Source organism: Zootoca vivipara, chromosome 8, assembly GCF_965207765.1.
Source record: "Zootoca vivipara chromosome 8, rZooViv2.hap1.1, whole genome shotgun sequence".
In the NCBI taxonomy this organism is placed as follows: domain Eukaryota; kingdom Metazoa; phylum Chordata; class Lepidosauria; order Squamata; family Lacertidae; genus Zootoca; species Zootoca vivipara.
Window position 1 is genome coordinate 4,283,931 of NC_142591.1, and position 136,768 is coordinate 4,420,698.

Consider the following 136,768-nt stretch of genomic DNA (forward strand, 5'->3'; position numbering starts at 1 on the left):
ACTTACCTACCCCATGGCCAACTTTAACCCACCCTTTGGCCAACTTTAACAGATGGGCAGAGCCACCCACCTGCCAAAGTTAACCCACAGGAAATACACACGCTAAGCAGGATTGGCCCCCACCCATCACCTGACTTCACCCAGTTGGGTGAATTCCTGGGTTGGAAGCAAGTCTGGCTTCCTTCATTTCTGGTATACATGACTAGGAATGTAGCCTGTACAAACTCAGCTGGGAGTGTACCCTATGGAATGTATGTTATTAGGACAAAGAGACTAGCCTCTGGTGGCAGCAAGAGCAGCACATTTCCTCCCTTTGTGGGTGTTTTGTCAAAGAGTGATTAAATGGAGGACATGGATGTTTATAACCAGCCTTAGGAACAAGATGACACGCTTCTCATTTTCAGTGCTGTACCATGTGCATTTGTTGGTGTCTCTTTGGTTGCATTATTCTGATAGTCTGTCCAAGTTGTGTTTGTCTAGCAGCTTGAGCTACATACACACCCCTTCCTAGGGGTGATGGAAGGAATTCCACTACAATGCTGTTAGTGAATCTTTATGGTATCAAGATAAAAAGAACAATCCTTAAAGCTAACAGTGAAAAATTTGTTTGGTACAAATTGCAGAATGACCTTAATCAAGGGCTTTCACTATCCTACAATACCTTGTGATGGGCTTGTCAGAATTGTGCAAAGTATTCCAAGTGTGTCTGCACTACAACTACATATTAGGACTTTACAACACTGACAATTGTATTTTAGTCCCCTTCCTTATAATCAAAGCTGCCACATATATCCAACATTAGCCAGGAACATGACTAATTTTGGATGTTACCAAGTATCTCTTAAATGGGGAGAATATTTTTTTTATTCATGAAAGAAGATAGAATACAGAAAAGAAAAATACAGATAATAACCTTCGAATGCATTAGGACAAATCACAAATTACAAATCAAATCCATAAATTAAAATATTGAAGTCAGAAGGATTCTACAACATCAGAGTATCAATCAGAGTTCACAACTATATATCTGGGTATTTAGAGATCTTCTGAAGGAAAACTTTTAATATCCATATTGTGTGGTACTGGGAGCCAGTAACAAGTTCTAGACGTTAGTGAATTGTACTAGGATCATGTGGCTGTTGCATGAAGAATTAAATCTTCCAAACGGATGGGGGGGGGTATTTAAGTCTCTGCTTAATCCAAGCTGCTGGTTCGATTTCTCCGATATGGCCATACTTGGTCATATATTTTTCTTTGCTTACACTTAGTTTCAATATCTTGATAGTAGCATTCTTGCAGCTGTATCTTATTTGTAAGTATCTCCATTGGCCTGGGGCCCATCCCCAAAGAGCCAAGGTGGGGATTGGCCATGAGTTTTGTTTTGTGATCAGATTTCTGCAAACACAACTTCCCAAAATTCTGCTGCTGCCCAACACTCCTGCCAGATGAGCATATGTTTGCCTTTTACTTTCTTGAATCTCCAGCATCACAGAGAGATTGTTGCTGTTGTGATAGAGCTGCAGGTGTACAGCACCATCTCAAGGCCATTTTTAGCAGGGCCTCTTGGGTGTGGGCTGAGATCAAGGAAATGGAGACTGAAAACTAAATGTTTCCCCAATCTGAGGTGTCTGTTGTGCTACCTTTTCCCAGCACCCTTGGAACACCTGAGTCTAGCCCAGCCAATCTATATATATAAAAATGTAAAAAGGGCATGTGGGTGTGTTTCACTGAAACCCCTTAACCGATAGCGTTCAAATTTGCACACAATGTCCCGTGCTACTGTGAGAGGAAGCATATACAGTTTGCGTAGACAGATGTCACACCTGTGCAAGGTAAAAACCCCAAAACCCTGTGTTTCAGAACACACAACTCACCCAAAAGTGCATGCTGGGGAAAAGCCAAAAGAGGTTGCAAAACAGCACCCTCTAGCGGCGGCTGCACAGCTACTGCAGCTAGAAAACCTTCCCTCTCCACAGCACCTCTGCTCGCCTTTACAGACTAGGCCGAATGGAGGTGGGGACTTGCCTGGGTGGGTGTTGGGGGAAGGAGGGGACGGAATAGATCAGGCATCCCCAAACTGCGGCCCTCCAGATGTTTTGGCCTACAACTCCCATGATCCCTAGCTAACAGGACCAGTGGTCAGGGATGATGGGAATTGTAGTCCAAAACATCTGGAGGGCCGAAGTTTGGGGATGCCTGGAATAGATCATGGGTCAGGACAGGGTGGGGGGAATCACAGGGATGAACCGGGGGGTGGGGGGAGGCGGCGGGGTATGTCATGAGTCGGGACAGGGTGGGGGAAACACAGCAATGCGGCCAGCTAGTAGCCTATAATTATGAATTTGGGAAACATGCCGTGGCATAGGTATTGTGGGTAAAAATCATTTGCTCAAAGGCTGCCAAGTACCTTTTTCACTGCAGCATCATATGTTGTTGGCCTTTCTTGAGTAGTCACATTAATTTCAATGGGTCTACTTTGAGTAAAATTTATTTGACTACTACCCAAAGATGGTTTTAAAACCATTAAAATTGAAAATAATCATGCCAATAGATTAAAACTAAATACCAGTACACAAAAAAGTGCCAATCAAATGTAATGCTGCCAAAAGCTAAAGCATTTATAAGTGGTACCTAAAACTTATCTTTGGGAAGGATCATAGCTGAATGGTAGAACATATGTTCTGCATGCAGAAGGTCCAGGTTTGGCCTCCAGCATTTCTACATAAGGCTGAGAAAGCTCTGTTTGAACCCTGGAGAACTCCTAACTGTTTATAAGTACAGTATAGAGTCTACATTGAGAAACTACAGGTCTAAAGCAGTGGTCCTCAACCCCCGGGCCACGGACCGGTACCGGTCCGTGGATCGATTGGCACCGGGCCACCCAAGGAACATTTAAATACAATTAAATTAAAATAATTAAATCAAAACAATCTAAATAAAATATAAACAATCAACGTTCCCCCCTCAGCGGGCCGTGGTAAAATTATCAAACGTTGACTGGTCCGCGGTGATAAAAAGGTTGGGGAGCACTGGTCTAAAGTATGGGACCCACCAAAGAACAAGTCCCATCTGTGGCCACTCACCTTTCCTGTATGGTATTTTAATATATGGATATGGCCGTATTTTTATTCTACATAAAATGTGAGTCCTTTAACAAACCACACTAGGATTCTAGCAGTTTATTATTTTTTACGCACAATTATGACCAAGCTCCCCAGCTTTCTCCTTCCAGCCCTGAGGCAGATTAGAGCTAGTGAAGGAGCCCAAGGTCACCCAGTGAGCTTCATGGCTAGTCCAGTGCTCCATCTTTGCCCTAGTCACTGACTTGCAATTTGACTCCTTTGGATAGTATATTTGTAGAGCAAATTGCCTCTAGTAGGTAAGAAACCAAGGCAGGGCAGCTGAATCAAAAACATTGGGAAATCAATCACTGAATACAATTGCTATTGTTTTTCTGTTGCTGTTGCAGTGTTGGGAGGTGGTTCTTGGAAAACGAGATAAGAGGAGCAAAATCATAGGGCAAACCTTGGTCACAACTCCATGGGTTAGTCTGGAGAGAGCTAAACCAGGAGTCTGGGTTCAGACAACACACTAAGCCTAAACTATGGCTTAGCTCAGCATGGCAGAAGAGCGAAGTGGCTGCTGTCTCTTCTCTCAGAGCCCACATGCCCATACTAAGCCATGGTTTGGCTTAGCATAATGTGTGAATCATGCCAACATGTAGACTGTTGGCAATGTCCAGTAAAGCCTAGATGGAGGATGCAGACTTGACACCTTGTTTCTGAGGTGTCGTTTGCTTCTAGCTGCTGTTATGCTTGTGTACAGCAAGGCATTTAAAAGGCCCATTTGCAGCTGGAAGCTGGGAACTCGTTTAATATGTGTATTATACAAGTTAAGATACAGGACTTGTTTCTAAGAATTAGCAAAATTAAGGTAACAACATAAGCCTTAACTTACAGATGCTGTCGCTGAGCTGTCATAGCTCAGTCGGTAGACTGTGAGATGCTTAATCTCAGGGTTGTGGGTTTGAGCCCCGTGTGAGATAAAGTGGAAATAAAGTGTAATGTTACCTTGAAATTGTGTACACAGTTTTCCAATGGTGTTTTAAAAATCCACAAAAACTTATAAATGCTGTCAGCCAATCAGAAGGATCATTGCTGAATAACACCCAAAGGTTAATGGAATTTTACTATTGAATTGCTATAGTAACCTTCAATAGTTGCCACAATGGAAAAATTACTTCCAGCATTAAACTGCAGTTTAAGAAGCAGGATGCACAGCAACTGTTGTCATCATACTCTCCACACTGCCCCAAGGGCATGTGGAAAGAACATCACAGAGGGAACTGGTTGAATGGAAGCCAGTAGAGGGTTACAGTAAAAAAATTATAGCAGCACAATGTCCTCTACAATGAAGACACTGCAGTGAAAAATGGTTCCTTTAAAATAAAATAAAAATAGCATCTATCCTCTCATTTTGGTTGAATTGCTGAGGACAGAGATGCAATTGCTGGGAAACATGAGACCTCACTTTTGTACAGTCTACGTTTTCCTGGAAAGATTTGAATGAAAAATACAAGGTACATGCAACCCGATCTGCATGGGGTCATCGTGTGCAATGGTGGAGCATGCACAAGCCCACGCCTCCCCAATCCGCCCCCTTTTCCAGCCACTTCTGGGTTGCCGCAGTGTGCATGTGTGCAGTCACATGTAAATCGGTCGTTGCCTGTAGGTGAAGACCAGGAACCTTATCCAGAGCAGCACTTCACAGTAGCTGTAAGTGCAAGCTCTTAGTTTCAGTACCACATATATTCGGTCTGGACTTTCATTGTATACTTGCATTACAACTGCATCACCAAGTCACTTCCTTCCATTTTGTACCAAGTCCAGAAAGGCCCGGCTATTTTTAACCACAGTCACCAATTTCAAATAGCTGCACAGAATTCTCCATCTTACTTGAGAGATTTCTCCTTAGGCTTTGAGCTTTGGTCAGATTGGCTAAAATTAACTTGAGTAGGTCACCAATGCTCAGGAGAGAAAACACCTTCCTCTGCTGCTTAGGAAATCAGTCCCCTGCGGGCCCAGTCTTATACTGCCAACTCCTTGGACCTGGCCTAATCTAACTGGCATTCTGGTTCCAAAGAGGTTTCAATTTTTTGCCCGTAATCTTCTGTGGCCAGATCCTCTGTATGCAGGTTTCTTGTTTCTGCAATGAGCCTTTTCACTCCTACCATCCACTGGCTCACTTCAGTGACATGGTCCACAATTAGTGAGCGATGGATCTCATCAGCTGCATCCCAGTGCCGCCTCTTGAGCTCTGAAAGAAAGCATCTCATAACTGCCAAAGGTAATGAAAAAGTAGCCCAATTCAACTGCTTCCCCTGACCCCAGCTCCTAAGCCACTAAATAATTAAGGAATGCAGATGTTTGCGGCTCCACAGGCCACACACATGGACTGCATGCTAATCCTACTGCAGCAGTAGTTCTGCTATAGGAATTATTTAAGGTGGCCAGAGGCTGTAAGGTAAGAGTTTACAATGAGGAATGCTGCCGCAGAGCATTGAACTTTGTCCTTGCTGCTTACCTTGTGTCAGAATCTTCATTCCCTTTCTCACTGGGGCAGAGAGTTTCCCTTGTACCCACATCTGCTGCAGGATTCCTAAGCGCTTGCTGATGTCATCACAAACCTGTTTCTGGGGAAAAAAAATCTTATTAGGAAGCACATCTCACAAAGGTTATGTTTATAACTTCTCACCACAGTCTCCTTAGTCCTCTTAAGACAAAAGGGAATGGCAAAACCCTCATTAGCTTTGAGCTCACAAAAAAAGCAAACCCTGTCTTAAAGCTGTTTGCCTGCCTTCATTTTCATCCTACCAGTTTTATAATTTCACTCTAATCTCTGCTAAAGCAATAGCTATACCTAAGATTTGTCACTGCAGACATCATGCCAAACCAAATATGATGTCCTAGTTAAACCATTTATTTCCAGAGTCTGACACGGTCTCTAGCTCACTGTGGATGCCATCTTTTCAACACAGCCTGACACATTAATCAATTCCTCATTGCAAGAAGTCCACAACAACAGAGCTCCGATTTTAAATAATATCTAGACCTGTTGGAATTCCATCCACAGAAAGTCAAAACCATTTCATGTTAGATGCTACACTTAGATGTGATCCACAGTAATGCAAGAGATAGAAGCTTCACGCCATGTACTCCTAGTGATCAGCACTTCAGTTTTTTAGGTATTTGGTTTACACGCACATATAGGTGGCTGGAAAACTGCAAGCATCTTACCCATCTCATCCTCTTTCTTCCCTTTCCTGAGAATGTCTCCAGTATCTGGGGATCATTTTGCCTGCTTTTTTGTTTGATGTGTCTTATGGTGTTTTGTGGTTTTTTTGGGGGGGGGGTTGTTGTTGTTTGTGGAGGGTTTCTTTCTTTCTTTCTTTCTTTTCTTCTTTCTGCAGTTACTGGGAGTGTTGTCCCTTTTGTTTATGGGAAGATGTTTTGTCTGGGGTTTTCGCTACCTACTTGCTTGGGGCATGGGTTGTGGGGGGAAGGCTGCCAGCTTTAAAAAAAATGTGCTTTGTTTTGAGGTGTATACAGGTGTTTTGATTGTTTCAAGAGGTTCTGAGCATTGCCAGTTTTTTCTTCTGTGAAATGGTGCCCACTATATTTCCAAATGTGCCCCCCACACCCTCTGCTCTAGCTGATCAACTAATCACTTCAGTACAAAGAAGCAGACCACAACTGCTCATACAGAGGCAAAAGAACTTTCTTCCCTCCAAAGTAAAATGGGGAAATCCTGAAAAGGCAGCAGCTCTACTTACTGGTACAGATCTCCTGCAATTGGCCAGAGCCTCATTCAAGGGGGCAAGAACATCCTCCACATGGCAATCCTCTCCAGCCTCAGTGACAGGTTGGTTTGTGGCATCTACCCTCATAGAGCGGCCTGGCAAACCAGGAGGAGGAGGCAAGCCCACTGGTGGCGGTGGAACAGCTGACAATGCTGCTGAGCAGGTAGCACTTTCCGGACCAGGTGCTAAAAATAGAAGTCAGGAGAAAGACACAATCAAGCGTACAACCAGTGTATAGTACATAGAGAAAATCTAATTCTGGGTCTCAGAATCAGGAAAGGAAAGGAAAGGAAAGGAAAGCCCCCACCCCTTAGATAGGGGAGATCCCTTAAAGATCATCTGCAGAAGCATCGTTGGTCATGCCTTGAGCCAGCAAAGCCCATTTGACAGCAACAAGAAACCAAGACTTTAGTGTCATTGGCCCAGTATTGTGCAACACTCTGTCAACAGAGGTTCAGCAGACACCTTCTGTTTCAGCTTTTAAACATCTGATGAAAACTTCTCTATTCCATCAGGCTTGTGCAGGCAATTAAGAACACAACTTTCCACAATAGTTAGCTGATTTCAACTTTGTATGTTTTTTGTTGTATGGTTTTATGTACAATTGTTGTAAACAGCTTTAATTTCTTTCTAAGAATAGCAGTATACAAATATTTGTGTAAGTAAATAAATAAATTTGATTCAGTTATGTAGTTCCCACCCTCAGAATTTCTGCATGCACCCATCCTTAGAACACACATCACACAAAAACCCAACGTCCTGATCAAAACCAAATAGCTCTCAGAGGATGACCAGTTATTCTGAAGAATATCTATTGATCCCTTTAAAAACTGGGCTGGATGAAGCACTTGCATGTTGAGAGTTTCACAGAATATTTTTAAATAGATCTATCTGATGGGAAACCACTAACAAAAGGAGTGCAATTCTGAGGTGGGTCCAGGAATTGCATCAGGAATCCTTAAGCAGGTCACAACTTTCTCCAAGAAGAAAGGGGTGGGGCCTCCGGTCTGGGAATGGAGCTGTGAGGGACGTCCTTCTGATCTCTCTGACTAAAAGGCCTTTAAATACTTGGAAAGCAGCTCTGTGCTGCCAAAAGATTAATGTCAAATGGTAAATAAACTTTTTCTACTATCTCTTTACTGCTTAAGATAAATCACCATGTCTACCAACAAGAGAGCTGCTGAAAGAAAAAAAGCAGCAGGAACTAACACTGAAAAAATATGGCTGATGAGGAAAAAAAAGCTGACTCAGAGGCTACTGAGCATTAACAGACAGACGCAAACACAGCTACTTTACAAAATATCCTGGCCCAGCTTCAAACCCTAAACCATATACAAGACCAGCTAAGAACTCTAAAAGACTAATGAGTTCTGGGTACAATTGGTGAACTGTGAAGGCCGACTGGACTCGTTTGAGAAATTTTCACAGGCCTCTCACAGCACTCTTAATTGTGGGAACCCATAGTCACACTTGTGATGTTCATAGAGAAAAATTCCTGTGTGCTTCTTGCTGTGGGCCTGTCAATCTCTGGAACTGACTTTTATTTCTGTTTTACATTATGATCTTCAAATCCACCTTACCGTACAATTAGGAAATGCTACAAGTTATTGATAAGCATAGCCTTCCCTTGGACATTCAGAGCTTGTTAGACAGAGATGGCATCTCACCACATGAAATATCATATTTTACTGCATGATTTTTGTGCTGATTGCACTTCTGCTTGTCTGTCCAAATTTCCCCTACACTGTGGTCTAGGGCTTGCCTATCAGAAGGTTGGCGGTTTGAACCCCCACGATGGGGTGAGCTCCCGTTGCTTGGTCCCTGCTCCTGCCAACCTAGCAGTTTGAAAGCACGCTCTGGCGAGAAGGTAAAGGGCATTTCCGTCCGCTGCTCTGGTTCACCAGAAGCGGCTTAGTCATGCTGACCACATGACCAGGAGCTGTCTGCGAACAAATGCCGGCTCCCTCGGTCTATAGAGAGAGAGGAGCGTGCAACCCCAGAGTTGTCCGCGACCAGGGCTGTCTCTAGGCCCGGGTCCGGTGGCGCTGGGCGCCAGGGTGCCAGGCCACCAGGGGCACCACTGCGCCCGCTGAGAGGCGCGGCGGAGGCCGCCCCAGGTGCACCGGATGCAGCCCCAGGCGCGCCTCTCAGCTGTTCAGCGGCTTCAGGCCGCTCTCCGGAGGCGCACGGGCCTGGGGCCACCTCCGCCGCGCACAGGGCCGTTGCAACAGGGGGCGGATAGCGCCCCCTGGCCCAGGGCCGGCCCTATGGCTAGGCTGGGTGGCGCAGGGCGCCGGCCCTCCAGGCGGCAGCCGCACTGCGCGTTGCGCCCGCCCGCCATGCTGGGAAACAGGGCAGGGGGGCACCGGAGGAATCTGTCGCGCCAGGGCGCCAGGTATGCTTAAGACGGCCCTGTCCGCAACTGGACCTAACAGTCAGGAGTACCTTTACCTTTATGTCAAACTACCCATTCAGACTCCTTGCCCTCACTATATAACCAGCATCACAAATATCAAGCAAAGAAAAGCCTTTACAGCTCTGCAGTTCCAGCCTATGCGTTCTGCCATTGTTGAAGGACTTATTGCTGGATCCCTTAGAGTTTGCCCACATGGAGGAAAATTGCCTGAAGACTTACCCCACTAGATTGGGCATCTATGAGGATTAAGAGCAGCCTTGTTGAACAAGTTAAAAATACAAGCAAGACTCCTGCATAGCCTTCTACAGGAGGCCCTATCGCCTGGAGTGAAGTTGGCTACAGGAGGCAGCGGGAGAGAGAGGGGAAGGATGAGCACCAGGAGGTGGGCTCTGCGTTCCTGGCAGGTGTGGGGAACTTGGCCCATCTCAGCAGAGGAAGAGATGGACAGTCCAAGAGGGTCCTCCAGGGATCACATTAAGACAACCACTTGCAGAGGTTGTCTGCTGATTTGTTTACAACTTTCATGAAACAAATAAACGAATGACTGAATAAGTGAACGTATCCTTATGGAGAGGGCTAATCCGCCAGCGAAGCGGATTTTGTTGGGAACCTCGATTTTACCCAACATCCCGTAGTCCCGAGTTTTGTTTTGCGTTTACCCTTTCCCTGTCAACAATAAAATGCGAGGAGGAAGGAAAGAAAGATAATCTCAGCGTCTCCTCACCTGGCCCGTGAGGAGGCGGCGCCGGTGCTGCTCCCGGAGCCGCTGCCGGGCGTCGAGTCAGGATCCCCCGCTTGCCGCCGCCGCCGCCTCCGGCTGCCCCGGAAGCCTGAAGCTGCTGCAGGCCATACGAGAACTGAGGCGGGTCGTTCCAGCCGCGCTCCCGGTTCCCTGGAAAGGAAAGCGAGACGTCAAGGCCACCCCTCCGCCGGCAGTCCGCCCGCCCGCCCGTCCCTCAGGCGCCCCTCAAGCGACCCCTCACCCGGCTTCACGTAGAGCTCCGCCATGGCCTCCCCCTCAGCTAGACGCGCCCTGAGCGTGACGTGGCGGGCCGGATCCTGAGGGGCCGGGCCGACGCCAGCCCGCATGCGCGGAGGAGGAGGAGGAGGCGGTGGCCCTGGGTCTGGCCCGGGCGGCGCTTCGCCGGTGTCGGGCGGAGGTCAGAGGCCAGAGGCCAGGCCGGCCGGTAGGGCGTCGGGTTGGCCGGGCTCGCCCGCCCCGCTCCCTTCTCCTGCCAGCCAGAGGGGCTTGCTCAGAACGTGAGCTGCCAAGGTAAAGGTTGCTGCGTAACTCAAAGGTAATCTTTAGAAAACTAAAAATGAATATGAATATGAAAATGTATGTGCACATTTAATTAAAATAATAACAACTCGGTGGGTTCCCGCCACTGAGCTATGCTGAAAAGCAGCACCTTTTTAATAACCATGTAAACAACAACAACAACAACAACAACAGTAATAAATTTATAAAAGAAAGACAAGAAATGATTCTGGACAGGGAAAAGAAAGGACTTTTCCAGGCAGCGCTGGGTCGGAACTGCGGAACTCGCTCCCTCAGGAGGCAGCGGAGACCAACTCGGTTGGATTGAAACGAGGATCAGAGCAATTCGTGGAGGAGGAAAGGGCTGCCCAGGACTACTAGCCAGGGTGGCTCTGCTCTGCCTCCGCAGCTGGAGGCAGAAATGCTTCCAAGTACTGTACCAGTTGCTGGAAACCGCAGGAGGGCTCTGGTCCTGCTTGCAGGCTTCCCATAGCTGGCCCTGACCCTGGCCCTCATCAGCTGTATGCCAAAGAAGGGCCTCAAATGATGTTTGCAGGGTCCAGGTCAGTTCATAGGGGGGAAGCAGTCCTTGAGGTACTGTGATCCTGAACCATTAAGACTTTATAGGTCAAAACCAGCACATTGAATTGGGCCCAGAAACTAATTGGCAGCTAGTGTAGTTGGCCCAGGATCAGTGCAATATGCTTAAACCTTCTTGTCGTGGTGTGTAACCTGGCCGCTTAATTTTGCACCAGCTGGAGTTTCTGAACCATCTTCCAAGACAGCCTACTTAAAACACGTTGCAGTAACCTAACCTAGAGGAAACCAGAGTGTATTAATCTTTGGTTTGATTGTTATTTTGGCAATCACTGCAGCTCATGCATGACTAATGCTGCATTTGATTAGCTTCATCTTGGAGTATCCTGGCAATCATACCAGCAAGCCATGTAACTCCTTTTTGATGTTATTTGCCAATCAATGCTGCTGTCATTATGATATTTCCCATATTAAGTGACCTTGCTGTCTTTACCATAATCCTTCTTATGTGTTGTAGCTAGAGATAGGCATTGCATCTGAGTCACTCTGTGGGTTATATGACGTTTGTTTACCTGCCTGTTTATATGATATGATATAATAAAACAAAAATTTGTTATTATATTTCCTACATATACTCAACTTGGCTAATAACCCTGATGATGGCTCTATTCTTTCTCCATGATTGATGGCAGTAATGCTTCTGAATACCAGTTGCTTGATACCACAGGAAAGTAGAGTGCTGTTATGGTCAGGTCCTACTTTTGGGCTCCCTGCAGGTATCTGGTTAGCCACTGTGAGAACAGGTTGCTGGACTAGATGGGCCACTGGCCTGACCCAGCAGGCTCTCTTTATAGTTCTCCCACATGCATGTGCATTGTTAATACAGAGATTTTGCTTTATTGCATGCCACACTCTGCGCTGCCAGTGTCTAATGGTCTGTTGCATCTTTGTTTCATAAAAGTGCACAACCCAAGGCCCAGTATTTCCATAAGCCCTTTGGGCTAAGTCATTTTAACAGCTTTGTCTAAAATTAATCCAGCATGAATTAATATCTTTTCCAAACAGTGTTTGAGTTTAATCACATAAGAGTCCTGTCCTTAAGCATGCTGCAAAGGTACAATCCTGAATTTCTCCTAAGTTGTTTTAGTTGGGCCTTGATCCCTTTTATAGAAGTTCCCTCTGTATGGAGGGGGAAAAAACACAAACTTCCCTGTCTGCTTTGGTAGTCTTTCTCCTAAAGGACTATTCTCTGCAGATACACCCCTACTCTTTGGACCAAGGCACATTAGAAAATGAGCAGCTACGCAGACGGCAGACCACTCACCTCACATTGTTCCTGCAAATATCCATTCACTCCTTCCATTTAGTCCACTTCTCTACTGCCATTCGTGGTAGGTAACAAACCACAGGAGGCAGGACCTATTTGATCTAGGCTTACTTGCTGCCTATCCCCCTTTCTGCCTACCTATATCATAGAAAAGGACTCAGCTCCTCATGCAGAACTTGGCGTTTTCCACTTCCAATTTAGCCTGGAAGTGGGCATGGCCATAGAGTTGGCATTGGGCAGTGACACCAAAGGGAAGTCATTCATTTCCCACCCATATCAGCAGCTCATTCTAGCACCAATAAAATTACCTGGAGACAGAAACCAAAGATAAAACAACTCTATACTTCTTCCATATTAGCAGTTTATTTGCACAAATGATCAGATATAAAGTATCACTGAGGTAGACTTGAGTCTATCTTAATCTGGGGCTAGTTATAAATAAGATAAAGTTGATGGGTTACCTTATCTCCCAAACAGAAAAGAAAGGAACTTGTTTGGAGATTTACACTTTCATCGCACCAGCCTCACTCCCCATTTCTAGACACAGATCAAATGGGACCCAGCAGTCTCTTCACTTTTGTCAATGTTGGTGCAAGAAGCTCTCAATATTATAGCCTTTTTCTTTTTTAAAAAAAAATGGGGGGGGGAGTCCACAGGCAGCTTTATATTCTCCTTACCTACATCTTACAAGTGTGAATCACTTGTGTCTGTCAGAGTTGCTAGCCAGCATTGGGTCCTACAGTGATGGCCTGGTCAATTCATTGTTCCCAATCCAAGTGCCTGACTAGGCATGCTGGTGTTATTAGAATAGTTGCTACAGCACGTACAGAAGTTAAAGGATTAGCCCAGACGTTGCCAAAGAAACTCAGGCCTGTTGCAGGCTATACTGTGAAGAGATAATAGTGTGGTGGCATTGATGGAACAGTGTATGGGCTGTAGCCACTGTAGCACTGTGTGAAGAACATCCAATTGCACAATAAAACGAGACACCCCCCTCCTCCCCCTGTGTGCCCCCTAAAGTATTATGGAGCAGATTTAGGGAGGGAGAGGGGTTGAGAGAGTCCTTGTGTCTCAGTATGCGGATTCAAAAAGAATAGACTATTTGCCACTTTTCAAGGGAAATGTGTACCTGTACTGACATCTGATAAATCCAGAGGCTCACAAGCATCTATTTGCTGCCACAAATTAACACGGGTGGCTGTTCCATGGCCTGCCTAGGGTTGCAGTCAGGTTTCATATGCCAAGCATTCATGCTACAAGCTGGGGAAGGAAGAGTCGCGATACAGCTTTTACTGCAAAAAACCAAGTGGAGCTACGTACTGCTTCAAGCTGGCATGCCTGCTGTGCCCTGTTCCATAGCCCACCCTGGGCAAGCAGGAGCAACGTTTTAAGCCTGTGGATGCTGCCTACTCCACATGCCGAAGAACATTATCGAAACATTCAGGTGCAGCTTTGTTTATTCTTCGCCCTGAAAACAATATTCCCTCCTTCTCATAGCATCTACATGGCAAAGGACTAGCAAAACTATGCATAACATGTCTAGAATCAGCCACAGTCCTCTCTCAGGGGCCAGATTTGCTTGGATCTGTTGGCTCTTAGATTCAGTGAAAGAGGCAACAGACAAAAGTATGCTATTTACATTCTGAACCTGGATATCAAAGGAAGGCCACTGTTAAGTATCACGAGGGGCCCACCATCCCTGTCTCACCCCACATCTTTTGGGCTAAGGGGTGTGTAGCATGGAATGTTTTTGGCGAAATGCTTCAAAGAATGAGAATAAACCCCTCTTGCGTGTAGTGGCTGCGCTGCCATTTTTCTGCAGGGAGTGCCCTGTGACAGGAAAGGAACAGACTGATGAGTCCACTGACACTGTCCTTTTCATCTTCAGGATGGAGCGTGAGCCATTCTTTGGTCTCATTCGCGATGTAGAAGCCACTAAGCACTTTTGATACTGGACCTACCAAAAAAACAATAAGCAAATCATGGTGGATTTACAGAGGGCAGAGCTTACCAAAACCTGGTGGTTGCTGGATCTAGTTATTTCCTGACATAAATTCTTTCAGTCTATGATATAGGCTAATAAAGCTTGGAGCAGCACATTTATAAGTAGGGGGGGGGGGAGAGAGCTCCAACAGCATCATCAGTGCTTACAATGCACAGATGAGAACCTTTGATGCAGGATTCCAGCTTCAGGTGCTTTGAAACTGCTGAGGGCAGAGATCAAACACTAGGGTTTCTAACTGATGGGGTGGAAGTGGGGTGAGATTGGTCCACTCTGAAGCTTAAAGTGGGCAGTGTTGGTTAAGAGGCCTTGCAAAGAGTGCAGCCCCCTTGCAGAAGCTGAACAGTGCCTGACCAGTGTTTGGAAGGGAAACTTATGTATAGTGCCTGGGATCCTATGGTGGAAAAAAGGTGGGATGTAAATGTAGTCAATAAATAAATGGGCATTAACTACTGAGCAAGCCCTGCTTAAATGTCTTGGCATTTACCATGCATGCGGCCTGCACCGCTTCTGAGATGGTGCCGGCATCTGGCTCACACCAAAAAGCTGTGCACTGGAAACGTTGTTGGCCCATGTCAGTGATGAGTGCGAAGGTGTGGGCGTCTTTCCCAATCCCAATAAAAGTCACATAGCGGACCTGACATTCCCACAGGCAAGAGCCGTCCTCCTCCTCAGCCTCAAGAAAGAACACAAAAGAGATGAGATTTAAGGGTGCATCCAGGCCAGCATTAGTCCTGCACTTCAGTTCTATCCTAGGTACTAATATTTATATGTCCTAGGCCAAATATTGAACCTGTGTGCACATTCTAATAAACCTGATGCAGTGGACTTGATATACAAATTTAATACATAATCATAGCTTAGGCTTCCAGCATTGTAAAGCATGCTAAATGAAAACAATAAGAAAAAGGTAGATTTCATTGTTATACTGCAGCTTGCCTGGTGGAATTATCTCCCCTCTCCTCCCCCCACCCATGCACTGTGCCAGGTGCTCAACCATTTGGCAGAAATTAGCAAAAGAAGTGGGGATCTCGTAAGACATTAGGAAACAGTGGGAAAATGCTGCTGCCCAGCGTGTATCAGGGGCAACTCTCTAGTAATTTCTTTTTTGCAGTCTTCTGTACCAATTCAGTCCATCCAAATAAAGGTATTAAGTACAGTGGAACCTCGGTTTATGAACACCTCGGTTTACGAATTTTCGGTTTACGAACGCCGCAGACCCATCTGGAACGGATTAATTCACTTTCCATTACAGTGGTACCTCGGTTTATGAACACAATTGGTTCTGGAAGTCTGTTCATAAACTAAAGCGTTCATAAACTGAAGCGAACTTTCCAATTGAAAGTAATGGAAAGTGAATTAATCCGTTCCAGATGGGTCCGCGGCGTTCGTAAACCGAAAATTCATAAACCGAGGTGTTCATAAACCAAGGTTCCACTGTACTTTCAATGGGAAAGTTCGCTTCAGTTCATGAACGCTTCAGTTTATAAACAGACTTCCGGAACCAATTACACCCATGCTTCGGGTTAAGTACGCTTCAGGTTGAGTACTCTGCGGATCCGTCTGGAACGGATTAATCCACTTTCCATTACTTTCAATGGGAAAGTTCGCTTCAGTTTATGAACGCTTCAGTTTACGAACGCCGTGGACCATCTGGAACGGATTAATTCACTTTCCATTACTTTCAATGGGAAAGTTCGCTTCAGTTTATGAACGCTTCAGTTTATGAACAGACTTCCGGAACCAATTGTGTTCATAAACCGAGGTACCACTGTATTTTAAAAAAGGACACGGGCTGCAGCAGTTTTCTATAATAGACTTTTCTGTCACCCTGATGTTACCCTCCACTGCTTCCTTTCTTAATTCCTTCTTCACCCTTTGGCACTCTTGGTGGTGGGCAGTAGAAGGTTGATTTTTTTTTAAAGACATGTGAAGGGGTGCGCAGAGTGAAGAATACTCAAGTGAACCAAGGAAGCTGTCAGTCAGTGCACATGCAGGATCTCAATGGAAACCCCAGCAATGCCTCCTAATGATTTGTGACTACCGCTAAAATGTATATCTTAAGTGGCAGCATTATTCTGCTATTCTGCTTTGAGACTATACCTAAAAATTAGAACTGCCACCAGCACATAATTCTTATAGACAGTTTGTTTTATTTTGTGAGAACCTATGAGCGGGTGGCACTGTGGTCTAAACCACAGAGTCTAGGGCTTGCCGATCAGAAGGTTGGCGGTTCAAATCCCCACGACGGGGTGAGCTCCTGTTGTTCGGTCCTAGCTCCTGCCCACCTAGCAGTTCAAAAGCACGTCAAAGTGCAAGTAGATAAATAGGTACTGCTCCAGCGGGAAATTAAACGGCGTTTCCGTGCGCTGTTCTGGTTCACCAGAAGCGGCTTAGTCATGCTGGCCACATAACCCGGAAGCTGTCTGCAGACAAACACCAGCTCTCTCAACTTATAGAGCAAGATGAGCACGCAACTCCAGAGTCATCCATGACTGGACCTAATGGTCAGGGGTACCTTTACCTTTACCTTTATGAACAGAATGTATCGGTATTTTCTCTGACTGCACAAATGTTTATTCAAACAAATTTCTTTTAGTTCTGCCTTTAGTTTCAGAAATATCTTTTGTGAATAAAAAGGGTTTGTGCCGGCAGCAGTTTTTTAAAAAAAAGATCAATAAAAGGAAAGATGTTTTGTAACTGACTCAGCCTCATTGCACAAAAACTTGTGATTCTCATTGAAATCAATAGAACAAACCAGCTACAAGTAACTTTCTCTGGACTTGATTCAGAGTGTTATTGTGTTTGCCGTCTGTTCTCTGAAAACTGAAATCACTGAGAACAAAAAGGCTAATGAGGGGTTTGCATGCCCACTAGTGAACTATTTTGCAAATTTGTATTTAATAAATTAAATCAAACTATGCACATAATCCAGTCCCATTGATTTCAATGGAAAAGATCAATGAAACTGTTCAACTCTTTGATTGAAATCAATTGGACTTGTATGATCCAGCCAAAACTAAGCACTTTAAAGTTCCATTGATTTTGGTGGGAGAACTAAGCAGTTGCATCAATCTCTTTCATTAAAATAAATGGGATCTGAAAGTGCTTAGCTTTGTCTAGATCACACGATCGCCATGGAAAATGGCTAGCATATAGTAAAATACTGAGGCTGCACTCATAAACACAATGTCTGCTCTGCTGCCCTCCCTGCATTGGAGGAGAAACATCTGCAGGAGGAAGCCTGCGCTGCTCATGGAGGATCCGTACACCATCAAGCTGATGATGATCAAATGCTTCCAGGACAGAGCAGGACAGAGTTTGGGGTCACACACATAACATAGATTGTGTAGCCTTGAACATCCGGAGAGAGCTCCTAGATGAACTAGGGCATGGGAAATTAGGTATGAAATCATTGGATTTCTACTTGGCATATGTAGAGCTAAGATGTCCTGACTACATGTGGCAAACTCCTGATTATGGCATTCAGTGACTGGCTTTACACTAAAGTCCAATGGTCCTCTTGTCACTCTGGTCTAGCTCCTTTTCCAGTATCTCTGGAGCAGGCAGGATGCCAGATAGGAGGGCTACTGTCAGTCACTTGGTAAGAGGAGAAAGCTGCCAGGGTGGCCAGTATGACAAGGAGCCTTACCTCAGCTTGGTCTGCTTGCATCACTGAGTCTGAAACACTGACAACAGATGGAGTCCACTGGTCACGGCCACGGCTGCCCACCAGGTCTTCAATGGCAGTATTTAGCACATCCATCCCTGAAATGATGAGGCAAGAAATAAATGGGTGATCCAAGGGAAAGTGAGAATGCTCATCAGCCAGAGAACAGGGTTCTCTCAAGATTTCCACCATAACTGGGGCAGAGAGAAGGGCCCCTCCAGATTTTAGGGGTTGACAGACTTGGTAAGGGAGGAGGTGCCCCATAAGCAATAACTTCACCCATTGAACACACCAGAGATAGGTAGCAGAATTCAAGGAGCACAGCTACTTACCCATGGCCTTGGACACTGGTGAGGTGCCAATATACAAAGCTTCATATTTCCGGACAGACTCTCCCACGGCATCCAGAATGTCAACTGCCCGGAACAAAAGGCGGAATTCAACGTCACACTGAAACAAATGCTTCATCAGCACAAACATTTCTGTTTGCCTGATGGAACAACCTCTCCTCTTCCAGACATAGTTCTGAGGGTTCTCTCAACCTTCTCCCAGCCAACTGGGGTGGCAGGGTGGGTGGGGAGTCCTGTTAGCCAAATCAAACACTTTATTTCAAGGAAGAAGCAGGGATGCTTGTTTAGACCAAAGATGGGAATAATTACTTCAATTTTGTCAGAGCACAGAACTGATAAAGTGCTGTCAGGTGCCCCAGGAAGGGACTCATGGGATCTGTAATTTTTGTTACCTTGTAGAGAGACGTCATCTGGAGTGACAGGTTCAAAGGTAACAGATCGGCTGAGGCTGTTACTTGCCACGGCTCGCTCAGCCATGATCTGTAATACAGAGAAAGGTCATGAAAAGTTGGGACCACCTGCTGGAACCTCCCATCTAAACCTGAGTAGTAGTGGTGGTGGCAAAGCTCAGGGAGAAGACCCTCCTAGATGGTAACACCCAGGAGAAAGTACAGAAAGAACATTTCCAGTCTTCAATGACATGGCTAGAAGTGGCAATTCAAGTGGGAATCCCATTTGTTTACTCAGAAGTAGGTTCCCCTTATTTCAGTAGGACTTACTGCCAAGTAAGCATGCACAGAATTGCCACTGTCTTTATAGCTGTGCCCCTCTACCATCAAGGACTGCTAGGTTCCTAGAAATCTGACAAGATTCATTTAATACAGAGGTCCAATGAATTCATGGTTCAGAGGAATTCCTTCCAGCCCCCAGCCAACCAGGATGAAATTCCATCTTCCACCTCCTTGCAAAATGAGAGTAGTCTGGTGCAGGCAGGGGACTGGTGCTGCACTTCAGGGGCTGGGACACTCTTCCTTCCTCATGTGTGTATGTAGGGAAAGAACCATGCCAGAATCAGCAGGGATACCTTGGAGCACATTTCATGCAGGGCCTTGGCAATGGCCTTGGCAGGCACATTGCAGTGGAAGACGTGGCACTTCAGCATACACGTGTCCTTGTCACTGGCCACGAAAGCAAAATCCCTGCAAGGAGAGGAGAGCCCAGTAAGCAAGGGCAGGGCTCCAGGCACTGGTCCCTGCTGCAGGAGGAAGAAGGGGCCTTACCTGTCCCTTGGATCAAGCACAGCATGTAGGGAAAGAAAGAAAAATCTGGTTAATGCAGAATCCCTCAAGAAGCAACCCTCTTAATGGGCTGTGTGCTATTAGCTGTAATAGTTTCTGGCAAGAAGAGGAAGGGTTTCTTTGTAGTGAGCAGAAGGACCTCATGGCAAGGTGAGGACAGCAAGATGGACACACACACAAACACACACACACACACAGAGAGAGAGAGAGACCACCATTTCAAGATTCTCCCTCCTACAGGGCCTGTGGCTCAGTACCCCAGTTTGGTGCAATGCTAAAAGACTGAGGAGTTGTCCTTCATGTTAATTTCCAGCAGCAGAAAATGCCCTCTCCACCCCCAAGCCAAAGGTTTCCTCACCTGCCGTGGTTGCAGCCGACACCCCAGACACGGATGTTGATGATGGGTTGGGAGTGGATGAGGCTCTGGTCCAAAGGATCCACTAAACTCATAGTGTCCTTCTTCAGGATCATCACCATGTTTTGGCCCTGTAAAGGGAAGGCTAGAGGACTATGACTGAGATACAGTGCAGGGGTCGGAAAAAACTTCCACTTGCCTCTTGCAACTAGAGCAATAATGATGTCCCTTTCCTAGGGAAAACAGGGACTGGCATGTTTATCCACCCAGCAGTGCATAAGAACACCTGTGTGTAATATCATGGACTGAATGGGTGCATTTTTGGCAAATATGTACAAGGGAAAGGAATGGGGACACCCAGCAGCTCGTGCCTGGGTGACTGGTCCCTACCAAAGGTGGAAAGGATGCAAAACAGTGCCTAGAGCCAGGAAATCAATTGCTCCATTGAAGGGTGACAACTTGAATAAAATATGGAGGGGGCAGGCAGAGGTGGAGCTAGCTGCTTCAGTGCCCAGAGTGGTGCACATGCTGTGCGCCCAGGGGTGGGGCTAGCTGCCCACGGGAGCGGGGCGAGCATCCCAGGGGAGCGGGATGGTGATGTCAACCCCCCCCCATGGATGACACCCGGGACGGACTGCACCTACCACGCCCCCTTCCTCCATCAGTGGGGGCAGGTGAACCAGCACACCATTGAAATGGCAATGCCCATACACATAGGAGTTGGCCGCTATGGCTGCATTCAGCACAAGGGCTGCTGGAAGTCTATGTGAGAGAACACATTTGAGTAGACCTCTCCCTGGGCCTCCGGCACTCACCTCACCCCACCTGTCCGCAGGGTCCCAGTCGTCACACTTGTTCTGGGAGAGCTGCTGGATGCAGTTATTCACGGCAATGCTGCTTTTGCCAGGAGCCAAGTCCTCCTCAGGGACCTCTACCCAGCCCAACGAACGCACAACGAAGCACTGGCAAGAGAGAGGCGGAGGGGGTTACCATAAGACGTGTCTCCAGCCTTCCTAGCTCACCATTGGCTATGCAGCCCAGGCCATTGGCAGGTTTTTGTGAACATTTCAGCTAATGTGAACTGGAGCAGCCCCTCCGTCCCTGACTGTACCTCAAATCTAGCCATCGTGTACACTTCTGGAGAGCATCAACTGATACCCTCGCTGCCAAATTCATTGTGCCCTTCTTTACCACATTGTATGTCACAAAGGCTGATCGCCAAAGAATTGATGTTTTTGAATTATGGTGCTGGAGGAGACTCTTGAGTGTCCCATGGACTGCAAGAAGATCAAACCTATCCATTCTGAAGGAAATCAGCCCTGAGCACTCACTGGAAGGACAGATCCTGAAGCTGAGGCTCCAATACTTTGGCCACCTCATGAGAAGAGAAGACTCCCTGGAAAAGACCCTGATGTTGGGAAAGATGGAGGGCACAAGGAGAAGGGGATGAGATGGTTGGACAGTGTTCTCGAAGCCACCAACATGAGTCTGACCAAACTGCGGGAGGCAGTGGAAGACAGGAGTGCCTGGCGTGCTCTGATCCACGAAGAGTCGGACACGACTAAATGACTAAACAACAACAACATGTCACAAAGGAGTCCTCGTGTCTGTCCTTATTCATAGGATGTCCCACCAGATTAGGGATGGGGAACTTTATTCAGCCTGAGGGCTGCAATCTTTCGGAGGGAGGGCATGGCTCACATACCAGAGGCAAAATTGGGTGGAGCAAGAGGGGCTGGACTAGATGACCCTTGGGGTCCCTTCCAACTCTACAATTCTATTCTAAGAAATGTGGTTTTCACCTTTGCACAATAGATTAGTTCCTACTCACTCCCCTCTGTCCTCCACCTAGACACAATCAATACGCATTATCAGAGTTCAAGGACACATCCCAAGCAGGCGGAAACATTCAAGGAGGGTGCAGGGCCAGTGAGGGGTGTGGTCTGGAGAAAGAGGCCTGGGGGGTCACACTCAGCCCCTGGACATCTGAGGTCCATCCCTCCCCCCTCCTAGTGCTGCATGGAGAAGGACTAGAGGTGTAGAAAGTGAGGCTTTCCTAGCTTCTTTTCCCTCATCAAATTGTAGATTGTCAAGGATTCATAGCTCAGACTGGTGTCACAGTGAACTAGTCTTTAATTGCCTTTAATAACTTCCCCTCATTCCCATACTTCCCAAGTGCCCCAGGACACCCTGCTTTTTCACGGGAGATCGTGGTGGCCATTTTGGGTGCCGCATTCTTGTGCTGTGCTCTTGCCCTGAAAAAAAATCACTTCTTTAGGGCCATGATCTCATGCGGCACCAAACCTATGTTTTTGGGCACTGCAGGAGATATCACCTTGGAAAAAGTGCTTTTTTCTGGGTTGATAGCGTGGCGTGGGTCACATGACTCACCCAGGAGCGCATCCCAGAAGACGCGCATCCTGGTTTTGGCTCCAGAAAAGTTGGACGGCATGCCTTCAGGTGAGAGAAGGAAACAGCAAACCAGCTCTGGGTAATTGTATGTAAACTCTCAAAATGAAAGAAATCACAGGTGATACCGCAGGGAGATGCTGTCAAGGATAAACCTACCTAAAAGGGTATGGATGGGAAAGGCCATTATCTCCTGCCCACATCAGAGACAAGTTCTTCTGCAGATAATATCTGACTGGAAGTGGTAGAAGTTCCAATCCTGAAAATTTGCTTTTAGAAAGTCCTTCCCTCCCCCACTTCCTCAAGCATTCTTTAATTACTATTTTGCTATAAATTGGACTTGCAGCGCTGTGTGATTTAAGAGCTGTTGAATTCTGATTAGGTATTAGGTAACTATGGATTGAATAACTTACTCTCCTGAGGCAAGGTACTTTATACATGTTTATAGTGATCTGACAACAGGGATGGGTGGCACAGTTAGAAATCTGTCTTCACCAAGTAATCTGTCTTCACCAAGTAATCTGTCTTCACCAAGCACAGCACACAAGGCAGTTCACAATTAAAATTACAACTTATCCAACTAAAACAATAGATTCCAAAATACTTGGGCTGTGTTTAAGTTCTGGGGAAGGAGCTTATAATTTTAAAAAATAATTTTAAGAGAGGTATCATTCAGGTTTTTTTAAAAAAGGTTAATCTGTTAAAAATAGTTCAGTTACTTGATAAACTATTTTATCAAGGAAAGGGGCCACAGGGTTCAAGGATAGTTGAGGGAACATCACAAAGGGCATGGATAAGACCACTCAACATGCATAGATTACTCATTTATACAATCTAGCCAATCTTTCACATGAATGAAAGGGTGGTTAAAACCTATTGAGTGATACTGGGAATGCACTGTAAAATGCAAAGGGAATATTCAAAGCAGCTGCCATGATTTTCAGAGCAGTACCGGAAGGACTGGACTGGACACATGCCACCTTCTCCAAAATAAGAGAGAGACTCCCAGGTTCCAATGAATAGCCTGACATATTGCGTTGTGAACTGCCCTAAAATCTTTGGGTATAGGGCAGTATACAATAAACAAACAGTCAAACAAAGCTCACAGAGGGGCAAATTTTCTGCAGCAGCCTCCAAGGAAGGGCCTTACCTATGCTGAATCTGGACCCCTTGCTTCAAAGAAAGGGGCTTCCTCAATCAGCCAGGTTTCTGAGCTAAGTACCCCCTGTGCCCCCCACCTCACCTGACTGTACCTTGGAGCCAAGCTCTGGGTTGCCCTGGTGATGCTCCTCCCCATGCCAGCTCACTGATGTCCTGTAACAGGTAGACAAGCATAGCAGTGACACGGAGGTTCTCAGTCGTGGCATAACTCTAGCAAGCGTCTGTTCATCCCCAGAGTGGCAGCTGTGGATCTCATCGTTCTCTCAGCTCTCCAACACATCATTAAGTTTAATTCACTTACATTAAGTTTAATTCAATGGTACCAGCTCTAACCCTATTGATGTGATTTGCAGGGACTAGGAACCTCCAGCCTGTACTTTGCAGTCCCAGTCCTTTCCCATTTTGATGGAGCCATCTGAGTAGGATGGGGATTGGAGCAGAGGATCAGTATTTCTATTTCTGACTCAAAAGTTAGACCAAAGACTTGTGGGATGGAAACAAACCTGCTTGCTTCTGCATCTGCACAGAGCTGTGTTACCTGTGAGGTCACCAGAAGAGACCATGAACAGGCCCTAGAGCCCTCTTTCACTTTTACTCAGATTCAATGTGCCCTAGTGTTTGGATGAAGTGCCCCTGCCCCCAGGAGACAACCCTACCTTCTGGGCAGCGATGCCATCGGACTTGGGATAGGTCTCTCCCTTGGCAGACGTCTTACTGCTGCAACCTGAAGATCCTGAATGAGGACAGAAAAGAAGCTTGTGAAAGTGAAGAGAATGTGGCACCATTGTTGTTTTATTAACATTGAGGCTCAGCTAAGCAGCTAAAGTGTGTATGTAGAAATTCGGTCTATGGTTGTGAGCAGTTGAGCCATGAAACATTTGGGAGGAGTTTTTTATATAAAAAAGAAAGGAAAATCCCGGGAGCAGGGGGAGAGGGAATTGGCCAGCTTGAGCCCCTATAGTACCCTGGAGGGATGTATACCTTGATATTAAAAAGCTCTTGCCCCCACACTTCTAAAGAAGTACTGGGTCCTTTAGCACTATTTAGACAGCACAGAAACATTTCAGAAAGGGGGGGGGATGTCATCTGCAAGCCCCAAGCAGCACTACAAGGACTTCTGTTTTGGGCTGGCTGGAGCTGTGAAGAAGAGAACTTCTGAAAGGCACTGGGGACATATTTTGTTGTACTCTCCATTTGTTTTCTTCTAAAAAGCAAATTCTATCATGATTTTCAAAACAGATGCATTGAGCCAAGTCCTAATGGAAAGCAGTTTGGTACCCCAATAGACAATGTTACTTTGCTGCATGAATAAAAAAAGATCATTATGGCAAATCAATAGATTTTAGCATTGTTTACATTTATTTTATCCTAGGCATTCACAGTACCTTACTGGATAGCTTCTGCTGACTAATGCTGCAATCCTAAACATACCTGGAAGACCCACTGAAATCAATCCAAGTAAACGAATTTAGGCTTTTTAATACATTGCATTTTACAGCAGAAGCCCCACGGAAAATGCAGCTGCAATCTCCTCTCTCCACAGCTGTCCACCCAGTCAAGTGACTCAGTTGACCCCACCCCAGTTCATGCCCTCTGGATGTTATCAGTCTTTGGTGTCAGCTTTGAAATCCAGAAGTCCCTGTTGCCCAGTAAGAACAAGCAGATCATGCAGAAGCATGCAAACCTACAAATGGTGCCAGGTGGGACTGACAGTCCACAGTCACTACTCTGTTAAATTTTACCGCACAAGGCTCTGTATCTGTGTCACCACGAGAGACAGGCGAGTCTGCATATAGGGGTATATGCAAAGAAAAACAGCAGCCCTAGAGAGAACAAGGGTTGGGCTGCTGGCATTACTTTTCACATGGGTGCTGTCAAGTATACAGAAAAAGGCATTGGAATCCTGATACCGTTTCTGGCAATGCAGCTTCCCCAGTGTGTGCTAAACCAGAGGGGCAAGATGGGTGTTGCCACTGGGTGGTTCCCGTGGGCACATGCCAGTAGTAGGTCCCAGAGGAGTCGTGTATTTTCCTCCATCCTGGGGGAAGATCAAGATCTGCCTCCAGATTCTGGTCGTTCCATAGGTTGTCTAAAGAGAGAAAGGACATCAGATGAGGAAAAGAGCAAGTTTCATTTCAAAGGATGGTGACAACAGCTTCTACAGAAAGGTAGAAAAAGGTACATCAAAATGCCATGCTCTCTATTTTAAGACACATCGTTTCTGAATATTCCAGCTGAAATATCTAATGTGGAATAACAATAGAGGGCAAGTGCATGACGGATATACATTTACATGCTTCCATCTATTCTTACACACCACAGAATATTTCTCAGCCCCTTCTCCAGTCCTTGCTGGGCAGTCCAATGGAAAATTTCAGTCAGTATTTACTCCTATATTTGCAAGGGTTAAACTTAAAGCCTTCCTCTCCCTACCTGGTTAATAAAGTGTTAGCAAAAGTCAAGGGTGTAGTAACATTACACAGTGGGGGGGGGGGAGTTTCAGCATTGAACAGAAGACTCAACACTGTAAAGATGAGAAATCAATACCCACAAACCCCACTGCCATTACACAGATAGCAGAAGCAGAGCACATAGTTAAACTATGGAATTTGTTCCCAGAAACAGTGGTGGTGGCCACCAACTTGGACGGCTTTTAAAAGGGATCTGACAAATGCATGCATGATAAAGCTATCAGTGGCTACTAATCATGATTGCTATGCACAATCTTCCGTATCAGAAGCAGTATGCAAAATTACTGGAAATCCTAAAAAGCACAGTTTTAATGAGGAGTGAGATGGAGCCCAGTTTCCCTTACTCTCTACTTTCCTGGAGAATGAATGTACAGGCACCGGAGTCAAGAGCAAAGCAAAATGTGAAACCTGCTGTTTCCCTGCAGGACTTCCAGGAGCAGAGCTATGACCGTCTGTAACTGTATCTGCCCCAGCGCACACAGCTAAAAATACCCAAAGGTCAGTGTGCCCCTTCTGCTTTATTATCCTGTTGATTCTCCCAGTATGGAGGGGACAGAAGGTGAATAATCCATCACTTGCCATTCAATTACATACTGCAGGCCCTGCTGTCTCTTGCCTGCCAAGCTGCATTCTATTTAATCAGGTCTTGCCATCCTTTAGAGTGGCTCAACCAGCTGCCAGAAGTAGCAGCACAGCAGTTGACACTTGCCGCCTGCAGAGATCAGAGCAAAGAAGCACCAACCCAACTGCTTTCTGACATTCACACATTTCCTGACTGCCAGTTGTCTCCCAGGAAACAGCACCCAAGAGCATGACCTGCACTAGCAAAGGCTGCGCTGATGGACAGCCATGATGCACAGACCATCTAAAATTACCGGTATTCTCCAGAGCAGCCTTCTTCAGGTAGCAATCTGTTTACACGCAGCATCGCACCTTGCAGGCTGGGCAATTTTCTCCCTGCCACACAAAGCTATTTCTGTGCCAAACTTTGTGGCAGGATGCTGGATGTGAGCAGACTGATACGCTGAGGCTGTTGCTATGGGGAATAAGATAAAACAGCCTCCAAGTACCGGTAGCAGTTTATTTGGGTGCCTCCAGCTGGACTAAATGTGGCTGACTTTTCACACCATACTGGAAAGGGAAGCCAGAGCAAAATGCAGACACTCCTAGTGACTAATCAGTATGCACTAGCACAGCAAGAACTTAACTGTTAGAGTCAATAGACAAATTCTCCTGACTGCCACTGGATTAATCAAACGCTCCCAATTAACTAGTTGAAAATGAAAATTAAAGCTTGTTGACTTCACCCTAATTTCCTGAACTTGTGTGGGCTCAAAGTGGGAACAAGCAAGTCCCCGCCACTTGCATTCAGTTGAATGTGGTTAGAGACCTCATCACCGTCAGGATCCCTGCCTTATCAGGGTTTTTCTAGACAATGAGGTTTTGAAGCATGTTCCCATGAATGCACTTAGAAACCCTGTGCAGATGTCTAAAAGGAAGCCTGTGTGCCCAGGAGGTGTTAGAATGGGGCTTAAGCATGCTCATCTCTGCCCATACCCACTTTGAGGCTACAAGTGTCCAGGTGAACACACAAACAGGTCTTACATGTATTCTCACCTGGTGAAGCAGACTTAAATCCAAACCATAGCAAAATTGTTGGTCTTTCAGATTTGTGTTTTTTTTTCTATAACAGACTGTGTCTCTAAAAGTTTTTCCGAAAATCCTGGAAATTGATAGTGGATCTGACGAGTTTTCCTGAAAAAGAATGCTCCAATTTTCCATTTCCTCCAAATAGTGCCCTGCCCTGAAACTCATACTCATTGTAGCTCAGGCAGTGAGCTGACATCTTAATTCAACCAAAGCTGAGTTCTAGTTTTAATCATTCACCTCTGCCATCTGCTCTTGTTTTCAGAAGTGCCCACTTTGGGGGAAATGGTTATATCCACATTTTGCAAAGAGAAATGGAGTGTCTTCCATTTGCCTGGCCTCTCTTTTCCTTCAAAATCCAAGGAATGTGGGAGGCAAGTTTCTCTTGCCTAGAAAGGGAGTTAGACCAACAGCTAATTTTGCTGGAAGACCACCTGCATAAAGGAATGTGGTGGGAATGAAGCCATCAACCCTCCACTGTCCAATTTGGCCTATTTGAATCCAAATGCCACGAATGGCACTCCATAGTGAGTCAGGTTTGGCAAATAAACTGTCAGCTGCTGACTTCCACATGCAAGGACATAACAAAGGATTAGCATTTAACCAAGTCCACCACTAACTTGCCCTTAGTAGAGAAGCAGGTAGTCAGTAATGGTGCAATCTGAAGATCAGCAAGAATAAAAAGGGGAGATCACTGAAGAATAATACATGTTTTTCAAGGCAGCATTCTTCTTTAAGAAGCAAAACAACAAACATCAGTGAGGTAGCTGTAGGCCAGGCATCCCCAAACTGCGGCCCCCCAGATGTTTTGGCCTACAACTCCCATGATCCCTAGCTAACAGGACCAGTGGTCAGGGATGATGGGAATTATAGTCCAAAACATCTGGAGGGCTGAAGTTTGGGGATGCCTGCAGTAGGCTTAATTTTCTCTGTTGTGGGGTTTGGGAACTGGAAGGGAGAGGCTGTTCATACTAAACAGCAAGTTCATAAGAAAGATGATGTAGATTGGCATGGTGGGGGAGAAATTTATAGGCTCTTTTCCATAGCCCACTATGTGCATAGGCCTACACACCAGGCTGTGTGTGAACTTGCCCAGAATTACACGAAATAAATAGTCCCTAATTCTGTGTGCACTCCAACTATTAGGATAGGACAGCAACTAGGAACACTCAACACTACCCAGAATTAGAGCTTTCATGAAACCACAGCATTCACCTCAAGACCCCTTCATAATCAAAGTGTGTTGACTGAGTTATGAGATGTGAAATAGGACAGACACCTACACCTTGAATAGTTATGCAGAAATGGGACGTGGAGCAGGCATAGCTTGTCACACATGCTGCACCTTCTGAAACTCCCATTTCTACACAAATATTAAAGAACACTGTCTGCTTTTACATCTGGCCACTCTAATTGCCAAATGGTCAGTGGAGAAAGGGTTAAACATATCCTCCCTATCACTACAGCTCTGAGCAATAGAGTAAGAAGAAAAGAAGTTAGATAATTTGTGCATCTCACCATAGTATTTTGTTTGATAGGCAGGGGTATGGTGGCTTCCTATAAGATCTGTGTTGCTGAGGAACCTTTGTACAGTAGAATTGCCTCTTCTACTGTCCCTTTACTAAAATGGTTGCACAGGGGAAAAAATAACATCTTAACCTTCCTCCTCCCTACCTTGGCAAACCAATAAATTGTTACGCTTGTGCCAGCTCTGAGAATTTAATCAAGGAAATGCAGCTTTCACAGATGGGATTGATTTGGCTAGAACAATGTTGTCCACAACTCAGCTCAGCCCATTCCTCCCAACTGTCAGGCCTTGGGGGTGGAATATTTGGGATGAGGGATGGTAGTAACTTTCCTTCATTTTTATTTGCAAAGAAATGGAAGCATTTCCCCTCCTGGAAAAAGGCAGCAGATGGGCTCAAAAAAGCTGGGGAATTGTGTGGGAGTGATTTTCTTAGCAAGCAGTTATCTTTAGTAAAATCCTGCTCTCTTTGCAAATCTTACAGGTTCGAAGCAAAAATTTGGCTTTGAGAGTGAATCTTGAGAATCTCCAAATAACATAGCACTTCTCCAACACACCCAGCTACATTTTAAGTGACAATTGGCAGGTGGTAACTAAGGAGAGGATGTAGTGTCGTGCCTATTAAATGCTCTCGACACAGAGGTGTACTAGCACCAAGTTTCTTGTCCTGCCAGCACCAGGCAGATATGCTTGTATTTGCCCAGGTTCAGAATGTCAATATGGCATCTATGGATGCAATGGCAGTTATGAGGACCTCCCCTGGCACATGTAAGACCTCTGTGCTCACTACCCCTTTTATTATGAGTACATACAGCTGGAGGAGGTGGTGGGAAGAGCAAAATGCAAAGCTCACGTCTGAACAGCAAACAAAATGACCAAGAGGTAAGAAGGAAAGTGGGTATCAGAGAGGAAGGAGAATGATCTGGATGACTGAGAGAAGGAAAACATAGTAACAAAGGGGAAGGTGAGGAGAAAGTAGGATGCCACATGAATCCAGGTGGAAGAAAGACCTGGAGAAAGACAGACAGACAGACAGACAGAATGGAGTGGCAGAGACAGAAGAAACATGCACACATGTACACCCATGTCAGACCAGGGAACACCCATCCTCTTGAAACTTCAGGTGTTTTCACAGGCTTACCAGCAGTACCACATCACAGATCACATCTGTTCCTATTGACTGAACCATTTATCTGAGGCATAGATCCCTATGGGTCCTCATCCTTTTTCAAAAGGGAACTCCTCAAAACCACCATCAAACCATAGTTTGCCCCTGTATCCACATATATTTTCCGTGATTTGTTGGCGTTTTTGTCACCCTCTGCAAAACTCATGAAGATCCATGCCTAGATAAATGTTTTTTGTGATGCTGGCAAGCACTGGATCTGTTATTTTTACTGTGTAGTATACCACAATGAACTTTATCTTGGTGGTTTATTTTAGAGGACACTATGATGATGATGATGATGATGATGATGATGATGTTTAGTCGTTTAGTCGTGTCCAACTCTTCGTGACCCCATGGACCAGAGCACGCCAGGCACTCCTGTCTTCCACTGCCTCCCGCAGTTTGGTCAGACTCATGTTGGTGGCTTTGAGAACACTGTCCAACCATCTCGTCCTCTGTCGTCCCCTTCTCCTTGTGCCCTCCATCTTTCCCAACATCAGGGTCTTTTCCAGGGAGTCTTCTCTTCTCATGAGGTGGCCAAACTATTGGAGCCTTAGCTTCACGATCTGTCCTTCCAGTAAGCACTCAGGGCTGATTTCCATCAGAATGGATAAGTTTGATCTTCTTGCAGTCCATGGGACTCTCAAGAGTCTCCTCCAGCACCATAATTCAAAAACATCAATTCTTTGGCGATCAGCCTTCTTTATGGTCCAGCTCTCAAGGGCGTACCCACCATGGGGCAAGTTAGGGCAGCTGCCCTACTCTAGAAGCAGGGCTGGTGGGCAGAGGCGGAGCACAGCCCGGCGGAGCGCGAGTTCGCCATTCCCGCCGCGCCGCACCCTCCCTCCAGCTCCCCGGCGTGCCCTCAGGCAAGGCCAAGCGCGGCGGGGAACCAGGGAGCGCGGCGCGGTGGGCGGGAACGCCGAACTCGCACTCCGCTGGGCTGGGCTCCACCTCCGCCCACCAGCCCTGCTTCTAGGGAGGGGCACAGCCCGGCGGAGCGCGAGTTCGCCGTTCCCACCCGCCACGCTGCGCCCTCCCTCCAGCTCCCCGCCGCGCCCTCTGGCAAGGCCAAGTGCGGCGGGGAACCAGAGAGTGCGGCGCGGCGGGCGGGAACGCTGAACTCGCGCTCCGCTGGGCTGGGCTCCGCCTCCGCCCACCAGCCCTGCTTCTAGGGAGGGGCACAGCCCGGCAGAGCACGAGTTCGCCGTCCCCGCCCACTTTGTGGCCCCCTCCCCTTCCGTGCCTTGGCCCCTCCCCTTGCCCCCCCCTAGTTTTGATCCTGGGTACGCCCATGCCAGCTCTCACTTCCATACATCACTACTGGGAAAACCATACCTTTAATTATACGGACCTTTGTCGGCAAGGTGATGTCTCTGCTTTTTAAGATGCTGTCTAGGTTTGTCATTGCTTTTTTCCCAAGAAGCAGGCCTCTTTTAATTTCGTGACTGCTGTCACCATCTGCAGTGATCATGGAACCCAAGAAAGTAAAATCTCTCACTGCCTCCATTTCTTCCCCTTCTATTTGCCAGGAGGTGATGGGACCAGTGGCCATGATCTAAGTTTTTTTTATGTTGAGCTTCAGACCATATTTTGCGCTCTCCTCTTTCACCCTCATTAAAAGGTTCTTTAATTCCTCCTCACTTTCTGCCATCAAGGTTGTGTCATCAGCATATCTGAGGTTGTTGATATTTCTTCCGGCAATCTTAATTCCGGTTTGGGATTCATCCAGTCCAGCCTTTTGCATGATGAATTCTGCATTTAAGTTAAATAAGCAGGGAGACAATATACAGCCTTGTCGTACTCCTTTCCCCATTTTGAACCAATCAGTTAGTCCTTGTCCAGTTCTAACTGTGGCTTCTTGTCCCACATAGAGATTTCTCAGGAGACAGATGAGATGATCAGGCACTCCCATTTCTTTAAGAACTTGCCATAGTTTGCTGTGGTCGACACAGTCAAATGCTTTTGCGTAGTCAATGAAGCAGAAGTTGATGTTTTTCTGGAACTCTCTAGCTTTCTCCATAATCCAGCGTATGTTTGCAATTTGGTCTCTTGTTCCTCTGCCTCTTCGAAATCCAGCTTGCACTTCTGGGAGTTCTTGGTCCACATACTGCTTGAGCCTGCCTTGTAGAATTTTAAGCATAACCTTGCTAGTGTGTGAAATGAGCGCAAATGTGCGGTAGTTGGAGCATTCTTTGGCACTACCCTTCTTTGGGATTGGGATGTAGACTGATCTTCTCCAATCCTCTGGCCACTGCTGAGTTTTCCAAACTTGCTGGCATATTGGGTGTAGCACCTTAACAGCATCATCTTTTAAAATTTTAAATAGTTTAGCTGGAATATTATCATTTCCACTGGCCTTGTTATTAGCAGTGCTTTCTAAGGCCCATTTGACTTCACTCTCCAGGATGTCTGGCTCAAGGTCAGCAACCACACTACCTGGGGTATATGAGACCTCCATATCTTTTTGGAACAATTCCTCTGTGTGTTCTTGTCACCTTTTCTTGATTTCTTCTGCTTCTTTTAGGTCCTTTCCACTTTTGTCCTTTATTATGGTAATCTTTGTACGAAATGTTCCTTTAATACTTCCAATTTTCTTGAACAGATCTCTGGTTTTTCCCATTCTGTTGTTTTCCTCTATTTCTTTGCATTGCTCTTTTAAGAACGCCCTCTTGTCTCTCCTTACTATTTTTTGGAAATCTGCATTCAATATCCTGTATCTTTCACTATCTCCCTCGCATTTTGGCTGCCTTCTCTCCCCCGCTATTTGTAGGGCCTCATTGGACACCCACATTGCTTTCTTGCATTTCCTTTTCATTGGGATGGTTTTCGTTGCTGGCTCCTGTATAATGTTACGAGCCTCCATCCATAGTTCTTCAGGCACTCTGTCCACCAAATCTAAATCGTTAAACATGTTCCTTACTTCCACTGTGTATTCATAAGGGATTTTATTTAGATTGTGTCTTACTGGCCCAGTTGTTTTTCCTACTTTCTTCAGTTTCAGCTGGAATTTTGCTATAAGAAGCCGATGATCTGAGCCACAGTCAGCTCCAGGTCCTTTTTTTTCACTGACTGTATAGAGCTTCTCCATCTTTGGCTGCAGAGAATATAATCAATCTGATTTCGATGCTGCCCATCTGGTGATGTCCATGTGTAGAGAGAGTCGTCTCTTGTGTTTTTGGAAAAGTGTTTGTGATGACCAGCTTGTTCTCTTGACAGAACTCTATTAGCCTTTGCCCTGCTTCGTCTTGAACTCCAAGGTCAAACTTGCCAGTTGTTCCTTTTATCTCTTGATTCCCTACTTTAGCATTCCAATCCCCTATAATGAAAAGAACATCCTTCTTTGGCATCATTTCTAAAAAGTGTTGTAAGTCTTCATAGAATTGGTCAATTTCACTTTCTTCAGCACCTGTAGTTGGTGCATAAACTTGGATTACTGTGATGTTAAAAGGTCTGGCTTGGATTCGTATCGAGATCATTCTATCATTTTTGAGATTGCATCCCAGTACAGCTTTTGCCACTCTTTGTTGACTATGAGGGCCACTCCATTTCTTCTTGCCCACAGTAGTAGATATGATAGTCATCTGAACTGAATTCGCCCATTCCCTTCCATTTTAGTTCACTGATGCCCAGGATGTCAATATTTATTCTTGCCATCTCATTTTTGACCACATCCAGCTTACCAAGGTTCATGATTCTTACATTCCAGGTTCCTATGCAAAAAATTTCTTTGCAGCATTGGACTTTCCTTTCACTTCCAGGCGTATCTGCAACTGAGCAACCTTTCGGCTTTGACCAGCCGCTTCATCAGCTCTGAATCTACTTGTACTTGTCCTCCGCTCTTCCTCAGTAGCATGTTGGACGCCTTCCGACCTGAGGGCCTCATCTTACAGCATCATAACTTTTATATGCCTGTTGTCAATGTCCATGGAGTTTTCTTGGCAGGGATACTGGAGTGGTTTGACAGTTCCTGCTCCATTTGGTGGCTTTGGTGAGGGGTAAAGGGAGATAATGAGTGGATTTGGTGGGGGTGGGGTGGGGGTAGGCAGGGTTGGTGAGTGAAACAAGGAAGAACATAAGAAGGCCCTACCAGGTCAGGACAATGGGTTATCTAGTCCAGCATCATGTTCTCACAGTGGCCAACTCGATGACTATGGTGCAGAACTTGCTATGGTTCCCTGGAGACTTTCTTGCAGTTCAGAGTGCCTGAAGTAAGAGCTCTACTGTCAATATGAGAGCAGCTGGGAGTGAGCGTAATTCAGAAGGTGGTTATCCCTGGACTATTAGATTGAAATCCTAAGCGTATCTCATGGGAATGAATTCCACTGAACTTGAAAGGATGTGCTTCCATACAGTTGTATTTAAACTGGATTGTTGTTGGCCCTGTAGAACCCTCTGACGACGCCAGTCACCACAGGCTTGCCTTTCTATTCTGCACACTATTAAAAAAACTGATGAAATATGGTACAATTTATCGTCTGCGTGTGTGTTGTACTCCTAATCCTGTGAAGTTGGGGGATTTCAGAACTCGAGCCAACTTTCCCGGTACAGCGGGTTCCTGCTTTCAGAACCATGGAAAGCTCCCTGGAGGCTGCCCCCGCCCCCAACGCAAAGATAGAGAGCGGGACAACAGGCGGCGCTTATCCTCTGCCCCACAGCATCGAGAAAAGCACTTGCAGGTGCCTTCCGGCGAAGTGCAAGGGGTCGCCATAACCCTTTCCTCGACAGCAAGTTTCTCACTCACTCCTTTTCTCCCCAAGCGACAAACAGCCTGGGTGGTTTGGAGCCACTGGGTAACCCCTCACCCAACTCCCCGGGAGTAGAACTTGATCGAAGAGCCCAAAGTCCCAAGCCGGTCGGTGAGCGAGGCGGGCGACGCGAGCGGGGTAGCAAACCCGAGGAAATGCTCTCCGCACGGGGGTGGAGGGGAGTCCTGGCGCCCCTTCCATAACAGCCGTGCAGGCGAAGGGAAGAGGCGCGCTCTCTCGCGCTCTCACACATGCCCGCATCCGTCATGGAGACGCCCGCCTCGCTCTTCCCCGGCCCCCGCTCTCCTGAGGGAGCTCCACTTGGGGCTGCCGCCCTCAGCACCCCTGGGAAGGTGCCGCGACCATCTTCTCCCATCCCAACCGGCGCCCCTTGCTCTTACCGTCGTAGTTGACCAGGATGATGGCCAGCATATAGTCCTTGCCTAGCATGGCTTCGCTCGGTCGGGCGGCGAGCAGCCCCGAGCGCGGAGGACGGTGGCAGCAGCAGCAGCGCTGTGCCAGAGGCCGGCTCCAGAATGCGGGGCGGGCTGCGCTTGGCGTGCGCGGGCGGAGCGAAGAGCGCGGACTGGGCAGATCCGGGAGGAGACAGAGGCTGGCGAGGGAGGGAGGCGATCCAAAGCCGTGACGCAAGAGGCATCGTACAACACGGAGGCCCGCGGGCTCCAGTGGGACTTGTCCTCCCAAATTAACATAGCTGCCAAGTTTTCTCTTTTCTCGTGAGGAAGCCTATTCAGCATAAGGGAAAATCCCTTTAAAAAAGGGATAACTTGGCAGCTATGCAAATTAAGCGTGCACAGGATGGCAGCCCAAGGTGGGCTGGGGGAAACAGGCTGGAGCCTTGCTGGACCCATCTTGTCCAACATCCTGCTCTCAAACTGGTGGACCACATGCCCTTGATAAGCCCACCAAAAGGACCAGAGCTTTCCACACCTGCGATTCCCAGCAACTGGTATTCTGAGGCATACTGCCTCAAACATTGGAGCCAGAACACAGCCACAAACACTCCATAAATTTATCCAGCCCTCTTTTAACGCAATCCAAGTGGGTGGCCATTACAGCCTCTTGAGGTAGCTAATTATTTAGCCTGCCCTGAATGTTCCAACATTTAGCTTAATTGGAGGACCCCAGGGTTCTAGCATTATGAGAGAGAAAAACTCCTCCCTTCCCACATCCTTTACACCAGGGGTCAGCAACCTTTTTCAGCCGTGGGCCATCCACCGTCCCTCAGACCATGTGGTGGGCCGGACTATATTTTGAAGAGAATTCCTATGCCCCACAAATAACCCAGAGATGCATTTTAAATAAAAGGACACATTCTACTCATGTAAAAACACGCTGATTCCCAGACTGTCCGTGGGCCGGGTGGAGAAGGCGATTGGGTTGCATCCGGCCCACGGGCCTGAGGTTGCCTACCCCTGCTTTACACCTCTTAACACGTTCCCCTTATTACACATTTTTCTAAACAAAACAGCTCGAAATATTGTAACCTGCTCTAACCCCTAGATCCTTTTGCTTGCCCTTTTCTGCCTCCTTTCCAGCTCCACAATGTCCTCTTTGCAGTGAGGTGGCCAGAGCTGTGCACAGTACTGTATTACAGTACAAGTGTAGTCTCACATCATGTATAATGACACTTTGTATAATGGCATTATGATACTGGTAGATTTATTTTCAATCCCTTTCCCAACGACTCCTATCATGGAATTCACCCTTTTCACAGTTGTCACACACTGGGTCAACATCTTCATCCAGCTATCCACTATGATGCTTCTTTTGTGCCTTGAAACATGTCCACCCTCTGTGGGTTGGGCAACCAAGTCAGAACTTGTCTTGGGAGGGACATCAGAAGCTGCCTTATTAATGTGCTCAGCTCCACATTGTCTACTATAACTGACTGGCAGTGGCTCTGGGTTTTTTTGGACATGGGTCTTTTCCAGTCCTGCTTGGAGATCCTAGTACAGTCATACCTCGGGTTAAGTACGCTTCAGGTTGAGTACTTTCAATTTAAGTACTCCACGGACCCGTCTGGAATGGATTAATCCACTTTCCATTACTTTCAATGGGAAAGTTCGCTTCAGGTTAAGTACGCTTTGGGTTCAGTATGGACTTCCAGAACCAATTAAGTACTTAACCTGAGGTACCACTGTAGTTGAAAGAGTTGGAGGGGATTCCAATGGTCTTCTAGTCCAACCCCTTGCAATGTGTGAATCTAAAGTATAAATGACAGGTGACTATCCAATCTCTGCCTAAAAAACTCAAAGGAAGGAGAGTCCACCACCTTCCGAGGAAGTCCATTCCATTTCATGCAACCAATCAAAGTAATGGGCTATAATCCATCAAAGTGTAAACCTTAATAAATTTGTCCAGACTTTAAGGTGCCACAGAGTGCTTCATTGCTATTTTTTTTTTTGCCTGAAGAGACTAACCCAACTACCACTCTGGTTGGTTGACACTCATCTGTCTCAGGAGACAATGCAAGTGTGCACCTTCTGCGGTGTAGTCAAACCTTTGGAAAGTTACAGTGTGTGCTGTGGCTGTAGAGACCAATACGGGACATCGGGACATGTTTTGTTGCAGCTGGGGCAAATGAAGGTGTCCAGTTGTGGTGATCCTTGGGGGTCCTGCCATTTTCCATTCTATGGACATAACCAAGCCATTGTGGATGTCACTGAGACAGGAGTGCGAACATTCTGGGAATATGGGCTTGGGAGAATACATATTTATCTGTCCTGCCATGTGAATCCCAAAATCTTCCTGACACAGGCATTGAGGAGTCTCTCCTGGTTTCCCACATCTCACTTCCATAAAGCAGCATGCTCAAAACACAAGTCTGAAAAACACAAGCCTGATAGACATTCGTCTTAGTATTGGTCATTAGCATCACATTCTCCCATACTGTTTTGGAGATGGGAGCCATTGCCATAGCTGCCTTGCCAATATGCTTGAAATTATATAGCTTAAGTCACGGTCAATCCTTTAGTCTCTGTGGTGCCACAAGACTGGTCATTTCGTGGTTTATTTGTATGCCTGTGTGTTACGCTGTGGCAACAATAACTCTTCCAGCTACGATGCAACTGCCGCTAAACCTGATGTTTAGTTTCCTATTTATTTACTGATTTATTTTTTAAAGCCCCAAGCCCCGCATCCCCCTCAGCTCAGACCGTGTGACCTGAGGACAAGGGAGCTTGGCAGCGGCAGAGCGGCGCCATCAGGACCCTGGGGCCTTTCAGGGGTCGCGACAACCAAGATGGCGGCTCCTGCTGCCGCTTCGTCCCGGCGCCTATTTCTGAGCCAAAAAACAAAACTTAACGAGTTTTGCGAGAGCGACGCAAAATTGACGTCAGGAGCACGTGCCGAGGCTGCGGCAGAAGAACTGAATCCATAGACACAAGAATCCATAGACACAAGAATCTGTAGAGTAAACCGCCTCAGCCTTCGGAAGCCGTAGAAATCAAAGGTTCCGGGCGAAGCAGCGATTGGCTTCTTTCTTACTTAGACGTTGCTTCATGTGGAAATTGTTATTATTACTTCTTAAATTTGTATACCGCCCTTCCTCCGAAGATCCGGGGCACTTCACAACAGGGGGGGGGGGGAACGAGAATGCAAAATTCATAATAAAACAAACCCATATAAAAAGCCATGGCATGTGAACCAGCTGAAAACCTGGCTGAGGAGAAGCGTTATCCGCCTGGCGCCTAAAGGCTGGCAATGGAGGCGCCGGGCGACACGTGCAGCGCGTGAGCCCCGTCCCAGCCTCTCTCCCCGCTCGCCCCCTTGGAGAGAGGAGCCGGGGGAAGCGGGGAAGGCCGGCTCCGGAAAGAAGGGCGGCGCCGGCGCCGGGAGGGCGGAGCCGTGAGGAAGATGGCGGACGACAAGGTACCGGCCTCGTCCTCTCCGGGACGGGTGGCGGGAGGAAGGCGCTCGCGGCCTCCTTGGCTTCTCGAGTGTGGCGGGGCCTGCAAGTGGGGGTTGGGCGAGGGGGCAGCTTTGGGGTTGTTGGAGAGGGGCGGCAAGGGAGCCTTGGCGGCCACGTTTACTCGGGAGTCGTTGTGCCTGGAGGCCCCCTGGTCCACGCGGCGGGGGAACCGTGAGGGGAAGCGGGGCAGCTTCGAGGCGGAAGCCGGAACTTTACTCTCTCTTTGAGGAAGCCCTGCTAGTACGGTAGATCCCCTTTTGCCAGCCGGGCATAAGCTGGGTGCCCTTGTTTAACACCCACACTTTTAGCTTCTGCTTACCCATGTTTTCCTGTTGGGCTTCAGCTGATACTTCTGTGGAGTTTTTTTTTGGGGGGGGGGGGGTTGGTAGCTTCCTTGATTATCTTTGGCTGCTTCTTTTTTGTAAACGGCCTCTTTGGAGCTTTCTTGGTTTTTTTAAAACTGCCTCTTAGAGACAGTTTGGGTGGTAAGGTAGGACAGAAACCTATCAAGTGAGGGAAAACGAAAACACGAAACTGAACTGCTTGTGTGAACATGGGCACTTGCTTGTATAAGACTGAACTTGAAGTGGGTTCTGTCGGGAGGAAGGGTGGAGTAGAAATGGAATGAATAAATAAATAAATAAATATTGTCATTTTCAGTTTTGGGGAGGAACTAAAATAACTCACCCCCCCAAAATAATTTTTTTATCCAGAAAATTCTAGCTGTATAAATGCATGTCTTTTGTTAACCTATCCGGACTAAAATAGTGAGCTATCCATATGCAGCCTATAATTGTTCATGGCAACAAAGTATTAAAAGACTAGACAGATTATTTTTTTCATTGATTTATAACACAAGTTAATATTTGAAAATTAATCCACTGATGAAGTCCATTTTCCACACTCAAAACAGCATCATACGAAATTGCTTTATTATACTGTTGTATAGAACTCATTGCGGATAGAAGCACCTGGGATAGAAATTGGAGAGTGAAAACTACCTAAAGTGCCCCCTCTAATGTGGCGGCAGTGATAGCCAGAAACAGAATATGTACTGGTCTTAGATATTAGACATACCATTAGACTGTGCCATTTCTCTTAGATATTTGCTTTCTGTAACAAAGATACTAAAATGCATGTGTGCATGCAGTTTGGAATATGTCATTTATGTTTCCAATGTATAGGACTCTCTGCCAAAGCTGAAAGATCTTGCTTTTTTGAAGGATCAATTGGAAAGCTTGAAACGAAGAGTTGAAAATGAGGTACAGGCTGGAGTAGGACAGGTAAAAGTGGGGCTGTTTAATACTGATTTCTAGAAGTCTGTTGTCACTGTATTTGTCTCTCAAAAGTCATTAATAATGTGTTTGATATGTCTGGCCCAGTAACTTATTAGGGTACAATGTAATTATACCTGTAAGAGACTGTGTTTTATTTTTAGTGTGTCACATCTGGGAAATACTGAGATTGTGCTTGCTCCTTTGATGATAAATACTACATCACTCTTGAATTGTAATCCAGCATATTAGGAAAAATGGATGAACCATGAGAACACCCCCCAGTCTGCATTTTAGTTGTGTTCCGATGGCTGTTTCAATTGCCCATTTATGTTTTTTTTGTTTTGTTTTTACAGGAAGGCTCTTTGCTGGCATCCCCATTTCTCAAAGGGTTTCTTGCTGGCTATGTTGTAGCCAAACTCAGATCGTCAGCAGTCCTTGGATTTTTAGTGGGGACTTGTACTGGTGTGTATGCTGCTCAAACCTATGCAGTTCCTAATGTGGAAAAGACAGTCAAAGACTATTTCAATTCATTCAGGAAAGGACCAGATTAGACTATAGTATCTCATGTAGCAATACACTCCAAAAACCCCCTCTTATATTCGGATTTCTAAACAATGTAAACTCAATTTAGGTCAGAAATGACTCCTCCTGCTCCCCTTTCACCAGTCATATCAATCAGAAGTGTTTTTATATTGGATGAGATGAAATTTCAGCAGGTCTGATTGTAAGTATTCTCAGACATTCAATCATGAAAAGTCTTGGTTGCTGCTTCAGCCATCCTAGGATTAGATAGTTTCCGACTATCAACTCGGGATAGCTGCATTTCTTACATGATGGGATTCGCATTCTGATGGAACACGAGGAACTACTGGATCATCATGCCTGCCAGCTTTAAACTGGAACCCACCCCATATCCTTTCATGTACCCAGAAAATGTGGCTTGAGTGGTTCACATTTTCCAGACTTTTTCTTAATCATGCATACATATTATACTGACATGTGAATCTCATCACAAAAGTGTTATATTGCTCTGATTCATTGGATACTTCTGCCTTTCCATGAGTATATGACCTTTTATTTTTTTAAGAAACCCTATATTATCTTCATTTTTCTCCTCCTATAAAAGTTAGAGGCTGATGTTTCCCTTGCCTCCACACTTCAGAGAAATGTTATTTGACAACGCTTGTACTGGCGATAGCCGGGTCAGCCGTGCTGCTGCTGTTGTACTTGGGAAAATCCGATGGGGGCTGATGCTGATCTTGTCTGTTTTTATCTATGGCTCCCATGCACCGCTCCTGACTCTCAGTAAAGAAAATGGCCAGATCCCATTCAGTGCCTCCTCTGTGGTGGTTTTGATTGAGTTAACCAAGTTGATGCTCTCACTAGCCTTCCTGATGATCCGGGGCTGCGGACAACGAAAACTATCTGTGTCGTGGCATCATGCTGCTCCCTTTGCCCTTTCAGCATTGCTCTATGCAGCCAACAACAACTTGGTAGTTCATTTGCAGCTGTTCATGGATCCTAGTACCTTCCAAGTGCTCAGCAACTTGAAAATTGGAAGCACCGCCCTCCTATTCAGCATGTTCTTACACCAAAGACTGACTGCCCGCAAGTGGCTAGCTCTTTTCTTGTTGATTGCTGCTGGAGCCTTTTATACATATGGAGGCCTGCAGGACCCACAGCACATGCCTGCTTCAGACATGCAGCTGCACATCACCCCCATTGGCTTAGTGCTGATCTTTCTATATTGTCTGATCTCTGGCCTTTCAGCAGTCTACACTGAAGTTGTCTTGAAGACCCAGGATCTGCCTCTTAACCTCCAAAATGCATTTCTCTACTTTTTTGGTGTTTTGCTGAACATAATCATCCATCTGTCAAGCAGCTCAGGGGCTGGGTTCCTAGAGGGTTTCTCATTTTGGGTTCTGTTAATTATTGTGAGTCAAGCCTTGAATGGCTTGATAATGTCTGTGGTCATGAAGCACAGTAGTAACATCACTAGACTGTTTGTGATCTCCTCCTCTATTATGGTTAATGCTTTGCTCTCTGTCCTCCTATTTGGTCTTCATCTAACCACCTTTTTTTTCCTTTCTGTTTTGCTGATTAGCTTCGCTGTTTACTTTTATTATGGAATTAAATAGCTTCCTTGCCTCTGTGTATCTTTAGAGAAGTCATTTATATGGAAATAATATATTTTAACTTGAAAAGAGTATAATAAACTGCACAAGTACTTTACACCTCCCTTGAGAATGGCTTATTAGCTATTGTTTCATACTTCTTCCTGAGCTCAGAGAAAGTATTTGCTGTTTGGCTGAGCTGCAGCATAAACCTAGTATGCTAGTATGCTAATGTTGTCATTAGCCAGCAAGCATAGTTTGAGGAAGCAAATTGTTATCTAAAAGCCCACTTTCCTGTCATTTTGAACAGGCATTGGTGGTGAAGGAGAGAAGAGTGGTGTGTATTCTGTATATAGCTGGTTTCATCCCACAAGAGGTTACCGTAAATATTACGCTTCCTTTTTTTGGTTACAGCTCTGTAGGATCTGCCACTCCTGATATCAAACAGGACTCCTATATATCACTCTTCTATTCCTTCCCACTTTATTGTCTACCTAGTGTCTAGATTCACGAGTCCTCAAAAGGAAAGAATGAATTATTATTTCTTAATGAGCAAAAGCAGTCTCCCAGGCTCCCATTTCTACATTTGTGGAAAGGGAAGCTCTGTATCTTTCTTTTCTTTTTTAACACTTTCATTATTACTAATCTGGAAGAGTGTAATATGAACAGCTATTTATTCTGCACAGGGAAGTGTTTTGCTTTTGATGTTCTTGGCAGAGGTTCTGCTTCAACCCAGTGATTACAAGTGACAAGTGCCTTTTGCAAGTTAATGCCCTTCTGTGTTTGTCTGCTCCTGAAAGAGTCCATTGCTACCAGAGAGGTTGTGATGAGTTGTGAATGTTTTGGGGAAACCCTCCAAAATAACTGGAGCACAGTTTCCTGTTACATTGGAGGTTTTCCAAACAGGACTCATTTCTCCCCTTCAGTATTGAATCTGAATGTGTAGACCTGCCTCAATATACGACCAGAGGTTCCAGCCATGTAAACACACATTCTTAACTTTTCCAGGTGATGTTCTGATAATTGTATTCTGCTGAATTCAGCTGCTGGTAATTGGGAACACTATGCAATGCATCATCATTTCCTTATTGAAGCAATTAATCCACCTCATCCAACACTATAGCAGACATCCCCAAACTTTGGCCCTCCAGATGCTTTGGACTACAATTCCTATCTTCCCCGACCACTGGTCCTGTTAGCTAGGGATCATGGGAGTTGTAGGCCAAAACATCTGGGGATGGCTGATTTAAAGTGTTCAGGTAGCTTCTGACAACATTAGCATTTCTGCTGCCACACAGCTGAAATTCCCCACACCCAAACATTTCTATGCACCTTCTGTGCTAATGTCTGGAACAGGTGTAGTGGGGAACAGCTCTAAATGAGAGTTATGGTTACATAGGGTTTTTTTATTACCATTTGTTTTGTTTTGTTTTTTGGAATTTCTCTGTGTTTATATGTGGTGCTGCCACATTTATTCTAGCTCATGATTATAACATTTTGATGGCTCAGTGATTGGATTGGATTGTATCTGGATTGTTATATACTCAGGTTCGACTAGTATCAATTCAATACAGCAAAAATGTCTAGTTTGAAAGAAAATTAAAATTTCATTTACAGGGTTGTGTGTTGGTGTGATCTCTTATTGTTTGCTTGTTGCAAAGGAAACTGTTTAAAATGTTGGAACATACAAGGCAACTTTGAATGTGACATGGAATAAAATTGAGCACCTTCATGTGGAGATAGTAGAGAAAGCTTAATCACACAACTCTTCCAGAACAGTTTCTGTGCGCAGGATCCAAAATAATTCACCTCCTTCTTCAAGGTTCAACAAAAGTTTCAAAGTGGGAGCACAGTACTTATCTGCTGTTTGGGAGAAGGTGGTTTCACTAGCCAGGCAAAGAGCAAAAGAACTTATCTGTTCCACTGGGCAAACTGCCTCTTCCGAATGCAACATCGGGTTCCTCTTCCAGAGAAGTAGTGTTCTGGTTTGCGAACTTTACCTCAGTCTACAAATGGAAGCCAAACGGTGGAAGGGCACCAGCGGTGGAAGGGCCTCATTAGAGAAAGCGCGCCTTGGTTTAAGAACGGATTTGGTTTGAGAACGGACTTCAGGAACGCATTAAGTTCGTAAACCAAGGTACCACTGTATTTACATCTCCAGTGGACAAAGGATCTTGAGTAGAAGAAAGCTTCCTACAGATTTATTTTTAAACAGTTTTATCTAACTTACTGCTTGAAGCAAGTAGCATAGTGACTATCTAATGGAAACAGACACAAAAGCAATGAAATATAACCAATCGAGAATATCTGAATAGGCCAGTCAAAGAGACCTCAAAGAAGATTGGCTTACTATGGGTTCCATAGTAAATATTTGCTAATATGGGACAGGTGTGAACAAACATTTATTCCAGTAATGGTAATATACATGACATTACCAATGCTTTATGGTGAGAGATTTATGTTAGATAATCTGACACTTTGTGAACTTACACATTTGGAGGGAGAAACAGCTGTACTTCCATTAACTGCAAATAAGACCATCTTTACTCAATTGTAATGCTCCATTTAATCTAATGCACACCTCAATTTTCAAAACTTTGAAACCAAACTTTTTTTGCTGGAGAATGTAAATGCGCCATCAAATCTAATGAGCACCCTAATTTTCGCCATGGAATTTGGCCAAAAAAGTGCACATTACATTCAAGTAAATACGGTAATCTGAGCAAGTGGTAGAGAAAATATAGCTAACTACACACACCCTTCCAGTAGGGTAGTAGTTTCATATGAGAAGAGGTCGTATTATATTGTGGGCTCCAGCCATTCAGGACAAAGTATTGCTCAATGCATGGTGTGTAGAAGTGCATTGTAGCATTAAACTTGCTCAGGAATGACTTTACTCAGTTCTGATGGGGAACCAGTCTTCCATACTACCTTGATGGTCAACACCAATCCATGGAGACCAGATAGAATACGAAGCCCCAAGCCCAAGGGGCAGAGTAGTTTCTAATACCACCTTTTGAAACCCACTAGTCCAGAACAGCAACACCCTGAGTTCTATCCCACATCACAGCCCAAAGCTACCAAACCAATGCACAGAAATAGAAAATGCAAAAGACTACGATTTTGAAACTGGCAAGCGGTCCAAGACCCACCTTCCCATCATGCATTGCAGGTTTTGCAGGTTGTTAACTAGGCCACTTAGGCCATTTCCATCCCCAAATCAGATCAAATTGAGAGGGATTCAAACACCCTTCACATAGAAGGGTATGCCAATGGTCTATTCATATATCCAACCTGTGTTTGCTCAAAACTGAATGTTACTCAGTTTTAATCTGTTCCAATGAAACAGGTTTCCTGTCTTAGTTGAGATTCCGTTATTGTTATTATTTCTACCCCATCCGTCTGGGCGGCGTTCAACAGAACTTTAAAAACATAAAAACTTCAAACATTAAAAACTTCCCTAAACAGGGCTGCCTTCAGATGTCTTCTAAAAGTCAGATAGTTATTTATTTCCTTGACATCTGATGGGAGGGTGTTCCACAGGGCAGGTGCCACTAAAAGAGAAGGCCCTCTGCCTGGTATTGAACCAGCTGGATGTGGATAACCTCTGTCCTGTCATAGAATGCCATTCTGCCTTCTCAAATTTCCTTTGGAGAGATCTCATTCTTCAGTTTCAACCACTGTTTTATTTACATTTCAGCATGTGAGTGACATAAGGTACTGGCCACAAGGAGGCAAATGTGGATGAAACATCATTAAAGTACTTAAATGTTTGCCTAGGCTGGGGAAGTGTCATACGTGAGACAAAATTTCAGGTAACTTTGTGTAGGCAATACCTTAGTTGTGAAAGCTAATGTGTCAAAAGCACATAAAAATGAAATTACAAAGCACAAATACAAGCTCTTAGGATGGGGAGGCTGTCTCGTGGCTCCGTGTAAGGGTCTGGAAATCAGTCTGGGTAGCTTTCTCCATGTAGCCCAGTTGCTTCTGAGCTTGTAGTTGCTGGTTCTGAGTGGAAAGGAGAATAGCATCCTGCAGGGACTCCTGGAGCAGCTTTCGATACCTCTGTTCAAGGACATCTATATGCTCTTCAGCATGTTTCCTATAACCCTGGAATACCTGTAGAAGAAGTTCAACAAGCCTTTTAGTAGATGAAAGAGAGATCAAGGCATGGAAAGGGCATCTAGTACTGCTGAACTCTCCCATTCTCTTACACATTCAATGCCTGACTTGACAACTGAAGCCGTGCTCTCTTCCTCTACTGCTGCCCTGCAGAGCAGGTATATATCTAGAGATGTCCCAGTGATCCAATAAATAAAGGAATTGCAGGGGTTTTTTATTGTAACAGAGACTTTTCTTGCTCCAGCTTCAAAAAAAGAAAAACCAATTGGGCTTTTTAGGAGGCTATACCATTGGAATCACGTGTTTTAGTCCTTCAGGCAAGCTGCTAAGCTATCAGCTATATTGATGGTTACAGGTAGGTAGCCGTGTTGGTCTGGGTCGAAGTAAAATAAAAAAATTCCTTCAGTAGCACCTTAAAGACCAACTAAGTTTTTATTTTGGTATGAGCTTTCGTGTGCATGCACACTTCTTCAGATACAAATATTGATATTTATTTCAAACTTCTAATGTTGCAGAGGGTTGCTGTTTCTTTCATGCAATCAAGTGAAGCACTCACCTGATGCTGCCACTAGAGGTCTGTCACTCCTAAAGATTCCCTGAATCTCTTCTAAAGGTTTCCACTGAGCCCTCCAAACAATGAATCATAGAATCATAGAATCATAGAGTTGGAAGAGACCACAAGGGCCATCCAGTCCAACCCCCTGCCAAGAAAAGAGCTACCAGTAGTTCTGAGATTTAACCTGCCATCTCAAAGGGGCCACCAAACAATGACTGGTTTGAAACCCTTCCCCGGGATTAGTTTGAATTGACAGCTCTCTTGACCTGCAGGATGTGTTGTTTTTGTGTTTCAGTTTCTCGTTGGCATTCTTGGTACAGCACCTCCAGATCCCTTCCTGCTTCTGCCTGTTCTCTTTGCAGTGCCTCCATGCGCAAAATCAGCAAAGACTTTTCTTTCTGCCAGAGCATGGCTCCTTGCTGGCCTGGAGGAAGCTGCAATTTGGGAAGAAAAAGAACCTTTCAGATGAGTTGTTGTGAGACTATGGGACTATGGGACAGATAAAATGGAGGTTTGATTTTGTTTAGTTGCAATGTTACGGTAAGTCCTGGTACTGGTTCCAGCATTTGGGAGATTGGCGGGAAAGCCCTTGTTTTATCTGCCCTCCCTTGCCGTATGTTTCTCTCCCACACACAATATGCTTCCTCAAGGAGCTGATAAGTTGGCGACGGGCGTCCTGCCACCACAGACAGGAACTATTCACCTCTTGACTTGCCAGCTCCTCTTCCATTCTCAAAAGTTCCTGTTGTATCAGGAGATGGTGTTGCTCTTGAAGAACCTGCCACCGGGCTTTTGCTTGAGAGAACCTCCCCTTTGTCTCTTGGTGCTGCTCACCAACCATGCTCTGAAAAAGAGCAGGGCAGGAAGACAGTCCAAAGTATTGCAATAATAAGTGCTCACAAAGCAAATCTTTTCAAATCTCTGGTTTTCTCGGAGCAATATAAATAATGGTTCATACAGCTCAATCTTTTTGCAGGAGTGCATTGAGTTACATAAAGTATACACATGAAATATTTGTGCTCTGGGACTGTTTCTGCTCCCTCCTGTGTCTTTAACAATTGTGCAAAACATTATCAGGCAAAGCTTTTCCTGATACAGGGTTGGAAAAGACAGAAAGCCAGGCCCCTTGTTTCTAAGGTCCAATTTTTACGTGCATAGAGCCATGTGGTTGCTACTTAAAAACACAAACACCTGGAGGCTATCTGTGAAGCTGTGGCCATGTTCATGTCCCTGGTACAAACCATTGAACCGTGGGGGGGGGGGTTGAATGGATGTCCTGGAAATCACCATGCATGCCTTGTGTGGCTGCCTCTGTTCATATTACATTTCAATTAGTATGCAACTACTGTACTGGTAAAGGTAAAGGGGCCCCTGACCATTAGGTCCAGTCGTGACCGACTCTGGGGTTGCGCGCTCATCTCACATTATTAGCCGAGGGAGCCGGCGTACAGCTTCCAGGTCATGTGGCCAGTATGACAAAGCCGCTTCTGGCAAACCAGAGCAGCACATGGAAACGCCGTTTACCTTCCAGCTGTAGCGATCCCTATTTATCTACTTGCACTTTGATGTGCTTTCGAACTGCTAGGTTGTCAGGAGCTGGGACCGAGCAACGGGAGCTCACCCCGTCGCAGGGATTCGAACCACCGACCTTCTGATCAGCAAGCCCTAGGCTCAGTGGCTTAACCCACAGCGCCACCTGGGTCCCTACTGTACTGGTACTTGTAGTTAAAAGTAGTTCACACAAGTGTTTAGGGGAGAAGCTGTTGAAGTGTTTATATACTTTTGGGATTCTATGGGCAATTATTAAAATAGTCTACATTGAGGAGGCATATTCCATGCTGCAGGTGTAGCTACTGTAGACTCAGGATCCCCTGTTATATTCACAAGCAATTCAAGTGCACTGCACTTGAAAAATCTCACTGCTGCTGGTGAAATCAAATCTTCTGAGGACTTGGATTCAGGCACAGACCATGGTCTGAGACTCCCACGTGTCACGTACACCAACCTGCTCAAGCTGGATCTTTGGGATGCTGTCACCTCCTATCAGAAAGAATTCTTGTATGAAAGAAAGCTAGTAGCAAGGAGGGATAAGAGAATATTTAGACACAAGGAGGGGGATCTCTTGCTGTGCATGGCGAAATAAAATGTACTGATTCCTCCCCCCCCTCCCGCCACCATATAAAGATACCTGATCATAGCTGCCAAGTTTTCCCTTTTCTCACGAGGAAGCCTATTCAGCATAAGGGAAAATCCCTTAAAAAAAGGGATAACTTGGCAGCTATGTACCTGATTTATCCTACAAATCAATGAGTTATCTATATATTTATCAAGCTGTTTCATCTCCAGATAGGTAGAGAGTAATTGTTTTCAAACCTGATGTTTCTTTGTCCTGCCATGTATCATCTTGGCTTTGTTGATTCCCAAGTTCACCCCCACCATCCATATCTGATGTAGTTTTACCCTGAAGTAGAACACAGTCAAGTGGTTCAAAATACAGAGTGGCAATGATACTGGTATCTTAACAGAATTGTCTCTACCTTGAACCCCCTTCACACAGAGACTGAAAGAGACTGCACTGCAGTGGACATTTTTGGGCCTAGCAGGTTCCTTGGTTTGCTCAATTAGGACTGGGGGTCGGCAGACCCCCACTCCCTCTCAAACACGCATACATGCATTTTCATGTAATTCTGCTTATTTTTGTTACTCCTAAAATAATAAACAAGATGCAATAAGATTCTTTTCCAAATGAAAGGGCCAGTGCACTTCAAAAGCTAATTGTATAAAGACTAAACCATATGAGGGTACTTTTACTGTTTTTGGGTTCCTGACAGTTCCACTGTGAACTTCTACACTGGGTTTCCTGCTACACTGTGCTCTATGATAAAACATTTCTTCCCCTAAGGTTACAGGGTGGGTCTGATAAGCTGAAATAGCTGAGACGTACTTACCCTGCCTTCAGGAGAAGTATCCTTTGCTTCATATGTTGCTGAGGCCTCTTTCTTTTTCTTCCAGCGTTGGCTTTTCAGAACCTTAAAAACAGTCGAGCCCAATTCCTCAGCCTCAAAATAGTTTACAACTATTGTGGGCACGCTTCTTGGAGCCCTCCAACCCGCCCTGCTGTGAGTTAGCAAGCAAAACCATGCAAATGGTTACCATCTCCACTAGTTTCTATGGTCATTCAGAAGGACTCAATGAATCTGAATGGCAGCAGTGGCTTCCGAGATCTTCTGGAAGCCGGAAACTGCCACAGACGCTTCTCCTTGCTTTTCTGGCAGCAGGGGCAGAGGGGAGGCGCGCCCATGGAGGTGCCCCTTGGATTCCGCCACCTGAGGCAGCTGACCCATGGATGGGCTGGCCCTGAGTTGGCACAATGTGAGTTTTAAAGTGCAGTTCATTTCTCTCCTGCCAGCATCCTTCGCATAGGGATACATGAGTGTGCGCACACACACACGCACACACACACACACGGGACAGGCCCGAACCAACCCCTACCCTGTCTGAAATTTCTTGCAACATGGAGAAACAGAAATGTTGTTGTGAACCGCCCTATGGATGAATGATGGTATATAAATTTAATCAATCACAATAAAAATAATTTGAATTATGGTGCTGGAGGAGACTCTTGAGAGTCCCATGGACTGCAAGAAGATCAAACCTGTCCATTCTTAAGGAAATCAGCCCTGAGTGCTCACTGGAAGGACAGATCCTGAAGCTGAGGCTCCAATACTTTGGCCACATCATGAGAAGAGAAGACTCCCTGGAAAAGACCCTGATGTTGGGAAAGATTGAGGGCACTAGGAGAAGGGGACGACAGAGGACGAGATGGTTGGACAGTGTTCTCGAAGTTACGAACATGAGTTTGACCAAACTGCGGGAGGCAGTGCAAGACAGGAGTGCCTGGCGTGCTATGGTCCATGGGGTCACGAAGAGTCGGACACGACTAAACGACTAAACAACAACAACAAAAATAAATGTTCTGCTCGTCTTTATGGGCAGCCCATTGTACTTTACATTTTTTGCCACATTCTGCCAGGTGACAGAAATCAACCCAAAGCAACAGCTGCACCAGGATTGTCTCCACTCAATTATGGGACATATTTAACCTACTGATTAGTCTAAGCCAGTGGTTATACTATTCCTAGACTAGGGGTGGGGAAACCTCCAGCCTCCAAGACAATCTGTGCACGAAGCCAAATCAAGCAGCCCTGGGTTTTTGCAGGCATCAGCTCTAAAAGGGACTTCTTCCTCATGCAGCTGATGTTTGCAAAATGCAGGCTTTCTTCTCCCCTCCCCATCAGTTGATGAGAACAAGAGAAAGAAGGCTTTGCCAGCCCTATGCTCAGAGCTTTGGAAAGTACCTCAGCCTACACAAATGCACATCTACTACAACTGTGTACCCTAAGAGATTGTGAGATAACCCTTTGATTTTTTTTAAACCCTCAAAAGCACTTCATGGAAAGCATCATAAGATTCCTTCTCATCTACTAAGCCAGTAAAATGTAGCATCTGAATCACTATGACAGCTAAATTAAAAACTTGGAGCACAGGGGCAGTTGGGGACAAACAACACGGGGAGTTCTGCCTCCATTCCCCACTGTTGAGCTTCCCAGAATTACTTGACTGGCTCTTTGGAAACAAAATTGACCTGATCCAGGATGTCAAATCGTATGTTCTGATCTGATTTAAAGATATAATTTACTGTAAAACAACTTTTCATTCAGATTTTTTAAAAATGTCTGAATTTTCATTTTTTTTTATTACAGCCATACCTTGGTTGTTGAACGGAATCTGTTCCGGAAGTCCATTCGACTTCTGGAAACGTTCAACAACCAAGCAACGTCAGACGTTCAGGTTCCAAAGAACATTCGCAAACTGGAATACTCCCTTCCAGGTTTGCGGCGCTCGGGAGCCAAAACGTTCAAGTCGCAAGATCTTCGGGATCCAAGGTACGACTGTACTGATTTTCTGGGATAAAAACAGTGCAATTAAGGGGGTAACCCCCCCCACACACACATAGGTTAGAGAATTAAAATGTAAGAGACTGGCCAATGATTAGCATTTTCAAAATTAACTTGTTTTAAAATTGCTAAACATTTTTCAAAATCATGAAAATAATAATATTACAGTTTAATTTTAATTTTAATTTAGTTTAGTGAGATGAATTCAATATCAGGAATAACTAGGAAACGGACTGAGACTAAAAATGAGTTTCAAGATTGCAGTGACCACACACAAACCTACAGTGCAGCTGCAATTGGAACATGACATATAAATGGAGTTGTCCCATCTCTAAAAGGATGATGTAAACTTGGAAAAGTGAAGGAAAGAGCAGCCAAAATTATCAGGGAGGACTGGAGCACCTTGCCTACAATGAAAGGCTAATGTGTTCGAGGTTTTATAACATAGGGGAAAAAATTATAAGGGACAGGGGGTGACACACACTCAAGTTTTATCAGTTATGTGTGGTGTAGAGAAAGTGAACATAGGTTTTTCTCATTATAATTAAATTTGGAATCCAACCATGAAACTAATTGGTGCCTAATTAATTTATGGAACTTGCTGCCACAAGGTGTGCTTATATGTATAGCAAATAAACTTGGTTTTAGAATACAATTTGACACGTTCACGGCTGTCAAGTCCTGTATCAACTATTAGTCATATGGCCATGTGAAACTCTCGCACATGGGGGCAGTATCCCATGAAATACCAATTGCTAGGGAGCAATGACAGGAGAGGGCTCCTCTTTCTGACATCCCTGGTCCCTTTGGGAGGCAGGATGCCCTGTTGGTCTGATCCAGCAGAGCTCTATGGGTGGTTATGTTCTACTTATTTAGGATTTAATCATCTCATCCTGGATATAGTCTTTTTGCACCGTTGCCTTCGGGCAAGAGATACAGAACAATTAAATCAAGAATGAATAGATTAAAAAACAATTTCTATCCAAGAGCTATAACCATCTTAAATGCTATAACTAAATAATATGATCTTGGGGAGTTGTGATGGTTGTGTGTGTGTGTGTGTCTGTAATTGTGTTATTGTTTGTTTTTATGGGATGGCATTCAATTTCGTTGTACTATGTACAATGACAATAAAGTATCTATCTATCTATCTATCTATCTATCTATCTATCTATCTATAAATTCAGGTAACTGTCCATTAAATGCAGATCATTCTTTTGAGTGCCTGAGAGATTCTACAGTTAACTGCCCAGTCTTCTGCGAGTCCAGAATATTGTGCTTCAAACATGGCCTTTCAACTCTGGCTGCATGAGATACTTCATTATGCAGAGTTCATACCAACTACAGTGGTACCTTGGTTTGCAACCGTTTTGGATTACAACTGTTTTGGATTACAACCACGTCAAACCCTGGAATGTGTGCCCCTTTTTTGGATTACAACCCTTTTTTGGGGATTGCAACCAATTTATTTTTGGAGGCCCTATTAGTGAAAGCCATAGCTGCCAAGTCTCCCGTATTGCCCGGGAAACCCCCGTTTTTCCAGCTGTCCCCAGCCGAAAAAAACGGATTTTTTTGTTTTTTCCTGGTTTATTCTGGCGCGACGGCCATTTTGGAACTGGGCGGAGCATGCTCAGAAGCGACTTTTGATGCTGCTTTGCCCAGTTCCAAAATGGCTGCAGCGCGACCTCTGGTGCGGCGGCTATTTTGGAACAGGGCAGAGCAGCATCAAAAGTAGCTTCTGAGCATGCTCCGCCCAGTTCCAAAATGGCGGCTGCGCTACTTCCGGTCTGCTACTTCCGGTCCAGTCCCTTATTTCTCAGGCCGGAACTTGGCAGCTATGGTGAAAGCGCGTGTTGGGTTACCACCTGTTTTGGTTTACAACCAGACCTCCGGAACAGGCTATGGTTGTAAACCAATGCTGATGGTGTGCAGTTACCTGTATCTCCTTGATCACCACCTCCAATTGGCTGAGGATGTCCTTCCGGTCCATCCGACTCCTGAAGGCCAGCTGGGCTCTCAGCTCTCCTATCACCTCTCTTCGTTTCTGAGCCTCATGAGTGGGATCCCAATGGACTGGTGACACTCTCTTTGTCACAGTCCTCACTTGTTCAGTCAGTGAGATGGCAGACCGTATCTCTTCTCCAGAAGCATCTGGGGGGAAAACCCCCACAAAACTCTCAGCCAGACTTTGTAACATCTAGGTTTCTTGGTTGGCCTCAAGAGCAGTAGTCCCCACTTGAGGCAAACTTATCGTTCTCTTTTAAAACTCTGATACGATACACTGTGGGCTTATCCACACATATTTTGCCTTGCTCTTTCCAGGTACAGAGAAAAACAACAACCCTTACAATTAGATCATGGAACATGTATGTTCATGCACTTGAGAAGGGAACAGTGCTTGACGAGCTACAACAAAAACAACCTTCCCTTCAAAACCATACAAAAGAAAAAGATACATGTAATTGTGGTACCTGGCAGGGTCAGGCACAACAGCAGGAAGGTGAGGGCATTTTCTTCCAGCAAATGCTTCAGCATCCAGCAGAGGAACCCTGTGTCATCAGCAGGAAGAGCCGCAGCAGACGAAGCTCGGAAAAGAGGCAAAAAACTGTACAGGAAAGGAGCAGCAAGGAACAGATCACCCAGGAGGCAGAGAATAAGCACATTTCTTAAAGCAGAACTAATTTGGCCGAGTCCCGAGCAGTGAAGGTGGCTGTGCCCCAGTATCAAAGATTTAGGGGCTACACATTCCCAGAAACTGCAATGCGCTCTACGTGGGCTACCTTTGAAGGTGTCCCGGAAACTACAACTAGCCCAGAATGCGGCAGCTAGACTGGTGACTGGGAGCGGCCGCCGAGACCACATAACACCGGTCCTGAAAGATCTACATTGGCTCCCAGTACGTTTCCGAGCACAATTCAAAGTCTTGGTGCTGACCTTGAAAGCCCTAAACGGCCTTGGTCCTGTATACCTGAAGGAGCGTCTCCTCCCCCATCGTTCTGCCCGGACACTGAGGTCCAGTGCCGAGGGCCTTCTGTCGGTTCCCTCGCTACGAGAAGCCAAGTTACAGGGAACCAGGCAGAGGGCCTTCTCGGTAGTGGCGCCCACCCCGTGGAATGCCCTCCCACCAGAGTTCAAAGAGAACAACAATTACCAGACCTTTAGAAGGCATCTTAAGGCAGCCCTGTTTAGGGAAGCTTTTGATGTTTGATGGATTTCTGTATTTAAATGTTTTGTTGTAAGCCGCCCATAGTGGCTGGGGGAACCCGGCCAGATGGGCGGGGTATAAATAATAAATTATTATTATTATTATTATTATTATTATTATTATTATTATAGAAAAGGAGGCCTTGTGCTTCCTGCGCATTCTCTGATAATCTGCTTGACCTCTACTCAGGCCCACCCCATACTCACGGGTCAGGAGAGTGTTGCTCATTTCCTCCAGAAAACTCAAAGATCTTGACAGTAGCTCGCTGAAGCCCCTGACCACTCTCTGCTTTAGTCTCCATGGTGATGGTGAAGAGGTTGCCACATCTCAGGGGGAAGGTAGGAAAGAGAAGATTAGGATGGTCTGGGACAGATAGGTGAGAATTGCCATCTCTAAGCTCGCACTACCAGTATCTGGCCATTGTCATTTACGTTTTACATGAAGCTGTTGTCCTAATTGTGCAACTCAGTCTCACTGTTAATACTCCACTGTGTAATTCCCAGTGCGGTCTTCACCTCTGCTTCTGCAATGTTCTGGAATGGCGGTGAGGGGAAGGATAATGGAAGGCCTTCTTCTAACTTGCATCAGGAACCCTGATGGAGCAAACAGTGACTGAGCTACATGGACCAATGCATGACACAGGCTGTGTCCAGACTAGGGTGTTAATGCATACATGGGTTGCTGTTTCCATGTGCACATATGTGCACCTTTGCCCACACAAGTGCACTCAAGTATGTACTTCCAAAATCTACCTTCATGTTTCCTGGACGGTGCTTGATCTGAAGGCAGCCCTGTTCAGGGAGGCTTTTAATGTTTAATGTTGAATAGATTATTGTGTTTTATTTTTCTGGGGAGACCCGGCCAGATGGGCGGAGTATAAATAATAAATTATTATTATTATTATTATTATTGATGGGAGGTTTTTGTGTGGTTTTGTGTTGCCTCCTCCCCTCAGTTAGCATTTCCCCACCCACTGTAAGTTCCTGGAAGCTGAGGTCTGGCATGCATGCAAGTATGAGGACCGCAACCAACACTGCAGCTCTGCTGCTGCAAGGGACTTCTGTGTGTGCAACGGAACTTCCTTTTCTGTCCCTTCCAGCACGCTGTGCACCCTCAGTATCAGCTCTGGAGGGTTGCGGAACCCTCCACAGCCGATTTTGAGGGCACGCTGGGGGCAGGGTGGGAAGTGGGAAGAGGAAACAGAAGCCCTCTTGCACCAGTGGAGCTCTGCTAGCACAGCATTTAATACAACTCCTTTTTTAAATATTTCCTTGCGTGCAGAAGCATACGTATAGGATTTGCACAAAAGAGCAGTTTAAAAAATGTGTGTGGGTCGCTGCTAGCAAGGGAACTTGAGTTCCTTTGTGGGTATCCAGACATGCATTTGCTTACCTGCAGTTACAAACAAACACCTTTTTAAAGAAAAATAATGAAATACAAGTTTTTACAGATTTGGACAAAAGAGCAGTCAATGAATGAATGAATGAATGAATGTGTGCGCCTCTCTAAAGTTTGGAGTCACTTGGACAAAAGGCTGCCACTTCCTTTCCTCCCTTCCTTTCTCACCTGCAAGGGCAATTGTTACTTTTAATACAGCTGTGCTATTTTTGGAGGTTGATTCTCTTAAGTTTAATTTGGTTTTATTACAGTGTGGTTTTACTGTTATGTTTTTGTTCTCTTCTAGATGTACAGCCCCCTAGACAAAGTATTTTATGAGGTGTCTCATAAGCAAGCAAGCAAAATAGAGTTGGTGGCAAGGTAGGCAAATGGATGCTCTCAAGGATCGGGGCCATTAGCAACAAACTGCCTGATGGTGCTAATCCTTGACCCTGGGGCTGCTCTGCTGTCGGGTGGAGCAAAGGTCTCTGCCAGATATTGTTGTGCCTCATCCTACACTGCTTCCCTAAGCAACATCCCTCATCCAGTCAGACTGGTATACTCTGGAACCCCTTGGCATACTAGAACTGCTACAGCAGGGGTCAGCAAACTTTTTCAGCAGGGGGCCGGTCCACTGTCCCCCAGACCTTGTGGGGGGGCCAGACTATATTTTGAAAATAAATAAATGAATGAATTCCTATGCCCCACAAATAACCCAGAGAAGCATTTTAAATAAAAGCACACATTCTACTCATGTAAAAACACCAGGCAGCCCCCACAAATAACCCAGAGATGCATTTTAAATAGAAGGACACATTCTACTCATGTAAAAACACGCTGATTCCCGGACTGTCCGCGGGCTGGATTGAGAAGGCGATTGGGCCGCATCCGGCCCCCGGGCCTTAGTTTGGGGACCCCTGTGCTACAGCTTCAGTTACTGATTACCTCTCAGATCAGATTTTTATCTTTTTATAGTGCAGTGGCATTGCTGTTGTCCAAGGCCAGGTGCAGAAGGCAGTGGGCTGGTGGCAGCGGGGGGAGGGCACCAGTGTGTGGGCATCTGCGCTCCTCACCTCCAACCTAGTGCTTCTCTTGCCCTTCTCCCTCACAGTCCCAGCAAGCAATAGCACCCCACCTCTTGCCCCATGGCTGAATTAGTAAGATCCGAACCCTGGAAATGCAAGGTCCCAAATGTGCAGAGAAGGGACAACTGTGGATGGATGGGTGTCCGTTAAACTTCAGGCTGAATGTGTATAAGTTAAAGGGACAGCTCACTGCTGGGATGCTGCTGTGTACATTCTAAAAACACGTGAAATGGCTGTGGCATTACTGTAAAACCTGGGGGGGGGGTGAAGCGCCAGCTGCAGAATCGGTTCCTAGCAGGCATTGTGCAAGTTCTTAGCTCTTTCCTTCCTCAAACTGAAAGGACTGGCAGGGAAGTATTCTTGTGTCATCATGAGTTAAGAATAGCCTTGGGGTTCAGCAAGAAATGATGCTGCTTTTAAAAAGCAAATTTTTGATCGTAAGTCACAGAAGCCAAAGGCCTAGTGCAGGAGACGCCACTGTGGTGCCCCCCCCCCCAGCTGCCATCATAATTGGCCATGCTGACTGGGTCTGGTGGAAGTTCTCATTCAAATAATCTGCAGGGCACCAAGTTGGCCACCCCTGGCCTAGGAAGAACCAGGACTGACTCAGTCTCAACTTCCCACCAAAGAATAGTGATTGTACCAGTGACTGTGTACAGCGCCTGGTGCTAAACTGCACGTCCATGATGCAAGCAGCACACATGTGAGCAAGGCCAAAGTCTAGCCAGTACACTTCTAAATGGCACTCAAGTGGCACAGATTGCAGGAGGAGAATATTCGGCCTCTCGAATGGAGATCTCCAAGATGGCTTCAGGAAGGTGCATCAGAGAGAATGTCAGAATCTTGAGCTGTGTGTGCTGCTCTCCTCCCCTCAAAAGAGCGCTCCCCTTCCTGCGACCCTTACATGGCTGCTTTGTGCTGCTCCTGGAAAGATTTCTGCAAACAACTTTGGTGCAACGACATCCCCTGCAAGTAGCAATGAGTGGCAGCTTGTGAATTGGCCACAACTACTTCAGCCGCTTCTTCTACCATCCTAAAGAGAGAAGGAAAGAGTTGATAGTGCAAGGCATCTTAATTAGGGTGCCGTAGAAGTAATAAGGAGGGCGGTCAGAGGTACCTCAGAAACTCAGGGCTCATCCAGACTTCCTTTTACTCCACCCTTTCCAGGGACAGGTCTCAGCTTTACAGCTCCATGGTCAAGCGTGATGTTGGGCATTGTTTTTTTACCCTGCCACTTTTCCTGGGAAAACCCGGTTGCTGTTTGCTCTCATTCAGTGGTAAAACACAGGTTTTCCTGGGGAAAGTGCCAAGACAAAAAAAAAAAACCAACAACATATTCACGTTCCTGATGCCTTAGATTAGAGGTCGGCAACCTCCGGCCCATGGGCCAGATACGGCCCACGGAGGCCATTTATCCGGCCCACGAGCCACCTGGTCACCAAACTGCCTGCTCAGCAAGTCCCCCGCACGCTGCGCTAAACTGGCGCGGCACGGTGTGGGGACTCGCTGAGTGGTGTCGGTTATGGCATCTGCGCACATGCAGATGCCAGAAACCGCGTCTGCGCATGCCCAGATGCCGAAAATCGCTTCTGAGCAAGCACGATTTTTGGCTTCTGGGCATGCACAGAAGTGATTTCTGGCTTCCGAGCATGCGCAGAAGCGATTTCCAGCGCCCCAGACATGCATAACGCGGCACTGGAAATCGCTTCTGTGCAAGTCCGGCCCACGGACAATCGTCTGTGGGAATGATCCAGCCCACAGCCGGAAAATATTGCCGATGCCTGCCTTAGATAAACTGTAGTCTGTCTGAACTAAATTTCTTGTGCATACCATCCAGTCAGATGCTTCCCCAGCCATTCATAGAATCATAGCATTGTAGGGTTGGAAGGGTCATCTAGTCCAGCCCTAGGGTCATCTAGTCCAGCCCTCTGCAATGCAGGAATCTCAACTAAAGCACCCATGGCAGACGGCCATCCATCCTCTGCTTAAAATCCTCCAAGAAAGATGAGCCCACCACCTCCCAAGGGTGTCCATTCCACTGTTGAACAGCTCTGTCATATTCTGTTCCATTGGGTGAATGGATCTCTGATCTCTGAGAAATAAAAAGCTAAATCCCAGAGTCTTCTCTGTTTTCTGTGCTAATGTTTCCTCTCCTCCTCAACAAAGACCAATCTAACACCATAGCCTTGGAATTGGATGCTTACAGCCCCAGCGGAGGGAGGTCCATCACCTGCAGGACTCGACTTCTGGGGCTGAGGAGGTCCTGAGCCTTTCCATCTGTGTAGATCTGAAATGGGATGGATGTGAGAAAAGTATCAATACAGCTGTGACTGGGGTGAACCCTGTAAAATGGCAGTGGCAAACCTGAAAGTGCAAAATCTATTATAGTCACATCAGTAAAAATGAAAATAACAGCTTCCATGGGTTGCAGAACAAACAGATATTTGGGACAGTGACCTATGGGCCATAGCAATGAGGACACAAGCAACTTACAATAATGTTTTTACGGAAGAGCATTGAGTGTATAAAGTTTGTGCCGCCCTATGCAAGGCATGCTTACCTGGACAAAGGTGATGGTTTGGAGGTACTGAGTACAATTTTTGGCAGAGCTGGTTTCTTGCAAGACAGATTCTATTACCTGAGGACAAATGGGGGAAAGGGGGAAAAAATGCAACTCACTAGAATTTATGCCTTGCATACACTAGCGGCTGCTTACAACTGATGCTTTTGCATCCTTTTGGAATTGTTGTTCAGGACTGGGGATGAGGCACAGATTGGGGAAAGTCCTGAGGGCCACATGGAGAACATTGGAGGGCCACATTTAGCCCCTGAGCTGGAGTTTCCCCACCCCAATGTTATGGGGAATGAACTGCATGTGAGCTCTCATGGGTAGCATCCTTCTTTCTAAGAGTCAGGTGCCATCTATCATCCTCCCCGGTCATAATTTCATTCCATAATGACTACATATTATAGAAGTCTCCCTCACCTTCTGGACAAAGGCTTGGATTTGTGTCTGGGTTCCATCGTGATGGGCTTCACAAACCAGCAAGGACACACTGTAGCCCAAAGGCACCATGGCCAGCAGAGGTTGCAGCTGCTCCAGGAAGAGCTTGTCCTGGAGTGAAGGACAAAAATGATAATCTGCATGCCCAGCATTAGTGCATTTCAACCCAGATAAGGCCTTGGGTTAGGTACCAGGGCTCCAGACACTCAACAAATTGAAGCCCTCTTTACTGGTTTATTCCCTGAATACAACCTACTGTATAGCATGAACCTTTTTTCTTTTTTACAAATTAAATGTTGAAATTTTTAGTGAAAACATTCTCCCCCAAATTCATTTTGGAACTTGTTTGCAACAAAGTATGCTGATAATGCTAACACATTTGTCATTTTCACATGGAAGAAAAGCTCAGTAGCTTAGCTTAGAAAAAAAGGCCAGGGGGTGCATAATATGAATTTATAAAATTATGCATGGTGGAGATAAAGTCCCTCTGCCATGATACTAGAACTCAGAACCATCTAGTGATACTAACTGGCAGAAAAGACAAACAAAAATAAGGTATTTCTTCACATAGTGCAAAATTAATTTATAGACTTCACTGCCACAACAGCTGCCCTAGGTTGTGGTGGTGAGGACTTGAACCTCTCGAAATATCCTAAGAACTAGCTCTCATTTGTGAAATCAAAGCTGTTATGTCGGAAATCTAAATTGGTGCACCAAGTGTTCCATCCTAGCTTAGCACATCATTAAGTTATATATTGCAAGGGCTGCACAGAACAATATCCTGGGTATGTTGTACCTGCCCGGTGTCCAAACTGAAGACTCCATCAATGGTGAAGCATCCTTCCTGAAAAGAGACAGCAGTGCTCAATTAGTGCTTGAAGATTTGAGGTCTCTCTCAAATCCTTCCAGTAATTTCCCCATCTTTCGTTGTTGTCGGTGTCTGGGATAATACAGACAAGGCAGATGCGGTCAGGACCTTGGGAAAATCACTGTGAGAAAGTTGGCTAGTGTATTTTGCGCCTAGGAAGAAGCTGTGCACAGATCTCCCATGGCCAACTGAAGGCTGGCTAGCCTAGCCTAGAACCTATCCGCTCAGAGGAGCTGTCTGTAGCCTAAAAGGGCCACTGCCTTATTTTGGAGCCATTGGCTCTTATGACATTGAGGTGATGGAGACTGCCCTGAGAGTGAGTCTTCTGAATCTGATAAGGCAATGCCCTATGGCCTGGAAGAACTCGGGGGCTGGCAACACTCCAAGAGGTGTCTTCCTCTGTGCCTGAATGGGGTTAGGGCTAGGGGACACAACAGCATCATTCCTGACCATTGGCCATGCTGGCTGGGGCCGATGGGAGCTGGAGTACAACAATATCTGGAGGGTACCCCTGCTCTAGGAGCTTTCTCACCTGCACTCCTTTGTCTGCCTTACTAATGAATATCAGACGGTTGGAATCTTTGTTCACCACCAGGAAGCTGTCTTGTTTCAATGAGCCTGGAAGGAACATCAAGCAAGAGTACGAATTAGAAATACAGCCACCTTATTCTCTACCAACATATGGGCATAGGGAGAGACTTTATTAATTATTGTTTCTGAATAATAATGTCATTAATTAAAGGCTCTCCACCCTTATGGGAAGAAAAAACTGGCATGGGGCAATTCACAAAGAGATCAAGTGGAAATGACTCATAAGTATCCCAGCCAGAATCAATACAAAGCAATTGCTCACATCTGTACACATCACCCTGTTTCTCATATTTTAAGACATACCCATAAAATAAGCCATAGCAGGATTTTTAAGCATTCAAGGAATATAAGCCATACCCCGAAAATAAGACATAGAGATAGGTGCAGCAGCAATGCCGGCCGCGGCAGGAGGAGGAGGAAAAAAATAAGACATCCCTTGAAAATAAGCCATAGTGTGTTTTTTTGAGGAAAAAATAAATATAAGACGTGTCTTATAATATGAGAAACACGGTCACTCCTCAAGGCCATTTTTATTCTTGCTAAGAAGAGGTGATTCTTCATTGTAGGATGCAGAGAAGGTTCCTGTTTCCCCTAAATGTTATCATTGCTTCTATGAAATAAGCAATATATGAAAAAGGAATAGTGTAGAATAGGAGAGAGCAAAGTTTTTTGGTGCTATGCAGCCATCCCCAAAAAAGCAGGTTCCCATTCTCCAGCTGTTGAGTACTATACCTGGTATCTGTCGAATTCCCACAGCTGCTTGAACATGCACTTCCTGTTCAGCCTGTAAGGAAACACAGCAGAGACAGCTCAGTTTGGGGTGTCAGTGAGAGTCAGTCCTTAGGAATCTGTTTTGGAGAGGCAAGTGCAACCAGGCAGCCAGGTCCCAAACTCTGGTGGACATCAATATCAACATACGTAGAGCTCAAGCAGAAGATGGAAACCTTGAGCAAGGTGCAGTGGAGACAGAACAGTTCTCAGCTACCTAGAAAGAGTGTTCTCTACAATGCCCTGCATGTTTACTAGCTCATAAAGGGCTCCCCTCTGCAGTGCCCACCTGCTCAGCATCCATGGCTGACTGTATTGTGCTCTTATTTGCCTAATGCTTTCCCCATGGGAGCTGTGAAAAGCGGATAGCATTACCAGAGTGGTAGGGTTACCATTAATGTTTAATCCTTCCGTCTGTGGCCCAGGCATTTCCTGGCAGCTGTCCTTGAAGCACTAGAAAGGGCAGATTGGGGCCTAGCAGTGGCAGTAAGAAATGGGACAGGCAGACTAAAGGAGAGAATTAGCTGGCCCTATGGTAGCACTGGGACGCAGGTGGCGCTGTGGGTTAAAACACAGAGCCTAGAGCTTGCCGATCAGAAGGTCAGTGGTTTGAATCCCTGCAACGGGGTGAGCTCCCGTTGCTTGGTCCCAGCTCCTGCCCACCTAGCAGTTCGAAAGCACGTCAAAGTGCAAGTAGATAAATAGGTACCGCTCCAAGCGGGAAATTAAACGGCGTTTCCGTGCGCTGTTCTGGTTCACCAGAAGCGGCTTAGTCATGCTGGCCACATGACCCGGAAGCTGTACTCCGGCTCCCTTGGCCAAAAAAGTGAGATGAGCGCCGCAACCCCAGAGTCATCCGCGACTGGACCTAATGGTCAGGGGTCCCTTTACCCTTTACCTTTATGGTAGCATTAGATAGGGCTTCTAAATGTGGACAATTAGGCAACAAACAGTCATTGCTCTTCTGCTTTAACCTGCAAGTGGGATAGCTTCTCTGCTTCCAGACTTCTGGAATGTTATTTCAACATTCTGTAGCCAGGAGCACAACCCCCCCTGTTTCCCCAACCCCAAAAGTTGGAGGGGCAATTTTTATTTGGATGATGCTCCCTTGCTACAGCCCAGAACATGATTGTTCCCCATTCTGGAATTTGGGGGAGGGGAGAGAGAAAAGAAGCAGACATAAAAGCAAAGAAAGTGAAAGGTTTCAGCTGGCCCTAGAGCAGAGAGATGGACCATAGAGATGGAAACCGCTAGCATATTCCATATAGGCTGTGGTTGGCCATAAACCCTATTGAGTAGCAGAATTTAGTCCACATCATGACGCAGTTACTCTGCAATGTTGCCCAGAAATTTCCACAGAGATCGATTGAGAGCCTGGGAAGAAGGGCAGGAAAAAGGGATGGGGTGGTCAAATCAAACTTACCCGATGGCTGAAGTGGGAATCAAAGGCCTGCTCTGAATCACTCTGGGTGGGTGAAGACCCCGGGAGGCAGTTCAGGTCAAAGCTGTTGAGTTTTTTAAAGGAAGGGAAGCCCTGTTTTTTGGGGTTTAGGTCAAACTTGTTGAGCTTCTTTTAGGAGGGAGGGAGGCCCGTTTTTGTTTAGGGCTTCAGGTCATAGTTCAACTTTTTTTAGCGAGGAGGAAAATTTTGGGTGAGCTTTTTTTAGGGGTGCCAGTGACCTACCAGAGATCTACCACAGACATCCAGTGATCTACTGGTAGATCACAATCTACCTGTTGGACGTGCCTGCTGTAAATCAAGCAGAGAGAAAGCTGCTTACAAGGCTCCTGTACAGGCGGTATCTTCCTCTTGCTGCAGAGTTCCAGCATCACAGCGTCACCCAGAGGCACCCACAAATATGAGTTATCCCTCTCTCTATTTCTTCCTTCCTTCCTTCCCTCCCTCTTCCATCCTTAATAAAATACGGGGGGGGGCAGATAAGCCCCACATAGAAAGCCCATCAACATGGGGGGATGACTCTTTCAAATACGGTATTTACCAGTAATTGGGGGGGGGAGAGGCGTCTAGTTGGCTGCTATGCCTAGGAGTAGGTCAATTCAAGAAAGCAGAATGATGCATATGCTATGGTAATCTATCAATAGAATCATAGAATTGTAGTCGGAAGGGATCACAAGGGTCATCTAGTCCAACCCCCTGCAATGCAGGAATTTTTTCCTAAGGTGGGGCTTGAACCCACGACATGGTTGAAATATTATGCTGATATGCAGCAATGCCTCGGAGCTGCCGTGACTGCGGCCGTGCCTTGCCTCGCCCTCACCCGCCCTGCCACCCCCTCTCGTCTGCCCGACCCTCCCGTCCTCTCCAGCCAAGCAGGGTAGCCGCCAACGCTGCCAGCCCCAGAAGCACAAGGTGGCCGCTGCCGCCGCCACGATATCCTCGGGCCCGCTGGCCCTGTAGCCCCGCCCACATTCCCACTTTGTGGCCCCTCCCCTCCCATGCCTTGTCCCCGCCCCTGAACGAACATGGCTTGCCCCCCCCCCCTAGTTTTGATCCTGGCTACGCCCCTGCTACTGGTGTTAAACAGGGATGCATTTTGGCCTCTTTCTTGTTTAATTTTTATATTAATGACATAGTTAAAGAACTGGAGGGCCTGCAGTTTGCCCCTGCCACAATTCTTGATCAGAAACTCTCTGTTTTAATGTACGCCGACGACCTAGTACTTGTATCTAGAACCCAGTTGGGCCTGAGGCGATTGCTTGCAAAAATAAGCTCATATTGCACGAGGAATGCCTTATCCATAAATTATGATAAAACGCAGGTCATTGTATTTGGGAAGCACCCTAAAAAGCATGTTTGGCACCTGGACAAACACATCATAAACCAAGTAAAGACGTTCAAATACCTGGGACTGGTTTATTCAGAAATGGCATCTTGGAATGCACAGCAGTCCAATATTAAATTGCAATCCTTTAAATCGATAAAGCTATTTTGAAATTTGCTGCTTGCAATGGGGGAAACCTAGTCAATCCAGCTCTATCAGTGTACAAAGCAAAATCAATGGCCCAGATTTTATATGGTGCAGAGGTTTGGGGCACTTCAAACGTTTCTGGTCTGGAACCCCCACAGAACTATTTTTTATTATTTAATGTTTCAACTGGTATATTAAAGTGTTTCCATAGCTTTGTGCTGATTAGGTCATGTTTTGATAATGTAAATGTCCTAAGTTTTCTACCAAATTTGTATATATTTTACTGAATTACATTGTATACATTGCAGCAGCCTTTGGCTATAAGCAATAAACTTGATACCTACAGCAACCATTGGAGGGGCCGGCACAGCCAATCCTGGCCCCTCCACCAACCAATTTATTAACCAATGCCTAACTGCAACCTTACAAGTTGTGACGAATTGTAGGCGTAGTAGGTGCAGTAGGCGAAAACCAAGTTGCACCAGCCAATCAGCCAAATGGAAAAATTCCTACCAGGCCCCTGCCCCAAAAGCAGACGACCCCATGGCAGGCATAGCAAGGTCAAACGCAACAGCTTAAATAAAAACCCAGAGCTGGAGCAAGAAGGCATCTTCAAATATTAAATAAATGCAAGGAGTGAGTTCCCAGGAATTGCAAGCCCCCTGTTGATGAATCAACCATATATTAAATAAATGCAAGGAGTGAAACACCATTTTCAGAACCAAGGTGTCCGTGATTTAAAATCGTTTTTGAGTCTAGAGGTCTCCAAAACACCCCCCAATAAATCACACTTCACACAGAAATGTAAGTTTGAGGTTTTTGGCATAATTTTGGCCACAACTTTATTTAAAATATTTTATTTAAAATACAAAATGTGAGTGGTTGCTTAGGAAATGAAAGAGCTGATAAAAAAAATGTAAATCTATGAGTAGACACAGGAAAGATATCCAGAAGAGGAGGAAACTAATGGGAACAGGGACACAAATGCTAGAAAACACATAAAAGAGGCCTCCATGTGACTCCCTGCAACAGGGAATAGTAAACTATCAGATCCAGGTCCACGCAGATCTCTACACCCACCCACCCACACCCCAACGGTGTGGGGGGGTGAGCGATCTGCGTGGATCTGGATCTGATGCTATTCCATGTTGCAGGGAGTCACATGTATAATAGTATGTTTTGGAACTTCAGGTGGGCTTGGAGATGCACAGCTTTCCTCTATATCCACAACGCAGGATACGTTTCGACTGTCAAGATCTTGTAGATGGCTTTCTGGTATATCCACTATGCAGAATTGGTTTCGAGTGTCAAGATCTTCTGCCTGGCTTTCCTGGATATCCACTATGCAGAATTGGTTTCGAGTGTCAAGATCTTCTGCCTGGCTTTCCGGTATCTCTACGATGCAGGATTCGTTTCGAGTGTCAAGATCTTCTGCCTGGCTTTCCTGTATCTCAACTGTGGAGGATTTCTCTTGAATGACCAGATCCAGCAGAGAACCACACTTTGAACAAGTTGTTAGACTCTCGCTTTTTACCGAATTTCTTGGGGTAATCACCACTGCAATTTCTATTCGATATGGATCTGTTGTGGTGGTCCTGATGCAAAATCTCTCCATCCCAACCAATGCTGCACTCAGCAGCTGGAAACCAGCAGTGATATAGCCAAGATAAATAGAAGGTCCAATATGCTGCTCGCTGGGAATTGGAGGCAATTCGAAAGTTTCTGGGATGTCAATTTTCCCATTCTGCAAGACAGAAGACATGTTCCATATCACAGAAATCAGGACAAGGATCCCTGCAGGTATGTTCAGGAACGCTCCGAGCCTAAAAAAGGTTAAGAGGAAATCCTCGTGTTTTCCGGGCTCGAACACATTGCACAAGGCAAATGATATTAATACTAGGGCGGCTGAACTCATAGTGGAAGCTAAGGCCATTAAGTCCTGAGCAATAAAAATTTCCCTTGGGAGGGTTGGATATCGCTCAGTGAGACCTTCACAATGCCAAAAAGAGTTGCCGTCGTCAGAAGGGTTTCTCCAAAAACAGACATTCCAGATTCCAATCCAGACGTTTCCAGAGCCGTTCTCTCCATGCCACACTCTCCAGTTGACACTGGCTGTGGTTGCAATGCACAGAATGCAGGCCAAAATACTCATCAAGAACCCACAGAACTGGAGGCAAGAAACTACGCTCAGCAATCTCCCCACCAGGGAGCCTTCTCTCACCCGCAAGGGGGGGGGGGTGGAGAATAGAGGACCCAGGGAGACTTTGGCAGACATCCTGGAAACAAAAGAGAAGACAACATACAGTGAGGGAGGGAATAACAAGCATGTCTAGTCATTGAAGGACATCCTCCCTCCTGGCCAGAAAGAAGCAGCAAAAGAAAGAGTTCCCCTGCTCTCTCCCACCCCCTGGTTAGGTAGAGACATCTGATCCAGAGAAGCCGACACACATACTTCCTTCCAGCACACTGCTCCTGATTGAATACACTGTTGCATTGTTCCTGTGAAAATGGCCCTAACCACAGCAACCTGTTGTGGATGGGAATCTGCTCATGATTTCGCTGTTTTGCTATCTGCTACTGCAGCTATCCTTTCCCACAGAGCAGAAACACACCTGATGGCATAGTGAGGAATGTTTAATCCCTAAACTTATGTGAAATGCGTTCCTCAGCTAGAGTCTAGCGGGCCAGGAATAGAGCAGGTATTTGCTAGGTGCTCCTGAGCCTCAAGAAGACTCAGCTGCTGGCCACTGGGCTGACGTTCACCTGAGCAGCCGGCCACAGCAGCAACTGCTCTGCAGAATTCTTAGGTCAGTTACAGTCCAGTTAGAATCCTGACAGCAAGACAAATCATAACTCCAGGGTACTGGTCATTTGGAACAGCAGGAAAGTGGGAAATGGGAGGGAACTCAGTTCCCTTCTTTCCGAATGCAGAGTGTCTATTCCAGGACACTGTGCAGTTCAAACACGTTCTTCCTGAAGTCAGATTCAGAGCAGTTCCAGGAGTAAAAATGGTGATTGGTGTATCTCAGTACAGATTTGCTTGATGGTCCTGCATGCATTTCATAAAGGATCTCCATTTACAAGAGAGGCTAATAGCATTAGGCCCTGAACAATCAGAATTTCCTTGACAAAATTATTGAAGACTCCTTACAAACCTATCATTCTTCTTGGCTGTCACAACTTGTTTGGACATTATAGTAAGGGACAAGAGCTTAGCTCTTTTCCTTTGCACTGGGACCACATGAAATTTGTGCCATGGGACCCCATCACTCACACCAATACAGGCAACACCATTTTCAGAACCAAGGTGTCCATGATTTAAAATCGATTTTGCGTGTAGAGGTCTCCAAAACACCCCCCAATAAATCACACTTCACACAGAAATTTAAGTTTGAGGTTTTTGGCATAATTTTGGCCACAACTTTATTTCAAATACAAAATGTGAGTGGTTGCTTAGGCATTGTTTACGACTATCTGACATCCGCCCGCCTGTGGAAGTCAGGGTGAGGAATAGAAATTGAGGAGAGAATGGAGACGGGGGTCAGAGACTCTCCTCTCATCAACTGCTCCCAGGGGTTCTTCCGTGGCCCTAGCCCCTTGTAGGGGGTACAGACGAAAGCATGGCCAGCCCCAGAATTCCTTTAACGGAATTCCCCGCGCAGCAGCAGCATTGTAGGGTCAGGCACGGCCAACCATTTCCCCTACAGCAACCGAGACACCTTTAGGATAATTCCCAGAGCTGAAAGTGACCACTTTCCACTTGAGTTATCTCTGATATCATTCGTTTCTCCTGCTTTTCCTAAATTATTGGATGAAACGGAATATCTGATACTTGGAAATAAGAGGTGAAAATGGAATGCACAGGTCCAAGAAAAAACGATTCAGATCCTGGATTCCCATGAATTTGTTTCATTAAAGGGGGAATTGTTCTTAGAAACAGGAAACGTAATTGGTCTGTATGAGAACATAATTGACAGAATGTGCCCATTAATGACCACAACTAGTATGACAAAAAATAAAAAGTTTAAAAGACATACCTGGTTTGATAAGGAGTGTCAGAATAGTAAAAAAAAAAAAAAGCTTATCTAGGGAACTCAGAAAATTGAAGTTAAAACATGATAAGCACAATCTTGTTATACAAGCTGAGGTAGCCCAATTACGTTATGATTATAAATTACTACTTACAAGCAAGAAACAAATATATTATGAGCAACAGTGGAAAGCATTGGGAGATGCAGCACTTCAAAAGTATTCACAGAAATTTGGGCATCTGGTCGCCCAAGGTACAAATGGTCTGGGCTACTCGCTAGAAGCATCAGTCCAAGGAAAGGATTGGGTTACATATTTTACAGGAATATATGGCCCCCGAACCGACTCACCCTCACAAGTTGACCACATTCAGTTATCAGAACTGCCAGAATGGCCAGACGTCACGCCCAACCAGATTAAGAGGCTAATCATAAACCAACTAGCCAATAAAGCCCCAGGAGAAGACATGATCCCAGCAGAGATTTATAAGATAAGACTGGATTTCTGGCCACCCATTTTTGCAAAACTGTTCTCATATATTAACAGCTCGGGTCGCAAACCAGAAGGGTGGAAGCTGAGCATAACTGCCCCAATATATAAAAAGGGTGATAAGAAAATTCCCGCTAATTATAGACCTATTAGTTTGCTAGATGTAGCCTCTAAATTATATGCCAGGTTCCTCCTTGGGAGACTGGAAGAATGGGCAGATACAAATAAGGTGATATCTGAAGCCCAGGCAGGTTTCCAAAGAGGGAAATCCACATTGGACCAGTGCTTTGTGATGAACTTTCTGCTATGTAAATACATCCATAATTTGAAGCAAAAACTGTATGTTGCTTTTATTGATCTAAAATCAGCTTTTGATACGATTCCGAGACACGCATTGTGGCAGAAATTGGGGAAGACAAATATAGATCGCCGTCTATTATTTCTTATCAGAACATTGTATACTGATACATCGATACAAGTAAAGGTGGATCTTGCCGGCCATCTCACTACAAGAATTAAGACCACTACTGGGCGTCACAGCAGAAAAGGAGCAGCATCTGAACTAGCCAGGGTGGCTTTTGAAAAAGATCTAAAGCCACCCCTTCTAGCTGATTTACAACATAGAATCATTGTCCCATGTCCTCTTTATTTTATAATTTTCATTTTATTAGATATAGCTTCTCAAGTCTAGAAAGTCTACAAAGTATTACCTTTCAAGATAACATGGAATAGCTATGGTAATACAATTTTTATAATGACATCTTATTTTGAATGGTGGGAGGGGCTGGGAAGGACCATCCAAGGTCCATCCAAGGTTTCTTTCTAGGGTTTTCTTTCTGTTAAACTGTTTATAATAGCTTCATTAGTTTATAATAGCTTCATTAGTTTTCTAGTAGGCTGACTATACCTGTACACCTCCCTCTCCCCCACAGCGAGAAAAAGATTCTGAAAACCAAACTGGACATATACAGTTGTACCTCTACTTACGAATAACTCTACTTACGAATGTTTCTGCTTACGAATGGAGCTCCGCCCGCCATCTTGGATGCGGTTTAGATAGGATTTTTTCTACTTACGAATTTTTAGATAGGGTTGCTTTGACTTACAAATTTTTTCTCTCAATGCATTCCTATGGGATTCGACTTACAATTTTTTTCGACTTACAAATGTGTGTTCGGAACGCATTAAATTCGTAAGTAGAGGTACCACTGTAGGTGGCTGGGTCTCTCACGGTTTTTAAACATGGCAAATGCAGCCATGGGAGATTCAGATCACAGTGGCACCGGGGAAGGAGCGGAGCACATGGCCATTGCCGCTCGCTGTTTTCCTCATCCACAGATGACCCCCTCTTAGAGTGCCTACTCTGTGGGATGTATGCAATGTATGGGATCATTATATATAGCTTTAAAAATGGCATCTGTAAGCAGCTGGAGATCAAATGTACACTCTATCTTTTTGTTGTTGTTGCTTTATAACAATTGTAAATATTTATGAGTTTTTAGTACAGGGGGTTATTTTAAAAAGATGTTGGAAGACTGTGGTTAATTTGTAATAAAAACAACATTTGTGTTTCAGCAGGTAGGGGAAAAGTTACAGTCATAGCAACATGGAATATTCAAATGAAGCATACTCTTGCTCCCCCTCTTTATTTTTTATATTATTATTATTTTTTACAAATTCTGCACTCATACCATTTGCCCAGTAATATTCAATACACAACTCCAAATTCTAATTTTATAGTTTGTTTATTTATTAAGGTTTTTATATACCACCTGTTATGCAGGCATTTTTTATTGCATTTATATCCCAGCTTTTCCTCCAATAAGCTCATAGTTCTCCCCCACCTCATTTAATCCCCTGCAACAACCCTGTGAGGTAGGCCGGGCTGAGTGATAATGTCTGGCTAAAGATCACCTAGTGCCCTTCATTGAGAGTGGGGATTTGAACCCTGGTCTCCCACGTCTGACTACTACACAAGCAGTGTATAGTAGTATCATAAAATAGAGTACAAAATGTACAAATACGATTAAAATCTAGCCCAGTCAAGTAGCTTACACAATCATTTATGCCACAATCAGTTGTGATGTACATGTTGGTTCCCTGACTAATCCCATCACTTCAGAATTGCTGGAAGAAAATGTCCGGAAATTGTAGCACTGAAAGCAAACAAAAAACCAAGGTGAAGGCATATCAGCAAGTTGAATATTGAGCCACGACTGACCAGAGCCTTGCATCGCAGTGATGAAAAATGTGCATTTTTTACCAGGGAGCCCTGGTAATCGAGAGGGGAATTGCATGTATAATCCTGAGGCCAATCAGGCAGCAATGATGGTTTTGCTGCTGCTAAGTCCTGAATATCCCTGGAACAAGAACAATTATAGAGATTGTGGCCAGCTTTCAAGCTCTGCAGACGCAGGAGATGCGTCCTGGGAAGTTGTGAGATCTGGTTTTGATCAAGACGGAGGACCTGCAAACTAGGAAGCCTGTCAAGTGAGGGAACAGTTTGCAGCCTGTTTTTGGACAGGTAGAGCTCTTTCAAGCCAGGGAGTGAGAAGTTAAGGGTAAAAATGTTATTGGCACTCAGGTCTAATATCTCAATGTTGGGTGGCAGAGAGCTGTCTATTTCCTCTAACCCTGTGTTGGACAAATTAAAAATATGAAGTGAATGTGGCCACGTGCAGGAGGAGGAAAAGACTCGGGGCTGAAAGTTATTCTGACTTAGGTCTAAGTGAGTGAGCATCTTGAGGTGACCAAGAGTCTTGCACACAGTCTCAAAAGAAGTCAGATTGTTGTGGTGGAGTTTTAAGATTTGGAGTTGCAGGAAAACCCCTTCGCAGAATGTTGCCTTCATGGTTTGGTCCTGGAAATTGTTTCCCGAAACATCCAGTAAGTGCAACGCTGTGAACATCTTGCTAATTTCGCACGGGACAGATGTGACTTGTGACTCTGTAACTGTCAGATTCTGCAGGGTCTCCAGCCACCTTCTCAGGCGGGACAGGTTCAGTCTGTCATCCAGGGGGGCGGCAGTCACTTTGTGAAAGCGCAAGGATGAAACCTTCAGCTTCAGCCAACCTGGGAGGCTCCAGGGAGCAGCTCTAAGGAAAGTACAGTTTACAAATTCAAGTTCTGAGACCTGAGTGTAGGAAATAAATTCCAGGGACCCTGGCAAGAGAACCTCTGGCACAATGAGGTCTGTAAATATGAGCTTGCGAACTAGCAGGGCCTCCAGAATCTCAATTATCTGTGAGTTTGGCTTGATTCCAGAAGAACCTGCAAATTGTTCCAGATTTCCTCCTTGAAGCTCATATGTGGTGGCTGGAAGGCACTGAATGAAGTTATTCGCCTCTAGTGAACAAACACAGTGACGTTGGGACTCTGTAAAGTTACAATTGCCTTTTGCTTTGGGGAGTTTCAGTCCCAGGAGAAGGGAGAACACAAAGGTCTGAGTTCTGAGCATGATGCAAACCCTGAAAAGAGAAAAGCCACAGTTGGTTTTTTTTAAAATTTTTTTTTTTGTTAAATATTTTATTGGTTTACAAAAGTACATGCCAGAAAAGTCAAAGTTAAATCACAACATTATTTCCTAAAGTGTCAGCAACCATCTGTATGCTGCAGGATTTGACAGATCACGTTTGGCCTTGTAATGCTACTCGCCACTACGCCAGTTTCCACTCCTGGATCAGGCCCATCTGCATTTCCAGCCGAAACATACACCTCACAGGCACACACCGTGTGAAATACCGGTGTGTGCAAAAACTTCCCTCACAAAGAAAACTAGCATCCCAGGGAGAAGCTAGAGCACTTTGTCCTGATAGGCAAGTTTTCTATGTACAATGATTATTTGATTTTATTTTTTGCGTGGAAGGCAATTCAGTCTCATGAACTGCCACCTGCAGTCAGAAATGAGTTGCTGCTCACCACTTAACAAAACAAACAGAAGATGGGTTTTGTTGTTTGTGAGCAAAGAGGCGATGGAGAGAGGAGAAGTTCTTTTCCCTGGATACTTTTAATTAAAGAGTGAGGGGACACAGCCCTGTCCTCCTTACTTCAAATAATGCATAGCCAAGGAAACACTCCTAACAAGCCTATTGTTGAGAGAAATGTGACACAAATGACACTCTTCAGGCCCGTCCTAGCCATAGAGGCTAGTGGCGCGGAAAACCACGGCGCCGGGCGCTGGAGCATGCTGGAAGTGAGCGCAGGGTTCCGGCGATCTGGCCAGGACTGCGCTCCTTCTCCGAGGACTCCGTGCTGCGCCTCCTTCTCGTTTCCCCAGCGCTGGGTTCCGTTCAGTCGAGCTTCGCCACCAGCGTGCGCACAGCGCCCAAGCAGCTCTTGCTGGTCCCGCGGTGCGCGTGCTGGTGGCGAAGCTTGACTGAGCGGAACCCAGCGCTGGGGAAACGAGAAGGAGGCGCAGCGCGGAGTCCTCAGAGGTGGCCTCCCGCTGTTGCCGTGGTCCGCTTGGCACTCCCGGGCCCTTGGAGAGGCTCTGGAGGGGGGCGCTGGAGGGACCTAGCGCCAGGGCGCTGGATCGGCTTAAGACGGCCCTGACACTCTTGTGCTACAACTTGCTGTTGGTTTATGGTTGCATTCAGTGATGTGGGACACAAAATTTTCCAGGGCTTAATTTTTCTGCAGAAAGGTTTACATTTCCTAAGTTCTTTAATAACAATGGGTGCCAATTGCAACTAAATATTAGACAAGCTTGACACTATCAAAGTTCATAGCTTTGTTTACTAAATAAATACAAGTAAAAATAAACAGGCTAAATGAAATCACTCTCTAAGGGCATCAGATAATCGCTATATGGAAATCAACCTATTTGCATGTGCAGTTTTTCCTGGAAGACCCAGACCACTGACTAGAATCATAGAATCATAGAGCTGGAAGAGACCACAAGGGCCATCCAGTCCAACCCCCTGCCAAGCAGGAAACACCACCAAAGCATTCCTGACAGATGGCTGTCAAGCCTCCGCTTAAAGACCTCCAAAGAAGGAGACTCCACCACACTCCTTGGCAGCAAATTCCACTACGTATAGTTCATCTTTAGAAAATAAAAATGTTCGTGTCTGTTATTGTTTTGTTTTTGTTTTTTGTTTTGTTTTTTTGCATTCTGCCAGTTATAGTGCTCGCCATAGCTGTCAAGTTTTTCCTTTTCTCGCAAGGAAGCCTATTCAGCATAAGGGAATTTCCCTTTTTTTAAAAAGGGAGAACTTGACAGCTATGGTGCTCTCCTGGAACAGAAATCTGTTTAATTATTGCTATGTTCAGAAGTAGGTTACAAAGCTAAAATAGAACTGGAAAATAGTGTAATGTATGAGATGGCATTTCTTTACCAGCAAGGTATGTCAGAATCACAAAATGCTTTTGCATACTTAGCTGGAAGAAAGCTACTACTGAACACGGAGGAGGGTGGCAGGGCTTACTTCTGAAAATATGTGGATAAGACTACAGGATTGTGCTGTTCATGTGCCAGAATGGCCCTCTAGTGCTTAGGAGGAGAAAAATGGCATTTCAACAACAAAGCTAAAAGTCACCTACCAACTGCTCTGGAAATTGAGACTCGTTTCTGCCACAGATCTGCCACAGATATCCTTCTGTTCCTTTCCACACACAACACGTTGTCTTAGTAACTGTCCCGTTGTGTTCAGTAGCAGCAAAGGGTCAGAGATTACTCAGTTTTACTTTTCCGGCTGAGTTCTTCCTCCCAACCTGCTTCTAGTTATTTTAACAGAAGCAATTAAAAGGAGGTTTCTGCGCTGCCTCTGGAATGCTCATTTCACAAGCCTTTTGAGGAACTTCCAACACAGGAAGATGTAAGGCTATTACATAACAAAGAGCTCCAAATTGGGAAATACTAGTGAGAAGGAAAGTGATCTTAACTTTCAAGTTCATTTCCGAAAATTATCAGGCAGAAGGCATTATTGTCAAAAGTAGCCCAGAAGCTACATTTGTTTTACTAATTCCACATGTCTGTCCTGCACACACTTCCTGAAAGTCAGGCTAGCTCCAGGGCAGAGTATGGTATTTATTAGTATTCCAGCCACCACCTTGCAGAAAAACAAGATACGTAGACCAGACTACTCAACCCCAGGCTGGCTCCTATTCAGAGCAGACAGCATGTGGTTAATGTGGTATAAAAAGCAAACAGGGAAGTTGCATTGCGGTTCCAGGACCCGCCCCCTGCGAGAAATAAAGACACAATGACACAGGGTATTTGAGTTAATGGGTAGAATAAAGCCACAACTTTATTGGTTAGAGCAAGTGAGAGGTATTGGCTTAGGCATTGGACTCTCTAGCAAGCATGACTCCTTCCCGCTCAGCGGGGGGTCGTATCAGGTTAACACCCCAAGGAAAGGCGTCTGTTAATGCAAATACAACTGAAAGATCCCCCTGGTGTCTACGGGGGTCGTGCCACCAGCAGGGCGTCGGACGGGATCCATGACCGCCGGATCCCTTAAGGGGATACCCCTATAAGAGGAGGGTTGGATGATGGCCACAACCAGTCCTCAAACACATCAGACAACTCCATATTCCAATGCCTACTGCCAAATACTGAAGAAGTTGTGACGAATCGCTATGAGGTAGGCGGAAAAACCAAGAGGCCGGTGCCAATTAGCCAATTGGATAAAAAAACTCCTACCAGGCCCCCTGGGCAACCAAAGGCGACCAACCGAAGTCCATAGCAAGGTCAAAGCAAACACCCTAAGGCAAGACCTAAAGGGAGGGTGGGCGGGAGATCCGTTGAGGGGCAGCAGCAGAAGGGGAGATCCGGAGGCTGCCGCGTTCTTTTCAAGCAGGTAAACCCCACCCACGAGCTGGCCCTATTGGCCAGCCAGGGGCCTGAGTGCGGCAGCAGGTATAGGTGGAGCAGGGAGCCGAACACCCCCCCTGCTCGGTGCGTATAGCGGGTCCCGCCCGCAAAGCCCCCCCTCCCTGAAGAGGAGGGATCTTCCTGAATGCTGCCATGTACTGGATTTTACTGTGCTAATTTTTATGTTGGCGGTACAGTACCGAAAATGTTCTGATAGTGCTTTTAAGCTTATTTTTGTTTGCATTTTTACCAATTTGCATGCTTTGTATATAAAACTCATGCAAATTCTTGAGGATCTATGTAAATAATACTAGAACTGGTTTTTACCAAGGCCCATAAAGGTTAATACAGTGGTACCTCTACTTATGGACGTGATCCGTTCTGGGGTGCCGTTCACACCCCGAAAAGTCCGTAAGTAGGGCGCCGCTTCTGCGTATGACACGATAGAGTGCTCCTGCACATGCGCAAAGTGCGCAGATGGCTCCTGTGCATGCACGAAGCGGCAAACCCAGAAGTAAACACTTCCAGGGTTGCCGCGTTCGTAACCTGAAAAAACGCAACGTGAAGCAAACACAACTCAAGGTATGACTGTAAATGTATTTCAGTAACATGAAGGGAATGCCAAAATAATGGATATGCATTTTCTGTTTTCTTGATGGCAACCAGTTCCGTCATGTTCCCTTCATAGATGGGGCAGGGGACGGACGGACAGACTTGAATTTCCAGTTTCACCAGTTTTTTTTAATTCTCTGGGGTGGGGAAGTGAGCTGTCCACATAAATCAATTAATTTTAGGCTAGCATGACCACAAAGAAACTAAAAGAAACAACCAAGGATGTGGTTTGTGTTCTTTCTCACTTATGTCTTCACGTGTGTTAAAAAAATTAATGTGGTTTTAAAAAAAAAACCCATTTAATCTGCATTCTCCAAGAAGGTATTTTGCTCCCTGAGGTGAAGGGAAAATGTTGTCCTAGTAGACACAGCTACTAAATTTCACATCAACACTGGCAAAAAAGTCAGCACCCATGAAAGCAGCAAGCTTGCTCAGGGGACACTGGGCAGGCAATGTGGCACCCCGTTCTCGCCCCCTCAGAGACCTCACAACTGTACATTGCCCAGCATCTGTGCCTGAGGCAGCCGCTTCACTCTGCCTACTGTCAAGGCTGGTCAAGGCAGTGGAGCACAAGGCTTCTGCTCTGCATGCAGTTAGCTGCTGGATTTGGCCTGAGGTTGTTAGCCAATCAGGTTCTTGATCACCAAATAGTCAATATACTGATTTTGCCAGCTTTCATCATGTCATGGTTGATGTACCTGATTGCCGTAAAAAGGGATTTTATACAGCAGCCAGTGACCACTGTTATTTTTTCTTTCAGATGCAAGAGAAGACAGACGCAAAATGCCTTTGTGATGCTTTATTCATCTTATGATAAATACTGTACAACTTTTATAATTAACACTTCGATACACACACATTATTCTGATAATCAATCCTATGAATTGGTTGATCAGGCCAATCAGCTGGTAAGAATCACACTAAACCAGCAGTTGCTGTGGTTAGATATGGTGGGGTCCCTCTTCAAATGTATACTGTCTAGGTGTATATCCTAATGGCGAACAGTGGACTTTGTATATCATTTTTCTCAAAATGCCTTGCTTAGGCCGGTGCAGATCCACGAGCTGCTCTAGGGTGGACAAGCCCTCAGCCTTCTAATTCCACTTACTATCAGCAGTCAGAATGTTATGCTTCAGTTAACCTAAGCTATTTTAGCCATTTCATCATCGAAATTCCCCTCTTCTATGCTAATATAATTCTCTATACCTTAACATACCAATATTTCTTTCATATTAAAGTTCTTTCCCATAGCTGGTATGATATCAAACATTATTAATTTAGAGGTCCCATCAAAGAGCATATTTCTGTCCTTCTTTATTTCAACGTCTCCACCACCACCACCAAAGCATTAATATGAGTAGACTGACGCCTTTGCTGAGTTTTGTCTGTAACTCAAACCCCTCTCAAACCACCTCTCCCGCCCTAAAAATATTTGACTTGCAGCATTAACAGTAGGCTTCACAGCAGGGCTATCATAAACCACCCTCACAATATATTCTTTCTTGCCACAGGGCTACTGCAGTGTTCACAAAAAGGAAAAGGAAAAAAAACTTCCGTTGCTTCATGGGCATAGTCAGGATTTTTGTTTTGGGGGTGGGAAGAACCTACATGGTTGGTCAGTTAGTAAAGTATTTCTATTGTTTTACTTGATCGCGGGGGAGGGCAGTGACGTGTATTGCAGGGTTGTGGCAAACCGCCCCCTCAGCCTTAGTTCGACCCCCCCCCCAGTCCCAATATTAAACACTGGCCTGTTGTAAATCGCAAGCTTTCCGTCAAACTCACCCTCTCTGTCTTCAGTAAGAGGCTAAGAGGGACTGTGTGTGCATTGGAATAGGCAGTATAAATTATAAGACCTGAATGACCTCATCTCTTTGCTCCCATCTCCTTTCCAAATGATGCTAAAGTAAAACCTCGAATTCCTAAGGGCATCCCTCACTTCTGCCCCTAGGAGACGGTTGAAGATAACATCGCAATGTGACAAAGGAACTGATTCATCCAGGGAGCTCGACGACTCTACTCTTTTTGAGTCTATAGTTCCCTTCATTGAGTGTTTTCCTTCCCCGGACGGAGGGGCAAGTCCCATCCTCTGCGCAGGCGCACTGAGCCGATAGTTGAAACATCCGCCAACATCTCTTTACTTCCTTTCCTCCGGCAGCGACCCCGTCTGATAGCTCTGGGTTTGTTGTCCTGGCAACCGCGCGGAGTTGGTCTGTGCCTGGACCAAGGCCTCCGCCCGGCCCTCACTCCCGTTGCGGCGGCTCTGCTTGTCCATCTCTCTTGCCGTTCAGAGACCTTCCCGCCCTCCTCCTCCTCCTCCCGGCCTTGCTGGTGTTGGCCCTTGAGAGGCAGGCCCGGCTCCTCTGAGCGGCAGCCCCTTGCTAGGAAGAGGGAGAAGGCCCTTCAGCCGTGGCCCGCGCCGGGCGAGCTATATCATGTCAGGAAAAAAGGCGGGGTGCAAATAAATATATTATAATGATTGCACGCAAATGCGTGGCTCTGTGGACACGAGTTGGGAGCCGACAGTAGTGACCAGCTGCTGGTCCCTTTAAAAGGACCGGCTCTGCCCCCATTTTAGGAGGGGGCGCTCTAAGAGGCTAAGGGGGCAGCCCAGGCTCAGAGCAGGAGCTATGATTTCTCTTGGGTCAGTCCCGGGTGCTGAAGCAGCAGCAGCAGCTGCTGCCTCCCATGGAGTCACTGGTCCAAGGAGGTGGAGAAAAAGCCGCTGGGGGCCACACAACTGCAGCGTGGAGGACCTGCGGACTTGGAGAAGAGAGTGCGAGTCAGGTTTGTGTGTGACTTCCTTCTGCAGCTTTATTGGGAGGAGAGAGAGAGTCACATATTACTTTGCTCTTTGTGGCAGTCTCATAATTAACATTCAACAAGCTCTTTTTGCTCCTTTGTTTTGCTCCTTGTATTGCGGCAGCTTGGTAACAATATGCTGCTTTGTTTGCAGCTCTACGGAGTGCGCGGAGGCATCAGCAGTTGATCAGCAAGCGGCTTTTATGTGAAGACACCTTAATGGATGAAGGGCAGGTTGGAATGGACAGTGGGGCAGCAGCTCCTTTCACTGAAGAAGAGGTAGGAAGATCGTCCATTTTTTGAAGTTGATTGGGTGTTAGATATTAAAACATTTAATCACACATCCCTTTGATTTGTTTAGAGATAACTGATATTTTTGATTTATAGCTAGCTTATGATCACAGTATATGAAAGTGCCATGTAAGCAGTACAACGTCCAAGTAATATTACCTGAAGAAGCGTCTCCACCTCCATCGTTCTGCCCGGACACTGAGGTCCAGTGCCGAGGGCCTTCTGGTGGTTCCCTCGCTGCAAGAAGCCAAGTTACAGGGAACCAGGCAAGAGGGCCTTCTCGGTAGTGGCACCCACCCTGTGGAACGCCCTCCCACCAGATGTCAAAGAGAAAAACAACTACCAGATTTTTAGAGCACATCTGAAGGCAGCCCTGTTTAGGGAAGCTTTTAATGTTTAATAAATTATTGTATTTTAATATTTCTGTTGGAAGCTGCCCAGAGTGGCTGGGGAAACCCAGCCAGATGGGCGGGGTATAAATAATAAATTATTATTATTATTATTATTATTATTATTATTATTATTATTATTTATTTCAAGTTGATGTCCTTTTTCTTTCAAAAGAGATGTTAAATAGTTAAATTTCATAGCCCACCACACCCTGGTCTATGAGACACCAGGATTGTTTGAGCCCTTCATACCACAGAGGTGGACAGCAGCGAGAGGCTTCCACCTGAGATTTGCTTTCTCTCCAAGGTCTGTCATTGATTCAGTATTGCTCACTAGCAGATTTCACAGCTGCTGAAAAACATCCAAAGAGGAAAAGAAGACAGGGCAACATCTCTGCGTCTCCTTCGACGAGGACTACAGCACAGAGAAAACCAGCAGAAATTCATCAGGTTAGTTAATGTGCACTTGACCTGCAGACACCTATTCTGGGGGGTGCTGCTTGTCTGTGTTGAAGTAAATGGAACTATTTAGGTGCAGTACACCATCTTACCTTGCGCAGAAACAACCCAACTTAAGTGGAGAGAGGTCCAACTTCCTTGTTAGCTGGATTTCTGTTAGGTGTCCATGACCTTGAAAGTGTGGCAGCTCCAGAGATTAGATGAGCACCCCAGAAGAAGAGAGGCACTCTCTGGCGTACAAAAATGCTCTCCTCTTCATCCAACAGGTTGTTGAATGCTAGTCTGTTAACGTTTCTGTCCTCCCTGCTGTTTTCTGGGTTGAGAAGAGGGCTAAGTATACAAGCCTCCTAAGGACAAATATTCTTTTAGACTTTGGATGTTTGTTTTCACTATTCTTTGGCTGTGTCTAGTGTGTGCACAACCTCATGTTTTTTTTAAGACAGACTCTAACTTTGAATTGATAACCTGAACTAACTTGTGGGGGTTTGGTGTGGGAAGAATGGGTAAACTTTATATACTGTTCCAATCCGGGTTAAATAAACTTTCCAATGTTCTATTCCAGTTTGGGGTGGGTGGGAAATAAGTTGTCAAGTTGTTTAGGTTTGTTAAGCCAGTGTTTCCCAACCTTTTGCCTCCAGATGTTTTGGGACTACAACTCCCATCATTCCTAGCTAGCAAGACCAGTGGTCAGGAATGATGGGAATTGTAGTCCGAAAACATCTGGAGGCACAAGGTTGGGAAACACTGTGTTAAGCACCCTTCAGTTGGAATTTGTCTGATTTCCTGGGCCATGCAGATGAACAGTAATATCCCATGGAATATTTTTGGGTGAGTGGCTATGTCAATGTAAAAGATAAATATGATGATAATAATGATAGTAGGAGCAATAGTGACAACTATTAGGCTATTGGGATAGCTCCAACTTCACATTTACTTTCCTTCAGTCGAACAGATAAATAGAAAGAGTATGTGATGTGGCAGAGGACTACATAAAGATGGTGTTTTAATTTTGTAGGCTGGAGGGCAGTATGCGTGTGCTGGTTGGTCTCTTCACTGGCAATCTGGCAGATCTGCAGATGGATGCAGCTCGCTGTTTACATGAACTCTCCCACTCCAGGGACCCTGATGTGGTTGAGGCGTGTTTGCCAGCAACCTCCTACCTCTTGACGTACCTCTCTGGACACAGTGTAGCCCTTATGGTAAGATCCAGGCCGGCAGTACTCTGCTTGTTCCAGCTTCTGGTAAGGCAAATGAAGTGTGACCTTTTGCCTACACCTGGCTCCACATTACAGAGTATGAAAACTATCCCCTCCAACATACTCTTATTTTTTGAGTTTAAAAAGTGGCTCAAGATGGAACAAAGTACATTGCTATTGACTTCAACTTAATTGGATTTTATCTGATAAAATAGGCCCTTTTGCACATTTGAAGCAAATGTGCCCCAGTGATAGGCCACTAGATACCAGAAAAGTGTGGATTAAAGGTCTGAAGAACATGGGAGAGGTAAATGTGAAGACTAGAGAAAGTTGTGGCTGCCTGGGCCTTTTGCAGTGACGTGAACTTGGCTGCAAGTACATCCTGGAATGAGGGAGTGATTGTAGTCCGGCTATACGGTAGTTGGAAGAATCATTGTAAGGTTCATTGGATAGGAGGTCTCCCATTGAAGGGTGGTAGCAAAGGCTCACATGGATGCTGACCTCTGACAATTGGTGTAAAGTTATTGATCACATTAATATTATTTTCAGAAATATATGCTTCCATTGCTTGTACAGTGGTACCTTGGTTTAAGTTACAGGTAGGTAGCCGTGTTGGTCTGAGTCGAAGCAAAATAAAAAAATTCATCTTTCTCATTGGAGTTACCTTGGTTTAAGTACACAATTGGTTCGGGAAGTTTGTACTTAACCTGAAGCATATTTAACCTGAAGCGAAGTTTCCCATTGAAAGTAATGGAAAGTGGATTAATCCGTTCCAGACGGGTCCGCGGAGTATTCAACCTGAAGCGTACTTAACCTGAAGTATGAGTGTAATTGGTTCTGGAAGTCCGTACTTAACCTGAAGCGAACTTTCCCATTCCCATTGAAAGTAATGGAAAGTGGATTAATCCGTTCCAGATGGGTCTGTGGAGTACTTAAACTGAAAGTACTCAAACCGAAGCGTACTTAAACCGAGGTATGACTGTATTTCTTCTTGCTGCTTGAGCTGTTACAGCTCTGCATCTCCAAATCTTCTCAGCTACTCTCCGCTCCAGTGGAAATGTTTCCTGTCCCTAGAGTTGTTTGCAGGTATTGTAGCATTGTGCAAGAAGCTGCAGTTATAGAATGGTGAATATGGAGCATGTTCCTCCCTGTATTTCAGGAGCTGTGTTTGTACACATTGGGGAACTTGGTGGTTGAGATGACGGCTGTGAAGAAACAACTTCTACCTCAGGGCATTATCCCAGTATTGGCATCCTGCATCCAGGTAAGTGGGAAACAGTCTTTGCTCAGACACTCTGAATGCCAGCTGCGTACAAGCCTTGTCGAATCAAAGAGTGCATTTGAGTCATGCACTATCCATTTACCACTGTTAGAATAAGTGGAATCCCTCGACGCAACACAGAGACTGAGGACTCTGAATCCTGCTGCCCAGAACTGAATGATTTATTGTGGCTTGTTTCATTTGATTATACAATAATCCATGAAAGCAATTAATAAGATGTTCTCAAAGAGCAGCTTGTTGTTCTTAGTATCATTAAGCTTTTTGCTTATATTTGTAACTTCAGCACCCTCCACTCCTGCAACCACATATGTGTTTCCACAGGGTACATAGCACATTGAAGCCTTTTACTCTGAACCAATGGATGGTGACTGTTGTACTCTGATTTCAGTCCCCTCATGTGGTGGTGCGGGAAGGTGTAGGCTACGTTCTGTCACAGCTCTTGCAGTCTAAGGAAGCTCCAGCTGAAATCATACCGTAAGTGGAATAATCTCTTCATTTCAGAATTTGACCTGTATCTGTGTGTGCGTGCGTGACATAGCCAGCTTCCTTCTTGGTTACTCCAATCCCTTAAAAAAAAGTTTATGTGCACACCAGGGACCAATCTCGGTGTCACTCATTTACTAACTTATTTTATTTTATCAATTGCATTTATATAAATTATATATTTTTATATATATATTTCATCCTCATAACAACCCTGATGGTGACTGGCTCAAGGTCACACAGTGAGCTTCATGCCTGAGTGGGGATTCAAACCTGGGTCTCCTGTATGCTGGCAGCAGAAGTGAATCAATCAACTCCACAAATAAACTTTCTATGGGGACATACTTCAGCTATTACCTTAGTCTTTAACATTAATGGGATGATCTGGCTTTAAAATCCTGAAGATTTCTTTTGCCACACCAACATCTTTCTCATTGGAGTTTGTGTGGTGTTAAGCATTTTAGGCGGTGGACCTTGCCTATGCCCTGTGAAATTTCTTCCTTTATTTTATGATGTCTTTCATATCCTTACTTTACAGTTAGATTCATAGAAACTGTCACTTTTATTTATATCGGTGTTGCAAGAAGATCAACCCCACAAATTATGCACTGTATTTTGATATGAAGTATCAAGTGCTATCATGTGAATCTTGGTACCTTGTCCTGTTCAAAGTACCCTTTTAACATTCCAAGTGCTGCATGTTAATTAAGCAAGTACTGTACATAATAAGCTGCACATTTAGTTTCTGAAATGCTGAAGTTTTGGGGCGGCTGGGAGGGAGGGAGGAACTCATGTGGCTTGAGGAGAGGTGGGCATCTTGTTAAAAGGCCATGCCTGATGGCCATGTCCTGACAGTGGAGCTGTTGAAGGAGTTTCATGTCTATCTTCCTCAACCCTTCACTAAAACAGATATATTTAAAAAGTCAGTTAGGTCTTTTTGGTCAAATATATCTATGGAATGGTAGATGACATGTGGCTTGTCCTTAAAACTATACAGAAAGGTGTGTGTAAAGCTACCAAAAGCAATATATCTCCTCCAACTACTATCACTCTCTGCCTCTGGGATAGTTGACACGGTTCCCCTATTAACTAAACAGATTTTTTTCTTCTTCTTCTGCCCCCAGCTTGGTCCTAAATTCTACCCTCCCCAAAGACATGCTTCACTTGGTTTGTTCCAACCTGGAAGAAGGAATAGGAGCTGCAGTGGAATTTGCATGGGGTCTTCACTACATTATTTGTAGGTAAATGTGTTTCTGTGGCACATAGGAGGTCCTAAATAGTGGGTTAGGATTCTTGAGTGAGCCGTGGAGGTGGATTGTCTATGCATGTTGGTAGTGCACATTGAGAACAAAGATGCAAAGGGCATGGGCCTGACTCCGATCAGGGAAGCTTGCACAAATATTTGCTTTGTAAACAAACTACATTCCCCACCTCCCACCTCTTTGCTGAGGAAATATGAAGAATGGAAAATGTTGGCTCTTTATTGACAGATCATTTTTATCCATGCCCGTCATCTTGATAAGTGGGCATTATCCTTTGGTTTTAAATCCTGCTGGTCCCCTGAAGCTGTCAAGTGAGGTCCACCTGAAAATGGCCTAAGGCCCACTGAGCTAACCCCTTCCTGTAAAGCCAGGGTGATGAGTGTGATAATATAGCAAGGTCACAAAGTCTAACTGTTTTTCATGGCTACTGTTGCCTGCACCTTACAACTATTTCTGACATCCCATTCCCCCCACTTTCAACTTTGCATATTCAAAAACTGATTTCACTTGAAAATTGAGCAGACTGAATAGGAGAAAAGCCTTTTAATGGGTTGGATAGAGGTGGGACTCTACCTAGTCCTATTGAAGTGGGATAGCTGTCCTTTTTTTTCCTTTCTGTAGCCGGGTGAACAACTCACTGCTGATCTCTCAAAGGACTGTGCCATCCCTTGTGCAGCTGCTGCTAGAACTGGCTTCTGTGATGTCAACAACTTCAGTTGAGGGTGTAGAACTGGTAAAGTAAATAGGAAATATATTTGAGGTGCCTGGCTGTGCTCCCTGACTCTCCTTCTGAATGTATTTCTTTCAATTCTCTTGTCAGTTGATTTGTCCTGTGGTGCGGTGTGTTGCCAATCTTCTTGCAGAAGATGAAGTGGGCGATGGTGAGCTCGTAGAACAGGAAGAGAGACTTCTAAGGGCCTTGTTTGGATTCATACAGTACTTTGTCTCTGAACACCTGTTCATTGCCCAGGAGTGTCTGTGGCTCGTCAACAACCTGACAGGTATATCCTGGCACACACAGCACTAGATGAGAAACCAAGCAAGTGGTACTGCTGCCTTGCCTCTCCTTCGTTATCTATTGGATTCTTCTAATTGGGCAAAGAATATTGACCTTGATAGTACTAAGGCTAGGTAGATCTCAACAGTTACAATAAATTGATGAGATTAGAATTTTCTTTTACAGCCTAATAATTTACTTTATTTATAACAGGGTAGGGTGGTGGTGGTGGGGAACCTTTGTGGCTCCACAAGCCAGATTCTTATCAGGATTGGTAGCTGGGGCTGCCTGCTTCTCAATCACATGACATCACGTGCAAGGTGCTGCTAAAAATAAGAGGCTTTCCCCCATCCTTTTAGCAGGCTTGTATGGAATCACCTGCTAAAACAATGTGAAAACACCCCTTTAGCAGGAGATTTTGATGCATACCTCCTTCTGATACATGAAGGGGGTTGCATGGAATCCTCTTGCTAAAGCCGGGATGGGGGTTGTAGGTGGGTGTCCATTTTAGCAGGTGATTGCAATCCAAACACCATCCTGAATCAGGGTTTGCATTGAATCCTGTCAGACTGAAAAGATCTAACCCCTGCTCCTAAGATGATGCAGGATTTAAACCCACCTGCACACCCATTTAAAGTCACTCAATAACATTGTTGTCTAGGTGGCATACAGAATAAGGTATTATTAAAAGTTTCCAGTACAGAGAGGTTTTCAGGCAGACGATATGATTTGTGAGATCTAGTATCCTTGCTCCATGCAGCAAAAAACTAGGGTGACTTGCTCATGCATCCTAGGCTTCTCTCCATTGGGGCTGGGAAAGGCTAGATTCAGTAGTTAAAGCCTGTTTTAGCTGCCTACTGTAAGCATGCTGAAAGTTTCCTCTGCAGATGACTCTTCCAGGTAGCTCACTTTTTCCGTTGAACAGAATGCCAATAGGGATTGAGATTTTTCTTTCTTTTCCCCCAGCTGACAGCATCAGATCATGCTCTGCTTTGCTCAACCCAGACCTCTTTCCATCTCTACTGAAACTCTTGTGCTACGAGAGGCTGAGCTTGCTGGTAGGTTACAGTATTGATCAGGGTTGAGGATGGATTTCCTCCCCTCTATGAACACCAGAGAATTTGAAACTGGATATTCACTTTGTGCAGTTTTGGGGAAGGTGACTTTTGGCAAGTAGGGCTGCCTCTTAATACTGATTGGTATTGGTAGAGAGCCTCACCAAAATCACCCATACTAGGAAATAAAAAAATTCCTTCAGTAGCACCTTAAAGACCAACTAAGTTTTTATTTTGGTATGAGCTTTCATGTGCATGCACACGAAAGCTCATACCAAAATAAAAACTTAGTTGGTCTTTAAGGTGCTACTGAAGGAATTTTTTTATTTTACTTCGACCCAGACCAACACGGCTACCTACCTGTAACCCATACTAGGAAGTATCCATTGGGAACCCCCTAGTGCAGCTGGTTGGCTTTTAGTGTTCATCAGCTGATGGGTGCTGAGAGCCACCACTTTGAAGTGTGTTGTGTTCAAATTGCTTGCAGATGGACTAAGAGCCATCCCCAAATTGCTAAGGGGATGGCTCTTAACAGCCACTTCAGCCACTGATGTGAAACTGGCAATCTGTCTTTTTAAATTATTCTTACTTTATAATTTGTTCAATTTGTATACAATCCTTCATCCTTAGATCTCAAAGTGGTTCACAACATAAAAATAGGAAAGAAAAATGCAAAATACATAATAAAAACAAGGGGGAAAATACCACAAACCGAATGCAATAACCTCCCTCCCCTCTCCCATAAACACATTTAAAAGGGTATTTAGTAGAATCAAAATACTAATTTATAAATACTGGATTTGTCAATGGCGATGAGATTCATTCTGTACTTAAATTCTTCTTAGCACAACTTTTTTTGCTGTTTGGTCAGTTTTTGTCTTTTGGTTCTGTAATACACCATTTTTCCAAGGGGTTTTTAGGGGCTTAGGGAGTTTATTTAATTTATATACTGCCTTTCCTCCCAAAGGGAGGAAGCATTCTAAAAGCAATTAAACATTTTCTCAACCAGTGATTTCAAGGGTTGCCAGGAGCAGTATCTTTCAGCCATCAAATGCTTGGCTAAACAGTAATGTTTTTAAACTCTTTCTGAAAGTCAATGGTGAGGGAAACAAATGCACTTTACCAGGAATTGCCACTAAGGAGGCTCTGTCACAGGTCAACGCCAACTAGGCAGCCCTCACCAGCAAGGCCTCACCTGCTGATTGTAGGGTCCAAGGTGGTTGGTACTGGGGAAGGTAGTTGGGTCCCGAGCCATGCTAGTATTCCTCAGGGTTCCACTAGCTATGTGGAAACCTTCATTTTGCTTGAGGGTGCCCTTCTTGCTTCCAACCCAATTGAAATTAAGAGAGATGCATCAGCATCATTACATATACTGAGCATCAGTTCAACAATATAGGAAGTTCCAGGTATGTCACTAGCTGGTACAACTTACTTAATCTTCAAAGAGAAGGCAGTGAAAAGCAAACGGGTAAGCAACCAGTGCCAGATATTTAAGGCCACATAAGTTCCTTGATACTACTGTAAAGATTAGAGTGGCAGAATCCTAACCTTAGCCTTTTGGTGTCTTCTTCAGGTTCTGACAGTGCTGTGCAACATAGCTGCTAAGGGCCCTGCCTACTGCCAGGCACTGCATCAGAAGGCTGTAGTCTTCCCCCTCATTAGCATCCTTGCCCTTCCTGATGACCAAGTGGTGGCTCAAGATCTTGAACTACTGCATCTCCTCTTCCATCACTGGCCAGAGGTATTTGGCTATCTGCCGTTCCTGTATTTTCTGAAGGCTCAAGAGTTATGAGCAAGCTCAGAACTAACTTTGGTCTTCTCTTTCTTGCCCCAGGTTGTCACTGATTTTGTAGGTCAGTCAGGACTACAGGCCCTAGAGCAGCATCAGGATAAACTACAGCTGCAAGAACGGGTCAAAGTGCTCATTTGGACTGCCAACCAGCTGACTGCTCTCCCCCAGAACTGTCCCCTTCGTGCTTCAGCTGAAAATCTACAGTCTACTTCCTTACAAAGTTGATAGTGATGCTGGCTTGTTGCTAACAAGCCTGTGAACAGAACACTTTCTTGTTTTTCTGAAGAGTGGTAAAAGTAAATATCCCTGGCACTTCTAAAGAAGCCTTATCCTGTGATGTTTACTATTCTCTGTTCTTTAGCCTAGCACTGGGTGTGCAAAGATTAACAATAGAGTGTGAGAAGAATCAACTTACAGGGGACCATCTTGGCTTAAACAAGATACTTCAGCTTTATTTTCTAAGTTGATTTAAATTCAGCTGCCATTTGTTTTCCTTATGCTTTGCTGTTAACAACATTCTCCAAGGCTTTGGCAACTTGGTCCAGGTTTAGGTTATTCAGTGACACACTCTTCTCTCTGCCAAACGCTGAAGAAAACACAAAAGCTGGGTGAAAGGCATATACCATAGACGGTTTTCATTTGAAGAAATGATTTCAGACACTTTTATCGAGCCACCATATATTTGCAACCTACACTGCTAACAGCTCCCTTTAGACATGCTCTGCTTTACTATGTACTCAGATGTAAATGTAGGTACAGCAAAAAAACAAAAACAAAAAAACCTCAGGAAATGCATACACATAGCAGCCTCACTTTCCTACAATTTCACTGACAAGCAGTGTTAGGGAACAAAATGCCCTGCACAGACAATGCATGATACAGGGATTTCTACTTTCAGGGAACCACTACATTAAAAACTGAAATGCAGTGCCCAAGGGGGATGTGTTCCACCTATAACCTGCATTGGTTTTAGATGCGCTATCACAGACGTGGTGCAGACAAATGCTTTTCAGGAAAGCTGACATTCACTTCTGCTTCAGGGGTGGGGAACAGGATTTGGCCAGCAGGTCCATCCTTAGCTCCCCCACACTTTGTGGACCACCCACTTGACATCAAAGCTGCCACATCAGATAAAGCTAGAAGAAAGGTTTTCACTATCACCTCAGTCCTCAGCTACTTTAGCTATTGAGAACGCTCTAGTCTGCTGTAGGACTGACACTATTGATTCATATGGCACTATTCTCCATTTAGATGTATCTGACAAAGTACTAGTAAAGAGGCCTCATGGTGCCAGGTATCAGAAATATTAAGTTGGGCCTGAGCCTTAATTAAGTCAAGACTAGCTAAGTTTACTTTAAAACTTAAAAACTGTTGAACTTTTTCAACAGCTCCTATTTTGGAAGAAAATGAGTGGGATAAGTGTTGAAACAAGAGCCCTTTGGTGGGGGGGAGAGAGAGGGAGATAATTCATTATTTGCCATAGGCCATGTGCTCAATTAAGTTTCCTCTCTGGCAGCCACAGACCATTTCTATCCACTCTCCTGTCTTATGTTTATCCATTTTCTCTTCATCCCTTCTGCATTACAGAGATGCAGCAATTTCCTTGTCTAACAAAAGCAGCTCTCTAACTCGGTTTTTTTTAAAAAAAAAACATTTTTGTTTAAAAATTCTAAAAGGTAACTCCAGGGGGGAAAGCACCCTGGGGACACATATTTGAAATATTTCTATCAGAAGAGAGTGCCAGCTCTGCTCCCACTAGATCAGGGTCCCCAGACTACGGCCCGGGGGCTGGATGCGGCCCAATTAGCCTGCCAATCCGGCCCGCGACGACCCCCGCCGCTGCCGCCCGCTCTTACGGTGCGCAGCGCGGCAGCGCTCTTCCGGGTTGGGAAAAAAGCGCCGAAAATCCTTTGTGCGCATGCGTATGGGCCTCTCCCGACCCGGAATAAGTCATTTCTGGTGCACTTCCGGGTCGGGGGAGGCCCACGCGCATGCGCACAACGGTTTTTCGGCGCTTTCCCCACCCTGGAAGCGTGCCGCCGCGCCAGTAAGCGCCCGTGCGCATGCGCACGGGCGCGCGCTCCCCCGCCCTCCGGCCCGCCGCGTGATCGGCGCGGTGGGAACCGGCCCAAACGCCGGTAAGTCTGGGGACCCCTGCACTAGATACTTCATGTAAGCTACCAGCCAACATTTGAAAAAACTGCCAAGGTTTCTGTTGTCTGTCAATGGAAATGTTTTCCGGCACAATCTATTTGTATAGGAGAGAAAACATTACAGAGCAGATTTGGAGCAGTTGTGGGGAGAAAGTGTAAGTGGCTTACTGGGCTGGAGTTGTCCGAGAAGTGTTTGCTAGTGGCCTTCAACAATAAAAATCCAGGCAGGGCTGAAAAGCTTTATTCCTCAAGGAAAGACTAATACTTAAACTGTCCAACATATTATTTCTACCTAATTGTATAGCAAACTTGTAACATACACCCCCCACCAAACTCACCATATCTAGCCCAGAGTTTGGGTTGCACATCTGAGCACTCTCTGATCAGGATAGGGAAATCTGGATTTGCTTTCTTTAAAGTCACATAATGTTGTTTGATGAAATCTCTGCAAACAAGAAGCAAACACACCAGCATGCATTAGGCGGAGGGTGTTCTACACTTTCATGAAAAGTCAGTAGGATGGATGTGAGGGACGAGGGATACAGGGAAGTCCCTCCCATCTTAAGTTCCAGCCCATCCCCAAGCGCGGGAGAGAGTAAGGAGAGCTCTGCCTCCAGCGGAGAGTCAGGAAGTGGTGTCCGAGGCTCAGGCAAGGTTGTGGAGCCCAAGCCGCAGGTGGGACAGGAAGTTGGACGCACAGGGGGGAGGCCAATTCCCCCAACTCCCGAATTGCGACGCAAACGTAGGGGGAAGAGGTTGGGTCTGCCAAAGCTGTGGTGCTGGAAGAAAACGCGCCAATCGCCATTCGGGAGTTCAGACACCTCACCTTAAGGATGCATTTTTACTGCTCTGAACACTGTAAATAATCAGCACTTAATAAAAACCTTAAAAGACCATGCTGGAGTCGTTACTCTAGAGTAGCCATACCAGGCCCTCTGACAGCAACTCCCGAATCTTTTTTTGGCTACTTTGGAGTGCAGCGATGAGCGCTCAAGAGGCTGAGCATTGGAGGCTGGAGGCCGAAGCAGCGAAGCAGGAGCTGCAGAACCTCACAGCGCACGCACAGCAGCAATTGCATGCCGCTCAGGAGGAAGCGCGAGGGGCGCAGGAGGAGCTGAACAAGCTGGTGGACCAGGTGAGGACAAAAGAGGAGACTGAGAAACAGCTAAGGGTGATGGTTTTGGACCTACAGAAAAAGTTGGAAGAGGAGAAAGCCGCTAGAGGTGGGGGGGTGCCCCAGCCGCAGCTAGTCCAAGTGAGAAGGGGACAGAGCCTAGTCACCAAGTTTAGCGGCGACCCTAGGGAGTACCTAGGATTCGAGACAGAAATAAATTATGCGCTGGAATTGCATGCAGCAGAATTCCCAGATGACGCGCACAGAGTCTCCTTTATCATAGAGCATTTGACGGGGGCCGCCCGAGAATGGGTAAGACCGCTCATCGCGCAAAAAAATCCTTGCATGAAGAACGCAAAATTATTTCTAGAAGCTTTAAAAATAATGTACGCTAGTGACAGTGAAATGGAGGCCACTAAAGAGGAGCTTCATAACTTAACACAAGGAAAATCGACAGTTAGGGACTACTGGGCGAGATTCACCATGCTGGTGCACAAACTGGGGTGGGATCTGCAAAGTGAGCCAGTGAAATCAGCCTTCTACATGGGTTTGCACGCAGACGTTAAGGATGAGCTGGCAAGAGGTCCCAAACCGCGAACGATGGATGAGTTAAGCAAAGCGGCGCTAGCGGTGGGGGTGAGACAGGAATCCAGATGGAATGACAAACAAGCGACGCGCGCAGCAAAACCTTGGTTCCCACGCTCCCAGGACAGACCACATCACCAAACCCCACCCCAGGGCCCGCCCCCACACCCGCCCAGGCCAAGCCCAGAGCCGGAACCGATGGAGATCGGAGGAGCGCGCGCGGGGGCTTTTCAAACCCCGGCGGCGCCAAGACGCAAGGAGGGAAGAGGCGGGAATTGCTTTCTCTGCAACTCCCCCCGGCATCGCGTCAGAGACTGCCCTCATCGCAGAGAGTGGCAAGGAAAGGCGGGAACGGTTGTACCTTCCCCAGCTGACGCAGCACCACAGCAGGGAAACGAGACAGCCTGGCTGCAGGAGACAAGGGGGAGCGGCCAGGCACAGTCAGCAGACAACAGCCCCCGCCCGCCCACCCGCACAGAGAGGAGCACAGCCAGCCCACCCCTCCCAGAGCAGGAGTGGTTCTAGAAGTCACGCTCACGCTCCCAAATGGCTATCCCCTGACAGTCCTCGCCTTAATTGACAGTGGTGCCTCAGCCAACTTCTTCTCGAGAAACTTTGCGGAAGAGCACCAGATCCAACTTCTGCAGCTGGATTTTCCCCTGCACGTGGCCACCATTGACGGCAGAGAGCTGCTGGGAGGGGCCATCACGCATCAAACCCCCCCATGAGAATGACGGTGGGAAGGCACTCAGAGACACTGGCTTTCAACGTCACAACCATCTCAGACCCCCCCATCGTCTTGGGCATGAGCTGGCTGACGCGCCACGACCCCTCCATAAGTTGGCACCAGAGATGCATCACTTTTGGATCGGACTTTTGTCTGGAACATTGCATGCAGCACCAACCAGGGGAGGGGCCTCCGATAGCCACGGTGGCCACCATGCACGTCAAGGGGGGTGAGGCAATACCCAAGCCGTACTGGGACCTGCAGGAGGTCTTCAGCGAAGTGGAGTCCGACCACCTACCCCCACACAGGCCTTTTGACTGCCAGATCAACCTGGTGCCAGGGGCAACTATACCCCCAGCCAAGCTGTACGCCATGTCAGATCAGGAACTGGAGGATCTGCGCGCTTTCATCGACAAGAACCTCAAGCGGGGGTTCATCAGAGAAAGCAAGGCAGCAGGGGGCAGCCCGGTCTTCTGGGTGGACAAGAAAGACACGCAACAGCGCCGTCTGGTGGTGGATTTTAGACGGCTGAATTCGGTGACAGAGCCAGTGGCTTTCCCCATGCCCAGAGTGGATGATCTCCTGACAGCGGCACGCAGGGGCAAGATCTTCACCAAGCTCGACCTAAGAGGGGCGTACAACTTGATTAGGATCCGGGAGGGTGATGAATGGAAAACCACGATGTTCACGCCTCTGGGCTCTTTTGAATATCTGGTGATGCCCTTCGGGTTGCAAGGGGGCTCAGCATGCTTCCAGGCCTTCATGCACCACGTCCTGGGGTCCCTCCTCTTCAAGAACTGCTTGGTCTTTCTGGATGACATCCTTATCTACTCCAATGACCCAGTGCAGCATGTGAAGGATGTCAGGGAGGTATTGCAGCGCCTGAAGGACAACCACCTGTATGTGAAGCTGGAGAAGTGCAAGTTTCACACCAAAGAAGTGGACTTCCTAGGCTACAAGCTGTCAGACAAGGGGCTGGCGATGGACAAGGACAAGGTGCAGGCCATCCTGGACTGGCACAGCCCCAGGACGCGCAAAGATGCCCAACGCCTACTAGGCTTCGCGAACTTCTACAGGAAGTTCATCAAGAACTTCTCTCGCGTCACGGCTCCTATCACCGACTGCCTGAGAGGCAAGCAGAAGTTCCGGTGGACACCAGAGGCGCAAGCAGCGTTCGAAAGCCTCAAGAGGGTATTCGCTTCAGACCAGCACCTGTTCCACGTGGTGCAGGATGCGCCCCTACGCCTGGAGACAGATGCTTCGGACAAGGCTCTGGGAGCGATTCTGTTGCAACTGGACGCCAACAGAGAGTGGAGACCCTGTGCCTTCTTCTCCAGGAAGCTGACCCAGCCGGAACGCAACTACACAGTGTTTGACAGGGAACTTCTCGCGATCCACGCTGCGTTCCAGCACTGGCGACACTTCCTGGTGGGCGCCAAGCACCCCATCCAGGTGTGCACAGACCACAAGAACCTGGAGTTCTGGAGAACTGCCAGGGTGCTCAACCAGCGGCAGATACGGTGGGCAGAGTTCTTCTCGAACTTCAACTTCTCCATCCACTACATCCCGGGAGAGCAGAATGTCAGGGCGGATGCCCTCTCCCGCAAGCCAGAGTACATGGAGGAGGAGTTGCCACCGGCACCCAGGCATATTTTCCCCCCATCAGCATGGTCCTGCGGAGCAGCAGTGGTGAGCGAGGCAGAACTCACAGCACTGACAGCAGCTGATGAATTTGCCACCCGCATCTTCAGAGAACTGAGAGGGGGGGGAGCAGGCCAAAGACTTTGAGGAAAGGAGGGGTTTGCTTTTTTACAAGGGAGCCCTGTACCTACCAACCAAACAGCTGAGAGGTAAGGCCCTCAAGCAGATGCACGACAACCCAACGGCGGGTCATTTTGGAAGGGACAAAACCACTCACCTAGTCATGAGACACTTCTGGTGGCCAGGGGTGCGGGAGGATGTTCGGGATTATGTAAGGGGATGTGACACCTGCCAGCGAGCAAAGGTGGTCAGAGCGCCACCAGCAGGTTTGCTGGAGCCCTTAGCCACACCGCACAGGCCGTGGGAAGTAGTGTCCATGGACTTCATCACAGACCTGCCGTCGTCCAGGGGCAAGACCGCAGTGTTGGTGGTGGTGGACCTCATGTCCAAAATGTGCCATTTTATACCGTGTGCCAGGGCGGTCTCGGCAGAAGAGACGGCCAAACTGTTTGTTGACCACGTATTCAGACTGCATGGATTGCCTTTAAGGGTTATTTCGGATCGTGGCCGCCAATTTGTTTCCAGGTTCTGGCGGCGGCTCATGAACCTCCTGCAGGTGGAGGTCAGCTTGTCGACGGCTAGGCACCCGCAAACCAATGGACAGGCGGAGCGGGTCAACGCCATTCTGCAGCAGTACCTGAGATGTTACGTCAGCCAGAGGCAAACGGACTGGGTGGATCGCCTGCCACTGGCAGAATTTGCCTACAACAATGCGGTGCACGTCTCCACAGGGGTGTCGCCCTTTAAGGCCAACTACGGGCGCGACCTCAGATCTTTCCCGGAGAGGGAGGGGGAGGAGGAGGAGGAGGGCCCACAGGCAGAGGATTGGGCAGAGGACCTGGAGACGGTGCACCAGCAGCTCAGAGAACACTTGGAGAGGGCCAAGGAAGCGTACAAGAAGGGGGCAGATCGCCACAGGCGACCGGGAGAGGTCATCAGGGTGGGGGACAAGGTTTGGTTATCCTCGGAAGGTCTTCCCACCAGGGGGCGATGCAAGAAGTTAGCACCCAGGAGGCTGGGCCCCTTCACGGTCACGCAACAGGTCAACCCGGTAGCCTTCAGGCTAGCACTGCCGGAGGACATGAGAGTGCACCCAGTGTTTCATAGATCGCTGCTGTCGCCGTACAGGGAAAGTACCAGGTTCAGGGACAGCGATCAGCCTCCAGAGGGAGGGGGGGAGACGGGAGACGCCCGACAGCTCAATGAGGCAACTGAGATTTTAGACTCAAGGAGAGGGGTGAGAGGACTGGAGTACCTGATAGCATGGGAGGACACTCCGCCGTCCCACAATGAGTGGATACCGGCCACAGAAGTACCTGAGGAATTTTTAGTGGAAGAGTTCCACGCCCTGTTCCCCCACAGGCCCAAGCCCTGGCACATGGAAAGGGAAGGAGAGGGGGAGGGGCAGGAGGAAGGGATAGCAGGCAGGAGCTCTCCATGGAGATGGGAAGCGGAATTTGAGGACACGGAAGAAGAGGTGTGGGTTTCACCGAGGTCAACGACGTCAGAGGCAGGAGAGGACTGGCAGAACATTTTTACTCCCACCAGCTCTGACGCCACTGACTTCTTGGGATTCCCGTCTTCTCAGGGGGAAGGAGAAAGATCGCAGGATTGGGGGGAAATTTTTACACCCACAGGCTCGGATGCCACAGACTTCTTGGGGTTTCACTCGTCCCCAGCAAGCGGAGAGCCACTAGGAAGGGGGGGAGAGGAGCCTGGGAGGGGGATGGATGTGAGGGACGAGGGATACAGGGAAGTCCCTCCCATCTTAAGTTCCAGCCCATCCCCAAGCGCGGGAGAGAGTAAGGAGAGCTCTGCCTCCAGCGGAGAGTCAGGAAGTGGTGTCCGAGGCTCAGGCAAGGTTGTGGAGCCCAAGCCGCAGGTGGGACAGGAAGTTGGACGCACAGGGGGGAGGCCAATTCCCCCAACTCCCGAATTGCGACGCAAACGTAGGGGGAAGAGGTTGGGTCTGCCAAAGCTGTGGTGCTGGAAGAAAACGCGCCAATCGCCATTCGGGAGTTCAGACACCTCACCTTAAGGATGCATTTTTACTGCTCTGAACACTGTAAATAATCAGCACTTAATAAAAACCTTAAAAGACCATGCTGGAGTCGTTACTCTAGAGTAGCCATACCAGGCCCTCTGACAATATAGATAGTGGCTTTCAAGTGTCAAACATTCAGAGAATACTTCCCATACTGTATTTATCTGGAGCACAGGGTTTGGGGCGCATGTTCTAGGGGTCTTGCCATTTTTTAAACATCTGGCTGTGCTCCAAACACATCCAACAAAATTCCAGAGCTGTAGTGATAAGTACACTGTATTTCAGTGCAGCTTGTCCAACATTACAAATTTCTTAAAAACCCAGTTCCCCATGAACACAGTTTTTAAAAAACTGAGCTAAAGCTCAGCAAGGTGTGAAGAAAACAATATGACTAGTACAGTCAAACCTCAGTTGTTGAAAGTAATCCATTCCGGAAGATTGTTCGGCTTCCGAAATGTTCAACAACTGAGGAGCGGCTTCCAACTGGTTGCAAGAGCATCCTGCACTCAAGCGGAAGCCGTGTCGGATGTTCGGCTTCCAAAAAAGTTTGAAAACCGGAGCATTTACTTTCAGGTTTTCGGTTTTGGGAGCTGAAATGTTTGAAAACGGAGCCATTCGGGAACCGAGGTTTAACTGTGTATCACCTTTTTCCTTAAAAAAATTCTAGTAGCCTAAAAGAGGTTAATATAATCCAGTAATGTTCAGTATATCCTGAGGATACCAGATGTGTTTAAGCTTTAGCAAACTTCTTCAGTGGCATATACTGTATATATAACGATAACTAGAACAGCACTGGACTTGGCTTTGTGGCTTCTCTGCTCGGCTGGTTAGCTGCTATAACAATAAGATGTTCAAGGTGGGTTGACCTATTGGATACATCCAAATCAAATTACCAAAATTTGTGTTAGGTCACCCACAGCACCTTTGCCAAGATAGGAGTATTTATTAGAGCCTCATTTTTTACTCTTCCCGCTCCCCCCCCCCATTAAAGCACGAGTTGGCCTTGTAAAGGTATTGCTTCTAATATTATTAGCTGATTAACATCCTTTATCATTTAAAATGTGGGTTATTTGTATGGTTTTGTTCTTGATTTATTAAATATTTTGTGTTTTTATCTTTTATTTTTGCGCTGTGAACTGCCCTGTGATCCAGATAAAGGGCGGTATACAAATTTAATAAATAATAAAAATAATACACCTTTTGGGCTTTCCCCCTTATTAATCAACATGGTTTTTACCTTTACTTTTGTGATTCAAAACCAATGTCCGTTCCTAGTAGTAAAGCTGGTGCTCTGCTGTTTTTATTCTAACACACACACACACACACACCCCAACCCCTGCAATGCAGGAATCTCAGATAAAGCATCCATGGTCATCTGCCCTGGATGCTTTAGTTCAGATTCCTGCATTGCAGGCGGTTGACTAGATGACCCTTGGGATTCCTTCCAACCCTACTATGATTCTATGATTCCTTTTTGAGTACAAGTCCACTATGCCTTGTTCCGGGAGTTTTTTCAAGTATTTGATACGAACATGCAAAAGGACAACTAACGGCCACTGTTAACTGCCTTTCACGCCGGCGCCCCCCATTCCCTAAGCAAACCAGCAAACCTCACCTTGCGAAACAGAGAGAGGCTAAGAATTCTATGAATACTTAATTGTTTTTAATTATTGCTTTTCCTATTTTTATTTAGCGGTTCTTAATTTTTTATCTCTAAGCCGCTTCAAGTCCCTGAAAGGGAAAAAAGCGGGACATGAGCACAGTAAATATGTGACAGTGACAATAATTATTATAATAAAGCTGGCTGTGAGCATCTCCCCACACCCCACGACCTATCAAGTTGCAACCTTTAAAAAAATGAGCGGAGAAGGCCGGGCTGTCAGGCGAGGGAAAGGCCTCCCCTCCTCTCGCGTACCTGACCCCCTGGCTGGCCGGCGACCGCTGGCAGAGGTGGATCCGGATCTCCTTGAGGTTCCGAGAGAGGCCACCCTGAACGACCCGCGCAGCTGAGGAGGCCGCCATCTTGGCACTCGGAGTTCCCCCCGCTCCCCGAAGCTCAACCTGCTGGCCAATCGGCGCGTCCCGTTGGTTTATTCTTGTCGTCTTCGCGGCCAACCAGCACAACGCGACGGGCGTGGTTATGCAAAGTTCTCCTGGGGAGTCGCGTGGTATTGTGGGTAAATCAATCAATCGGCTGCACCGAACCATAGACTTAATAAATAGAGTGATATACAAAGGTGCAATGCGGGAACTTCTAATTCTATCCCCGCCCGACGTCTCTCTCCCTGGGGCTGAATAGAGACCGACCAAAGGTCAACCCATTGGAAACCCAATGTTTCATGCTCGAGTCTAAATGTATATCAATTATTTTGGATTGGCAAGGCTATTTAAAAATAAAATAAAATGTGAGTGTGTGTGACCACATGAAATAAAGCCCAAGTCAGAAGAAGGTAGGAACCGCTTATCTTCTTGGTAAACAAGGATTTCCAGCGTCAATTTTCACGCCCCAACCCCCTGCCAGGGGAAATAATAATAATAATAATAATAATAATAATAATAATAATAATAATAATAATAATAATAATAATAATAATAAGTGGCTTCCCAAGTAAACCCGGAATTTTGCTATTGAAGCAATGGCAGACAGGTTTATATAATATTATTTCTCTCTATATTCTCGATCTCCGCGCAGGGCGTTGTGGGTCATAGGCTGTGCCGCTTCCCCGCCTCCTTCCGCCGCGCGGTGCCTTGTGGGAAAAGCGAAGGGGTTTCGCTGCGTTGTTGTTGTGCTTCTTTTTACCTCAGGCCGAGACCCGCGGCGGCGGCGAGAGCGAAGATGCCGGAGCGGGAGAGTGAGTGTCCCCGGAGAGCGCGGGGGCGGGAGTCCGTGTTTCTCGGGGGGGGGAGCGGTGGAGGGGGGATATAGTTGCCGATGAGGCACCGACCGCGACCCCGGAAGAGCGCGGCCGTGGACCCGGCGCTTCGGAACTCCCTTGCGCTTGAGACCAGGCAGGCGCCTTCGCCGTGTCCCCCTTTGGGGCGCCTGCCGAAAACATCCTTTCCACGTTCCTATGTGGGGTTGTGAATCTCTCGATTTTATCGCCTCACCTTTGTGTAAACCGCTCTGAGGGTTTTGTGTTGTTTTAACAACCACCAAGGGATGTGTACATTTTGTGAAATACCGGTAAATAGATAAATGTATTTAGTTGCTCCTGTGGCACATTGCCTGGGGCTTAATCTGCGGGGTGGCTGGGAAGGTAGGGGGCGATCCTGCCTTGGGTAGGCAGTGGCAACCCAGAGTAGCTGTGGGGAAAACGCTGCAGCCCTCCAGGCACTGATGTACTACAACTCCCATTTTACTTTTGCCGTTAGCCGCATTTGCTGGGTTTGATGGAAATTGCAGTTCAAAAACATTGTGTGTGTGTAGGTTCCTCACTCCTGCTCTTAGAGCCTCCTGCTCTTTGCTAACTTTGTATTCAATCACTTACTTGGAGCAGAGATAGCAGCTGGTCACACAACTCATTGCAGAGCCGGAGTTCCTGACAAACTGAAGTTCCATCTTCATTGTTTGTTTGTTTCTCTTTCTCTGGGTGGCTTAATTTCTGAATGAAAACCCTGTAATAATCTATGCAAATGGTGTGTTTACATGTTTGGCAGCACAGCATGTGTATTGCGTTGGCTTGGAATTACTTCTTTTTCTTCTTTCTAGGTGAGCCGTTCTCTAATCCTCTGGCCCCAGATGGCCATGAGGTGGATGATTCTCATTCCTTTCACCAGTGAGTAGAACTTTTAGTTATGTTTTGTATTAGATGGTTCAAGCGTCCTGTTTTTATTCATTGCTGCTGTCTAAGTGTCTCTAAACTACTCACTGTGGTGAATGTTTTATTGGCTTCCAACAAGGGTGATTCAAGGATTGCCCATCCTTCTTTTTTCGACCTTAGAGCTGGGGAGGGGTGAGATTATCCTACCAGTTGTGCTGGGATAGTGAATCCCAAGGCAGCCACATGGACAATTCTGAACTTGAAACTGGAGGTGGGATCAGGGGATTGTCCATAGCTTCATACAGAGATGCAGCATGTAGTTAGGGATAAGGGGTCTTGGCAACCATGAGCCCGGCTAGCAAGACTACTGAAAAGTTCTGGATTCATGCCACTACTATTGCAAAGTACCAAAAGAACTGGATAAGTGGAATTCTTATGATGTGTAGTTCATTACAGCTACCAAATCATGATGGAACAATAGTGTGTCCTGCAATGGCCCTAATGCATTTTGTTTTTGTTCTGTGTCCTCCCACCCACCACTGTCCCACCATCCATCAGCTAATTTTCCTGCTTCAACCAATGGAAGAAGACAGGATAGCCAATGGATGCCTGTGTTTTTGTTTTTGTTTTGCTTGCAGAGGTTTTTCAGTCCATACAAACATGTTGGCTATTTGGTATCATAAAATGGAATTTGGAAAGTTTTTGTCCTTCAGTAAATCTTGTATCATGATGTGTTGAAGGCAGGATAATGAACTGTGGGTTTTTTGGCAGTAAATCACAATTGTTTTTATTCTAGATCTAAACTGACCAATGAAGACTTCCGAAAACTTCTTATGACCCCACGAGCAGCTCCAACATCTGCACCACCTTCCAAGTCTCGCCATCATGAGTAAGCATGTAATTTCTGTATTATTTAACAAAACTTTGTTGAGGTCTTTCTCCCTGTCCCCTGCCCACCCCTGGTCAGCTGGTACATATTTATTCAGTACAGTACTTCGTTTTGGCATAAGTTTGTGTATTCTGTATAATTTGGGCACAAAATAGAAAGAAACTAAATTCAGAATTAGGTATCTAATGAGGCTAATACATTGATCTTAAAACAATAGTGATCATGCTTGGCAGTAATATAACACTTTAGAGCAGCAGTATTGTTTTAGTGCCCTCTGGATGTTGCTGGATTATAACTCTCATCACCCCAATCATTGGCCATGCTGGTTAGGGCTGATGGGAGTTGGCTACCAAGAGGGCATCAAGTTGGCTACCCCTGCTTTTGAGTGTTCAAAGCATTTCACATACATTATATCATTCCTTAGAGCAATGAGAGATAAGATAGTATTATCCTAAATTGTTAATGAGATGGGCAGAGACTGAGAGAACGCTACCATATATGACTGGGATAAATTTTGTTTTGGGGATTTTACAGCTCCTAGGTTTTGCCAGTATGCTACCTAGCTCTCAAAATCTATATGCAAATCTTAAAGCATCCTCAAAACTCTTACTCGGAAGGCTTTCATGGTCACCTTTGGCTTCCTTTGACTGAACTAGTTGTTTTATTAAATGGCATGAAATGACCTATCCCAAGCATGTTCCTAGCACACACTCTCAAAGTTGGGCATTCTGTGAGCACAATTTTTTGTCCTGTTTAGGATGCCAAGAGAGTACAATGAAGATGAAGATCCAGCTGCTCGGAGGAGAAAAAAGAAAAGGTAAATTGAGAGATCTTGATCCAAAGCTTTCCTAATGTTTCCTTAATGTGGAGGGGAAATCCTATATAAAAAACCCTGCCAGAAAACGTCGGGCGCTTGGCTGTCTCCTCGCTAAGAGAGGGATACCCAGTGATTAATTGACCTTAAAATAAATGTTATGCCTTATTTATCCCCATTGAATTACCTTCTTTATAGTGGTGGACCTCTTCAGAAACACTTGGACACTCTTAGTTTTCTGTGCTTCTGCCATCTTGACTTTTACCCTGGTTGTAGTGCTGAGATTACACTTGTGACTTCAGTCAGTGATTCACTTGGAGCTTGGTGGGGTATTGTTTATCCTCTTGATCTTATTAGATCTTTCTGTGGCCTTTGAAATCATTGAGCATGAAGTATTGGTGACATGTCTATAAAACCTGTAGCCATGTGTAGCGCATCACTTCAGGGAGGCAGGTCCAGAAAAAGGCATTATAACTGGAGATGCCAGAGACAAGCCTTCGAGATTCTAGCTATTATCTCTGAAGCTGTTAAGAGAACTGGGAATTCTCTTATAATACCATGGTCTGAATATTTCAGTGATAATCGGTTTGTTTTTTTCACACCAGCTACTATGCAAAGCTACGCCAACAAGAGATTGAGCGAGAGAGGGAGCTGGCTGAGAAATACAGGGACCGTGCAAAGGAGAGAAGAGATGGTGTCAACAAGGACTACGAGGAAACAGAGCTGATCAGCACAACTGCTAACTACAGGGCAGTGGGACCCACTGCAGAAGCGTGAGTGCAGTTACTGTTTTTGCCTTTCTGCTTTGCAATACAATGTGGCTCTGATGTCATGGAGTTTATTTTTATTGCCTTAGGGACAAATCAGCTGCAGAAAAGAGGCGCCAGTTGATTCAGGAGTCCAAATTCTTGGGTGGTGACATGGAGCACACTCACTTGGTGAAGGGTCTGGATTTTGCTTTGCTACAGAAGGTAAGCCAGAAGATACAATAGTAAGTCAGCAATTCTCAAGTTGGAGAACCTCTTCCCCATGTGTTCAGTGAGCTCTCCAGTAATGCATGTTGTTGATAGCTAAATTGCTATTCCCTTTGCCACCATTCCATATTTGATATGTAATGTCTGTCCCTTTAAGGATTTTTTTACTTCTGTTTGATCAAGAACACTATGATAATCTATGCAGTATTAAACTTGTCTAGAATTTTGGAATAACTCTGGATTATGCTCTCTGCTTTAAGAGCTAATTTTCTGCAATGCTTTTTCTGAAGAACATATTTCATAAATCTTCAGTGTCTTTTATTGGCTGCTAGAGATTTGGTTGTTAAGAGATTGTTGTTGGTTGTTAAGTTACGCAGTTTTGCAGTTGTATAACTGCATAAGATAAATTACTTCATATATGTGGTCACCTGGTACTTCCTCTGTCTGAATGGCCACTGACTGTATTTTTCAAATGCGAATAAAGCAACAGGTGGGGGAAATTTGACTTTATTCAGCCTCCACCTTGTGCTGGTAATTTATCTCTTCCTGAAGAGATTAAGGCTATTACAAATAAATAAATACTACTGTTTATTTGTTTTTCAGTTACAATCTTGTTTATAAATTATAGTTTAGAGTAGCATTTTTTGAGGTCTTCATATACATACATTGTATACAGATCACACATGGTGTGATAAAAATCACACCCACCCAAAATTAGTAACAAAACCAGGAGTAACGTAACACTGGCACAGACTCATGCAAATAACTTCAGGTTCATATCTTCTGTGTAGATTACCAATTGATACTGCCACACAGGTAACTCCAGAGCAACATACATTCCTTTGCCAACGTGTAAGATAAAGGGCATCTATACCTTATCCAATTTGTTGGGTTTTGGGACTCTGCTAGGATTTTGAAGAAAATTTCTCTCTGGTCAGGTGCGTGCTGAGATTTCCAGCAAAGAAAAGGAAGAAGAGGAACTGATGGAGAAGCCCCAAAAAGAAACCAAGTAAGTGGTAACAAGACAAACTCTGGCTTGTGACTTTCTAGCTCAGGCATAGGCAAACTCCGGCCCTCCAGATGTTTGGGACTACAGTTCCCTTCATCCCTGACCACTGGTCCTGTTAGTTAGGGATGATGGGAATTGTAGTCCCAAAAAATCTGGAGGGCCGGAGTTTGCCTATGCCTGTTCTAGTTTAACAGAGAATGTAGTCTAGAGAAGAGGCGTATTATATCTATTCATTTTGTTTCTCTTAGAAAAGATGAAGATCCAGAAAACAAAATTGAATTCAAGACTCGTTTGGGTAGGCATGTTCATATATGTTCTATGTACTTTGGTTGCAATGTTGTGACTATCATGGTACCATGAGCAAGTAGCTGAAATATTCTAGTGTCACCAAATCCCCATCCTTCCTAGGTCGAAACATCTACCGGATGCTATTCAAGAGCAAGGCATATGAGCGAAATGAGCTCTTCCTGCCAGGGAGGATGGCGTATGTGGTGGATCTTGATGATGAATATGCAGACACAGATATTCCTACCACCTTGATCCGAAGCAAGGCAGATTGCCCTACCATGGAGGTAAAAGTTATGAATGCTTTCTCTGAATTAGCAGGTGCTTTTCTTCTTGTGTGTATGATGAGGCACACATTATCTATTGGGGTCTGATACCTTTGACTTTGCTTCTAGGCCCAAACAACACTGACTACAAATGACATCGTGATCAGTAAACTGACCCAGATTCTTTCCTACTTGAGGCAAGGCACTCGTAACAAAAAGTTGAAGAAGAAAGACAAAGGTGGGCCTTGTATCTGACGGGATGTACGGATCTGACGGGATCTTTTCCCATAAGCACAAGGGGCATTGACGGGGAAAGTGTCGTTAAAATGTGGACAAATTAAACAAATGGCAGGGAGACACCAGACATTTTGCTTATCAGAATTCTGATGCTAGTGTTGTTTTTTACCCTGCAGGGATGAGTTCCTAGTTGAGGAAACCACTTAAAGTGGGAGAAGTTAGTGTGAACTGTATTTAATCTGCATCTTCTTGCCTCTTTGGCAGGTGAAGAGGCACAAGCTGAGTGACCGCAACTGTCAAGCATGTAGTTTCACATGCCACAATGCACAGATGTCACATATATCTGCAATATAGTGTTTTCATTATCCCCTCCTAAGACAACAAAGCTGAAACGGATAACATGAATACAGAAGTAGGCTTATTCTGATTTCTCTGTTTGTAGGAAAACTAGATGAAAAGAAACCTCCAGAAGCAGATATGAGGTAAGTAAGCTGCCTTCTTTGCTGGGTGGATTATCCTCCAGGGTTTTAGCAAGACTCCTTTTAATTGCATTTGGCACCCTTGACGAGAAGCTCTTACTTGGTTGAAATGAGAGGTCTTGAAGGCTCCTCCAGCAGACCTTGGGAGGGAATAAGTGGGCTAATTTTGGCTTATCACTCTCCCAGAGTGCAGGAAACAGTAATATTTTAGCAAGAAGAAGCCACCTTGGGATCCATCAGATTGGTAGCAGGATTGATTGATGGAGTAATTTGTTCAAGGAGCCTGTAAGAAATGTTCTACTGTCATTGAGGCTAGTGTATATTTACGTTTCATGCCTTTTTAATTTGTATCTTTTTGGCAAAAAGTATTTTTGAGGACATTGGTGATTATGTGCCATCTGCGGCAAAAGTGCCACGAGAGAAGGAGCGAGAGAGGTACAGGGAACGGGACCGAGAGCGGGAAAGAGAGCGAGAGCGAGACAGGGAACATGAGAGAGATCGTGAGCGCGACCGAGAGAGAGAGCGTGAACGTGAGGAGGAGAAGAAGAGGCACAGCTACTTTGAGAAACCCAAAGCTGATGATGAGGTAAGCAGACAGTACTGTACTCTGGCCATGACAACTTTCTATACCTCCCTTCCTCCCAAGGGTCACAGGGCTGGTTACAATATAAAAACACAAAAATACATAACATAGTAACAAACAATAAATAATCACCCACATTTAAAAGGACATAGATGGTTTAATCAGCTAGAAGAAGAGGAATGTTTTTGCCTGGCACCCAACCACTACCGGAACTTGCAGTGATAAAATGAGTATAAAATCCTCCTAGAGGTAGGGATAATTTGATACTGGTGATTTGTTTTAAAGAAGTTGAGACTGTATGTGTTAAATGGTGCAGATTTTCCAATCTGGGCTCAGGATGAGAGGCAAGGGAGAGAAGGCAGTGGAGTATACTGTGTATGGAGAAGAATTAGCACTTAACAGGCCTGCACCACTTCACCCTGCTCCCAACAAAAGGCTGATGTTCATCTTGCTTTTTAGTTGCCATGTTAGAGTAATGTGCTCTTTCTTTCCTCCTTAGCCTATTGATATCGACAAAGGTATGCTTCTTTCTTTTTTAAAAAATAACATTAATTGGTTTTTTCACAATTTTATACATTTTAACTTTTAACCATTTCAAACATTAAAATAAAAGGTTCTTTTGAACCAAAGGTATGCTTCTTTCTTAACCTTCTTATGAAACTGTTTCCAGGACCTGGCTCAGCCAAAGAGTTGATTAAATCAATCAATGAGAAGTTTGCTGGTGCAGCTGGCTGGGAAGGGCCAGAATCATATCCTTTTTATATGCATATACAAATGTGTGCTGGCACTGGGTGCAAATGGCTACAGTTGGCTGTTTGATGTATCTTTACTAGCCTCTTTTATAGAAAATTGTCTCTCGCTCTAGGCTCAAGACCTTCATTTGAAGGTTATACTTTCCTCTTGTGTAGTTGGGAAAGCTCCAGAAGACACTGGTCCTTTAGGCAGAAGCATTTAGTTTTAAGTATTCAGTTGTCGTTCATAGGAGATCCTTTCCCCACTTTTCCTTTTTGAGATCCGTGTATGTTTCAAGTGACCAAGAAGCTGCTGGCTACTGGCTTCTGAGAGCAAGGTGGGATGGGAAGATTTATCTTGCCTTGAACTAACATGGTAGAGTGTTTTAATTACCAATGTGAGACAAACAAGTGTAGGGAAAAGGTATTTCCAAATACCTGTAACTTGCCTTATGTGTTGCTGGTGTCCGTAAAGAAGTAGCTGCTATAGATGGAGAATTGGAGCAAGTGGGGAGGGTCCATCTCTTACCATCAAATTTTTGGGCCATTATCTCCTTGGCTTGCTAAGGAAAAATGTGGGACTTTGTTGACTCTCAAGGACTGCTTCTTTTCTATTCTCCTGCCATCCCATATAGATCTAAACTCCCAAATTACTTTGGGTGACAACACTATCCTATGTCAGATGCTTTCTGACTCTAGATATGCCTGTATTATATGTTCCCTTAACTTTGGGCACATTAAAAAAGCCTGAAGACAAAAAGCAATTGGGCGACTTCTTTGGGATGTCAAACAGCTATGCTGAATGCTACCCTGCAACGTAAGTATTCCTCGAAATGGGTTGTGGGCTCTGGGGAACCACATGAAGCCAAGCAGTATATTTACTTGCCTTATCCTAATATTTAGTGGCCAATATTAAGGGCAGCTGTTTGCAGTATTTGTGATTAAGTACTCCTCTTCACTGGCTAGCAAATTATATTAATCTGGAGTCTTTGCAAATTGGTGAAACTTGGAATTATCCAGACTTGGGGCTGCAAGTATAAATAAGAGCATCCAATTGTATCCCTTTTCTTTTTAGCATGGATGACATGGCTGTGGACAGTGATGAAGAAGTAGACTACAGCAAAATGGATCAGGTAAACTGTCAATTTGTTAGTTTCAAGATAAGCATTTCTACTTCAGGGTGGGGCTGATATTTGGGGGCAATATTGTTAGTTGTGATGTCTCCTAGAGTGTAGATTTTGAACTGCCTAAGATTTCACATTTTCCATTGGACTGTGTGGTGGCAGCTCCTCACACTGTGGCCTGGCTTGTGGCAGAATGAAATTTGTAGATTTCAGGCTGCCTGTGTGGGACTAATCCTCTCCCCACCCTAGGTCCTCCTCAATATATCAACCAACCTCCTTGCAAGTAGAAAACTATTATAGCAAGGGTCAGAGTGGTCTTCAATGTTCCTCCTTGACAAGATAGTTGTGGGGAGTCCAATGGAATTTTGGGTTGCTGTTTCTTAGGGAGGCCTGCAGAAATATGGTTCTCCTACACAGATATGTTAAGTTTATCTTTTTTTTCTTGCTCCTCAAGGGAAATAAAAAGGGACCCCTTGGTCGCTGGGACTTTGACACACAAGAAGAATATAGCGAGTACATGAATAACAAAGAGGCTCTTCCCAAGTAAGTTTGCCACTTGTCCTGAGGGTAAGAATGGGAGAAGCAGAAGCAGTGGGTTATGGTGGGTCCAACATTTTGACCTTTTGGGAGAACCTTACAAGCCAGCTGCTTCCTGTAACATTGGTGGGAATGTATATTTAGACCATGGGAAGGCTTTTTTGAACCTAGCCTTGCTGCTGAAGGAATTTCACCTCCATTTTAGAGCTTTTGCTGTTTTATCCTAGAGCGGCTTTCCAGTATGGAATTAAGATGTCTGAAGGCCGTAAGACGCGTCGTTTCAAGGAGACCAATGACAAAGCGGAGTTGGATCGGCAGTGGAAAAAGATCAGTGCGGTGAGCATTTTGAGTAGAATGGCTCTTTAGTTATATTCCCTTTTCCCATCTGAATGTGCTGGGTTTTTTCCAGAACTTTATTCAGAGTACCACAGACACTTTCCAGAGTTTATTTTAAGATTAAGAGGAGAATGGATCTTTGGCCAGCTTACTGTTATGTGTTGTTGCACTGAGGTTTAGCAAAGGAGCATGCAACAACACATAACAGAAAACAACTGATTTCTAGCAGGCTACATCGGCATTTGATCTGTTACACAAGGGAAAGCAGAGGAGCAGTCTAATGAAGTGGTTTAGTTTGCGCAATGGAACTGCCCTCTGCCAGTGCTGCCCCCAAACCTGCTCCAGAACAGATCTGAGAGGCATGTGGGGGGAGGGGAAGTTTTGTTGTGCAAGTGGAAGTCCTTGTGCAAACTTAATTATGTTGTTGGATACAACCCTGTATACATAATACAGTAATTGTAATGCAGTGATTATAACTTCTCTGCAGATCATCGAGAAAAGGAAGAAGTTGGAGGCTGATGGGTTAGTAGAAATGCTTTTACTTGGGAATCTGCTGCTGTATGGGTCTTCAACAGAGTGCTGTGACTTAGTTATGGTGGTTTTGTGATCCAGGGGGGTGAGGGTTCAGCATGTATGGACTGAGGAATATTCTCCTTGAAGGTTTTTGCTCTGACCCATGCATTATTTTTTTCATTCCTAAAAAGTGAGGCCAAATTACACCTTTCACAAGTCCAATTGTCCAGACCCTCAACTATGATTCATTAATTATGGGGTGCACATAAACCTGAAATAGGGCCTCACCTTTATTCTGTCACCTCTTAATTGAATATTCAGAATTGTTTGTGGGTGCGCAGCTGTAGAGTTTTGCCCAAGCAGTTTATCTGCTATTTCATCCCACCCCTTTACGGTTTTATTGCTAGCAATATGTGGGTGCCGATAGATCAGAATCCCACTGAAATTACCTGCCCATTCAGTCTTCACCATGTCAGCCTTGTAAAAAAGGCTGAAGCTCTCCTCTGGTCCTTTAGTTCTGATGCGCTGCTTGTAACTGGATTCTAGCAGAAGCCTTGCCTCTGCAGTACTTGTTAGCTGAAGAAAAAGGTTTTATGATCTGGCACCTGCCAGAAGGATTCTTTTGTATGTTTTAGTACCTTTGCATGTTACCATCCCTGAAGGCCATATTTTGTTCTCATGGCTTGGAAAGGTGATATGTATTACTGCACAAAGTGCAGATTCTTCGCATTAGTGAGCATGTCTGTTTCTATGATGGAGTGCAACTCTGAAGACTCAAGAGCATGCCTGGGAGAGTTGCATTAGTGCTGAAGTCCCACTGATTGTAAATTTTACTTCCTGCGAGCTGCATTCTGTGTTGGACTCTTCTGTATCATGCGTCTCATAAATGTCTGTATTTTCAGGGTTGAGGTGAAGAGACCAAAATATTGAAGTTACCGTGAACTCCTGGCCCCTTCAGCACTACTGGAAATGGGGCTTTGATGGAAGTGTTTAGATCTTCTTCCTGCTCTGGAGCAAAGCTAATTTGTTTCCTGCTCTCAGAATCATGTCTTGGGCATATAAGCACAAAGGCCAGCTGCTGAGTCTGCTGAGGAACCTTCTTGCCACATCTTGTCCTGTATTGGCAGCACTGGTGCCTGTTCGCTGGGAGCCTGTACTTTAGGTTTTTGTGTCTTGTAATCCTTTTAAGATGCAATAAAACCTCTTATTGATGTCTGTATTACAAACCTTTTGATCTTTTTCTTTTCTTGTAAACAGTAATGCAGTTAAGACTTTCCTTGAATAGTATGATGAGGGGGGGGGGTATTTGCTTTTGGAAAGTAATAATTTCTTCATTCTATTAAAAGCATTATGGCAAGTCTTGAGTTGATTGTTAGAATATGATGTCAATCAATAATGTTCTGCAGTGTCTTTACGTTTTTCTCCTCACTCCCAGCTCATTAATGTCTCTAGGGGAGCATTTAAAAGAATACTGTTGTTTCTCAAGTTTGGAAGCTCAACTGCTTTATAATAAACAAAAAGTTAAATACGGAACAGATTGCAGAGAAGAAAAGGAAACATTTGGATACAGTTTAATTAAAAATAATATTTTTCCAAAAATAACATGACAGGGAGGTTAACATTAACAGCGATCTTATATCTTATACTAACTAGCATGTCTTGATCAGATACAACAGGGATTGTGTGTACTTCTGTCACTTGTATAAATGTTACATAAATCAGCTCTATTTGAATAATATTTGCATAACTTAAAACCATTACCAGGCATTGGTGTGGAAAACTGCAGAATAAATCTGGTCTTTTAACCACACAGTTGAGATACTCATCTGCCTTATATTATAAGTAACCCTATTAGGGTTAGAAACTCAAACTGGCAAGTACTCAATCAGGCCAGTTCCCTTCTACTTTTGACTTTTCCTTTCACCCTTGACATTCCATAGTTACTGGATGTTCTCAGCATCTTCTTCAACGAACAGTTGGGCTTTTGGGCTGGCATACAGGTGCTTGGGTGCCTGTCCCACTCTTGGCAATCGGTGGGCAAAGTTGTGGCAGGAGATGAGCCATAGTTTCCCTTGGTTAACAAAGTCTCTTAAAAAATCTGCTAATTTGGTCATGGAAAAGGAAGGCTGAAGCACACTGGCTGCTTCCTCATTCTTGGGCTTTTGTAGAAAGGCAAACACTAGACTAGGCATCCCCAAACTGCGGCCCTCCAGATGTTTTGGCCTACAACTCCCATGATCCCTAGCTAACAGGACCAGTGGACGGGGAAGATGGGAATTGTAGTCCAAAACATCTGGAGGGCCGAAGTTTGGGGATGCCTGCACTAGACGTTTGGATATGGAAGTGTATTAATCAAAGTACATTCATTTCAATGAAGTTGAGACAAAAAGATCAATTTCTGTGGGGTTTGAAGCACCACCGATTGTGGTGTGAGAAAACACTTCCTTCAAGGACACAAGAGGCTGCTAATAGAGATAAAGTATCCCCTTTATCAAATCCCCACACAAACTTCATTTTCATTTTCTCTCTTCTAGTGCAAAGGTGAAGCAAATTTAGGCTGATACCTTGTCCCACTGTTAGCATGATTAAAAAGTTCATTTGGAACTGCATGAAAGTCAATTGAGCACATAAATTCCAGGCAGGGGTACTTTGTGACCAACAGTTGACAATATGAAAGCTAAGAGGGTATGGAAAATTGGGTGAAGGATCTAATGTATATGCAGTCAAATAAGATGTATCATGAAGTGTCATGAAATGCTGGGTGGGAAGTCAAATTGATTTATTATACAGTCATACTTTGGAAGTCGAACAGAATCTGTTCCGGAAGTCTATTTGGCTTCCAAAACATTCGGAAACCAAGTCACGGCTTCTGATTGGCTGCAGGAAGCTTCTGCAGCCAATTGGAAGCTGTGAAAGCCCTGTCTATTCGGGTTCCAAAAGAACGTTCGGAAACCGGAACAATCACTTCTGGGTTTGCAGTGTTTAGGAACCAAAACCAAGGCATTTGGGATCCAAGGTACGACTGTATATAGTTTGGAAAAGAAGATGTAACTGTAAAACTGAAAAAACATGAAAGTAATTTAAAAAAAAAAAGGCAATTGAGCACTTAGTGCTAGATTTCCCTGGGTGGGTGAGCTTTGGAGGGAGCTATTTAACATTACATTTGTTTGCATAGTATGGCATCACTTGCACTTTGCCCTTCATCAACAATATGTTTTTTGTGGTATACTGAACCAGCACTCAAGTGATGGGGAGCAGCATTGCAACAGCATTTGAAAGCAGCTTTTAACCACGGTTCAAACTACGTACCTTTTTCTTATTTTTTACAAAAGGGTTTTTTGGGGTGGGGTGCAGGAGATGCCTGCATAGTTAATCATAACAGCAGTGGGGCTTCAGAAGGGAGTGATTAGCTCAATGCTGGCAGCAACAAAAAGCCTACAGCTGCCCCTGCCATCGTTTCAACTGGAAGACTGGGTAATGATGCTTGTCTTCATTATGGTGTTGCTTTGTCATTTAGTCGTGTCCGACTCTTCGTGACCCCATGGACCAGAGAACGCCAGGCACTCCTGTCTTCCACTGCCTTCCACAGTTTGGTCAGACTTATGTTGGTGGCTTCAAGAACACTGTCCCACCATCTCATCCTCTGTCGTCCCCTTCTTCTTGTGCCCTCCATCTTTCCCAACATCAGGGTCTTTTCCAGGGAGTCTTCTCTTCTCATGAGGTGGCCAAAGTATTGGAGCCTCAGCTTCACGATCTGTCCTTCCAGTGAGCTCTCAGGGCTGATTTCCTTCAGAATGGATAGGTTTGATCTTGAAGTCCATGGGACTCTCAAGAGTCTCCTCCAGCACCATAATTCAAAAACATCAATTCTTTGGTGACCAGCTCTCACTTCCATACATCACTACTGGGAAAACCATAGCTTTAATTATATGGACCTTTGTTGGCAAGTTGATGTTTCTGCTTTTTAAGATGCTGTCTAGGTTTGTCATTGCTTTTCTCCCAAGAAGCAGGCGTCTTTTAATTTGTGACTGCTCCATCTGCAGTGATCATGGAACCCAAGAAAGTAAAATCTCTCTGCCTCCATTTCTTCCCCTTCTATTTGCCAGGAGGTGATGGGTTTTTTTGATGTTGAACTTCAGACCATATTTTGCGCTCTACTCTTTCACCCTCATTAAAAGGTTCTTTAATTCCTCCTCACTTTCTGCCCTCGAGGTTGTGTCATCTGCATATCTGAGGTTGTTGATATTTCTTCTGGCAATCTTAATTCCGGTTTGGGATTCATCCAGTCCAGCCTTTCGCATGATGAAGTCTGTGTATAAGTTAAATAAGCAGGGAGACAATATACAATTTTGAACCAATCAGTTATTCCATGTCCAGTTCTAACTGTAGCTTCTTGTCCCACATAGAGATTTTTCAGGAGACAGATGAGATGATCAGGCACTCCCATTTCAGGAGACAGATGAGATGATCAGGCACTTCCCATTTCCCATTTCCCAAGCATCAATTCTTCGGCGATCAGCCTTCTTTATGGTCCAGCTCTCACTTCCATACATCACTACTGGGAAAACCATAGCTTTAACTATACGGACCTTTGTAGGCAAGGTGATGTCTCTGCTTTTTAAGATGCTGTCTAGGTTTGCCATTGCTTTTCTCCCAAGAAGCAGGTGTCTTTTAATTTCGTGACTGCTGTCACCATCTGCAGTGATCAAGGAGCCCAAGAAAGTAAAATCTCTCACTACCTCCATTTCTTCCCCTTCTATTTGCCAGGAGGTGATGGGACCAGTGGCCATGATCTTGGTTTTTTTGATGTTGAGCTTCAGACCATATTTTGCGCTCTCCTTTTTCACCCTCATTAAAAGGTTCTTTAGTTCCTCCTCACTTTCTGCCATCAAGGTTGTGTCATCTGCATATCTGAGGTTGTTGATATTTCTTCCGGCAATCTTAATTCCGGCTTGGGATTCATCTAGTCCAGCCTTTCGCATGATGAATTCTGCATATAAGTTAAATAAGCAGGGAGACAATATACAACCTTGTCGTACTCCTTTCCCAATTTTGAACCACTCAGTTGTTCCATATCCAGTTCTAACTGTAGCTTCTTGTCCCACATAGAGATTTCTCAGGAGACAGATGAGGCGATCAGGCACTCCCATTTCTTTAAGAACTTGCCATAGTTTGCTGTGGTCGACACAGTCAAAGGCTTTTGCATAGTCAATGAAGCAGAAGTAGACGTTTTTCTGGAACTCTCTAGCTTTCTCCATAATCCAGCGCATGTTTGCTATTTGGTCTCTGGTTCCTCTGCCCTTTCGAAATCCAGCTTGCACTTCTGGGAGTTCTCGATCCACATACTGCCTAAGCCTGCCTTGTAGAATTTTAAGCATAACCTTGCTAGCGTGTGAAATGAGCGCAATTGTGCGGTAGTTGGAGCATTCTTTGGCACTGCCCTTCTTTGGAATTGGGATGTAGACTGATCTTCTCCAATCCTCTGGCCATTGCTGAGTTTTCCAAACTTGCTGGCATATTGGGTGTAGCACCTTAACAGCATCATCTTTTAAAATTTTAAATAGTTCAGCTGGAATATCATCACTTCCACTGGCCTTGTTATTAGCAATGCTTTCTAAGGCCCATTTGACTTCACTCTCCAAGATGTCTGGCTCCAGGTCAGCAACCACACTACCTGAGGTGTACGAGACCTCCATATCTTTCTGGTATAATTCCTCTGTGTATTCTTGCCACCTCTTCTTGATGTCTTCTGCTTCTGTTAGGTCCTTACCACTTTTGTCCTTGATTATGGTAATCTTTGTACGAAATGTTCCTTTCATATCTCCAATTTTCTTGAACAGATCTCTGGTTTTCCCCATTCTATTGTTTTCCTCTATTTCTTTGCATTGCTCATTTAAGAAGACCCTCTTGTCTCTCCTTGCTATTTTTTGGAAATCTGCATTCAGTTTCCTGTATCTTTCCCTATCTCCCTTGCATTTTGCTTGCCTCCTCTCCTCCGCTATTTGTAAGGCCTCGTTGGATAGCCATTTTGCTTTCTTGCATTTCCTTTTCCTTGGGATGGTTTTCGTTGCTGCTCCCTGTATAATGTTACGAGCCTCCATCCATAGTTCTTCAAGCATTCTGTCCACCAAATCTAAATCCTTAAACCTGTTCCTCACTTCCACTGTGTATTCATAAGGGATTTGATTTAGATTGTATCTTACTGGCCCAGTGGTTTTTCCTACTTTCTTCAGTTTAAGCTGGAATTTTGCTATAAGAAGCTGATGATCTGAGTTACAGTCAGCTCCAGGTCTTGTTTTTGCTGACTGTATAGAGCTTCTCCATCTTTGGCTGCAGAGAATATAATCAATCTGATTTCGATGCTGCCCATTTGGTGATATCCATGTGTAGAGTCGTCTCTTGTGTTGTTGGAAAAGAGTGTTTGTGATGACCAGCTTGTTCTCTTGACAGAACTCTATTAGCCTTTGCCCTGCTTCATTTTGAACTCCAAGGCCAAACTTGCCAGTTGTTCCTTTTATCTCTTGATTCCCTACTTTAGCATTCCAATCCCCTGTAATGAGAAGAACATCCTTCTTTGGTGTCATTTCTAGAAGGTGTTGTAAGTCTTCATAGAACTGGTCAATTTCACTTTCTTCAGCACCGGTAGTTGGTGCATAAACTTGGATTACTGTGATGTTAAAAGGTCTGCCTTGGATTCGTATCGAGATCATTCTGTCATTTTTGAGATTGCATCCCATTACAGCTTTTGCCACTCTTTTGTTGACTATGCGGTAGTTGGAGCATTTTTTGGCACTGCCCTTCTTTGGGATTGGGATGTAGACTGATCTTTTCCAATCCTCTGGCCACTGCTGGGTTTTCCAAACTTGCTGGCATATTGAGTGTAGCACCTTATACAGATGCAATTCTGGATTGCATTATAGTGTTGCTGTACACCTCTTTTTCTCTTTTAATTCTACCTCAAACATACATTAAACAGCAGGCTCAATCCCTGAGCTGCTCTGGTGCACAATGCTCTTCCACTGTTTGTTTGTTTGTTTGTTTGTTTGTTTGTTTGTTGTGGGGGAGGAAGGGAAAGGAGATTGTTAGCAGCTTTGAGACTCCTTAGGGTAGTGATAAAGCGGGATATCAAATCCAAACTCTTCTTCTTCTTCACCGCTACCAGAGAAATAATATGGATGCATTGCATTGACATTCTTTTCATGGACATGACCATTTTTAAAAGTTAAAAAATTCAACATCCAGTGCTTTTTTTTCTGGGGGGATACAGGGGTACGCATATCCCTAAACATTTTGTGAATCTTTGTACTTTTGTCCATTTACTGTATTTATTTTTCCTGATCAGAACTCTAAAATGGTGATTTTCCTGAGTCAAAATGAGAGTACCCCTAAAGATTTTTTTATTATTATTTAGAAAAACTGCACTGTCAACATCACGTCATAGCATTTACACACTGGCTTCCACCATCAGCAACCAGAATCTTTCACACAACTGGGTCAGAAAGAGCATTATTTGGGCAAGACACAATACCGGTAGTTTTTTTACCACTATTTATAATTTCTGAGCAAATTAAATTCCTTGAAAGTTTTAAAGCAGAGGTTAGATGGCCATCTGTCAAGGATGCTTTAGCTGAGTTTCCTGCATTGCAGGGGGCTGGACCCTAGGGGGTTCCTTACAATTCTATAATTCTATAACCATAAATTAAATCCAATCAACATCAGTCAGAAAACTGAGTAAATGCGGAAAAACAAGATTTCATATGGACAGATCGCACAATAATAAGTCACAAACCAGTTTTCACGAATCTGCCCACCAACTTTCCAAACAAAACTGGCATTAAACAGGAATCAAATTGCCGCCTCCCGCATTTCGGGAGTGCTCAGTCTCTTCCTCTAATCGCATATGCATGAACTGGAGGAAATCCCTCCTCCTCGCCTTCCTCTCCGCCCTTCCGCCGCCGCGCAAACGCCAGCATTTCCGGGCGCATCTGCCGGAGCAAGACGCGTGTGCGTAAAGATGGCTGCGCCCGAGCAGGTGAGTGCCTCTCCTGAGCGCTTCTTGGCAACTAAGCGCCAGCGGAGACCCCTCCGCCTTTGCCAAAAGAAGACACCGGGGGCCAGGGGTGGCTGCCCGCCCGCCCTGCTAAGGCTGCCTTTCCCCGGCCCCAGAAGAGGCTCAGCGGGCCTCGTGTGCTGCTGGAGAAATGCCACCCCCCCCCAAAAAAGGGATAGAGGGTGATAGCCGGAGAAAGGCGGGTTTGCCTCCGTGAGCTCTCCAGCTATACGGTTTAGGAGCAAAAGCACGGGGGCCGCCGCCGCTTTAGAGGGAAGTCGCACCCCTTGGGGGCGTGGGCACTTTACCTGCACATGTATTTGTCTTGGAAGAGACAACACTTCATGCTAGGTAATTGTATTAAAAGTGTTCAATAAAAGTTTGTAATTTAAAAGAGAGAGGGTTTTTGAATGGATTCAAACTTCAAGAAAGAAGATTCCACCTAAACATTAGGAAGAACTTCCTGACAGTAGGAGCTGTTCGGCAGTGGAATTTGCTACCAAGGAGTGTGGTGGAGTCTCCTTCTTTGGAGGTCTTTAAGCAGAGGCTTGACAGGCATATGTCAAGAATGCTTTGATGGTGTTTCATGCTTGGCAGGGGGTTGGACTGGATGGCCCTTGTGGTCTCTTCCAACTCTATGATTCTATGACCCCTAGCTGGTAACTCCCCCCCCCTTTAATTTGTCAGACAGCATAATATATCAATACAGGACAGTATATATCCCATACTGCCCCTCCCCCGCTTCGCAGAAAGCAGAATACTGTACTGCACACCAGGCATCCCCAAATTTCGGCCCTCCAGATGTTTTGGCCTACAACTCCCATGATCCCTAGCTAACAGGACCAGTGGACGGGGAAGATGGGAATTGTAGTCCAAAACATCTGGAGGGCCGAAATTTGGGGATGCCTGCTGTGCACACACACACACCAATTATAACATTTCAGCACTGCAGGAGCAGAACTGGGGGGCAAGAGTGTTAGGTTCTGTGATGCCTCCCATGGTCACCTTTGCTAACTATGCAATGAGTTGACTCACCAGCTTAATGTGAGAGGCATCACAGAGGAAAGGGAGGCATCAACTGGTCAGATGAGAATGTGGTGCACAAGAGAAATCTGGCTTTAAAAAATGCTTGGCAGGGTCAAGCCAGTGACGTCAGTTTTACCTGTCCAAATGCTCCATCTCTGGATGTCTGGATTTGAGACCCAATTTAATACTTTATTGTCATTGTCCCCTTGCAGGCGGGAACAACGAAATTACTCTGTTACCACATCCACTCAGATAAAGCATTCCACATAATCCAAAATGACTACAAAACCCTAATAAAAACTGCAATATAACAAGTAAAATAAGATGACTTCAAAGTATACCACAGATGAGGAAAGGTACTGCCAGGGTCAAAAGAAGGGCAGTGCAGTTAAAGAGCAGAGAAAGCTGTTTTCTTTCAGAAAACTGAAATCCTCTGCATGAGGAGAACAAAAAAGGAAAATAAACTATAGCCAAAGAAAATGCAAGCAGACAATAAGGGATTTTTAGAAATTAAAGGAGCATGTTGCTGAAAATAAAGATCAACAACAACAAAAATATTTGAATACATTATATACAGAAAACTGGTAAGGGGGTGGTTGGAAATTTGGATAAGGAAGTCTCTGAATACCAGTTGCTGAAACCTGCAAAAGAGCAGAGTGCAGTTGTGCTCAGGTCCTGCTTGAAGGCGTCCTGTAGGGATCTAGCTGGCCACTCTAAAATCAGGCCTAGACAGGTTTTTGGGCTGATCCAGTAGCACTTTTCCTATGTTCTTACGTGAGCTAGGTGGCTGTGCTGATTCAGGCATGTATGGCCATTAGCTATTGCTGTATAATATAAAAATTCCATAATCCATAGTATAGCAATTTTGGTTGATCTAATAAAGATGTTTGCCTACTATGTATTTTAGAATTGCACAGAAAATAATAGAAAGTTCTATGTTGGTACATCAAGACCCACCAGGCATGTCTCAGCCAGTTCTCAATAGATCAACCAATATATCACATAGTGCCTTTGATGGTGACCTCTGAAAGTTGAGGGTTGTAGGGCCTTTGTGGAGTTCTGATTCTTCCCTTTCATTCCCCACCAAGGCATATTCAAGTGAGGAGGAAACAGAACCTGAGCCTAGACCTCGAGACACCCCTGAAGACATTTCCCTTGAGGCAGCAGCAAACACTATTGCTTTTCACCCTTGCCGGGATGTCCTGGCTGCTGGAGACGTGGATGGTGATGTCTATTTGTGAGTACAGCTTCTCTGAGAAAAGTGCTGATGGCATAACTGGGTGAGCCCTTATGGGGGTGATGCAAGAATAAAATCCAAAGAGTGGTCCCCCCCCCTTCCCATATCAGTAGTCCAGCAAGATAGAGGACTTACATTGTCGGTTTGCACTATAGGGAGAACCTATCATGACTTAGCTATCTGATGAATGAGAATCTCCTGTGTAAGAGAGCCTGGTGATGGGGCTGTTCCAGAGCCTTTTTCTACCCATCACCCCAGTTGCTGGCAGAAAATACGTTCTGCACCCAGATGAAGGTATGCCAAGAAAACTTTGCAAATATTAATAATATTCCATTTGCAAGTTTTTGGTTCCTTCATCTGTTCATATCAAGGGGCCAGTTTGAGGGCTCAGAAGCAGGGCATGAAGGCAACAGCTTTCATTTCTGCCTAACTGGGGAGTTTCAAGAAACAGTCCTACAGATATCTGACTTGCCCTTCCTTTTTTAAAAAAGTTATCATAAATTTTTGTTGTGTACCATATCATAGACTGAAATTCCCTTTCAACTCTTCTGCCAATCTTCCTCCAGTACAATTTTCATCTTTAGGTATAATTTTCCCAGTTGCTTTCAACAGGTTCTTTGATGACCCCTCCACCTTTTTAAATATTTCAGATATTCATATTCCTGTTTGGAAGGTGGGAACAAGGAACTTTGGTCTTCAGGACATCATTTAAAATCCTGCCGGGAAGTGTCCTTTTCCCATGATGGACAAAGTGAGTGCTTCCCTCTTTGTGCCTTGTTTATTTCTTGGTTCCCAATTATGCAGTGTCTTGGAGACGCATTCACTAGAACAATGAGCATCTTCTGCTTATCATCCTGAATAAGGGGTGCTAAGGCTGAAATCCCATGCACACCTTTGTGGGATTAAGCCCCCTTGAGCAGAATAGTATTTCTGAATAAACCTGTATGAGTCTGTTTGAATCCCAGCAGGAGAAAAAGCTTAGAGTAAACTTTTAAAAAATGCATTATGGCGTGATAGTTTACTAGATATTTATGTTGATCCCAAAATAGCAAGCACGTCTCAATAACGGGCAATGCAATTTCATGCTGGAGAACATTACATATTTGGATGTATAGAGTGCTTTTTTTCTTTAAAAAATAATGTTTAGGGGTACTCTCATTTTCCTACTCATATTGAAATACTGACCCTCAATGAGGCCAAACTTAGAGTCACAAAATGTTTAGGGGAATGCATACCCCTGCGTCCCCCCAGAAAAAAAGCACTGAGTGTATATGTTAACAGATTCCTGAAGAATTATCTGTATGTCATTATTTTCAGATTAACATTTTATCTTCAGTAAACTTCTGAATAATGCTGGGGCAATATCCTTTGAATATTTCTGGGAAATCTAATCAAATAAACAGGACTGCTTTTATACTCTCTGGTGTAGCTGCTCATAGATTTTGATGTGAAGTTCTGGCTATTCCATTTCAGAAGGGAGTCAGGAAATATTCCCTTTAAATTACTGAGTATATCCAGTGATCGGTGTGTTCCTCTCCATTTTCTAGAGCTCTTTACGGTGTCCAAAGATAAATCCATTCATATTCTAAGTGTGGAGGAAGGTCGTCTTGTGACAAGGTTCTCCAAGGCTCACAAGTAAGCAATGGGGACAAGTAAGCTTTTATAGGAGTGCGCTTACTCCTTTTCCTCCAAGGAGCTCAAGGTGGTGTGCCTGGTTCTCCCCCTTCTCATTTAATCTGTGACACAGATTAGGCTGGGAGGCCATGACTGGCCCTAGGTCACCCAGAGTTTCAAGCCCTAGTGGGGATTTGAATCTTGGTCTCACTTCTAGTTCTTTCATCAAGATGGTGCTTGTAGTAGCCAGCAGGAAATCCGCAAACCTTCCTCGCAGTCCAGTCCTATGGATGCTTGCAAAGGGTTGGTACTGTGAAGCAGACATCCCCAAACTTCGGCCCTCCAGATGTTTTGGACTACAATTCCCATCTTCCTCAACCACTGGTCTTGTTAGCTAGGGATCATGGGAGTTGTGGGCCAAAACATCTGGAGGGCCGGAGTTTGGGGATGCCTGCTGTGAAGAATGTAAGAATGTCTTACAACGGAAACCTGCAAATGGCACCCACACGTTTCCTCCTGCACCCCTCTTCACTTGCTGGCTCCTGAAACGTAGCAGAGTTTCTTCAGCTTCAGCAGTTCCCAACGAGATCTCTCTAATCTGGCAGTGTTTATTTACAGAAGCAGTAAATCAGTCTGGGAGACTATTTCACCCATGGCTGTCCTGTACAAAAGCGAAAGTACAACTGAACTCAAAGAGCATTTAACCCAGGCATCCCCAAACTTCGGCCCTCCAGATGTTTTGTACTACAATCCCCATCTTCCCTGACCACTGGTCCTGTTAGCTAGGGATCATGGGAGTTGTAGGCCAAAACATCTGGAGGGCCATAGTTTGGGGATGCCTGATTTAACCCCTCCCCCGTCACATCCCAGAGCTTTTAATCCTGTAAGCTCTGTTTTACTTCACAGTTACACCTGCATAATTGCAAGCAGTCAGCCTACTGGCATCAGGAACCACCCTGTGGCCTTCATGACATGTCATTCGCTGGATGGTTGTGACCTATAAAGCTCCCTACACAGCTTAGGTTCAGGTTATCTGATAGACCATATTCCATCATACAAAGCCCAGGCTCTGAGATCTTTGGTGGGGGCCCCGTCTCTCAGTCCTGCCACCCTCAAATGCATGCTTGGTGGGGACACAGGAGAAGGCCTTCTCGGTAGCTGCTCCCAGATTCTGGAGCTCTCTCCCTGGAGAAGCTGGACTGGTGCACTCCTTGTTGTCCATCCACTGGCTGGTGAAGACCTTCCAAAAGGCTTACGCACACACGCACACACACTATAACCTTTCATCACCACTTGGGGTGCAAAGCAGGGCCAGAGATGGTGTGACCTGGGGAGAATTCTGAGGGCCAGGCCAAGAAGCCTTAAGGGCTGGCTTTTGGCCCTGGGCCAGGTTCCCCACCCTTGCTTTAAACCCTCCCTGTACCTCTATTGTTATTCCCTTCTACACTTCATTCAGAGTGAGGAGGGAATACTGGGAGCTGGAAGTTGGGAGAGTGTGGACCCCTTGAAGTTAATGGACATGACTGACAAGTTCACTAATTTCACCTGCAGTTGGGCCCGTGGAAATGAAGTAAGTCTTGCCATCTTTTACGGAGGGAATATGAATTTTCTCTTGCTTGTGTGGCTCCCATAATAGGCGTGTACGGAGAAAGAATTCTCTTTGTTCATAGGATCAGGTGATCCTCTCTTACCAAGCCCCTCATTCTGCCCTTTAGCGGAGTTCCAGTTTGCTTCCCTTCTTCCTGGTGCCTCTGTGGGGCTGTTGAGACCTTGCAGAGGGCAACAACTCCAAGAGGGAATAAGGCACTTGTGTAATATAGTGGCTATCTGTAGCATGGATTCTGCTGCTACAACTCTGGAATTTCCACAGTTCTGCTCTGAACAGTCTGCTGGTGATAGATGAGCACTTGTTTGCCACAGGAGATGACCGCGGGGAATTGAAAGTGTGGGATCTGCGCAAAGGCACCTCCTTTATGGAAATGAAGCAGCACGAGGAGTATATCAGTGACATGGCCGTCGATGGGAACAAGAAACTGCTGCTCACCACCAGGTACTCGTGCACTCTCCAGTTTTTAGTGGGCTTGGTTTATTATACTTCGGTGGTGGAGACGCTTTGACTGCAGTGGGAGGCCAAGAGCTGTTAAGAGACTCCTGTTAAGATTTCCTCCTAATGAGCAGTTAATTTAGTTGGCTCATTAGAGGCTTTGCCAAACTTCCAATAGTCCAGCCCGCTTCCCCTTAGTAGCTGCGGACCTTGGCAAAGATAGCAAAATAAATCATCTTCTGTCTCTCTTCTTGCGCTGCTAAGAAGCTGTGTGTGAACTAACAAGAAGCAGCACACAAAAATCACAAAGAATAGCTTCTGTCTTCTAAACTAAAAGCTTTATTTACAGAGCAATAAAGAACAGCCCTGGCGAGAGACAAGGCACGACTGCTCTCTTCGCCAGGCAAAAAACGAAACTGAAATATGTACACTCAGAGAACAAAGAACTGTAACATGATCCCCCTTTGCTCCCTCCTTCCCAGTGGTCAGGCGACACAGCAAAACACAAAGATGCAGGCTGCTTTTAACTTTTGCCAGCCTGAAACTCCTCACAACTCCCTCCCCACCCACCCACCCTCTCACACACACAAAATTCTTTTCCAAGGGCCATTGAAATGGATACCTATTGATATCCTGAAATGTACAGATCCTTCTAGTGGACAGAACACCAAAGTAACTGGAAACACTTGGAGCCGCAGCTGATTCTGCTGCCTTGGATGCTCCTGATAAGTAAATGATCACCGCGTTCCATTCTGTTTCTTGCAGTGGAGATGGAACTATGGGAGTCTTCAACATCAGGAGAAGGCGCTTCGAGCTGCTCTCAGAGCCTCAGAATGGAGACCTGTCAGCCATCGCTCTGATGAAGGTCAGCCCTATTACTCAGCAGCCCTTTGAGGAGCAGCTGCTGCAGAACTGAACATTTGTGGGAGAAGGGACTTAGAAACATGCTCTTGCCGAAAATAGTATGTATTGATGGGCAGCGTAATATTCCTATTTCATTGCCATTTGCTTTAGAATAAGACAGAAAAGGGACCCAGGTGGCGCTGTGGTTAAACCACTGAGCCTAGGGCTTGCTGATCAGAAGGTTGGCGGTTCGAATCCCTGTGACGGGGTGAGCTTCCGTTGCTCGGTCCCAGCTCCTGCCAACCTAGCAGTTCAAAAGTACGTCAAAATGCAAGTAGATAAATAGGAACCACTATAGCGGAAAGGTAAACAGCATTTCCGTGTGCTGCTCTGGTTCGCCAGAAGCGGCTTTGTCATGCTGGCCACATGACCTGGAAACTATACACCGGCTCCCTCGGCCAATAATGCGAGATGAGCGCGCAACCCCAGAGTCTGTCACGACTGGACCTAATGGTCAGGGGTCCCTTTACCTTAAGACAGAAAAAGGCCTTTGGATGGGTATGTCATGGTTTTTAGTTGTTGGTGAGGGGCAGGGGTTTTTCCAGGGGGAACTCAGTTCCGGCACTTCTCAGGTGGGCACCATTGCCATTCTAAGAGAACGAGGGAGGTGTCCATGGCGAGTTCCAGCCCCTCTTTCTCTAGGAAAATAGCACTGGTGAGGGGGATCAGGATCGTGCTTTTTTAAGGGTCAAACAGTCTTTATTTCCTGTTTGTTGCTCAGAGAGGAAAGAAAGTGGCCTGTGGCTCCAGCGAGGGAACCATTTACCTCTTCAACTGGGATGGTTTTGGGGCTACCAGTGATCGGTTTGCACTGAAGGCAGAGTCCATTGACTGCATGGTCCCTGTAACAGAGAGCATTGTGTGTACAGGCTGCACTGACGGAGTCATCAGGTGAGAGGGCAATGGGTTGTTTGTCAACCTGGGAACCACAGGCTTCTCCCGCGGGTATAGGGCAATACAGTATACAAATTTAAATAACAGTGCACATCTCTAGAGCAGCGTTTCCCAACCTTGTGCCTCCAGATGTTTTCGGACTACAATTCCCATCATTCCTGACCACTGGTCTTGCTAGCTAGGGATGATGGGAGTTGTAGTCCCAAAACATCTGGAGGCACAAGGTTGAGAAACACTGCTCTAGAGCTTACAACTCCCATGATTCCTAGCTAGCAGGACCAGTGGTCAGGGATGATGGGAATCGTGGTCTCAAAACATCTGGAGGCCCAAGGTTGAGGATCACTGCTTAGAGCAGGCATCCCCAAACTGCGGCCCTCCAGATGTTTTGACCTACAACTCCCATGATCCCTAGCTAACAGGACCAGTGGTTGGGGAAGATGGGAATTGTAGTCCAAAACATCTGGAGGGCCGAAGTTTGGGGATGCCTGCTCTAGAGGATTGTTAAGATTTGCATCCCCCCCCTTTAAGCTTCATTCTTTCCCTGATTGTGGTTTGTTTATACAGCTTTGTATAATCTCTTATGGTACTGTCCCATTGTTTTGCGTGAATTATATTCCATTAATCAATTAAACCTTTAAAAGGAATTTAGAGCCTTAGAAAAAGATTCCTTTCCCAACCCTCACCGGAGCATCTTAAAGTGCAGGTAGAATGAATTTCAGGTGCTGTTACGGAGGACCTGCTGGCTTTTTCTTAATCAGGCCTTTTCCTGTTGTTTCAGGGCCGTGAACATCTTGCCCAATCGGGTGATTGGCAGTGTTGGGCAGCATGTTGGGGAGCCTATTGAGCAGCTAGCCAAATGCCATAATGGCCCATTTCTGGCCAGCTGCGCCCATGACCAGAAGGTGAAGTTCTGGGACATCTCTTCGCTTAACTCGGTCATTGTGGACGATTACAGAAAGAAAAAGAAGAAAAGTGGGCAGCTGAAGTCTTTGAGTCTCAAGGCATTTGGTACTGGGGAGGATTTCTTTGCAGGCTTGAGAGAAGAGGAGGCAGCAGGGCCAAAGGATGAAGACTCTAGTGGCACGGAAACGGATAGTGACTAAAATATGTGCATGGATCAGATATGAGCAGCTCCCTCCCCTGAAGGGACCTTTATAACCCAAGACTGTTTGAAACTGTCAAGTTTTTGCAGAGATTTGGCTGAAAAAACAGCAGGATATTGGGCAAAGGTGTGGGAGCCTAATAAAACCCGTACTGCAGTCTTCTGTGTACTGCAATCCAGTGAAACAAATATATGCTTCCACAGCATAGTCATGAGAAAAACATGGTCTGGCTGCTACAAAAGGGGAAGGTGTAGATCTCAAGTTGCCCCAGGACAAAGCCTGTGCTTTCTGTTGGAAGAGGAGTGTATCATGGAATGAAAAGGCTAGAAAACAGGATTAATACTAGTGAGGAGGAAAGCTGTTGGTCTTATACTGGCACCCCCAAACTTCGGCCCTCCAGATGTTTTGGACTACAATTCCCATCATCCCTGACCACTGGTTCTGTTAGCTGGGGATCATGGGAGTTGTAGGCCAAAACATCTGGAGGGCCGCAGTTTGGGGATGCCTGGTCTTATATGTATGTACTGGTTTAACTACTACTTTCAAAGGAGGGTAGCCAGACACAAAAAGGGGATAGGGCTCCTGAACCTTCAATACAGAAGGGGGACTCTCTGAAACACACAACATGACACAACAGAAATGTATTTTGTGGATTTTATATTGTAAATAAAATAAACAAAACCCAGCATAACATCATCTATCAGATTTCAAATGATTCACACAAGGATATTGCAACACTTATTTCTTTCAAAACAATTTTAATATTCAAGTGCCTATGTTAGCCATTCACTATTTTTGATGCACATTAAAAAGTCAAAATTTTAAGGGACTCTGCCTGATCCTTTCCCTAAAATCTTCATACATCCATTTTGTTATTCACTGGGAACTTTTTATAGTGTTAAAAAGGCACCTGGTGTTCTGCTATTAAGAGGCACATGAAGGAATTCAGGGAACACCATCCTGAATCCCCAGGAAGACATAATCAGTACAGGCGGGTTTCCTCCTAAAGCAAAAGGCTAGCCTTTGTGCATGAAAAATTGTCCAATGCCCCTTGCCTAAAGCTACAAAACAAATTCAAACTGTCACAAACAAGTGAGAAAGCTCTCCAAACTCTTAAATAAATAAAAAGAATAATAATGTTTTCTATGTGTAAACAAAGAAAATAAGCAGCCCTAAATCTTGGTGTTGGAACGGGCGGGAGTCATCCCTAGAGTTTTACACAGTACTTGTCATGCCTGAGGGGCAGAAATAAAGTTGTGAAAGCAAGATAGGCCCCCAACTTAAGATTGCCTGTCGAGAAATACGCATGCATTATTTCCCCAAACTGAAAAGGATACTCAAATAACTTAACTTAAAACAATTTCGTACTGAGATCTGCATGGACAACCTATTTAAAATCTAACAAGACTCCAAAAGCAGCAATGCTTCTCCTCCAAAAAACAAAGACAAGATGCCAGGCACACTTTCTCTCCCCATGGATTTTATCCAAGCTGGTTTTAGTGGACAATGACAGGAGACACAGACCTCTCTCGAACTTGAAGACTGTTCTCTTACACCATTGGGCATCCTGTTGGAAAGAGAAATAGGTTAGGCTTTAGGGTTGCCAACATACAGAAAAGCAGTCAACACACTCAAAACAGGAACCCACCAGGAAGGCACCTATTCTGCAAACATACAAGGCAGGAAAACTCCTTTTCTGAAGTGCTTGGAGGCTGAAAAGGCCATGCACTGGCCTCCACTTGTCTCACCCTCTACCCTTGTTATCTTGATGTCTCTTAGGGATGCCCCAGAGGCATTCTCTCTCCAGGCAGCCTAGCCTGGAAAGTTGAAAGAATTTGTAGTGCGAGGGACCTCCGGCCAGGTTCCAATGATATCTAGGGCACCCACAGGTACCGAGTTGCAGTCTCAAGCAAGTGAAGGCAAGTTTTCTACCTCCAGCTTCAACTTACCCCTCTCAGCCCTGTGCTCTTCTATATAAAATGCTGCCACCATTCATTAGCTTCAATCTCTCAGTGTGGCAAGCTGGGTGAACAGAATAGGCATCCTTCTTTGACAAAAAAATATTGTTTAAAGAATGCTAATTTAGGTAGGTTTAGGGGACCCAGGTGGTGCTGTGGGTTAAACCACAGAGTCTAGGACTTGCTGATCAGAAGGTTGGCAGTTGCTCGGTCCCAGCTCCTCCCCACCTAGCAGTTCGAAAGCATATCAAAGTGCAAGTAGATAAATAGGGACCGCTCTGGCGGGAAGTTAAACGGCGTTTCCGTGCGCTGCTCTGGTTCGCCAGAAGCAGCTTTGTCATGCTGGCCACATGATCCGGAAGCTGTCTGCGGACAAGCGCCGGCTCCCTCGGCCTATAGAGCGAGACGAGCGCCGCAACCCCAGAGTCGGACACGACTGGACCTGATGGTCAGGGGCCCCTTTACCTTTACCTCCTTATATCAATTTTATAACAGTTAAAAGCCCCATGACCTAGCTGAGGATTTCACCTGCCTTGCTCACCATCTGGGAGACCTGAAGGCAACCTAGTGCCTCTTTGCTCCCTTTCAGCAAATCTGAAGCACTGCTTCCAAGATGAAGTTGTGCAACAACACTTACCCAGAGCTTTGAGTAGCTGCAACGCCACTGCATCCTTGGCCTTTTCGTGGGCCCCCAAGCCAGAACGTTCTGGCTTGATCCAGATAAACCCACTGAAAGGCGATGGGTATTTAGGTATCACCACTTGATACCAGAACTGTAACCATCCTTCATGATTCTTTTGCATACATTTTGTAAGAAATACAGGGAGCCCCAGCTGCCGTTCCTTGCATTGCAGATTCAGGTAGTCCAGCACACTGCCCACTGGGGATTGCACAGGCCCAGAAGGTGCTTTGTAGGGGGAATCTCTGTGGGAAAAATTGGATGGTGGAATCTCCGGAAAGCCCTGAACGGAGGCACTGTGGAGTTCCTGTTTTATATTTGGTTTCAGCCAATCCACTTCAATGTCATCTCCACAGAGGCACAAACTACCTGCAGAACAGAAGAAACAATTTAAAATTTGATTCAAATATAGGCCTCTCCTAACAGTATTCCACCCGCAATTGACAGCAGTGCAGGAAAAAATAAAAGTAGACGACATATGAAAGAGACAGCTTAAAAATATATGAATACTAATTGCATTGCTTGCATAATTTGAGTTTGTATGCACTAGTGATAGCTCTAAAGTTCTCATGTACATTAAATGATGTAATAGTTCTCAGTAGTTAATATTGTCACTGAAATTTCCATGAAGGTGAAATTGGCAGGTAACTAGGTGACCAGTGCCACTTAATACTAATAATAATAATAATAACAACAATAATTTTATTATTTATACCCCTCCCACCTGGCTGGCTTCCAAAAAATGTATTTTTCAAATAAAAAAGCCAAACATTAAAAACTTCCCGATATAGGGCTGCCTTCAGATGTCTTCTAAAAGTTGTGTAAGTTCTTTATCTCCTTGACATCTGAAGGGAGGGCATTCCACAGGGAAGGTGCCACTGCCAAGAAGGCCCTTTGCCTGGTTCCCTGAAATTTCACTTCCCACAGTAAGGGAATTGCCAGAAGACCCTTGGAAGTGAACCTCAGTCTCCGGGCTGAATGATGCGGGTGGAATTTGGCTCCTGTACTTGAGTGGTGGATACAATAAGGAGCCATCTGCACCCCATGCTCCGAGCCTCTATTGCCTATAGTACATGATACTTTACTGCTATATTTATGAGTCAAACCTTCCACAAGCGTTTTCCTGGCGATTGCAGCAGCCTGGTGGGAGCTGTATTTCACCTCTGCCAACTGCCTCTCCCTTCTGAAAGGGCTTGGGTGCAAGGAAACACTCAGGACTCCGGCAGTAAGTTCCTGCAGCATTGGAAGAAGGTGTCCCTCTCTCACAGAGAGAGACAAACCATCAATGGAGAGCTCACACTTGTCTGTACTTCTGCAGACCAAAATGGAGTGGCCGGGCTGGATTTCAAAGTTGTTGAGCATGGCAATAGCATCCTGGGCACTGCGTCTGTTTCCGTATTTCGCATAGGCAAAGCCACGGTTAAGCCCACTGAACGTCATCATGAGACGAAATTCATAGAGCCTCCCAACACTCTGGAAGAGAGGAATTAGTTTATCCTCATATATATCCTGTGGAATCTTCCCTATGAAAATCTCAGAGCCAGGTGGTGGAACACTGCCAGTCCAACCTGCGGAAAAAGAAAAAGAAGACGCATAATTGACTCTTCTTTTTTTTAAATGTTCCATACAAGGGAAAAGAGCTCAGTAGTTGTACAGAAAATAAAAATAGCAGCTGATGGTTGCCATTTTAGACGTTCCAAGAAAGGAATCAAATGAAAGTGTCTCTCCATAAGGTTCCATGAAGAGTTTGGATTTGATATCCCATTTTATCACTACCCTAAGGAGTCTCAAAGCAGCTAACATTCTCCTTTCCTTTCCCTTCCTCCCCCACAACAAACACGCCGAGAGACTTCAAATAAGTGTGACTAGCCCAAGGTCACCCAGCAGCTGCATGTGGAGGAGCGGAGACACAAACCCGGTTCCCCAGATTACGGAGTCTACTGCTCTTAACCACTACACCACACGAGTTGATGGAGGGTGAAAACAATGCTTGATTGTCTTAAAGTAAATAAAAGGATTCCATGTCGTAACCGTCTTGTCTTTTATACAGTACCAGCTTCATCCCCATACAAGATTCTACAGCAAAGGGAAAGACCTCAGGCAGTAGCATACGTGAATGCCTTTAGTTTTTAGCAATTTCTATTACAATTCTGTACAATAAGCAAGTAAAATAGGCTTCATGAAACTTCTGTGGGCTTGGGCATTAGCAGGGAAATTCAGGCTCCCCTCACCCACTGGGCAACAGCTTGTGAGATTTCCAGCAACCAGAAATGACAATTGAAAGGTGGTAACCTTCCAATTGCCTCCAAGCAGCTTAAGCACATACCAGTATTTCTAAAAGTGATACTTGGGTGACAGATCTGTGTATCCCAGGCTGATAATCTTCTACTTACCTGGTGGAGGGCCACCGTATTTCCTCTGGCCATTGATCTGTACCAGTTTGATTCCAGTCTCTTCCACCCAAGCCAGAAGGGCAGTTTTTTTAGCCTGGTTTACTTCCTCGCTCCATGCAGGACAAGACACCTACAAACACAACATGGAATCAGGGGCGGACTTGGGTCATCTTTCCTAATTTGGCACTTCCAAGCAGATATTCTCCATAATGGATCTTTTCGATCCAGCTGCTTGATGGCATTAAGGGAGGCCCATGCTCAGGCCTTCCAGAAGCAGCAGCCCAGGAACGACGAAGCTTTTGCTGGTCAGCCCCATGAAGCAGAGCGTTTGTTTCTGGAGCACCTTGGGAACGTTCAAGGTACTTCGGGGTCACAACGACTCCGGCGCTGGCAGCACTAACAAGCCGCTCACACTTCAGCAACGGGGCTTCGCTTTTAGGGGAAGGAGTGCAACTAACGCGGCCGCCTTCGGCCATTGAAGAAGGTAATGCCTATCCAGGGCCGGGCGCGTCCCTCCACACGGGCGGATTCCGAGCCCGGAGACCGCAGAAGTTGAGCAGATTTTAAAGAAGCGAAAGCTTTATCGAGTTATTCTCTTTTTTGGGGGTGGGGGACAGGACCAGTACCTCAGTAATCAATCACGGTCAAGAGCGGTCTCGCAAAGACACGTGTCAGTCGCAACCCTCATTTCAGAAAGCAATTGTTCCCAATTCCTTCGGAGCAATTTTGGAGAGTCCCTTTGCGCGAGAGGACCTCGTGCCGCGCAGCCGACTCCCCCCCCCCCCGCATAACACTGAACCTGTATTAATTTGCGAGGGAGGGAAGCAGGGTAGCAACCGCGACGCTCTAAAAGTCAGCACGCCTTTAAGCGCAACGAGATTCGCTCCCAGGTAAGAGCAGCCACAGGTGGTCCGTGGTTTGAGCCAGGCGAGCTCCCCGTCCGCCAAAGAACTAGATTTTGGCTCAGACTCCTCCAACCGCAACCATTTCTCTTCCCTCCTACAGGAAAAAAAAACTAAGAGGCTTCAGTCTACTACCTACCTGCACACCATCCATGGCCCCCCAAAACTGCGTGCAGTACTTTTCGGGCAACGCCTTCCCAGCCACACCCTCCTCACTGGCGGGCGGCGGCCGCTCCTTTTCTAGCCCGGGGGCGGCTCCCCCGCCCGCTTTCCTCTGCTGATTGGTAGATTAATCACACGCCTCCGCCCCCCGTGTACGCGCTCCCGGGGCGGGGGTCCTTCCTGGTCAGCGGGATCCCTTGCGCGCGCGCCAGGCGAAGCCCGCCGTTCTCTTCGCTTCGACCCCGAGATCGTTCCCACCAGCACCGCCACCACTTTCCAATCCTTTGATTAGCTAGCCCACACCATTCACACGTGCCGCAGCTGGGGCCATAAGCGCGCCTTCCATAGCGCCGAACCGAAGCGCCGGCGGCCCGCTAAGTTTAGCCGCCAGGAGAGAAGCGGAGCCTCCTTGCAGGCTGAACTTGGGTTTTTTCCCCAGTAATAAAGACGCACAGGATATTTAAAAATATTCTGAATTACTGGTGGGCTATTTACTGAACAGCCTTATGTTGCTAACGTTGCAAATTGGGAGGGGTTCTTTTGTTGGTGGTGGGAAAGGCGTCAACTCCAGACATTCAACAAGTGTCTCTTTTTTAGGGAGAAAAATTTCATCCATGTCTCACACTTCCCCGTGGCACAGCCTGCCACCATTGTTGTGCTGACCACAGAACTCCTTTGAAGAAGGCGCTCATTCCGCATGCAATCCACTATGTGTGAAAGACACCTTCACCCAATACTTAAGGATTAAGGAGAACAGTAAGATTGCAGGAGGCAGAGATAACGCCTGACAAGCTGTGAAAACTCCCGGAATATTTGCAGGCTGGAGATTGTTCACACCTGAGTAGTGCACCATTGTTGTTAATTTAAATGCCTGTCAGGGCCACAGGTGGTGCTGCGGGTTAAACCACAGAAACTAGGGCTTTCTGATCAGAAGGTCAGCGGTTCGAATCCCTGTGACGGGGTGAGCTCCCATTGCTCAGTCCCAGCTTCTGCCAACCTAGCAGTTCAAAATCGCGTCAAAGTGCAAGTAGATAAATAGGTACCGCTCCAAGCAGGAAGGTAAACGGCATTTCCATGCGCTGCTCTGGTTCACCAGAAGCGGCTTTGTCATGCTGGCCACATGACCTGGAAGCTGTACGCCGGCTCCCTCGGCTAATAACGCGAGATGAGCACCGCAACCCCAGAGTCGGTCACGACGGGACCTAATGGTCAGGGGTCCCTTTACCTTTATCTTTATACCTAATCATATTTTGGAATTTAGATAAATACGGATGGCCAACTTCTTGAAATGGTCAGGGGTCCCTTTACGTTTACCAGGGCCGTCTGGCGCTGTGGTGCAAATATCCCTCCCTCCGGCGCCCCCCGCCTTTCCCAGAGTTGTTGACCTTTTTTTAGGGAGCTGACACCACGCTTACACATTATCTCTGCTTGGGAAAACAAACGTGTCAGTAAAGCATGAGACTCAATCTCAGGGTTGTGGTTTCAAGCCCCATGTTGGGCAAAAGATTCCTACATTGCAGGGGGTTGGACTACTAGATGACCCTGGTGGTTCCCTTCCAACTCTGTGAATGGTTATGTTATTTTGTTGTATCTGAAGGGCTGTTCACAGGGAAGATGGAGCAAACCAGTTTTGTGAGATGCTTCTGCTGTGATACCTGAACTGGAGGGGGTTGGTCTAGAGGACCCTCAGGGGTCCCTTCCAACCGTCCAGTTCTGTGATCCTATGACTAAAATACTCCAATAAATTTTTAAAAAGGGCTTCTCTGTGACAGGCACTGGAAAGGGCTCCAGGGGCAGCCATCCCACAGAAAGTTTGGTATGTGCCCTGCCAAACCACCCTCTAGCCCAAGCCCCATTCACCAGGTGAGACTCGGTGAGCTGAAGGAGCGTTCTTTAGTGGCAATGGGCTGCCCAGGAGAGCTTGGCTGGGGATCTATCTATAGGGCTGATCCAGTTTATCTTAGGTAGGATTTAAAGATCAATAAACTGCCAGTGATCAGATCAAATCCAGCTCCTAATTTTAACCCCTCACCCCTGGAGGAGGGAGGCAAAGTGGCCAAACACAGATCCACTTGTGATAGTTTGGCGCTGAAGCTTCTTCCTTTTCTTTTAGCCAAGCCTGATGAGGGGCTGGGAGGCAGAAGTGCTCGTTTGCTGCCTCTTGGTGGCTTACTGCTTACTGCAGCGAGTTTTTTCCTGCAACAGATGAACATGGCTACCCTTTCGGAAATAAATTCTGATTGTACACTTCTCCAGGCAGGGACCTGATCTGATCTGTGGTTATCTGTTTCTATTTTTTAAAAAATAAGATCCTTTTCCACTATAGAAGCATTCAGCAAGGCATTACTTATTATTGTGAATACCATGACCAGTGGTATGTGACCAAAAGGAAACACCAGGAAGAACTTTCTGACAGCAAAAGCTGTTTTGACAGTGGAATGGGCTCTCTGAGGAGGTTGTGGACTCTCCTTCCTTGGAGGTTTTTAAGCAGAGTTTGGATGGCCATCAATCATAGTTGAGCTTCTTGCATGGCCCTTGGGGGGGGGGGTCCCTCCCAACTATACAATTCTATGGAAAGGTAATTCTGCCCAAGTCTCAAGACGTTTAACACCCTCCTTGCTAGACAGCCTTCTGGGTCCTCCACATTCTCCAGGGAAAGGAACACACCGACCTCTCTCCCTGGCTGGGAAGCATAAGGGAGGCACCCAGCCAGGAAAATCACAGCCTCCCCACTCCCTAATGGAAGAGGAGCTGCATTAAGCCCATTAACATCTGCCAAATGGTTATCATCAATTTTTAATCGGGAATAAGACCAGAAATATGGTAAGCAGCTCCCAGCAGCAAGTAAATGTAAAAAGTGCCAATAGGGGAATCCAATCACTTAAGCACAGGAACTCCAGCAGCAATGGGTGAGCAGAGGGGTGTGCGTCCCTACTCCAAAGGAGATGGTGACAAGCAGCTAAGTTAATGGAGATGGAAGCGCTGCAAAAAAGAAAGAA

At 45.6% G+C, this 136,768-nt stretch overlaps 12 protein-coding genes and 1 long non-coding RNA gene across 15 annotated transcripts; 6 read left to right on the forward strand and 7 right to left on the reverse strand.

The window, feature by feature from the left end:
- Positions 1 to 3,853: 3,853 nt before the first annotated feature.
- SRA1 (steroid receptor RNA activator 1) lies at positions 3,854 to 10,316 on the reverse strand. The gene is made up of 5 exons (XM_035103515.3): positions 10,259 to 10,316; positions 10,000 to 10,167; positions 6,833 to 7,044; positions 5,584 to 5,692; positions 3,854 to 5,316 (listed from the first exon to the last, which is right to left on the reverse strand). The coding sequence occupies exons 1-5, from the start codon at positions 10,281 to 10,283 to the stop codon at positions 5,114 to 5,116; spliced, it is 717 nt and encodes a 238-aa protein (XP_034959406.3). The 5' UTR covers positions 10,284 to 10,316; the 3' UTR covers positions 3,854 to 5,113.
- A 77-nt stretch (positions 10,317 to 10,393) lies between these two features.
- On the forward strand, positions 10,394 to 24,660 carry LOC132592571 (uncharacterized). The gene is made up of 2 exons (XR_009558075.2): positions 10,394 to 10,573; positions 23,939 to 24,660. It is a non-coding gene; the product is annotated as an uncharacterized LOC132592571 (long non-coding RNA).
- Positions 12,747 to 35,694, reverse strand: APBB3 (amyloid beta precursor protein binding family B member 3). 2 transcript variants are annotated; one of them, XM_060278131.2, is made up of 12 exons: positions 35,546 to 35,690; positions 25,496 to 25,674; positions 24,242 to 24,318; positions 23,678 to 23,738; positions 20,831 to 20,977; positions 20,019 to 20,146; positions 19,447 to 19,561; positions 18,815 to 18,902; positions 18,405 to 18,488; positions 18,055 to 18,170; positions 14,890 to 15,078; positions 12,747 to 14,357 (listed from the first exon to the last, which is right to left on the reverse strand). In XM_060278131.2, the coding sequence occupies exons 1-12, from the start codon at positions 35,592 to 35,594 to the stop codon at positions 14,124 to 14,126; spliced, it is 1,467 nt and encodes a 488-aa protein (XP_060134114.2). In that variant the 5' UTR covers positions 35,595 to 35,690; the 3' UTR covers positions 12,747 to 14,123. The 2 variants fall into 2 exon arrangements, with proteins under 2 accessions (XP_060134114.2, XP_088531138.1); XM_088675012.1 differs by lacking the exon at positions 23,678 to 23,738 and having other exon boundaries at positions 35,546 to 35,694.
- A 3,314-nt stretch (positions 35,695 to 39,008) lies between these two features.
- LOC118079370 (SLC35A4 upstream open reading frame protein) lies at positions 39,009 to 44,087 on the forward strand. The gene is made up of 3 exons (XM_060278133.2): positions 39,009 to 39,038; positions 40,263 to 40,361; positions 40,709 to 44,087. The coding sequence occupies exons 1-3, from the start codon at positions 39,024 to 39,026 to the stop codon at positions 40,904 to 40,906; spliced, it is 312 nt and encodes a 103-aa protein (XP_060134116.1). The 5' UTR covers positions 39,009 to 39,023; the 3' UTR covers positions 40,907 to 44,087.
- On the forward strand, positions 41,492 to 44,087 carry SLC35A4 (solute carrier family 35 member A4). Its single transcript, XM_035103516.3, has one exon. It carries the CDS (start codon positions 41,492 to 41,494, stop codon positions 42,491 to 42,493), a length of 1,002 nt encoding a protein of 333 aa, XP_034959407.1. The 3' UTR covers positions 42,494 to 44,087.
- Positions 44,088 to 44,858: 771 nt separating this feature from the next.
- LOC118079398 (uncharacterized) lies at positions 44,859 to 62,275 on the reverse strand. The gene is made up of 15 exons (XM_088675013.1): positions 62,177 to 62,275; positions 61,573 to 61,620; positions 60,759 to 60,887; positions 60,333 to 60,410; positions 59,977 to 60,059; positions 58,677 to 58,805; positions 55,517 to 55,636; positions 54,577 to 54,710; positions 54,042 to 54,256; positions 50,096 to 50,176; positions 49,521 to 49,608; positions 49,153 to 49,187; positions 47,851 to 47,991; positions 47,414 to 47,581; positions 44,859 to 46,588 (listed from the first exon to the last, which is right to left on the reverse strand). The coding sequence occupies exons 1-15, from the start codon at positions 62,273 to 62,275 to the stop codon at positions 46,373 to 46,375; spliced, it is 1,764 nt and encodes a 587-aa protein (XP_088531139.1). The 3' UTR covers positions 44,859 to 46,372.
- Positions 62,276 to 66,927: 4,652 nt separating this feature from the next.
- LOC148684720 (uncharacterized) lies at positions 66,928 to 82,040 on the reverse strand. The gene is made up of 2 exons (XM_088675015.1): positions 81,908 to 82,040; positions 66,928 to 68,209 (listed from the first exon to the last, which is right to left on the reverse strand). The coding sequence occupies exon 2, from the start codon at positions 68,206 to 68,208 to the stop codon at positions 67,072 to 67,074; it is 1,137 nt and encodes a 378-aa protein (XP_088531141.1). The 5' UTR covers position 68,209; positions 81,908 to 82,040; the 3' UTR covers positions 66,928 to 67,071.
- Positions 72,570 to 76,123, reverse strand: CD14 (CD14 molecule). Its single transcript, XM_035103471.3, is given in 3 exon segments — positions 72,570 to 72,629; positions 72,631 to 73,918; positions 75,993 to 76,123. Coding segments are annotated over 2 exon segments (1,338 nt in total). The 5' UTR covers positions 73,909 to 73,918; positions 75,993 to 76,123.
- TMCO6 (transmembrane and coiled-coil domains 6) lies at positions 79,902 to 90,202 on the forward strand. 2 transcript variants are annotated; one of them, XM_035103470.3, is made up of 12 exons: positions 79,902 to 80,661; positions 80,831 to 80,955; positions 81,697 to 81,806; positions 82,831 to 83,014; positions 84,171 to 84,275; positions 84,682 to 84,767; positions 85,901 to 86,017; positions 86,660 to 86,771; positions 86,859 to 87,039; positions 88,002 to 88,093; positions 89,664 to 89,831; positions 89,925 to 90,202. In XM_035103470.3, the coding sequence occupies exons 1-12, from the start codon at positions 80,505 to 80,507 to the stop codon at positions 90,105 to 90,107; spliced, it is 1,620 nt and encodes a 539-aa protein (XP_034959361.3). In that variant the 5' UTR covers positions 79,902 to 80,504; the 3' UTR covers positions 90,108 to 90,202. The 2 variants fall into 2 exon arrangements, with proteins under 2 accessions (XP_034959361.3, XP_060134113.2); XM_060278130.2 differs by having other exon boundaries at positions 79,979 to 80,661; positions 81,694 to 81,806.
- A 106-nt stretch (positions 90,203 to 90,308) lies between these two features.
- Positions 90,309 to 100,299, reverse strand: NDUFA2 (NADH:ubiquinone oxidoreductase subunit A2). The gene is made up of 3 exons (XM_035103473.3): positions 100,182 to 100,299; positions 92,374 to 92,480; positions 90,309 to 90,468 (listed from the first exon to the last, which is right to left on the reverse strand). The coding sequence occupies exons 1-3, from the start codon at positions 100,286 to 100,288 to the stop codon at positions 90,377 to 90,379; spliced, it is 306 nt and encodes a 101-aa protein (XP_034959364.1). The 5' UTR covers positions 100,289 to 100,299; the 3' UTR covers positions 90,309 to 90,376.
- A 717-nt stretch (positions 100,300 to 101,016) lies between these two features.
- IK (IK cytokine) lies at positions 101,017 to 112,161 on the forward strand. The gene is made up of 20 exons (XM_088675014.1): positions 101,017 to 101,118; positions 101,976 to 102,042; positions 102,824 to 102,916; positions 103,674 to 103,733; positions 104,336 to 104,503; positions 104,587 to 104,701; positions 105,643 to 105,713; positions 105,962 to 106,008; positions 106,122 to 106,285; positions 106,394 to 106,502; positions 106,944 to 106,983; positions 107,347 to 107,566; positions 108,063 to 108,081; positions 108,234 to 108,311; positions 109,030 to 109,111; positions 109,370 to 109,427; positions 109,873 to 109,961; positions 110,183 to 110,291; positions 110,779 to 110,813; positions 111,707 to 112,161. Exons 1-20 carry the CDS (start codon positions 101,103 to 101,105, stop codon positions 111,732 to 111,734), a joined length of 1,668 nt encoding a protein of 555 aa, XP_088531140.1. The 5' UTR covers positions 101,017 to 101,102; the 3' UTR covers positions 111,735 to 112,161.
- A 5,802-nt stretch (positions 112,162 to 117,963) lies between these two features.
- Positions 117,964 to 128,500, forward strand: WDR55 (WD repeat domain 55). The gene is made up of 8 exons (XM_035103512.3): positions 117,964 to 118,836; positions 120,969 to 121,117; positions 121,768 to 121,868; positions 122,665 to 122,752; positions 124,602 to 124,781; positions 125,541 to 125,640; positions 126,400 to 126,569; positions 127,351 to 128,500. Exons 1-8 carry the CDS (start codon positions 118,705 to 118,707, stop codon positions 127,673 to 127,675), a joined length of 1,245 nt encoding a protein of 414 aa, XP_034959403.3. The 5' UTR covers positions 117,964 to 118,704; the 3' UTR covers positions 127,676 to 128,500.
- A 53-nt stretch (positions 128,501 to 128,553) lies between these two features.
- DND1 (DND microRNA-mediated repression inhibitor 1) lies at positions 128,554 to 133,880 on the reverse strand. The gene is made up of 5 exons (XM_035103513.3): positions 133,747 to 133,880; positions 132,706 to 132,835; positions 131,419 to 131,880; positions 130,271 to 130,681; positions 128,554 to 129,242 (listed from the first exon to the last, which is right to left on the reverse strand). Exons 1-5 carry the CDS (start codon positions 133,759 to 133,761, stop codon positions 129,226 to 129,228), a joined length of 1,035 nt encoding a protein of 344 aa, XP_034959404.1. The 5' UTR covers positions 133,762 to 133,880; the 3' UTR covers positions 128,554 to 129,225.
- Positions 133,881 to 136,768: the final 2,888 nt, after the last annotated feature.

Excerpts from the sequence above, each read along its gene's own strand:
- NDUFA2 (XM_035103473.3), bottom strand. The coding sequence starts at position 100,288 with ATGGCGGCCTCCTCAGCTGCGCGGGTCGTTCAGGGTGGCCTCTCTCGG. Across the intron at positions 92,481-100,181 it reads CCGGCCAGCCAGGGGGTCAG|AGATTTCATCAAACAACATT; the intron begins GTACGCGAGAGG and ends TCTTGTTTGCAG. Across the intron at positions 90,469-92,373 it reads CAAACTCTGGGCTAGATATG|CGTTTGGCAGAGAGAAGAGT; the intron begins GTGAGTTTGGTG and ends TGTTTTCTTCAG.
- SLC35A4 (XM_035103516.3), top strand. The coding sequence starts at position 41,492 with ATGTTTCCCTTGCCTCCACACTTCAGAGAAATGTTATTTGACAACGCT.
- SRA1 (XM_035103515.3), bottom strand. The coding sequence starts at position 10,283 with ATGGCGGAGCTCTACGTGAAGCCGG. Across the intron at positions 10,168-10,258 it reads GGAGCTCTACGTGAAGCCGG|GGAACCGGGAGCGCGGCTGG; the intron begins GTGAGGGGTCGC and ends TTTCCTTTCCAG. Across the intron at positions 5,317-5,583 it reads AATGAAGATTCTGACACAAG|AGCTCAAGAGGCGGCACTGG; the intron begins GTAAGCAGCAAG and ends GCTTTCTTTCAG.
- APBB3 (XM_060278131.2), bottom strand. The coding sequence starts at position 35,594 with ATGCTAGGCAAGGACTATATGCTGGCCATCATCCTGGTCAACTACGAC. Across the intron at positions 20,147-20,830 it reads CTGCGGACAGGTGGGGTGAG|GGCCAAAACATGGTGATGAT; the intron begins GTGAGTGCCGGA and ends TTCCCTTTACAG. Across the intron at positions 14,358-14,889 it reads CGGTGCAGGCCGCATGCATG|GTCCAGTATCAAAAGTGCTT; the intron begins GTAAATGCCAAG and ends TTTTTTTGGTAG.
- IK (XM_088675014.1), top strand. Across the intron at positions 104,504-104,586 it reads GTGGGACCCACTGCAGAAGC|GGACAAATCAGCTGCAGAAA; the intron begins GTGAGTGCAGTT and ends TTATTGCCTTAG. Across the intron at positions 108,312-109,029 it reads TGGCTGGGAAGGGCCAGAAT|CATTAAAAAAGCCTGAAGAC; the intron begins CATATCCTTTTT and ends TAACTTTGGGCA.
- DND1 (XM_035103513.3), bottom strand. Across the intron at positions 131,881-132,705 it reads ATACGGTGGCCCTCCACCAG|GTTGGACTGGCAGTGTTCCA; the intron begins GTAAGTAGAAGA and ends CTTTTTCCGCAG. Across the intron at positions 130,682-131,418 it reads CAGGAAAACGCTTGTGGAAG|GTAGTTTGTGCCTCTGTGGA; the intron begins GTTTGACTCATA and ends TCTGTTCTGCAG.
- WDR55 (XM_035103512.3), top strand. The coding sequence starts at position 118,705 with ATGCATGAACTGGAGGAAATCCCTCCTCCTCGCCTTCCTCTCCGCCCT. Across the intron at positions 124,782-125,540 it reads AAACTGCTGCTCACCACCAG|TGGAGATGGAACTATGGGAG; the intron begins GTACTCGTGCAC and ends TGTTTCTTGCAG. Across the intron at positions 125,641-126,399 it reads CAGCCATCGCTCTGATGAAG|AGAGGAAAGAAAGTGGCCTG; the intron begins GTCAGCCCTATT and ends TTTGTTGCTCAG.
- LOC118079370 (XM_060278133.2), top strand. Across the intron at positions 40,362-40,708 it reads TACAGGCTGGAGTAGGACAG|GAAGGCTCTTTGCTGGCATC; the intron begins GTAAAAGTGGGG and ends TTGTTTTTACAG.
- LOC118079398 (XM_088675013.1), bottom strand. The coding sequence starts at position 62,275 with ATGTTCCTTCCAGGCTCATTGAAACAAGACAGCTTCCTGGTGGTGAAC. Across the intron at positions 60,411-60,758 it reads TCCAAGCCTTTGTCCAGAAG|GTAATAGAATCTGTCTTGCA; the intron begins GTGAGGGAGACT and ends ATTTGTCCTCAG. Across the intron at positions 54,711-55,516 it reads GAGCAACACTCTCCTGACCC|TTTTTTGCCTCTTTTCCGAG; the intron begins GTGAGTATGGGG and ends TTTCCTGTACAG.
- TMCO6 (XM_060278130.2), top strand. The coding sequence starts at position 80,505 with ATGATTTCTCTTGGGTCAGTCCCGGGTGCTGAAGCAGCAGCAGCAGCT. Across the intron at positions 81,807-82,830 it reads AACCAGCAGAAATTCATCAG|GCTGGAGGGCAGTATGCGTG; the intron begins GTTAGTTAATGT and ends TTAATTTTGTAG. Across the intron at positions 87,040-88,001 it reads GCTCGTCAACAACCTGACAG|CTGACAGCATCAGATCATGC; the intron begins GTATATCCTGGC and ends CTTTTCCCCCAG.
- LOC148684720 (XM_088675015.1), bottom strand. The coding sequence starts at position 68,208 with ATGTCTGCCAAAGTCTCCCTGGGTCCTCTATTCTCCACCCCCCCCCCC.